Source organism: Phyllobates terribilis, unplaced genomic scaffold, assembly GCF_046119375.1.
Source record: "Phyllobates terribilis strain yellow unplaced genomic scaffold, ASM4611937v1 Scaffold_8__6_contigs__length_399053987, whole genome shotgun sequence".
Classification (NCBI taxonomy): domain Eukaryota; kingdom Metazoa; phylum Chordata; class Amphibia; order Anura; family Dendrobatidae; genus Phyllobates; species Phyllobates terribilis.
The window spans coordinates 328,542,274-328,686,452 of NW_027362768.1; the positions used below are offsets into that span (position 1 = coordinate 328,542,274).

The 144,179-nt window shown below is 48.7% G+C and overlaps 1 protein-coding gene across 2 annotated transcripts; it reads right to left on the reverse strand.

Annotated features, from left to right (window-relative positions):
• Positions 1 to 6,229: 6,229 nt before the first annotated feature.
• FAM3D (FAM3 metabolism regulating signaling molecule D) lies at positions 6,230 to 84,302 on the reverse strand. Of its 2 annotated transcripts, none has more exons than XM_073644643.1 (10): positions 84,121 to 84,301; positions 56,863 to 56,928; positions 47,310 to 47,417; positions 45,940 to 45,963; positions 43,856 to 43,979; positions 11,701 to 11,759; positions 10,265 to 10,315; positions 8,768 to 8,852; positions 8,213 to 8,339; positions 6,230 to 6,653 (listed from the first exon to the last, which is right to left on the reverse strand). In XM_073644643.1, exons 2-10 carry the CDS (start codon positions 56,873 to 56,875, stop codon positions 6,564 to 6,566), a joined length of 681 nt encoding a protein of 226 aa, XP_073500744.1. In that variant the 5' UTR covers positions 56,876 to 56,928; positions 84,121 to 84,301; the 3' UTR covers positions 6,230 to 6,563. The 2 variants fall into 2 exon arrangements, with proteins under 2 accessions (XP_073500744.1, XP_073500745.1); XM_073644644.1 differs by lacking the exon at positions 6,230 to 6,653 and adding an exon at positions 7,133 to 7,171 and having other exon boundaries at positions 84,121 to 84,302.
• Positions 84,303 to 144,179: the final 59,877 nt, after the last annotated feature.

Below are 144,179 nucleotides of genomic sequence, written 5' to 3' on the forward strand. Positions count from 1 at the left end.
AGATTTTGGGCAGGTAAAAGGGGGCCAACATCATATCCCCACGGGAGATCATCTGCCTATTAAAGAGAGGTACCGGCCTGTACCCCCAGCTCGCTATCATTGTGTCAAAGGAATGTTACGGGAGATGAAGGAGGCTGGGGTGATCAGAGATAGCTGTAGCCCCTGGGCAGCTCTATTAGTTCTCGTTAGGAAGAAAGATGGCACAATGAGGATGTGTGTTGATTACAGGCAGATTAACCGCATTACACATAAGGACGGCTACCCATTACCCAGAATTGAGGAATCATTAGCAGCATTGAGATCAGCTAACTATTTCTCCACTTTGGATCTCACCAGTGGCTACTGGCAGGTTCCTGTGGCACAGGCGGACAGAGAAAAGACCGCGTTTGCAACACCAATGGGCCTCAGCGAGTTCAACTGCATGCCATTTGGGCTCTGCAATACCCCAGGAACCTTCCAGCCGTTAATGGAGTGTTGCCTAGGACACAAAAACTTCGAAACCGTCCTGCTGTACCTAGACGACGTAATCGTCTACTCAAAGACATATGAAGACCACATGGAGCACCTGGCCGAGGTGTTCGAAGCCCTATCTGGTTATGGCCTGAAAGTAAAGCCGTCCAAGTGCCGCCTGTTAAAGCCCAAGGTGCAGTACCTAGGTTATGTGGCAAGCGCCGAAGGTGTAGCACCAGACCCAGAAAAAGTCACCGTGATCAAGGACTGGCCAAGATCCTCCACTATGAAGGAAGTGCGGCAGTTCCTCGGGCTGGTAGGCTACTACAAGAGATTCATCAAGGGTTTCACCAAGATAGCAGCACCCATGCAGGACTTCTTAGTGGGCCAGTCCAAGAAGGCCAAGAACCCGAAACCTCCGTTCAAATGGGGTAAACCAGAATACGAATCTTTCACTCGACTGAAAATGGCTCTTACTGGAGACGAAGTCCTGGCCTACCCAGACTATGGCCAACTCTTCATACTTCATACGAATGCCAGCAACGTGGGATTGGGAGTGGTGCTGTCCCAGGTACAGCAAGGCAGAGAGAGAGAGTGATTGCCTATGCCAGCAGGAAGCTCCGTCCTACGGAAAGGAACCCGACAACTATAGTTCCGTCAAGTTGGAGTTTTTAGCCATAGACTGGGCTGTAACAGAGCGCTTCAAACATTACCTTGCCTCCTCCAGATTTACAGTCTTCACGGATAACAACCCGCTGACGCACCTGGAGACTGCGAAGCTTGGTGCGCTAGAACAACGATGGATGGCTCGACGGTCCAACTACGAGTTTACCATCAAGTATCGGGCGGGACATAAAAACACAAATGCTGATGCTCTGTCCAGGATGCCCAACTTGCCAGATGGGGGAGAAGACCCAGAAGAGCTGGTGGAGATAGAGCTACCCACTTTCCATCGTCACAGGATGACCCAGTGCTCCCACTGTGTGAGGAACAAGCGCTCCGCCAATGGAAAGGCCACGTTTAACCCATTGCCCCACCATGGATGGGCAGAGACGCAGGATAGCGACCCGGCTGTCCGCCTGGTAAAGGAGTTGCTGACACAAGCTGACTCGCACCCTGATCAAGATGCTCCACAGGAGACCCAACAGTTATGGAAGGAGAAGGGCAAACTGTTCATCTACGAGGGAAAACTGTGTCGAAGAAGTATCAACTCCCGGACACACAAACTGGTCTGGCAGGTGGTAGCCCCGAGGTGGGATGCGCCAATGGTCTTAGAAGCGTACCACGATGGAGCAGGACACTTCAAGGTGGAAGAAGTTGGAAGTCCTGCTACGTGAGCGATTCTACTGGGTTGGCATGAGGAAAGCAATCAAGAGATTGTGTCGAGAATGTGGTCCATGCAACCTGAGACGGAAAGACCGTGACAGCCAGAGGGCTCCCCTGCAGCCCATAATCACCAAACAACCACTTGAACTGGTAGCCTTGGACCACGCGAAGCCAGTCCCAAGCCGGTCAGGCTATGTCTACGCTCTCACCATAGGAGACCACTACTCCAGGTTCTTGGTAGTAGTGCCAGTGAAAGATCAGACGGCAGCCAAAGCATTTCAAAACCACTTTTGTCGCCCACACATTTACCCTGAACGAGTGCTGACTGACCAAGGTCCAGCATTTGAAGCAGAAGTGTTTCAAGAATTCTGTAACTTGTACGGCTACCAGAAAATAAGGACAACGCCGTATCATCCCCAGACCAATGGGTTGTGCGAGAAAATGAACCAGGTGGTAATCGACCTGTTGAAGACGTTGCCCCTTGAAGAACGTAGCCTGTGGCCAGAGAAGTTACCAGATTTGATGGACCTATATAACCACTTCCCGGTTAACTCCACCAACTGTACACCCGCCTACCTGATGAGGGTAAGCCCTGGCAAGCTACCCATTGACTTAGACATGGGAGTTTTAGCACCAGAGACGACATCACCAGATGCAGATTGGGATACAGAGCGGCAGCAACAATACCGCAAGGTGCAAGAATGTGTGGAGAGAAGTTTGTCCCAGGCGATACAGAAGCAGGAGAAAACTTACAATCAGCATGCAGCTGCAGTTCCCTTATCACATGGAGAACAGGTACTCAAGAGGAAGAGACGAGTCCATAAATTAGATGACCAGCGGGAGGTTGAGCCATACACTGTCCTACCCTCGAATTACGATAACACCAAAGTGTGCCTCATCAGTAAAGATGGAGGGGAAACTTCAGCGGCAGTCTCAAGAGACCACCTGAAGATATGCCCTGAACAGTTGAAACACAAAGAAGATGAACAAGACAGCCCTCAGCCCATAGAAAAAGTGGAGGAAACGGTCCAGACAGTCCTTGGAGCATTTCCCCGGTCTTGGACGCAGGTGAACAGAGCAATTGTGGTACCGATCCTGACCTTCCTCCAAGCGGCCTCACCGGAAGCTGCAGAGGCTCCAGAACAGCAGAGAGACCAATCGGCACCAGAGACAGATGCTTCATCAGCAGCAGATCAGGAGAATCTACCCTCTGCTAGCAGTGAACCTGTCGTACCCAGGGGGAGCAAAAGAATTTGTAGGAGATTACCCAGTTTACCGGTGTTACATCACACTACCTGTAGTGTAGTTCACACTGAACCCATCACACAAGGGGTAGACACTAGGGACCAGGGTAGCTCAGTGACAACAAATGTACTACGTAGATCGACCCGAAGTACTAAAGGTCAGCTCCCTGCCCGCTGGAGGAACTAAAGTGCATGTTATATATAGTTGTAACCGTTAAATAACTTATAGTTGTTAAATTTATGGACAATCGGACCACAGGACTAGGTGTGGTCAGGACAATATTGAAAATAGTTAATAAGTGGCCTTGAAAATAAACCGCAGGTGTGACCGAAGACCAGGCCCAACGACAGAGTGCCCTGAAGCCACGCCCAGGGACGATACACAAAGTGGGTTGATGCGGTTCCCACCAGCCAAATTTCAATTATCCGGAAAAAGACAGTCCCCGGATTGTGGCGTAAAGACTAAGTGCCGCAGTGACTGCTATAAATTTTTGCTTGGGTTTTTTGTCAATTTTGACTTTGTAAACTATTTGTAATGTGAATTATTATTATTATTGTTGATTGTTAATTCAAATAGGTATCCTCAGTCCGGGATTACTGAATTTAACTAGGGGGGAATGTGGCACCCCAGGGGTCTGGTTGCCACAGTGGCATTGCCTCCCTCGCAAGAGGTGATGCCATGCCTGGAAGCAAGCAGGGGTCCCCTAGTCAGGTATACTAGCATGCAACACTTTCCTGGCTCCAGACCAGCAAGGGGAGCTCCTCCCCTTAGCAACTGGAATCTGGAGGTGGGGTTAGTTAGAGTTAGTGAGAGGAGTTGAATACAGGACAGCGACGAGGAAAGACCTGGGAGTGGAGCTGCATGGCAGCTCACCCCAGAGAGGAGCATAGAAGAACCGGACACCAGAGTCCGAGGTTGTGGGGCACTGAAGGCCCAGCAGCAGAATCCGGAGGGCAGGAGACTGCAGGTCTCCTGGCCCCATCAGACTACTACCAGCTAGTACCCGTGCCCCCGGTCTGCCTAACTACCGCAAGTAAAGATAAGAGGAAACCGCCATTAAGCTGTGGACTGGTCATTATCTGCACCATCCCCTGCACTACACTGCACAGCAACATCTATAACATCACCACTTCCTGCCCTGGAGCTAAGCTCTGCCTGTGGAGAGCTGAACCAACTCTGCTGCGTCACCATCAGCTCCAGAGGATCTGCACCGCAGCGGCGGCCCCATATAGCCACATACCACAGGTGGCTTCACGAACATTTATATAAAAATTTATATAAAAACTATAATCCCCTTTCAATAATTCCCCTTTTATTGACCGCCCTGGGTCACCGCCACTGTGACACCCCCAGCACCGACCGGCCCGGCTACCGAGTACCCCACAGCCCAGGGTCACCATCAAAACGTGGAGGCGCAGAAAGCCGGGGTCCTAAGCCGGATGCCACAGCATCACTGGGTTGAGGTGCCGCCGAAGTGGGTGCCGCTTGGTTAGAGGAGGACACAGTCGGGTTGAACAGCGCGTCCAGGTGGGAGTTGACTGTCCGCAGATAGGACAGGATAGTATCCATCCTGTTGGGATCTCTGGCGAGAGACCTCTTGGTACAGGTCTGAGAGTAAAGGAGCCTGGGAGCCACCGGATTCCATGGCCTGTGCAAACTGTTACGGATCTGGGTGGTGGAACCTCTATGCTGTGATACAAGGAGGGACCAGAGGGGCATAACTTAGTGCCTACCAGGACCGACCCTGGCCACACGTGAAGCAAGGAGGGACCGGGAAGGTGGACCAGGTGCCACTCTGGAACCGACCTTGTGTGAGAGCAGGCGACTCCCACGGGACAGATGGCTGAGGCCGACAGGTACAGCAGATGAGCACGGCTGGTAGACAGGCAGGTAATGCGGGTAGACAAGCAGGCAGGCACGGCTGATAGACAGGCAGGCGGGCACTGGAACCTGAGGACTGAGGAGAGTGTTAGCACACAAACAACAATCTTGCACAGGCACCTCAATTTTGGAGGAGGTGCCTTATATGACAGCAGTCCTCCAGCCATTGGCCGGGGACTCTTTAGGACGGCGCGCGTGGCCCCTTCAAGAGGGTAGGAGCGCACGTGCGCGCGCCCTAGGTACAGTGCCCGGGGAACTGCGCGCGGAGGATGCCGGACCAGAACCGCGGTGGTGAGGGGATCGGTGTCTCTGCCCGGCAGGAGACAGAGACGCCGACGCTACATAGTGGCTGCCCCAGGGTACTGCACATCCGCCTCCTATTGATTTGAATAGGAGGCAGATGTGCAGTACCAAGTCCCAGCCACTACAAGTCAACAGAGTAGCTCGGCAAGTGAGTACTTCCGGCCAGCGGCACCGATAACAACTGATCTTCGCCCTTACAACTGCATACATTATTAAGTAGATCTTAGACCTGATGAGACTGGTTTACTTTCTTTGAAAGTTCATGTCAGAATAGCTGTATAGAATTGATATCAAAATGAGAATTTTCAGCTACAGAGTGAGAGCTCATGAGTCCAAGTATATTCAGTCTATGCCACTGTGTCTAACTGACAACTGCAGTTTGTACTAAGCAGTGTGAGACTTCAACAGGGAGGACGAACACTGGGAAGTCGTCAACCTAGCTAGGTGTGCATGGATTTCAAAATTAATTTTACATTAAGCTCACCAGCCACATCAGGTATTGTAGAAACCCCCATCGATCCCAGGAATAGGGCTGTAAAATGCCCTATCGAAATGGAGCAGTGGCTGCACGTGTGCCACTTTTCCATTCATTGTCTAAGGAGATGGTTTAGCATAGTGCTCCTCCATTGCTTTCCAGTTGGGTATTTTAGAGGCTTGATGATGGTCCCAGTGGTTGGATTGCCACCAGTCACAAACTTAACACTTCGTGTAGACTGAGGTTTCATTTGCAGAAAACAAGATTTTTCTTCTTTTATTATTGAGAAGAATAACTAAATCTATGTGACAAAAAAGTATGGCTACCCTTCAGCCACCACCAGGGATTTTTTTTTTGTAAAGCAGCCGTATAAACAGGCAATAGCGCAAATTTCTAAAAGGTCTTTTTTAAAAAAATCTGTTGCCTTCAAAAAATCTGACCTGGATTGTTAGTCATTTTTAATGGAAGCCATTTTTTTGGTCACTGTGCCAATACTGTATATAACTCCATGGAGCTTCTTATTTTTGAAATTCACTGAAGGAACCAAGATTTGAGTGGCCATAAAGTTGTTTATTATGGATCTGTAGGCCAATTAGTCTTTTATTGTACAAATATTGGTGGCACGTCTCCACTGCCCGGTAAAGACATCGCGGTTCACACATTTATACATTACCACATCATCGAGAGGAATCCCAATGTCTACCGTAGTCTGGATATCATTTTTTTTTGCCGAAAACATTTGTAAAAAGTCAACGTTCCCCATTGATCTCCTTCCTTTATTAAATAATAAAATATATACATCTGCATGTAAACAAATCGCTGACACGTCCTAAAGGAGTCCAGTTCTAACAATTCACTCGTAGAAGACTATTTAAAGATGCCCTTAGTCCATTTTTTTAGGAATACATCCACTAATTTCCAGAACTTCAGGCCAGCCGTCATACTTATTGGTTTCCTTCTCATTCTTGAGGTGCTAAAAAGGAATTTAAAAAGTGACAATTACTCTTCAGTATTAGATCTTTAGCAGCACAAGTCTTATTTTGCATTTAGAGGGGCTGATATTGGCCGGCAATGCAACCTATCAAGCACAGATCGACCATATACAAATTCATATGGCGGTCACACAACGAGCTGGAAAAATTATTTTTATCCATGGATCTCACCTTTTCACGCGGAATAAAGATCATCATTATCGGTAGCACATCGACCCATGTAAACAGATGTGCTGCCGATAATGAAAAAGTGCGATCCTGAGACTAATCAGCGTTCCGTCACGTGTTTGGGGGCATGTCTACGTGGACCAAAAGATGTAGAAAAATACCACGGCACTTCCACATTCAGAAACAATAATGCATTTATTTCATAGATACACATCAGGTCTATCCTTTTACTTATCGTAAGTCATGTGATAAGGCTTGTTAAAGGGTCGATATTGACTTTTAGGATCGCTGCTTCCAATAGGTGGCACTAGAGTTCTAGTCCTCTTCCTCTCTGTAGAGACAATTTGCATATTTCTGATTTATTCATGTATATGGTTACTGTATATATACACATTTTTTTAGGCCATGAACAAGGTCATGTGACTAAAATGTTGGCCCTTTTTCTAGCGCAGACCTGCTGCTGAACACAAAATAAATGCATTGTTGATTCTTAATGTGGAAGCGCCGTGGTATTTTTCTACATGTATTGACTTTGGTCTATCATTGAGCACCCAATCATATTTACCGCAAAGCGCCTACCATGATCTTCTCTACATGGACCAATAGTTGGGAACAAGTCTTCTTATTAACCGACTTATTCGCTGACTGACTATCAGTCCACTTAAATGCACCATTAAACACAACACATCCAACATATGCAAGTCATCAACTATGACAGGATACATAACAACTATTTGATCACTGGGAGGTCCAATCATTGAGCCCGTCCCCATCAATCATGAGAATGAGTCTAGTCTATGGGATAGCCCATGATAGTTGTGCACTGTACTCAGACAATGAATAGAGAGGAGTCGCACATGCATGGCCACGCTCCATCTAACCTGTCTTTTCAGAGGCCATTGTTGGGATCCTAGCTATAGTGTAGATAGACGGGAGAGACTGTAATGGGAAGGGGGTCGAATAGCTGAAGATACTAATGGTACATCTAATACCTCCACTGAATGATGAACAGATAAAGATGGAGGAGTTGGTGAATAGTTTTGGTTACCATTTGGAGTGGGAGGGCTTCATTCTGCTAGTCGTATGTATCAATCCCTTCATATTTTATACATGATGTCATGAAGAACTAAATAAGTTAGTACACAGTATAAAGTTATAGACACAGACAAACTACAATGGAACTCTTCTGCAAGGTAAATGTGCTATAACATGGTGGCCACACTGTCCACATTACAACGTCCATCCGAGCAACAGCCCATTATTATCAGCACTTTGACGCTAGCTCTTAGATGAGGGGTCCTGTGTGGTTTCCATTTGTATGAAACGGTATTGACATCAGCCACATCTGACCTGAAGAAGACATTCACCGTACCTGTTCAAAGGGGCTCTTGTTCTTTAATCCTTTTCCTCCGACAAAAGTCCAGGAGTCTCGGAATCCCAGTTTTTTTGCATAACTGCTTCCATAACTGGTTAGCAAGTCTCTGGCTTTGTCATCTAGCCTAAAGTGGGAACATTAATAAAACTTTAGGATTACAGATAATCATTAGAAATGTCAACGTAGATCTACTGTCGTGTGTATTTTTAAGTGGAGCTTGCAGATAAGAGATTATGTGCCATGATATGAGGGGCGGATGTGCAGTAACCAGCTATGGCCACTATACAGTCAATGGAGCTGTGCGGGGACACACTGGAAATGGCTGAACGACGGGTGTGCGGAGTGTCGCACCCCCATCGATCAAAAATTGTTGACCTATCCCAAGGATAGGCCACCAACGTTAAACTCCTGCACAACCCCTTTAAGTCACAAAATAATCATAGTAGGGGGTGGGTGATGGGTATACTCTAGTAGAGGAGACTAATCTTGCCAAACTGATTCGGAAACACAATGGATTAACATTTGCCATATTTTTGGTCTTATATTACTTACTTTGTGGCCGGATCATCGAATGACGCCATAAGTATTAACGTGCCATCTTTCACTGGTTTCAAGAATTCGTGAAGATTATTTACATCTTGGGAAAAATAACCAAAGAGATATAATAATGAGCTACATTTACTAAGAAAAGCAGTAAGTAAAGTTTAACAATTTTTTCCCCTTTCATCAGAAGGGATCGGACCTCCAAGACCTGTTGCTAACGCGTACAAGTAAGGGGGCAGTGAATGACACCGCAAACAGCACAGTGAAGTGCTCAACTAACCAACAATGGTCCTGAGGTTGGTCCACATAGCAGATTTATAAATATCACTGAAGGTGGACAGAGCGTAAGATGTCTCAATGATAAGTGTGGTCAACTAGGCATCTCCTGCTCACAAATGCTTGATGGGTGCCACCGGCACAATAAATTTCGTGACTTCTGGCTTATATCAGGTTGGATTCTATAAATTAGGCCATAAAGTATACATCATACAGAAGCACCAAGAAAAAATACTCTATGTACAGACCAAGCAGAGCATAAAAATATATTTTGTTTGAACAATTCATAAAACCGAGCCATAAAATGACATACAGACATATAGACGGGAAAAACCACAGATGAGGAAGAATGGTGAAAAAATGGTGACAAACACCAGGACAGAAGGTATACAAAAATTATATATACACTGTAGTACATATGTATCATGTAATATAAACAGCAAGTTATATCCCTGGAATCATTAAGGGCAAAAAACGGTAGATAAGAGCAATATCAAATGTCTGCTTTTTATATCAATAGTAATCATTTAGCAGCAGGTCATAGACCAATATACAAGGCCATGTGCATATAATATATACAAAGAAAGTTAATTCCCAAAGGGCACAAGTGGGAAGTATGGTAAAGAGAAAAGGTATACCACTCATATTATATCCTTCGGGGATACAAGCAGGTGTACAAAACACATGGTGAGAGAGGAGCCTTATAAAAGTATACCTGGATGAAGCATTTCATTGCGAAACGCACGTCGGGTGTGGTGGATGCCTGGAAATTTTTACTCCTAAGGTACAGAATATGTAACAGCTTTATCTATGTGGTTTCATGCAGCAAGACAACTTGCTCTTTAGATTACATAATGCATATATACTATAAATAATTTTTGTATACCTTCTGTCCAGGTGTTTTTCACTATTTTTTTCACCATTCTCTCTCATCTGTGTTTTTTCCTGTCCATTTGTCTGTATGTCATTTTATTGCTCGGTTTTATGAATTGTTCAAATAGAATATATTTTATACTCTGTTTGGCCCGTACATAAAGTATTTTTTCTTGGTGCGTCCTTCTGGCTTATATCAGAAAAAGTAACAAGATGATCCCAAATATAAACTGCAGCATTTAGTGCTTTTAGTTCTTGTTATCATACATACTTCTACTATCACAATTTACAACTAGATTATACTAATATGGTTCTTTAGACAGGTATAAAGAAGACAAGGAATGGAACGTAACTTACCTCCGGAATACATATTAAAATGACCCGTCTTTATGAGCTCTATTGTGGAGGCTACAAGTAAATGAGAAAAATAAAGTAAATTACATGTCATAGAAGAAAAATTGTATTACAACATGCTTTATGTAAAAGTACTGTAGAAATGTAATTTTTTTTATTTATTTTTTTTAATTTCCACTATTTTGATGTCAGTGATTTGAAGGATATCTGATCATAAAATGATAAGATCATAAATTATAAAATGGAGCAAGTTCAGAGAATAGCTACAAGGATGGTGAGCAGACTGCAAACTATGTCCTACGAGGAACAGTTAAAGGATCTGGGAATGTTTAGCTTGCAAAAAAGAAGGCTAAGAGGAGAATTAATAGCTGTCTACAAATATCTGAAGGGAAGTCACACTGTAGAGGGATCATCCTTATTCTCATTTGTACATGGAAACACAAGAAGCAATGGGATGAAACGGAAAGGGAGAAGATACAGATTAGATATTAGAAAATACTTTTTGACAGTGAGGAGGATCAATGAGTGGAACAGGCGGCCACGAGAGGTGGTGAGTTCTCCTTCAATGGAAGTCTTCAAACAGAGGCTGGACAGACATCTGTCTGAGATGGTTTAGTGAATCCTGCATTGAGCAGGGGGTTGGACACGATGACCCTGGAGGTCCTTTCTAACTCTAACATTCCAGGATTCTATGAATTCCTTAAAGTTTGTAAAAGGGTTTTTGTCAGTTTTCAACTATCTAAAAGAACTTCTAGGAAAAAAGAGGGTGAATGGTAGGAAATAGTGGTTTGAAAGGGGCATGGAGAGGTGTAGCCTGTAAAAACAGGCTGTGACGAAGCACTTCTCCGAAGTCTGTCACTTGGGTTGGCAAGTTTGGGTGGTTCCACTGGTGAAACTTGAAGATTGTGGGCCCCAATCCAACATCTCCAACAGGGCCCTCAAATATCACAGGTCTTTAATAGTAATAGTTTTTTCATATAAGGCAAAAGGACCTTTCGGGTTCCCACCTACTCTCCAGTGCCCGGGTGCGATTGCAACCCTTGCACCCATTTTTGTTACTCCCTTGGGTAATCCCATGTCAGACATTTATGACATATACACAGGAAGGAAAATGCTCACTTATTAGGGTATCAGAGTCACTTAATCAGCTGTTTCCATAACTCCCACAAAGATGGAATGGAAAGAGTCACCTCAAGGACCACCCAGGCCTTCTTGGTTTGCTAAAGAAAAGTCAAGGAACATTATGTACAGAAGTCCAATTGAACGTGACAAATATATCTAAGGCCGGGCTGCATGGGAGACTTTTCACAGTTTACAACATTGTGCCAGTCAATGTGGTGGCTCGATAGGATAACCCTATTTCATGTAAGCAATATTCATATACTGTATATAGACTGCAAACAAATTAAATGGAACATTCTACAATTTCCAATCTTTACCATTTACTAGTGCTATATTCAATCCTGCTCCAACGTTGTTTTTCACGTTACTCATAAGCCTGAAATTGTAAGCAAAAAAAAAAAAGAAGGAAAAGTTAAAGGTTAGAGAACATAATGTATCTGCTGTATATTATATATTACACAGATTATATTTACCCAAAATTAAAAGGTGAACAAATAAATTTGCAGGCCCCCGATCCAGTGGCCACATCTCAGTATTTTGTGGCCACCAGATGGGAGTCCTTCAAACTGCCTCATACTGCCGGCATTCTCTGCGCCTTTTCTTATTAGAGGCCCAATGCGACGACATGCATGCATGAATCACTTCACAGCAATGAATCTAATAACTAAAGGGAGTATGTTACTGGATACAGCGACAGAGAGGGGCCACAAGAAAGCGGTGTCTGGTTTCATGAACACCTGCACTGGTTAGAAGTACTTCACAATCTTATTAAACAGTGCAGGTTTTTTCCTTCCTAGCAGTGCAAGGGTTAATCTGTTCAATTGAAGTTCCTGTAGCTTTCCTACTTGGATTGTCTCAGCTGTCCAGTGTTGGCCACTCCCCTCTGCTATGTATTCTCGCCTCTGGCACTTAGGGATTGCCAGTGTTAGTTCTTACTGCCTGGTTCTGGAGTTGGAGGTGTAGTTCGTGGTCGGAGTTTTGCGGATTTGTTCAGGAAATTGTTGCTTCGAATTTTGTCTGTGTGCACATCCTCATCCTCTCCTATTTGGTTTCTCCTTCCCTTAACTCCCCTGTGTCCCTCTCTGTTTGGTGAGTGTATTTTGCATGGTTGGTATTTTCATTTATCCCTGTCCATCTTCCCTTGCATGTCTGATTAGTGTGTTCCTATACACGTCAGCTTCCCATTATCCTGGGTGGGGGAAGGGGGGGGGGGACAGATCAGGATTGATATAGGAGCATAGCAAAGAATGAGAACCCGGCTTCTCCACCTTCAGGAGTAATCCGTGGGACAGGGATAGACTAGGGCGCAGTGGCGTACCGCCAATGGCGGCAGACCACGCGACTGCTATGGGGCCCGTGAGCCGGGGGGGGCCCATAGCAGTCCAGGGGTGGACATACCGCCGCCGGTGCATCTGCGCCGGGTCCCCATCATGCAGCTGCACCAAGGGGCCCGCAAGGTGCAGCTGCTCCCTGCACGCGGCGGTCAGGGAGCGATCCCTGCAGCTCCGCAGCTGTCAGGAGGAGAATAGCAGCGGAGCTGGAGGGTTCGTCCTCTGCTTCCTCCCTGACCCAGGTGCGCGCAGCTTGATGATGTCATTATGCAGCGCGCGCCTGGGTCAGGAAGAAAGCTGCCGGCAACCAGGAGGATGCTGCTGCAGGGGAGCGAGCTGAGGTAAGTTGTTGTCTTTTTTTGTTTTTTTTTTACTGAAATGCTGGGGAGGGGAGGTGGGGGGAGAGCAATGGTGGGATGGTGGGGCTGGGGAGAGGAATGATGGGGCTGGGAAGAGCAATAATGGGGCTGATGGGACTGGGGAGAGAAATATTGGGGCTGGGGAGAGGGCTGATGGGGCTGGGGAGAGGAATAATGGGGTTGATGGGGCTGGGGAAAGCAATAATGGGGTTGATGGGGCTGGGGAGAGGAATAATGGGGTTGATGGGGCTGGGGAGAGCAATAATGGGGCTGGGGAAAGGAGTGATGGGGCTTGGGATAGTAATAATGGGACTAATGGGGCTGGGAAGATCAATAATGGGGCTGGGGAGAGGAATGATGTGGTTGATGGGGCTGGGGAGAGGAATAATGGGATGGTGGGGCTAGGGAGAGCAATGATGGGGCTGGGGAGAGAAATGATGGGGCTGGGGAGAGCAATGATGGGGATGGTGGGGCTGGGGAGAGCAATAATGGGATGGTGGGGCTGGGGTGAGCAATAATGGGGCTGATGGGGCTGGGGAGAGGAATAATGGAGTTGATGGGGCTGGGGAGAGGAATGATGGGATGATGGGGCTGGGGAGAGCAATAATGGGGCTGATGGGGCTGGGGAGAGGAATGATGGGGCTGGGAAGAGCAATAATGGGGCTGATAGGGCTGGGGAGAGCAATGATGGGGATGGTGGGGAAGGGGAGAGCAATGACGTGTTGCTGGGAGAGAGCAATGAAGGGGGTGCTGGGAGCGAGCAGTGATGGGGGTGCTGGGACAAAGCAATGGTGGGGGACTGGGAGAGAGCAATTATGTGGGGCTGGGAGAGAGCAATGATGGGGCTGGGGAGAGGAATAATGGAGTTGATGGGGCTGGGGAGAGGAATGATGGGATGATGGGGCTGGGGAGAGCAATAATGGGGCTGATGGGGCTGGGAGAGAGCAATGATGGGGGTGCTGGGAGCGAGCAATGATGGGGGTGCTGGGACAAAGCTATGGTGAGGGGCTGGGAAAGAGCAATGATGGAGGTGCTGGGACAGAGTAATGATGGGTGTGCTGAGAGGAAATGATGGGGGTGCTGGGAGAGCGCAATGATGGGGGTGCTGGGAGAGAGCAATGATGGGAGTGCTGGGAGAAGCAATGATGGAGGTGCTGGGACAGAGCAATGATGGGGGCTGGGAGAGAGCAATGATGGGGGTGCTGGGACAGAGTAATGATGGGGGTGCTGGGACAGAGCAATAATGGGGGTAGTGGGACAGAGCAATGATGCGGGTGCTGAAAGAGAGAGCAATGATGGGGGTGCTGGGAGAGAGCAATGATGGGGGTGCTGGGAGAGAGCAATGATGGAGGTGCTGGGACAGAGCAATGATGGGGGGCTGGGAGAGAGCAATGATGGAGGTGCTGGGACAGAGCAATGATGGGGGTGCTGGGACAGAGCAATGATGGGGGCTGGGAGAGAGCAATGATGGGGGTGGTGGGACAGAGCAATGATGCAGGTGCTGAGAGAGAGCAATGATGGGGGTGCTGGGAGAGAGCAATGATGGGAGTGCTGGGAGAAGCAATGATGGAGGTGCTGGGACAGAGCAATGATGGGGGGCTGGGAGAGAGCAATGATGGATGTGCTGGGACAGAGCAATGATGGGGGTGCTGGGACAGAGCAATAATGGGGGCTGGGAGAGAGCAATAATGGGGGTGGTGAGACAGAGCAATGATGCGGTTGCTGAGAGAGAGCAATGATGAGGGTGCTGGGAGAGAGCAATGATGGGGGTGCTAGAAGAGAGCAACGATGAGGGTGCTGGGACAGAGCAATGACGGGGGTGCTGGGAGAGAGTAATGATGGGGGTGCTGAGAGAGAGCAATGATGGAGTGGTGGGAGAGAGCAAAGACGGGGGTGCTGGGAGAGAGCAATGACGAGGGTGCTGGGAGAGAGCAATGATGGGGGTGCTGGGAGAGAGCCATTATGGGGGTTTCACTTTGCTCATACTGTGAAGCCTTGTATGTTTTCCGTGTGCACATAGCCTTATAGTTAATTGGGGAGAGTCACAGAGACTGAATAATTTATATTATTGGCCGGTGCAGATTATAGTTAATGGGGGACACAGTGCTGCTTATCACTTTATATTTTGATTACTAAGTGGCTAATATATTAATGGGGGGGGTACATATCTGTATTCAGTGGCGCAGAGCGGGGGAGACACATGTATGCATACAATATGTGACCTTGTTATTTTCTAGGCTGGAGATCATCGTGACAAGATGAGTCGTGGCTGGGAGATGTCGACATGAAGGTCTGACCAGATGGAGAAGAAGCAGCAGAAACCGACTCTGACCAGATGAGATGTCAGCGGTAAGTGCCTGGATGTAAATATTATTCTGTATCTGCACTGTGTGACTTGGAGTGATAATGTTATCTGTAAAATCCCTTAGGCTGCATTCTCACATTTGTGTGAAATGTCCGTGTGCTGCCAGATCTTTTTATCGGAAGGTCCACGGACTCGTACAGTTTTATAGATCCATTCACACATCCATGAAAATCACGTATCTGAGAATGAGATCTAAGAGGGTTAGAGAATGTCCTGTTCTGATCCGATTTTGAGGATTAGAATAGGACATGCTCAATGCGTCAGTAAAACAGGGCAGCACACCGACACTGCACACAGATGCAGGAATGTAGCCTTATTATGTATAGCACAGTCCCTTAGTATATAGTGTACTCACTTATTATGTATAGCACAGTCCCTTAGTATATAGTGTACTCACTTATTATGTATAGCGCCATCCTTAGTTATACAGTTTCCTCTTTTATTATGTATAGCGCCGTCCCTTATTATGTACCATCCTCTTTAGCGGCTCACAGTTGGGCGATCATACTGTGTTGGGGTCAGCATACTTTACCCTTGGAGTTGAGGTGGGGTACAGTAGGGTCATTATACTGTGCATGTGGAGGAATTCACCATGGGGTTTCATACTGTGTTTGGGGGGCCCTTTTATTGGCATCACACTTTATGGGACAATGAAAGAGAGATCTAGGACGTCAGCAGGAGGAAAATTACTATGTAAAGGATGGAAAGTTGTGAGATCTGATCTTTGGTGACCCCAACAATCATTTAAATTTTTTTTTTTTGGGGGGGGGGGCCCAATTAGAGCTTCTGCTATGGGGCCCCATGATTCCTATGTACGCCCCTGCTAGGGCGCCCCTAGTCCTAGGGACCTGGTTAGTTCCCATAGTCCCAAAACCATTGTGAAAGAGTCTCTAATAACCTGGAGCTATTGGATGTAGATGAAACTACTAAATCATATCCCACAATGTCAATCAGGGAATGGGAAAAAAATAGTTTAATAGTTTACAGAGTTGGGGTCTGTATTTAGTGTACGAGGTCTAAGAGGTTTTTATATTGGGATTTTGGCCTAAGGTCTGTATTTAGGAGGTCTCCTAAGGGGTCTGTTCTGGGGTTTGCATTTGTTTATTTACTACAAAGTCAAGTGTCTGAAAAAATGTAGCAGTCTAGTCTTCAGTCTGAATTTAGCTTGGGGCCTCGCTTGGGGGTCTGAATTTAGTTTGGGGGTTTGGTCTGTGGTCTGAATTTATTTGTGCTGCTACACAGACAGGGGATGTCTGCAAAAGTGAGGAGCCAAAGATTTCTTGGCAACAAACTGATGTGGTCAGGAGAAGTAGTCTTGGTGGTCAGATGGAGAAGAAAACAAAAGCATACTCCTACAAATTAGAGATGAGGTTGCGTTTGGGTAATAAACTACAAACAAAACATGTGTAGTCTAATCCTGCAGTCATATGATGGGTTTACACTGGTATTTCTTCCCATATCAATCGCTGATCACCGTTCTACAAGTCCATCTGCTCTAATTTAAGGTCCTTTTACATGGTCCGGTGCAACCTGTATGGGGACGGAGCGATTGTTAATATGATCGTTTCATTCCTATATAGTTTGCATATTGTCTGCAACACATTCCCTGTTTGCCATCAATGATTATTTTAGGGACACATGTAAATGATCCAATTAGCCAATGAACAAGCATTTTGCTCATTTGTGTGCTGATCGGTGGCATGTTTACATCGTCCAATGATCATGAACAAGTGTAAAGGGCCTTAAACCCTATTCTGGCTTTTTTTTTCCTCGCAAATGTACATTTGGAAGGAAATTAAGAAGAAAAAGGACAAACGTGAATTAGTATAACTAATAGGAAATAGGAACCAGGATACTACTGGGAAATGGTAAGAATGTACAGAACGGCAAGTAACACTTTACTGTAAATACTTATTGCCATAAAGCCGAAACATGAACACCACAATGTGCACCATCCCGGGAAAGTTAAGTGTTGTTTTCAGTTAATGATTTGCAGAAGTGAACAGACATTGTGCCACATGGGTCAGCGAGAGCGTGCAATAAATACTATTCAGTCTGTGACATGGCATGCCTGGTTAGCTGTAACCTCAGAATAGGAGGATGTTTTGCTCGAGTTTAGTGCCTTGAGCTTACCAGATGATATTTATCACAACTGGCACCGTCAGAATGAGTTCAATATCGACTTGATAAGGAAAACCATAACAAAATGCATTACGCATAGTACAATAAAATTTCTTTAGAAAGGGAAGACCAGGCAAAATTATCTCCTGAAATGTCATAGATACACGCGAGAGGATCACATTGGTTAATTCTGTGACTTGGACTGATCCCTGACATAAGGACCTAGAATACCGGTCAAAAGTTTAGACATGTGTTCTTACTGAAGGCAGAAAAATCACGAAGGAAGATCTATGCAAACAAGAAATAAAGAAACGTGAAGCATACAAGAATATGTGATAAACCTTAGATTCCTCATAGGATCCCCCTGTTCTCTTAAGTGGCTTCATAAGGTATCACCTGCAATGGCCACCAATGAACAGTTCATCTCATTATGAGTTCAGCTGTGGAATCACCGACTTTTAGAAAGTGTTTGAGAACATCAGGTGTGTTTTACAGAGGCAGCGTTGGTACCAAGCTCTATACAGTGCAGAGCCCTATTCCATAACTGTTCTAAGCCAGAAGACGGCAAGAAACACTCGACTAAGAGAAACAACAGTCCATCATTACAATGAGACACAAAAGTTAGTCAATCCAGAAAATTGATAGAAATCTCGAAGGTCCTCTAATGAGGACCAGTCCAGGAAAAGGAGACCAAGAATTACTTCTATTAAACAAAGTAATTGATAAAAACAGAGTAAAAAAACAGAGTACTTCACAAAATGGTGGGTATCGTCTATCTACAAATGAATCATACACACCATGAAGGCAATAGTTTTGAATATACAACAATAGTATGGTTATGATCCAATTTGCATGTTGAACCATGTAGCTGTATCAAAACCAATAATAATTTAAAGGGGTTGTTCACTACTTTAGAGTACCCCCCCAATGTATCCTCCCAGGGGCCCTAAGACTTTTTGTAAATACCTTCCGTTGCAGATAGCGCCGCTCACAGGCATTGTCACTGGCCGCTCACAGGCATCACGTGACCCCGCGCTGACGTCACGACAAGTGATGCATGACTCAGAACTGGGGTCCCCACGGTGGCTGCTAGGTTGTGGGCGGGGTTACCCCTGCGTCACACCCAGCATCCACCGTGCGCTTTCCCAATGAATGGGGAGAGGCAGAGCGTGCAGTGAATGCCGGGTGTGATGCGGGGGGGTAACCCAACCCACAGCCCAGCACCCACCGTGGAACCAGAAAGAAAAAGACCCCCGGCTGCTGCCAGCACTTGTCGTGACATCATCGGATGTCAGAGTCAGCAGCAACTGGGTGTCACGTGATGCCTGTGAGCGGCCAAGGATAGCACCGCTCACAGGCAGTAAATTCAACACAAGGTATGTACAAAAACCCATAGGGGCCCTGGGGGGATACATTGGGGGGGTAGTCTAAAGTAGTGGACAACCCCTTTAAGCTGTGCACAATGTGCATTATATGTATATGGTTGATTAAACAGCTCACATCGATCCCATGCAACCAAACAACTAAACTAACTCAATCCAAATACTGATGTATCACCAACAATAGTGCCAGATCTCTTTCTACAACAGGCATAATATACCAGGATTAACACTGAGAGTCATTACCTTGGTGGCGTAATGTGTGAACATGAGAGACGGCCCAACGCCCCGATGCACATTTTGCTGACGAAAGAGAGTAGAGTCTGTTAAGGTTCCATTTTAACATCTGTTTTGAGAAAATCACAAGCAGAAGGAGATCATGCTCCAGTGTCATCTCATATGTACTGAGGATATATCCAGAGATAATTTTGGCTGGATATCATCTTTAACCCCTTCATGACATATGACGTATATTTACGTCAAATGTTATGTTCCTGCCTTTAATGCGGGTTCACACTCTGAGCCTGCATCTTTCCCCGCACGATGGCTGATTTAACAGCCAGTGGCTGTTAACCTGTTAAATTCCGTCGTAAATCTCTGACACAGGTATTTAACATGCACCAACAGGGGCGCGCGTCGTTCCACACTTTAATCGGCGCACACATGATCGCGGGTCACCGATGGGTTGTCATGACAGCAGGGGGTCTGCTGATAATCCCCGTGCCTGTCATTACGATGCTCATGTGAACGCCGATCCGTGGCTAGCATTCATAGAAGATTGTGAATTTCACATATTTGGTATTGCTGCATTCAGAAATGTCCGATCTATCAAAAAATAAAATATTGAATCCGATCGGTAAACGGCGTAACGAGAAAAAAATCGAAACGCCAGAATTATGTTTTTTTGGCCGCTGCAACATTGCAATAAAATGCAATAATAGGCGATCAAAAGATCGGATCTACCCCAAAATGGCATCAATAAAAATATCAGCTCAGGGCGCAAGAAGTAAACCTTCACACAGTCTCATATCCCGAAAAATTAATACGCTACAGATCTCGGAAAATGGCGACACAAGCAAAAAGTTTGTTTCATACAAATTTCCAATTTTTTTCACCACTTAAATAAAAAAAACAACTATACGTTTGGTATCTGCGTACTCGTACTGACCTGGAGAATCATATTGCCAGGTCAGTTTTACCATATAGTGAACATGGTAAATTATAAGGCCAAAAAACAATTGTGAAATTGCGCTTTTTTTTCCAATTTCAACACTTGGATTTTTTTCCCCCATTTTACAGTACATTATATGGTGAAATCAATGGTATCATTCAAAAGTACAATTCGTCCCGCAAAAAACAAGCCCTCATACGGCTATATTGATGGAAAAAATAAAAAAAGAAAGAAAGAAAGGAAAAAATGAAAACGGAAAATGGCTCGGGGGTGAAGGGGTTAAAGTTCTTATTTGATGACCCACAAATTAATCAGCTCCTTACAATAGCAAGGAGAGAAAATAGGGAAACTTATCATTCTCTTTCGCAAGTTAAGGTGAAAGGAACAAGCACCAGTCCTCCACCTCTCGATTGAAGCGGAGACAGATGGCGCCCCCTTTTTTTTGGCAAAGTACTTTTGTTGTGACGGGATGAAAACACCACTTTGGTCAAAGGGTATATATGATGTATATATAAGCATTTTTGTCATTATTGCAGATTTTGTCAGTCTCTTTTTCAGGGTCAAAGCAAAATTTATTTTTGTTATATTCCTACATGATAGATGCTAAATAAGGATGGCATTTCCCTATGTAAAGCATTATCTCATTGTCTGCTGTGACCTTTACAAACAGCATATTACGAGGGAACTACGCCCTGCATTGTTCCTATATTGCTGACATAAATCCTTGCCAAAGCCTACTTTTCTACACGATATACAGATTTACGCTGGTCGATCATCATGGATCAGTATTGCTTGGAACACTCGTTTCTCGATAATCGGGCAGTGTAAACAAGCTGCCAATCACCGGATGAATGAGCCAAGCTTGTTTGTTGGGTGACGTGGTTTTTAGGCTTGGTTAGAAATGATTGTTCTCTGCAGCACATTATCCTAAGTAGGACATGTGCAAAGGAAATGTCGTCTGCCTATCTAAACAAGCTACTAAATGATCGCCGATCAGACAGTGAGCAGCTGATTAGTGGATCACTAACACCATAAATCGGGTGGTGTAAATTTGCCCTTTGGCCGGAACATACAAACATGGATCGTGCTCAGATCAGAAGACCAAGCCTGACCACCTGGTCTCCCGGACCACCTGGTCTCACATGTAGCATACATGTTGCATTTCTTTTTCACTGCTTTTTATCCACATGTTTTCTCCAGGTATTTGCACCAAAATCCGCAATAATGATCTTCTCCAAGTATTCTGTTTTTTTTTGTTTCATTGTTTCAATGTTTTCGCCTTTTCTGGATTGGCTTTTGGTACAATGGTTTTTAATGTTTGTTTTTTTTAGAATAGAAAAGCTTTGATTATACATTTGAAGACCGAACATTATTTTTTACGTCCGTATTTTCAGGCTCCCAATCAGTGTCGGACTGGACTGCCAAGGGCCCACCAGTAACCAACTCCAGGACCCCACTTTTCAGCTACATACAAATGTGACATTATTCCTCAATCACAATATAACAATGAACTGGGTAGATTGTTAAATTAATAAGATGCTGCCTTTGTCTGTACATATAGAGTCAAGTATATAAGAGGGGGCCCACCAGAGGATTCTCCTGTTCTCCCGTGGGCCAGTCCAAACCTACTTCCAATAGAAGCCTATAGAGAAAAAAAAACGTACCAAAGAAACACACAGTTGAACAGAGTCTTAACGCACAGTGGGCAGAAGTTTTCATGAAGTTTCATCCACTTTGCTAGGACAGATAAACACAGCTAATTTTTGGCACAGTAAAACAGCAGTATTTTTGCTCTGTGGAAACATAAAGGAGTTAACTCTGGTCTGGAGACCCAGGGGTCGGGCCTTCTGATCCGAGCATGTTCCTTGTTTCATAGATGTGTGAAACCGGCCTTGTTGAAAAACCCCAAAGAAATTACTGGGTTCATCTAGAATAAAACGCTTTATACATAAGTGTCCGCACAAAGTTTTTGCAGTATGTGCTTCAAGAGTTAAGTATATATAGAATATATCAAGAATTGAAATACAGCGTATATTAGAAATAAGCATAACTTTGCATTATGGAGTGATTGTGGCTCAGATACATTAAACCGGTAAAACTGTATAATTAGAGTTGTGTAACGTTCGCTCATTAGAAACCAAATTACGTGACATCAGCCCTGTAACAAAGTGGAAGCTTTAGAAACCAGATAGTTCAGTATTATGCAAGAGCCAATAAATGACACATGTACAACATGTACAACAACTATCACATCCTGGATAGGACACCATGCAAACAAACCCGGGCTCTTGAAACAATGAAGAGTGCAAACCCACTTAAATAAACTTATTAAATCTTAAAGGTGTTTTCCAATAAAAATAATCGGTCGGGTCAATCAATAATGTCAGGAATGTCACCATTCCCAAAATGGATAATGCAAAACCGTTCTCAGCACCCCTTATAACCCCTTAAAGACCAAGTAATTTTTTGTTTTTTTTAACCTCACATTCCAAGAGCACAAACTTTTTTATTTTGTTGCAGCTTTTGTTTATTTTATCTGGTTACTTTTAAATTTATGAGTTTATATGATTATGGGGACACCAAATGTGTATAGTAGAATTGATCAAAAAGATTTGCCCTGCTCTTGTCAGATGTCCAGTCCTGGCCTCCGTGACAGCTAAACGGGGGAGTTTTCACTTGTGAGATCACCATCCTCGGCCCAGAATCCTGGGCTCCTCTGGTGTCTATTAAAGGGATTTTCGTTGTCCCACAAACAAAGTTGAGTTTAATCAATAGATCTTGGAATAATAATAATTTTCACAATTGGATGTGTTTAAATAAAATGTTCCTGTGCTGAGATAATCTTATAAATGTGCCCCTGCTGTGTACTGTGTAATGGCTGTGTCTGACCGTGCAGGAAGATGGTCTGATCATACCACATCTCCTGGGTAGGGGTGGAAGCAAAAGAGTATACAGACATTATGTAGCGCTGGCGTCCCTGCCCTCTGCTAGGCAGGGACGCTGCTCCCCTCACCGCTCTGCTGTCAGCGCGCGCTCCGTCCCAGCGTCCTCTCCCCGCTCTGCTGTCAGCGCGCGCTCCGTCCCGGCGTCCTCTCCCCGCTCTGCTGTCAGCGCGCGCTCCGTCCCGGCGTCCTCCTCCTGCTCTGCTGTCAGCGCGCGCTCCGTCCCGGCGTCCTCCTCCTGCTCTGCTCTCAGCGCGCGCTCCTTCCCGGCCCCTGTGCTTAGGGCGCGCGCGCGCTCCCCTCCTCTTAAAGGGGCCGCGCGCGCCGCCCTAAAGAGTCCCCGGCCAATGGCCGGAGGACTTCATCATATTTAAGGCACCTCCTCCAAAATGGAGGTGCCCGAGCAATGTTGTTTGCACCTGTGTCTCACCTGTGCTTCAGCCCTCAGGTCCCGTTGCCAGTTACCTGCCAGTTTCCTGCCAGTTTCCTGCTAGTTACCTGCCTGATTCCTGCCTGAATACTTGTTACCTGCCTGCCTGCCTGAGGTCCGACGGTCTGCCTTACAACTTCGGTCAGTCTGTCTAAGGACCAACTTGTCCGCTCACCTGGGAGCGCACATCAGCTACCTGCCTGCTTGCCTGATGTCCGACGGTCTGCCTTACAACTCCGGTCAGTCTGTCTATGGACCAGCTTGCCCGCTCACCTGGGAGCGCTTCTCCGCTACCTGCCTGCTTGCCAGCCCGGAGGCTCCGTTGTCACGTGCTGTGACCACCAGCTATCTCAGAGACTCTTGCCCGCTCACCTGGGAGCGCATCTCCGTTACCTGCCTGCTTGTCAGCCCGGAGGTCCCGTTGTCACGTGCGGTGACCACCAGCTATTCCAGAGACTCTTGCCCGCTCACCTGGGAGCGCTTCTCCGTTACCTACCTGCCTGCCAGCCCGGAGGTTCCGCCGTCACGTGCCGTGACCACCTGCTATTCCAGAGACTCTCGCTTGCTCACCTGGGAGCACACATCTACCATCTGCCTGCTAGCCTACCCGGAGGCTCTGCCATCACAGGTCGTACCTACCCCTTACCCAGAGACTGCCCTGATCACTTGCCGTAACTCCCTGTCCGTTCACCCAGAGACTGCCACCCGCTCCCTTACAAGGGCCGCCCCCTTGTATAGTAGCTCAGAGGTTCCGCCTCCCGGACCCGTTACAGTTTGCTCGGGCCATGGAACCCGGTGGCACCCAAGCTCCCTCGCTCACGGACCTGTGTCATGAACTGTCCCGTCAAAGGTCCCAACAGGAGTCCATCCTGGGTCACCTGCGGAATGTCAATACTCGCCTGGATACTCTGACAACACCACCTGCAACTACGGCCAGTACCATGGTATCCTTTTCCGGACCCCGGCTCTCTGCACCTCCTCGCTTCGGAGGCGACTCCGTCCTGGCTCGGGGCTTCATAAATCAGTGCACCCTGCATTTTGAACTATTGTCCCACCAGTTTAACTCCGACCGAGCCAAAATTGCATTCATCATGTCCCATCTCACCGGGGAGGCTCTGGCCTGGCTAAATCCTCTATGGGAGAGAGGAGACCCCCTGGTGTCCGACTTGCCTGCCTTTCTCACGGCTTTCCGGAAAGCCTTCGACGAACCCGGACGGAGGACCTCATCCGCATCATCTCTGCTACGCCTCCGTCAGGGAAGCCTCACCGTGGGTCAATATGCCATACGGTTCCGTACCCTTGCCTCGGAGCTGGCCTGGGATAACGAAGCTCTGGTATCCGTCTTCTGGGAGGGTCTGTCCGGCCGTATTAAAGATGAACTTGCTGGTCGGGACATTCCTACCACTCTCGATGACCTAATAACTCTTGCCACCCGGATTGACCTACGGTTCCAGGAACGTGCCAAAGAGGTCACCCGTGAAAAGGGGCTTCCACGTCTGGTTCCTACTTTTCTGAAACCCGTCACTCCTTCCGTTTCTCCCCAGGTACACTCTCCTGAGCCTATGCAGGTCGACCAGACCAAGATGGTCAAATCCCGTCAGGACTTTCGCCGTGCCGAGGGGAGCTGCTTCTACTGTGGCAGTAAGGAGCATCGGATCCGTGCCTGCCCGGAGAGGTCGGGAGAACGCCTGTGTCTAGGTTCGCTCAGAGGACTTGATCTAGACAAAAATAAATCCTCTCCATCCCTGCTGCTGTCTGTCTCAATCATCTGCGGGGAGAATCGTTATTCCGAACTAGCCCAACTTGACTCTGGAGCAGCCGGAAATCTTATTTCACTGTCCCTGGTGGAGAAATACCGCATCCCCACCAAACCTCTGGCTGTACCCTTGTCTGTTGTTGCCGTGGATGGGGGCCTCTTATCTCGCCCCATCCAATTCATCACCGAATCCATTACTCTGCAAGTGGGTATGCTGCATTCAGAGAGTATCTCCCTTCACGTTCTGCCTGGACTCTCTCACGCCCTCTTGCTAGGTCTGCCTTGGCTCCAGAGACATGCACCCGTGCTTGACTGGCAAACCGGAGAGGTCCTTCGCTGGGGACAAGACTGTCATAAAACCTGTCTGGTTCCCGTCCATTCCGTCCGTCCCTCTCCTATCCCAGCTAATCTACCTGGACTTCCGATTCCTTATTGGTCTTGTGCTGATGTCTTTGATATGGAGGAGGCAGAGACATTACCACCTCATAGACCATGTGACTGCCCCATCGATCCCGCCAGAGTAATGCAGGTGGCCCCCGTGAGTCTAAATTGTCTCCCTCCTGGTAAGACGTTCGTATCGGTACCTGATCGGGAGAGGATCCTACACTGGGGTCATTCGTCTAAACTAGCTGGCCACGCCGGTCAGAAAAAGACCCTCCAGCTTATTACCCGGCACTACTGGTGGCCTAACCTGCACAAGGATGTTATGGACTTTGTTTCTGCCTGTGTGTCCTGCGCCCGCAACAAGGTTCCGAGACACCTGTCGGCCGGCCGCCTTCTTCCTCTGCCAGCACCTGCTGCCCCCTGGCAGCATATAGCGATGGACTTCGTAACTGATCTGCCCATCTCTGCCGGTTGTACGGTCATTTGGGTGGTCGCTGACCGCTTTTCCAAGATGGCTCACTTCATTCCCCTGCCAGGTCTTCCGTCTGCACCCGAGCTGGCTAGAGTCTTTATCCGCCACATCTTCCGTCTTCATGGCCTGCCCCGTCACATCGTGTCGGATCGAGGAGTACAGTTCACTTCTCGTTTCTGGAGAGCCACTTGTAAATTGCTAGACGTCACTCTGGACTTCTCCTCCGCTTACCACCCACAGTCTAATGGTCAAGTGGAGCGGATCAATCAGAACCTGACCAGTTACCTCCGGCACTTCGTTAATGCTCACCATTCTGACTGGGTGGATCTCCTGCCATGGGCCGAATTCTCATACAACAATCACGAGAGCGAGTCTTCCTCCATATGGGAGAATACCCGGTCCGCACTCCTTCTGTCATCCGAGCGTATGAAAAGGCACGCTGACAAAGGACGCCTGGATCCTCCTCAATTCCGTCCTGGGGATAAAGTCTGGCTCTCGTCCAAATATGTCCGGCTCAAGATCCCTTCCTATAAGTTGGGGCCTCGGTTCATCGGCCCACTGGAGGTTATCAGTCAGATCAACCCGGTGGCCTATAAATTGAAACTCCCGGCCAACTTACGGATCCCTAACTCCTTCCATGTATCTCTCCTCAAACCTGTGGTACTTAACTCTTTTTCTAAGTCTACAGGTACGCCTCTTGCTCCGGTTTCTGCTGAGGACGAGTTTGAGGTAGAGAACATTCTTGCCACCAAAAGGGTAAGAGGAAAGACCTTTTTCTTGGTAGATTGGAGGGGGTTTGGTCCTGAGGAGAGAACGTGGGAGCCCCGGGAGAATATCCATGCCCCTCTCATCCTAGCTAAATTTCTGTCTGGCCTAAAAAAGGGGGGGCCTAAAGGGGGGGGTACTGTAGCGCTGGCGTCCCTGCCCTCTGCTAGGCAGGGACGCTGCTCCCCTCACCGCTCTGCTGTCAGCGCGCGCTCCGTCCCGGCGTCCTCTCCCCGCTCTGCTGTCAGCGCGCGCTCCGTCCCGGCGTCCTCTCCCCGCTCTGCTGTCAGCGCGCGCTCCGTCCCGGCGTCCTCCTCCTGCTCTGCTGTCAGCGCGCGCTCCGTCCCGGCGTCCTCCTCCTGCTCTGCTCTCAGCGCGCGCTCCTTCCCGGCCCCTGTGCTTAGGGCGCGCGCGCTCCCCTCCTCTTAAAGGGGCCGCGCGCGCCGCCCTAAAGAGTCCCCGGCCAATGGCCGGAGGACTTCATCATATTTAAGGCACCTCCTCCAAAATGGAGGTGCCCGAGCAATGTTGTTTGCACCTGTGTCTCACCTGTGCTTCAGCCCTCAGGTCCCGTTGCCAGTTACCTGCCAGTTTCCTGCCAGTTTCCTGCTAGTTACCTGCCTGATTCCTGCCTGAATACTTGTTACCTGCCTGCCTGCCTGAGGTCCGACGGTCTGCCTTACAACTTCGGTCAGTCTGTCTAAGGACCAACTTGTCCGCTCACCTGGGAGCGCACATCAGCTACCTGCCTGCTTGCCTGAGGTCCGACGGTCTGCCTTACAACTCCGGTCAGTCTGTCTATGGACCAGCTTGCCCGCTCACCTGGGAGCGCTTCTCCGCTACCTGCCTGCTTGCCAGCCCGGAGGCTCCGTTGTCACGTGCTGTGACCACCAGCTATCTCAGAGACTCTTGCCCGCTCACCTGGGAGCGCATCTCCGTTACCTGCCTGCTTGTCAGCCCGGAGGTCCCGTTGTCACGTGCGGTGACCACCAGCTATTCCAGAGACTCTTGCCCGCTCACCTGGGAGCGCTTCTCCGTTACCTACCTGCCTGCCAGCCCGGAGGTTCCGCCGTCACGTGCCGTGACCACCTGCTATTCCAGAGACTCTCGCTTGCTCACCTGGGAGCACACATCTACCATCTGCCTGCTAGCCTACCCGGAGGCTCTGCCATCACAGGTCGTACCTACCCCTTACCCAGAGACTGCCCTGATCACTTGCCGTAACTCCCTGTCCGTTCACCCAGAGACTGCCACCCGCTCCCTTACAAGGGCCGCCCCCTTGTATAGTAGCTCAGAGGTTCCGCCTCCCGGACCCGTTACACATTACAGCAGGGGATCGCAAATAATTTTTTCCATGAAGTAAAACATTTTTTAAAAACTGACAGTGAAATGTTTTTGATCACAATAACAATCAGTTGAGATCTACTGCTGTCCTGTCTGTTTACTCTTTTGCTTCCTCCCCGACCCAGGAGATGTGGTATGATCAGACCATGTTCCTGTATAGTCAGACACAGCCATTACACAGTACACAGCAGGGGCACATTTATAAGATTATCTCAGCACAGGAACATTATTTTTAAACACATCCAATTATGGAAGTTATTATTATTCCAAGATCTATTGATTAAAATCAACTTTGTTTGTGGGACAATGACTCTCCTGTTTTTTTTTTGTTTGTTTTTTTAACACATCCAATTGTGGAAATTATTATTATTCCCAGATGAATTGATTAAAATGAACTTTGTTCCTGGAAAAATCTCTTTAAGCCCTGCAGAAGTGAACACACCCTGACCAGAATGGACACAAGACCAGACCAGACCAAGGAAATGCAAATATTTTTTTGCTAAACTCTAATTTACTCTCTTTTTATGTTTTACAATTTTTTCACCTATTGCACATTTAATAAAAAAAAATAACTTTTCTTTCTAGGCTTTTTTTATGGGACCAAACATTTTTAAATATATGGTAACCATTTGGGGATAAATGTAGATTTGTTTAATATTTTTATGGTGGGATAGAAAAAAAAAAGTGTTTTGATGTCGTTTTACTATTCGTTTACATTGTTCAATAAGGAGTTAACTTTGGAACTTCCAAGTATGTGCATATATGTGTTGTCTGTCTAAAATCTATAAGCAATCACAATTGCCTTGTAATTCTATACCTATTAGGTTACACTGCGTGGATCTGAGGCAGGAACATGCCTGCACAATAAATTCCTGCTCCTGCTGCTTATCTTACAGGTGCATAAGTGAAATCACCATGTTAGAAATGTTTGGCGTGGTGCAGGAGCTAGCACTCAACCATAACATACATTTTCATTATGGGTTGTTAAAGGGAAAGGGGTTGACTTGGATTTTTAAATGGGTAATACGGCAAAGTGATTGTAAAGATACAGTGGTGGCCAAAAGTATTGGCACCCCTGCAATTCTGTCAGATAATACTCAGTTTCTTCCTGAAAATGTTTGCAATCACAAATTCTTTGGTATTATTATCTTTATTTAATTTGTCTTCAATGAAAAAACACAATCATTTTCAGAAAGAAGCTGAGTATTATCTGACAGAATTGCAGGGATGCCAATACTTTTGGCCACCACTGTAGGTAACTTTGCGATTTACCTCTTATTAAAAATCCTTTCCATTCTCAAGAAGTCTATCAGTGGAGGTCAGGCGCTTAGGCAAGAAGCGCAGAGCTTACAAACTCTTTGCTACAGAGCCTGCAGGTGCTGCTGTTAAGCTGGCCAGGTTGCAAGATCCAGACAGATTCAATACCTCTGTCTCCTCCGATACTGCAGAGGAAAAGCTGCCTGTCACATCTTTGAGGACCTGCTCCTGCGCCGTCAGCATCTGTCACCAGGCGCTGCCGTATTTATTCTGCTAGCGGTACTGGTGATGGGGGGAGATGTTGGATCTTGAAGTTCTAGACGGTACTGGCTATGTCCAGCCAAGTTTTTTCCTTGGACCTTCTCGGCCCGAAGAAAAAAAAATCAGATATGTGTGTAGCACCCCGAGGGCTCGGCTGCTACAGGGGTATTGCACCTCGATCCAGAGGTGTGGTATTCCACTCCCGGGTAAGGATGGAGGGTGGGACTGAGCTCAGCTAGTTGCATGCACTACACTCATCCCATTTCCGGGGGACAGAACAACGGTACTCCCACCAGATAGATGTGCAGGTACGACAGCGTCTGTCCCTGGCTGGAGTGGGAGGGGGGGAGGAACATCCCAGTAGTGTAGGAGCAGTCAGGGGAGGGACTCTGGGCATAGGAGGAGCCCATTGGTTGCATTGTGACCTGGGCTCGGGTGTCAGAGGGAATATATAAGGTGGGCACCATCTTTAGAGAGGGTCTGTCTGTTCAGAGAGGAGCTCAGCCAGAGAGGGCTGAGGGGGAGCTGTGGCTCCGTCTGGGCCCAGCTCCAGAGCCAGGCCTGAAGCAGAGAGAGGAAGAAAAAGGAACACAAGGAAAGGCCCAGAGACGCAAGCAGAGGGAACCCTGAGATCCCACGAGTGAACTAAAACGGGTGAGGGGTTGGCAGAGAAGGGTACCGGATCCCAAGCTGGTGGAGGCAAATCATCCTTAGCCAGGAACCAGAGGTCGTGGTCAAGCTTTGGCACGACCCCTCGCCACATCCACCAGGAAGGCACGCCACATAGGGTCAGGAAAACCGGAGAGAGGTTTTGCCCCATAAGGCCCGAGGAAGCCAGACATAGGTGGGTCCCTGGTGAGGACGGCCAGTAGGAAGGAAGAGAGGGGAGCTCAGGACCACGCTCTGGAAATGCCTGGGAGTTGGCCGAGTCCCGCACCTGGTGGACGCAGCACGGCTCGGGTGGTCACTCTTGGCCGAAGTGACCGGAGCAACACCTGTGAGTAAAAGCCTTGAAACTGCACCACACGTCTCTGAGCTTCCTTGCTGCACCATCACTACCACTATCATCCACATCTGCTGCCCTGAGGCCATACCCCTCCCGTTGGGGGTTATACCATCCACGCTGCACATCCGTACCACCGGCCTCAGCGGACTGTCCTGCAGCGGCGGCTTCATAGCCGCATTCAACGGGTGGCGTAGTCGAACACCGTACCATCTTCTGCTAAATTCTGCCGCTCAGTTTGACTCCCTGGGCACGGACCGGGTCACCGCCACGAGACTACTACTCCTATCTGATCCGGCTCCGGGTAAGCCCCCGTGCGCGCGATGCCGCACGACACAGCAGGCCCAGGGGCGCGTCAACTTTGGCGTAGTCGGCAGGATTTCGTGCCCGCAACCACCGGGTACTGCGTGCCTGAAGAAAAGTTCACATTTACCGTAAAAAGGAGTCTCCCGCCAATTCCGGAGGGTCCCCGCCATCGGACGCCATCTCGGATCGTTTCCCGCCGTTTGCCCGCCATCTGCAGCCTTTTCCCGCCATCCACGGAGTTTCCCGCCATAAGGAGACGATTCCCGCCATCTGAGACAATTTCCCGCCCTGGCAGAGCGGACTCCATTGTGGGCGTGCCAGAGGGTGGCAAGAGGCCACCTCCCATCGTTGGCCAGGTCCAGGAATGGCGCCAAAAGCGGAAACCGCCCCCACCAGCAGAGACTGCAATGATAGAAATGTCCATCAGCGTGAGAGGGCTGCCCCTGGAACTGACAATCACTAAGTTGCCACGGGACCACCCTCAATGGGGGTGGATACAGAACAAAACAGAGAAGATGGGTGCGGCCTGGAGGAGTCTGGACAGTTCGCACCCGGAGATGGAGGAAGAGTCAATCAGCACCGACCCTGTGGTCCGGAACCTGTTGCAGGCTGCCACCCCAGAAGGCCTGGTGGAGATCCTGGCACAGCTCCCCAGAAATCGGGAGCGTGCACAGACCGCGCTGGAGGCCTTGGCCCGGAAGATGGCCCGAGTGCAGCAAGAAGCACTGGCCGAGTGGAGGAGAGAGATGGTCCAGCAGGCTGGAACCCGCCAGCAGAGGATGCCACCCGCAACGTGGAGCGTGTCTGCCCCTGAGGATGGTGCAGGAGGAACGGAGGCCGGAGACGACGCCACGGAGGGAGCCGCAGAGATGGAAGCAGGTAATGGGGACGTCATCACCCCGAGCCCCGTAGCCGTAAGCCTGCCCCAGCTCCCCGTCACAGAGCCCGAAGTTCCACTCACCGCGCCCGTTGCCGCACCGCCGCTGTTTCCAACTAGGCCTCAAGCGGCAGGAGCCGCGGTCGCGCCACGCCCCTTGACCCTGAGCGCGGCAAAAGAGGAAGTGCCCCCGGCCTGGTCGCAGGGCCGAGTACCCCAGGGCGCCGCCGTCTCCACAGTACCCTTCACCTTCAGAGTGCCACCGGCCTGGTCGCAAGGCCTGGTGAATCCGGGCGCCGCTGCCCCCACCGCGCCCTCAACCTCCACAGTGCTGCCCCTGGGCGAAGATCTGTTTGCGCAGCATACTAGCCCGGACGGGCTGCCTTTCGTTTGGCCACCGGAGTACGTCAACCCCCGACTCCGGAAGGAATGGCCTCTGTGTGAGCCTCTGATCCCGGCTCCGGCACCCGCCAAAATTGTTCCGCTCCCGCTGGAGGAGACCCAATTTGTATGGGACCCCACCGGCGAAGACCTCATGGGGTTCACCCAAGAGACCCGGGCGGCCGCAGCCCAACGTGAGGAGTGTTGCCGACAACAACTGGAAGTCTTTCAGAGGGAACGGCGAGAGAGGCGGGTCCGCGAGGAGCGGCTGCAGGTCCAAAGCGCGGAGCAGAAAAGCCGGACCCGACGAAACCGCTGTGCGGCCCACGGTCCCCGCGCCACCGGGACTGTAATAAAGTTTCAAATGGAGCACGGCTGGGGCTTTATCCGGGATCACAGAACCCCCGGCGATGTCTTTGTTACCCGCAGGGATGTTGAGAGCCACCTGCCGGAGGGACACCGAGGACGTGACCTCTACCCGGGTGATGAGGTCACCTTCACCCGGCACCAGTGTGCCAAAGGACCATACGCCCTTCACGTGCACCGGTTGACGGAGGAGGAGTTGCAGTATGAGGAAGATCAAGAGGACCCGGACGGGTCTGAAGACTACCCTCAGGAGGAGACAAGGAGAGGACATCGCTACTAAAGGGGAGTAGCATAAGCAAAGTACTGTAGATAAGTTACCCGTATGGGTATTTGACATGTTGCTAAATGGAGTGTGGTCCCCGTTGGGACTAGTGTGGGACTGTTAAAGAACTGTTTCCTGTGTGCCCCTATCCATTACCAGGCTGAGGACTGTGAGCAGCCATTCCCCTATCCCCACTGGCCGAGGACTGAGAGCGGCCATACCCTGTAAATAGTTGCGCTTCCTAAAGCGCCCCCTTCTGGTTTTATAAAGAACTGTTTTTCTCTAGTGACTGTTGCACTTACCTGGTCACAAGTTGCACGGTGGCCAGGGATCACGGACGTATTAGTCAAGAATGTTTTATATGAAAAGGTTTTATATTATGCTAAAAAAGTTGATATATTTTATATGTAAGTGCACTTTAAAAAAAAAATTTTGTATGTTTTGTTTTATTCTTTTACAGCCCGAGGACGTGCTGTGATTTACCAGGGGGGAATGTAGCACCCCGAGGGCTCGGCTGCTACAGGGGTATTGCACCTCGAACCAGAGGTGTGGTATTCCACTCCCGGGTAAGGATGGAGGGTGGGACTGAGCTCAGCTAGTTGCATGCACTACACTCATCCCATTTCCGGGGGACAGAACAACGGTACTCCCACCAGATAGATGTGCAGGTACGACAGCGTCTGTCCCTGGCTGGAGTGGGAGGGGAGGAGGAACATCCCAGTAGTGTAGGAGCAGTCAGGGGAGGGACTCTGGGCATAGGAGGAGCCCATTGGTTGCATTGTGACCTGGGCTCGGGTGTCAGAGGGAATATATAAGGTGGGCACCATCTTTAGAGAGGGTCTGTCTGTTCAGAGAGGAGCTCAGCCAGAGAGGGCTGAGGGGGAGCTGTGACTCCGTCTGGGCCCAGCTCCAGAGCCAGGCCTGAAGCAGAGAGAGGAAGAAAAAGGAACACAAGGAAAGGCCCAGAGACGCAAGCAGAGGGAACCCTGAGATCCCACGAGTGAACTAAAACGGGTGAGGGGTTGGCAGAGAAGGGTACCGGATCCCAAGCTGGTGGAGGCAAGTCATCCTTAGCCAGGAACCGGAGGTCGTGGTCAAGCTTTGGCACGACCCCTCGCCACATCCACCAGGAAGGCACGCCACATAGGGTCAGGAAAACCGGAGAGAGGTTTTGCCCCATAAGGCCCGAGGAAGCCGGACATAGGTGGGTCCCTGGTGAGGACGGCCAGTAGGAAGGAAGAGAGGGGAGCTCAGGACCACGCTCTGGAAATGCCTGGGAGTTGGCCGAGTCCCGCACCTGGTGGACGCAGCACGGCTCGGGTGGTCACTCTTGGCCGAAGTGACCGGAGCAACACCTGTGAGTAAAAGCCTTGAAACTGCACCACACGTCTCTGAGCTTCCTTGCTGCACCTGTGGCACCCCAGGGGTCTGGTTTTCCACAGTAATGTAATGTTATGTCTGAGAGCAGGTGGGAGGTCCTTTGGTCAGGGATCCTGTGCATGCCACACCTCCTGCCCAGTCTTGGGAGGGGAAGAACTTCCCCTGTATAAACCCGGGGCTGAGGCAGGGTGAGTCAGACAAGGAGAGTGGAGACAAGAAGCAGCATAGGAAACAGCAGAGTTACAAGGAGTCAGGGGCTGGCAGCTGCAGAGCTCGCCCTGACTAAGAAGATTCTTTACCGGACCCGGAGTCCGAGGCTGTGGGGACTAACTCCTACCCAGCAGCAGAATCCGTCAGGCAGGGGATTTCAGGTCCTCTGGCCCAGAAGCCCGAAGGCACGGTCACACGCGTGGGACCAGCACCGCCATCGTGGAGCGGAAGCCATTAGAAGGCCCCGAGTCACCGGCCATACGGGTGAGCACCACACGGTACACTCAGGGACGTGGGCTACTTACATCAGCTTCTAGCAAGGTAGCCAGAAGAGTACAGTCAGTTTGGGAGGCCTACCACTACGCCTGGCCAGGGGAGATCCCATCTGCTCAAAGACTGACCAGGCCCCGTTTGCTAGCAAGTACTCCGGGAGGGTCTGTCGTTGTTACCAGTAAAGACCCTGAACTACACCGTACCGTCTCTGAGTGGTTCCTGCTACCCCCATCATCCACGTCGGCTGCCCTGAGGCCATACCCCTCCCGTTGGGGGTTATACTATCACGCTGCACAATCCTACCACCGGCCTCAGCGGTCTGCCCTGCAGCAGCAGCTTCCTGGCTGCACTCAACGGGTGGCGTAGTCATCAACTATTTACTACTAATAGACTGCCGTCTAGTTTGACTCCCTGGGCACGGACCGGGTCACCGCCACGAGACTACAACCCTCCACTGATCCGGCTCCGGGTAGGCTCCCGCGTGCACAACGCAGCGCGACACAGGCCCAGGGGCGCGTCAACTTTGGCGTAGTCGGCAGGATTTCGTGCCCGCAACCACCGGGTACTGCGTGCCTGAAAAGCAAAGACTGTTCAAACTTACCAGTGGTGAAGGTTTCCCGCCATCCGGCGCCATCTTCTACCTTTTTCCCGCCATCCGGCGCCGTCTTCGACCTTCTTCCCGCCATCCGTGGAGTTTTCCCGCCATTGGACGCCATCTTGAGGACGCCGCGCGGGAAGAAGAGGGGCGTGGACTCCGAAAGCGCGCGAGAACTGAAGCCCCGCCTCACGTCCGGACGTTGCGTAAGGTCCTGGAAGGAGCCCAGCAGACGCCGACGTCACAGGAGCGCGACGGAAGGTCCTCAACCCTGACGATCCACTGCGGAGCCGCGGCCTACGGAAGAGGATCATCGCAAGGTAGGCCACGGTCCACTAGGGGGGAGGAAGATGTCGGATACGGAGGAGAGCTTCACTGCCTCAACCCCCGCCAGCGCTACCGCTGCTGCAGTTATGCCCTTCACCATGCCCTATATCCCGGGAGCAGCTTGGCTACCCCAGTACTCAGGGGAGTCACATACCCTGCATGACTTTAGAGAAAAGCTGGATAGCCTCTTCCAGGTGTACCCCCTCACAGAAGAGCAAAAAGTGAGCATCCTGGTGGCCCAACTAACCGGGGCAGCCAAAAGGGAAGTAAAATCCTGGCCACCTGGGAGGAAGACTGTCGCAGGGATACTAACCCGGCTGAAGGACACCTTTGATACCCGCACCTCAGCCGAGATTAAGCTTAGATTCTACGGGTGCAAGCAGCGAGCGCATGAGAGTATAAGGGACTATGCACTAAACCTACAAGAGGCCCTGAGGGCCATAAAGCAGACCGACCCTGATGGGGTGGGAAACGAGGACAGGCTATTGACTGAACAATTTATAGAGGGTTTATATTGCAATGCCCACCGAACCCAGTTGCGGGCAATGGCCTTACAGGATCCCCATCTGGACTTTGCACAGTTCAAGGATAGAGCTATCCGGGTGCTCCGAGAACCAGCACCGGGTGGCGTTGTTACCCACAGGCGCCCAGCTATCACTTACCACCAGGAGGCGGCGCCCTTGTCGGCAGGGCCTGTGGGAGCTGATGCGCAGGCTTTGGACAATGACCCGGCTCCAGACCTACACCATCAGGTCCAAGAGCTAGCTAAGAGCGTTGCTGCACTAACCCGAACTGTGCAGTCTTTACAGGTTTCCACCCCAGGGAAGATCCAGCTGGCATCCGGACCGGAGGACATCCCGTGGCGTCGACCAAGGAGGACCCCACCGGCCAGAGGAAGACCCAGTGACCGATACAGCGAGGACGGACGACCCATCTGCCGCCGCTGCAATCAACCCGGACATATGGAAAGGTACTGTTCTTTAAACGGGCACAACCTGGGGTAGAGGGCCAACCCCCAGGAAAAAGATCACCAGGCCCATCGAACTGGCGCGACAGATATGTGGGAGGACGTCCAGTCTTGCCTGTGGTACTGGATGGCATTCCCATGAGTGCCCTACTGGATACCGGGTCACAGGTCACCACCATCCCGTACGTGCTCTTCAAGCAGTACTGGAATGACTAGGATATTACCCGCTACCCTGACGACGACTTGAGTATCATCGCCAGCAATGGCCAGCCCGTGCCACAGATCGGATTTAAAGAGGTGACCCTCAAAATCGGTAGAGTCGAACTGGCCGCACAGGGACTGATCATTGTAGATATTGATAAACATGAGAGTCACCCAAAAATAACTCTAGGAACTAACGTAATTGAAAATTGTCTTGCAGAGGTGATTTTCCTTTTACAGCAGGTTGCCAAGAACGCCAGCTCCGGCGAGCAGCGGGTGCTCCAGAAAGAGATCCGGGCACTGATGCAACGGCAACAAGTGGAACTCTCCGGCGGTGAGATTGGTAGCGTAAGAATGTGTGACCCTTTTCCTATTGCCATGCCCCCAAAAAGTGAAATGATGATTTGGTGCCGGGCAGCTATTGGTCTGAGAGGTAGAGATTACCAGGCAATGGTAGAACCAGTTTACTCAGACAGTAGGCCCACCATTTTGACAGCACGGGGGGTGGTCAATGTACGCCATGGGAGGGTGCCCATTCGCATAATAAATATCGGGGAGAGGGAAGTGTACCTGCCCCGGTATGCCACGCTAGCCAAATTATATACCACTAATCAAAATTCTATACAATCTGTGGAACCCTTGCCTCCATCTCACCCGGAGGAAGGTAACGGCTCTAAGAAAGACATGGAGGACTGGTGTCAGCAACTACATTTGGGTACTGATTCCACTCCCTCACATCAGAAACAAGGAGTCTATCGGGTGGTTCAAGAGTATGAGAGAGTGTTTAGTAAACACCCGTTAGACTTCGGGCGAGTCAAGGGGGTAGAACACCGCATCCCCACGGGAGATCATCCTCCCATAAAAGAGAGGTATCGACCCGTACCCCCTGCACATTACCAACACGCCAAGGGGATGCTTAGAAACATGAAGGAGGCTGGGGTAATCCGGGATAGCTGTAGCCCCTGGGCAGCCCCACTAGTTTTAGTCAAAAAGAAAGACAACACCATGAGGATGTGTGTAGATTACCGGAAAATCAACCGTATCACACACAAGGATGCGTACCCCTTACCAAGGATAGAGGAGTCATTGGCTGCTTTAAGATCTGCTAACTTCTTCTCTACCTTGGATCTCACTAGCGGGTACTGGCAGGTTCCTGTAGCAGAGGCGGACCGGGAGAAGACCGCATTCACCACCCCGATGGGACTTAGCGAGTTCACCTGCATGCCGTTCGGACTCTGCAACGCCCCAGGAACCTTCCAACGATTAATGGAGTGCTGTCTGGGCCACAGAAACTTCGAGACGGTCCTGTTGTACCTGGACGATGTCATCGTATACTCCAAAACTTATGAGGACCACCTGAAACACCTGGCGGAGGTGTTCGAAGCTCTGGCGAGTTACGGCCTAAAGGTGAAACCCTCCAAGTGTCACCTCCTGAAACCAAAGGTGCAATACCTGGGACACGTGGTGAGCGCTGACGGAGTGGCTCCCGACCCCGATAAGATCACCGCAATTAAGGGATGGCCAAGCCCCTCCAGCGTAAAAGAAGTGCGGCAGTTCCTAGGGTTGGTAGGCTACTACCGAAGGTTTATTCCCGGTTTCACCAAAAAGGCAGCGCCTATGCAGGACCTCCTGATAGGCCAGTCCCGAAAGGCCAAGAACCAGAAGCCGCCCTTCAAATGGGAAGAGCTAGAAGAAGAGTCCTTCCGCCAGCTGAAGATGGCCCTCACGGGGGATGAAATCTTGGCGTACCCGGACTATAGCCAGCCCTTCATCCTCTACACCGACGCCAGTAACATCGGGCTAGGAGCCGTACTGTCCAGCAGGGGAGAGAACGAGTAATCTCCTATGCCAGCCGAAAACTGCGACCCACCGAAAGGAACCCCGAGAATTACAGCTCATTTAAGCTAGAGTTCCTGGCCGTGGTATGGGCAGTCACCGAGCGCTTTAGGCATTACCTCGCTTCTTCCCGGTTCACCGTATACACGGATAACAACCCGTTGACACACCTGGACATGGCAAGACTCGGTGCCCTGGAGCAGAGGTGGATGGCCCGTCTGTCCAACTACGAGTTCACAATCAAATACCGGGCAGGACGCTCCAATACTAACGCGGATGCCCTGTCCAGGATGCCCAACCTGCCGGACGAAGGAGAAGATCCGGAGGGACTGGAAGAAGTTGAACTCCCTGCGTTCCACCGTCATGGGACTATCCAGTATTCCCACCGGGTAAGGGGTAAGCAGGCTGCTACGTTGAACCCCTTACCCCACTACAACTGGGCGGAAACGCAAGACAGCGACCCTGCCGTCCGACTGGTGAAGGAGATGCTGACTCGGCCGGAGGCTCGCCTTGAACCAGACGCTCCGGAGGAAGCCAAACAACTATGGGCGGAGAAGAGTCGACTATTCCTTTACAAGGGGAAGTTGTGCCGCAGAATGGTCAACTCCCGGACGCATGAACTACTCTGGCAAGTAGTGGTGCCACGAAGAGACCCAGCCATGGTGATGGAGGCATACCACGACGGAGCTGGACACTTCGGGTGGAAAAAGCTGGAGTTCCTGCTGCGCGAGCGGTTCCACTGGGTAGGCATGAGGGGAACCATCGAGAAGTGGTGCAGAGACTGTGGCCCGTGCAATCTGAGAAGGAAGGACCGGGCCAGCCAGAAGACTCCCCTGCAGTCCATCGTCACCCGGCAACCGTTGGAACTGGTAGCCTTGGATCATGTAAAACTGACCCCAAGCAGAAGTGGCTACGTCTACGCGTTAACCATCGTGGATCATTACTCCCGGTTCTTGGTTGTCGTCCCCGTCAAGGACTTAACGGCTCAAACAGCAGCTAGAGCCTTCCAGCAGCACTTCTGCCGTCCACACGGGTACCCGGACCAAGTGCTGACGGACCAGGGACCTGCCTTTGAAGCGGAGGTCTTCCAGGAATTCTGCAATCTGTATGGCTGCCGGAAGATAAGGACGACACCCTACCATCCGCAAACTAATGGACTTTGTGAAAAAATGAACCAGGTGGTAATGGATCTTCTAAAAACATTGCCCCTGGAAGAACGCAGTCTGTGGCCTGAGAAGTTGCCCGATCTGGTGGACCTATACAACCACATCCCGGTAGGTTCCACCAACTGTACCCCGGCTTACCTAATGAGGGCGAGACCTGGTAAGTTACCTGTTGACCTGGAATTGGGAGTCCTGACACCTGAGGACACTTCACCAGAAACAGACTGGGACACAGAGAGGCAGCAGCAGTACCGGAGAGTACAAGAGAGCGTGGAGCGAAGTCTCTGTCAGGCTAGGGAAAGACAAGAGAAGACTTACAACCAGTATGCTCCCGCTGTTCCCCTGGTACCCGGAGAGCAGGTCTTGAAGAGGAAAAGACGGCTCCACAAGTTGGATGACCAGTGGGAGAAGGACCCGTACACCGTACTGCCCTCAAGCCACGAGAACCCGAAGGTCTGTACCATCAGTAAAGACGGAGGGGAAACCACAGCCATTGTATCCCGGGACCACCTGAAGAAGTGTCCCGAACAACTGAGGAACCCTGAAGAAGAACAAGAAGACCATCGACCCGTAGAGGAAAGGGAAGATATGGTTAGTACCGTGCTCGGGGACTTCCCTCGGTCTTGGACTCAAGTCAATGGTGCAGTTGTGGTACCCGTACTCACCTTCCTCCAACCATCATCCCAAGAACCTACGGAGCAACGGGTAGAGCTGGAAGAACAGCCGGTCCAGGAGGCAGAAGACTCCACACGAGTAGAACAGGAGAATCAACCCTCTGCTTATAGTGAGCCTGCCGTACCCCTAGTGAGACAAAGAGCCGGTAGACAGCTGCCCAGTTTACCCTTGACAGCTCCTACACCCTGTAGTTCAGGGCCAGACAGTCAGCTCCGTAGGTCCACTAGGGCCACTAGAGGCCAGTTACCCGCACGCTGGAGAATTTGAAGTGTAAAAATAGTTTTATTTATGTTTATCTGTGTATTGTTGCTTGTGTATAATTTTGTGTTTCCAGTTGTTTTTAGGAAACCTTGGTGGATTTACCGGGAATCCTTGTATATAGTTGGAGCGTAACCCAGGATGGACTAGAGACTGTTAAGGACTCGGGGTAGGACAGACCCCTACCTGGTTACGTCTCCCTGTGTTGGTGAAATGGACACCTTTGCTTTTCTTCAAAGACTGCATCCGGTTGCGGACACGCCGTAACCATCTTATGTGTTTTTCTTATAGTATTGTTATTGTTATACTTTGTTATGTTTTTCTAAATGTGTTTAGTCCCGGAGTACTAAATTTCACTAGGGGGGAATGTGGCACCCCAGGGGTCTGGTTTTCCACAGTAATGTAATGTTATGTCTGAGAGCAGGTGGGAGGTCCTTTGGTCAGGGATCCTGTGCATGCCACACCTCCTGCCCAGTCTTGGGAGGGGAAGAACTTCCCCTGTATAAACCCGGGGCTGAGGCAGGGTGAGTCAGACAAGGAGAGTGGAGACAAGAAGCAGCATAGGAAACAGCAGAGTTACAAGGAGTCAGGGGCTGGCAGCTGCAGAGCTCGCCCTGACTAAGAAGATTCTTTACCGGACCCGGAGTCCGAGGCTGTGGGGACTAACTCCTACCCAGCAGCAGAATCCGTCAGGCAGGGGATTTCAGGTCCTCTGGCCCAGAAGCCCGAAGGCACGGTCACACGCGTGGGACCAGCACCGCCATCGTGGAGCGGAAGCCATTAGAAGGCCCCGAGTCACCGGCCATACGGGTGAGCACCACACGGTACACTCAGGGACGTGGGCTACTTACATCAGCTTCTAGCAAGGTAGCCAGAAGAGTACAGTCAGTTTGGGAGGCCTACAACTACGCCTGGCCAGGGGAGATCCCATCTGCTCAAAGACTGACCAGGCCCCGTTTGCTAGCAAGTACTCCGGGAGGGTCTGTCGTTGTTACCAGTAAAGACCCTGAACTACACCGTACCGTCTCTGAGTGGTTCCTGCTACCCCCATCATCCACGTCGGCTGCCCTGAGGCCATACCCCTCCCGTTGGGGGTTATACTATCACGCTGCACAATCCTACCACCGGCCTCAGCGGTCTGCCCTGCAGCAGCAGCTTCCTGGCTGCACTCAACGGGTGGCGTAGTCATCAACTATTTACTACTAATAGACTGCCGTCTAGTTTGACTCCCTGGGCACGGACTGGGTCACCGCCACGAGACTACAACCCTCCACTGATCCGGCTCCGGGTAGGCTCCCGCGTGCGCAACGCAGCGCGACACAGGCCCAGGGGCGCGTCACACCATCACTACCACTATCATCCACATCTGCTGCCCTGAGGCCATACCCCTCCCGTTGGGGGTTATACTATCCACGCTGCACATCCGTACCACCGGCCTCAGCGGACTGTCCTGCAGCGGCGGCTTCATAGCCGCATTCAACGGGTGGCGTAGTCGAACACCGTACCATCTTCTGCTAAACTCTGCCGCTCAGTTTGACTCCCTGGGCACGGACCGGGTCACCGCCACGAGACTACTACTCCTATCTGATCCGGCTCCGGGTAAGCCCCCGTGCGCGCGATGCCGCACGACACAGCAGGCCCAGGGGCGCGTCATGTGCATGGCCCAGTAGAATAACATTGGTCTGAGTACAATCCAATGTTTTGGACTCATAATATGGTCTTCTGTATGAGCCCTAAGAAATCTCTCAGCATCCTGCCAGATATAGTTCTGCTTGCCTGGTTCATTTGGTGGACTTTCCTGTTCCTGACCTCAGCTCGTTTACGGACCATTCTCTTGCCTAACATTGTTGTACCTGGTCTGCCATCATGGTTCATACCCGGCTACCTGACCATTCCTGCCAGCTTGCACCACCGATCAGCAGCCGACCCCATAGCCCAGATCCCTGTACAGGGGTTAAAGTGTGAGCACCAGGGTAACCTCGGGAATCTTTTAAACATAGAGGCCAAACTTTTTGTGGTAGCCATTTTTAAAGCTGCCAGGTGGCTACGAACAGTGCCCCCCATTATACTTCCAGCTACTGTACCAAACTTTCAATCATCAGGAGTACAACATCCCCTGGTGAGCGAGATAAGACAATTCCCAATGGTAGTTGAAGACACTTATGAGCACCGACTCTCAAAACTCAGAACCTCATGACTATTTTAATAGGGAGCATTGGTAAAGGTGGCCATACGTCTCCTTTTAAACCAAGAACACTAGGATCTTCACCAAGACCTAAGCTCCCAAAACACACTACTACGACTACTCCTATTTGTTATAGTCGATCCCTATTTTGGTTTTAGCTCATGAATTTTATAATTTTTCAATAAACTATTTAAAGTTTATCCAAATTTAGACTTTGATAAAAACGGGCCGGGAAGCACCAAGGATTCCTTCTTGCATGTAGGACTGTACTGATGAACCAAGTGAAGGGCAGGATGGTAACCCACCCAAAATCTAATCTACTATGCACATATACATAGCTCTTAAGGTAAGTAGCTAAATATTCTGTAGAATATGAGTTTTCCCCAAGATTGCACCCTTGTTTTCTCTCTTTTCTATTTTTGTGCCATGAAATAACACAGATGTGACCCTTCTAAGATACCAGCATTCTGAAGACTAGAAATATGGTCCATGGATTAGGAACGATAGTGCATGTTATATGACCACAAGGTCATACTAGTCCACTAGAATAGCAAAGGATTCTCTGGTGGGCACAAGCTGTAAAACAATATTATCCCCTAAAGATCCAACAGCAGACAAACCCCGTTTGGAAGAGACTCTGGAGTTACTTGAGTCTCTTTCCTATGGTCTTGTATATGTAATGATAGCAACTAGGATTACGATTCAATAAAAGTAGAAGTGCGCATGTTATACATAGATGGAGAATCGACCCCCAGGATCATTTCTCTAGTCCTAGGATCATCAGTGAAAAGCTGCTCGACTCTACGCAACAACCATGAATGGTTCTTCGATAGATCATATAACACCGTCACACTCAGGTTATGCACTCACATTGTGTTCTCCAAGCAGATGGAAGGGCCAACCACATTGGCTGCTCCACTAATTATTTTGAAGGCAAAGTAGTTGGGTGGACATTCTTTATCATTGCCACATTTTTTAAGCATTTTCTTCTGGCCTAAAAAGGTACAATATGGAGAGACATATGTTAGGAAATGTTTCATGGTTTCTGACAAGATAATTTGTAAATGTAAAATCTGCAGGGTACATTTCATCTGGTCCTTGAACATACTACCCAAAAAGATTTTCTTGTGAACTGTGGGTGGCATTGGTGGCACCAGCAATGAGGAAGGGGGAGCGCACTGTGGCTGGTATGGAGGGTCCTGTGGCTGTAATGTGGGCCACTGGCTGTAATTTGGGGCACTGTGGCTGGCAGTGAGGGTTCCATGGCTGTAATGTGGCAGCGCTTTGGCTAGCAGTTGGGGGCCTGTGGCTGGCAGTGTGGGGCACTGTGGCTGTAGCTGTAATGTGGGCACTGTGGCTTTAGTGTGGGCAATGTGGCTGGCAGTGGGGACATTGTGGCTGTAATGTGGTGGCACTGTGGCTGATAGTGTGTAGCACTTTAGCTGTAATGTGGTGGCACGGTGACTAACATTTTATCACTTCTATTTCGATACAACTTTTGTAAGGTGGTGCTTACGGCTGGCATTACACACACGGCTCTCAGTGGCGGTCAACCTGAGTTTCAATCTTGTCAAAAACAACATTTGCATGGAGATTGTTTAATTCTCCACATTTGTGTTTCTTCCAGATGCCCCATATCCCAAATATATACTCATAGTTTAAGTGACTTGCTAGGAAATTTTTCCTAATATGTATGTGTGGCGCCCCTGAGGGTTCAGTTGCCACAGAGGTACTGCATCTCACCCAGAGGTGTGGTATCTCATTCTCAGGTAAGGAAGGAGTACAGCTCAGGACCCTAACACCTGCATTCACTACACCACATTTCCGGGGGACAGGGCGAGATTGCTCCTATGGGAGAGCACAGTCCCTGGTCCCTGGCTGGAGTGGGGGGAACCACCTAGAGAGGGGGAACCATGTAGTGGATGGGGTGGAGGAAGTAGATCCTGGGAGCACTTGAAAGGAAGCTGAATAAAAATAGGGAACCATCTTAGATCAGTGTTCAGTCAGAGGAGGAAAGTGACAGGAGCAGAGGCTCTGCATGAAGGAGAATGAATATTCACTACTCCACACTCCCATAGTCCAGGCGTGAGGAGCAGTGACTATTCTGGCAGCTGATCTCAGCGTGTGAGGGCGCATGCCAGTGATGTCATGCGCTGCTCACAAGGTGAGATCAGCAGCTGGCAGAAGAACAGGATGCAGCGTTGGAGCAGAGGGGAGGTGAGTATAATCCTTTATTTTTTTTGTGTGCAGCACAATGGGGATGGGGTGCCATGCATACCAGGATGGGGGTGCCATGCATACCAGGATGGGGGTGACATGCATACAAGGATGGGGGTGACATGCATACCAGGATGGGGGTGACATGCATACCAGGATGGGGATTAGGGGTGCCATGCATACCAGGATGGGGATTAGGGGTGCCCTGCATACCAGGATGGGGGACCAGGGGTGCCCTGCATACCAGGATGGGGGACCATGTATACCAGGATGGGAGACCATGTATAACAGGAAGGGAGGGGGGTATATATACCAGGATAGGGGCATATATATACCAGGATGGGAATTTTAGTACAGAATTGGGGGACATTACCCCTATAACACTGTCAGCAGCAGACTCCTCCCCCATAACAGTGCATCATGACCACATTTTTTTACTTTTTTTTTTTTTTTTTTCTATTTTCCTCCTCTAAAACCTAGGTGCGTCAGAAAATTCGGCAGTTGAAAAGTGGGGTCCTGGAGTTGGAGTTGGCTACTGTTGGGTCCTTGGCAGCCCAATACGACACTGATTGTGGGTGACACTGTTATGGGGCCACTTTTTGTTTGCATTTGTTTTTATACATAAGGCTACAGAAGAGCGCATTCCTATCATAGATAATTAGGATTAGGTTAGGTGACACTTTAAGAATGTTTGAAGGAGGTTAATAGAATTCTGAAGAACATTACTTCACACTTACTCTCTTTATTTTTCACATCTTTTTCTGCAAGAGAAAAATAGAATTTAAGACCATTATTAATAATTGTATTTATGCAAAATCATGTATGAAACTACAGATACTGGAAAGGGGATTATATTAAATCCCTGGGATGTATAGGATGTATAGTTAGAGTAACCTTCGTTTTATTTTCTTATAAATCAATAGTACATGTGAAAATAAGAAACTTTGTAATATATCTTATCAGGGAAATCGGCTTCTTTCTCCTCCAGAACTGATCATTCATTCTCAAAATTCTCAATTCACGGGTAAAATATGTCATCAGTGAATACAGACTGTCCCATTACTGAGAGAGATGACAGTTGGTGCTCATAAAATTCTATGGAGAAATCTTACTATCGTTTCAGAAGAAAGTCTGTGTCAGCCTCTAGCTCCACCTCCTCCATAGAATTTGAAAAGCACCAACTGTCATCTACTTTTTCAGTAATGGAAAAATCTGTCTTCACTGAATACAAATTTTATAGATTTTTCCCATGAAATTAGAGTGAAAGATCAGTCCAGGAGGAGAATGAAGCAAATTTCTCTGATAAGACATATTACAAAGTTGCTTATTTTTATGAAAACTATGGATTTATGGAATAAAAATTATAACAACGGTTACTCTTTAAAGTCTGTGGTACAGCGGCAAGTCGTAGGCTTTATGCCTTGCCATTCTTTGATTTATAAGCCACAGGTCACACACAGGAATACTAAGACCCAGCGCAGTTGGAACAGCGTTGTCTCTCTCAAGGTGCACATCAATCAACTAGCCAGTACACTGTCCGACTGGGGTAGCAAGGGCCCACCAGTAACATTGACTCTGGGGGCCCACTGTTCAGCTACATGCAAATATTAAATTACCCTTTTTTCAAAAATGTACCTATGCTTCTATATAATAAACTAGGTAGTTTGTTGAGTGAATGATGAGATGCTGCTTTTGTCTGTACAGAGTAAATCAAATTTAATGGACCAACTAATGCTCATATTGAAAAGATAAGTGATTTACTGCTGCAATGGCCTACCAGGGGATTTACCCGTTCTCCCATTGGCCAGTCCGAGCCTTAGCCAATAGCATTATAATTTGGCCTTTTTACAATGAGTTTTTAGGTCATATATCTAATAGTACACACGAAAATAAGCAACTTTGGAATATATCTTATCAGATAAATCAATGACTTTCTTATCCTGGACTGATCTTTTATTCTCAATTCACATGTAAAATCTCTAAACAGTCAGCTTGGTAAATTTAGGCATCATCAATACTATAGAATTTTGATATAGTGAATTATAAAAATAAATGTTCTCTGTCCATCCATCCCTACTGCTCTTTATTCTAATTATGGCTTACTTACCAAATAAATTCCGTAAGGAACGAATTTCCATCTTCGAGATAAATACTTTTTCTGCAAAGTACCACGTTGACAGCAGTGTGCACAAGATCACCAAGATCCGTACTACTCCTGAGGACAGAGAAGACGGGATCGGTTTAAATACAGGTTGAGTGATCGCAACGATATTTTAGGAAGGTAAATGCAGCTGCAAACGTGTTTGATTCTGTCTCCCGTCATTCTTCTCGCGGCTAAATGAGCACAAATAATATGACTGTTATACAGCAGGAAAAAAGAGGCTGACAATTTTGACTATTACTGCACTGATGACTTACATAATGATTACTCATCTTGAAGACATTCTTTCTTTAGACGCCTACCTGTTTTACTTATCTTTAAAAGGGCAAATACACCCTTTTTTTTTCCCTAGAGTAGCAAGATTTTCCAGTATTTAAAGCAGGTAATTTTTTTTTTCTCTTGGCATGGAAATGTGACACCCCAGGGGTCTGGTTGCCACAGTAATAGAGATATTACGTCTGAGAGCAGGTGGGAGGTCTCTTGGTCAGGAATCCTATGCATGCCACACCTCCTGCCCAGTCCTGGGAGGGGAAGAACTTCCCCTATATAAAACGGGCTGAGGCAGGGTTAGTGAGAAAGAGCAGAGAACACAGACAGAGACACAGTCTGGTCTGTAGTGGAGCAGCTTTAGGAACAAGAGAGATCAGGAGCTCTGGGGAAGTCGTGCTAAAAGGAATCAGGGGCTGGCAGCTGTAGAGCTCGCCCTGATTGAAGAGTTACCACCGGACCCGGAGTCCGAGGCTGTGGGGACTAATCCTTACCCAGCAGCAGAAACCGACCGGCAGGGGATTTCAGGTCCTCTGGCCAAGAAACCCGAAGGCACGGTCACACGCGTGGGACCAGCACCGCCATCGTGGAGCGGAAGCCATTAGAAGGCCCCGAGTCACCGGCCATACGGGTGAGCACCACACGGTACACTCAGGGACGTGGGCTACTTTTACCCGCCTCTAGCAAGGTAGCCAGAAGAGTACAATTAGTTGGGGAGGCCTACAACTCCGCCTGGCCAGGGGAAATCCCATCTGCTCAAAGACTGACCAGGCCCCGATCGCTAGCCAGTACTCCGGGAGGGTCTATCTTTATCACCAGTAAAGACCCTGAACTACACCGCATCGTCTCTGAGTGGTTCCTGCTACCCCCATCATCCACGTCGGCTGCCCTGAGGCCATACCCCTCCCGTTGGGGGTTATACCATCTACGCTGCACAATCGTACCACCGGCCTCAGCGGTCTGCCCTGCAGCGGCAGCTCCATAGCTGCATTCAACGGGTGGCGTAGTCGTCAAACATCTACTGCTAATACTCAGCCACACAGTTTGACTCCCTGGGCACGGACCGGGTCACCGCCACGAGACTACTACCCCCAACAGGCCCGGCTCCGGGAAGTCCCCGCGTGCGCAACGCTACACCAAGTAGGCCCAGGGGCGCGTCAACTTTTGGCGTAGTCGGCAGGATCTCGTGCCCGCAACCACCGGGTACTGCGTGCCTGAAAAAGACTGTTCAAACTTACCAGTGGTGAAGATTCCCGCCATCCGTGGAGGTTTCCCGCCATCCGGCGCCATCTTCTACCTTCTTCCCGCCATCCGCGAAGTTTTCCAGCCATCCGGCGCCATCTTCTGCCTTCTTCCCGCCTTCCGTGGAGTTTTCCCGCCGTTGGACGCCATCTTGAAGACGCCGCGCGGGAAGAAGAGGGGCGTGGACTCCGAAAGATCGCGAGAACTGAAGCCCCGCCTCACGTCCGGACGTTGCGTAAGGTCCTGGAAGGAGCCCAGCAGACGCCGACGTCACAGGAGCGCGACGGAAGGTCCTCAACCCTGACGATCGACTGCGGAGCCGCGGCCTACGGAAGAGGATCATCGCAAGGTAGGCCACGGTCCACTAGGCGGGGAGAAAGATGTCGGATACGGAGGAGAGCTTCACTGCCTCAACCCCCGCCAGCGCCACCGCTGCTGCAGTCATGCTTTTCACCATGCCCTATATCCCGGGAGCAGCCTGGCTACCCCAGTACTCAGGGGAGTCACATACCCTGAATGACTTTAAAGAAAAGCTGGATAGCCTCTTCCAGGTGTACCCCCTCACAGAAGAGCAAAAAGTGAGCATCCTGGTGGCCCAACTAACCGGGGCAGCCCAAAGGGAGGTAAAGTCCTGGCCACCTGGGAGGAGGACTGTCGAAGGGATATTAACCCGGCTGAAGGACACCTTTGATACCCGCACCTCAGCCGAGATTAAGTTTAGATTCTATGGGTGAAAGCAGCGAGCACATGAGAGTATAAGGGACTATGCACTAAACCTACAAGAGGCCCTGAGAGCCATTAAGCAGACCGACCCTGACAGCGTGGGAAACGAGGACAGGCTGTTGACCGAGCAATTTATAGAGGGACTATATTGCAATGTCCACCGAACCCAGTTGCGGGCCATAGCCTTACAGGATCCTCATCTGGACTTTGCACAGTTCAAGGACAGAGCCATCCGGGTGCTCCGAGAACCGACACCGGGTGGCGTTGTGACCCACAGGCGTCCAGCTATCACTTACCACCAGGAGGCGGCGCCCTTGTCGGCAGGGCCTGTGGGGGCTGATGAGCAGGCTTTGAACAATGACCCGGCTCCGGACCTGCACCATCAGGTCCAAGAGCTAGCTAAAAGCGTTGCTGCGCTAACCCGAACTGTGCAGTCTTTACAGGTTTCCACTCCAGGGAAGATCCAGCTGGCATCCGGACCGGAGGACATCCCGTGGCGTCGACCAAGGAGGACCCCACCGGCCAGAGGAAGACCCAGCGACCGGTACAACGAGGACGGACAACCTATCTGCCGCCGCTGCAATCAACCCGGACATATGGCAAGGTACTGTCCTTTAAACTGGCACAACCTGGGGTAGAGGGCCAACCCCCAGGAAAAAGATCACCAGGCCCATCGAACTGGCGCGACAAATATGTGGGAGGACGTCCAGTCTTGCCTGTGGTACTGGATGGCATTCCTATGAGTGCCCTACTTGACACCGGGTCACAGGTCACCACCATCCCGTACGTGCTCTTCAAGCAGTACTGGAATGACTCGGATATAACCCGCTACCCTGACGACGACCTGAGTATCATCGCCAGCAATGGTCAACCCGTGCCACAGATCGGATTCAAAGAGATGACCATTAAAATCGGTAGAGTCGAACTGGCAGCACAGGGACTGATCATTGTAGACATTGACAAGCGCGAGAGTCACCCAAAGATAACTCTAGGAACTAATGTGATTGAAAATTGTCTTGCAGAGGTGATTTTCATTTTACAGCAGGTTGCCAAGAACGCCAGCTCCGGCCAGCAGCGAGTGCTCCAGAAAGAGATCCGGGCACTGATGCGACGGCAACAGGTGGAACTCTCCGGTGGTGAGATTGGTAGCGTAAGAATATGTGACCCTTTCCCTATTGCCATGCCCCCGAAAAGTGAAATGATGATTTGGTGTCGGGCAGCTATTGGTCTGAGAGGTAGAGATTACCAGGCCATGGTAGAACCAGTCTACTCAGACAGTAGGCCCACCATTTTGACAGCACGGGGGGTGGTTGATGTATGCCATGGGAGGGTGCCCGTTCGCATAATAAATATCGGGAAGAGGGAAGTGTACCTGCCCCGGTATGCTACGCTAGCCAAATTGTATACCATCAACCAAAATTCTATACAGTCTGTGGAACCCTTGCCTCCATCTCACCCGGAGGAAGGTAACGGCTCTAAGAAACCAATGGAGGACTGGTGTCAGCAACTACATTTGGGTACTGACTCCACTCCCTCACACCAGAAACAAGGAGTCTATCGGGTGGTTCAAGAGTACGAGAGAGTGTTTAGTAAACACCCGTTAGACTTCGGGCGAGTAAGGGGGGTAGAACACCACATCCCCACGGGAGACCATCCTCCCATAAAGGAGAGATACCGACCCATACCCCCTGCACACTACCAACATGCCAAGGGGATGCTTAAAGACATGAAGGAGGCTGGGGTAATCAGGGATAGCTGTAGCCCCTGGGCAGCTCCACTAGTCTTGGTCAAAAAGAAAGACAACACCATGAGAATGTGTGTAGATTACCGGAAAATTAACCGTATCACACACAAAGATGCGTACCCCTTACCAAGAATAGAGGAGTCTTTGGCTGCTTTAAAATCTGCTAACTTCTTCTCCACTTTGGATCTCACTAGCGGGTACTGGCAGGTTCCTGTAGCAGAGGCGGACCGGGAGAAGACCGCATTCACCACCCCGATGGGACTTAGCGAGTTTACCTGCATGCCGTTCGGACTCTGCAACGCACCAGGAACCTTCCAACGGTTGATGGAATGCTGTCTGGGACACCGAAACTTTGAGACGGTCCTGTTATACCTGGACGATGTCATCGTCTATTCCAAGACCTACGAGGACCACCTGAAACACCTGGCGGAAGTGTTCGAAGCTCTGGCAAGTTACGGCCTAAAGGTGAAACCCTCCAAGTGTCACCTCCTGAAGCCAAAGGTGCAGTACCTGGGACACGTGGTGAGTGCTGACGGAGTGGCTCCCGACCCTGATAAGATCACCGCAATTAAGGAATGGCCAAGCCCCTCCAGCGTAAAGGAAGTAAGGCAGTTCCTCGGGTTGGTAGGCTACTACCGAAGGTTCATTCCCGGTTTCACCAAAAAGGCAGCTCCTATGCAGGACCTCCTGATAGGCCAGTCCAGGAAGGCCAAGAACCAGAAGCCACCCTTCAGATGGGAGAAGCTGGAAGAAGAGTCCTTCCGCCAGCTGAAGATGGCCCTCACGGGGGATGAAATCCTGGCGTACCCTGATTATAGCCAGCCCTTTATCCTCTACACCGACGCCAGTAACATCGGGCTAGGAGCCGTACTGTCCCAGATCCAGCAGGGGAAGGAACGGGTAATTGCTTACGCCAGCCGAAAACTGCGACCCACCGAAAGAAACTCTGAGAATTACAGCTCATTTAAGCTAGAGTTCCTGGCAGTGGTGTGGGCAGTCACCGAACGCTTTAAGCACTACCACGCTGCTTCCCGGTTCACCGTGTACACGGATAACAACCCGTTGACACACCTGGACACTGCAAGACTCGGTGCCCTAGAGCAGAGATGGATGGCCCGCTTGTCCAACTATGAGTTTACAATCAAATACCGGGCAGGACGCTCCAATACCAACGCGGACGCCCTGTCCAGGATGCCGAACCTACCGGACGTAGGGGAAGATTCAGAGGAACTGGAAGAAGTTGAACTCCCCGCGTTCCACCGTCATGGGACTATCCAGTATTCCCACCGTGTAAGGAGTAAGCAATCCGCTACGTTCAACCCATTACCTCATTACAACTGGGCGGAGACGCAAGACAGTGACCCTGCTGTCCGACTGGTAAAGGAGTTGCTGACTCGGCCAGATGCACGCCTTGACCCAGACGCTCCGGAGGAAGCCAAGCAACTGTGGGCTGAGAAGAGTCGACTGTTCCTTTACAAGGGGAAGTTGTGCCGCAGAATGGTTAACTCCCGGACGCATGAACTAATCTGGCAAGTAGTGGTGCCAAGAAGAGACGCAGCTATGGTGATGGAGGCATACCACGACGGAGCTGGGCACTTCGGATGGAAGAAGCTGGAGTTCCTGCTGCGCGGGCGGTTCCATTGGGTAGGCATGAGAGGAACCATCGAGAGGTGGTGCAGAGACTGTGGCCCATGCAACCTAAGAAGGAGGGACCGTGCCAGCCAGAAGACTCCCCTGCAGTCCATCATCACCAGACAGCCGTGGGAACTGGTAGCCTTGGATCATGTAAAACTGGCCCCAAGCAGAAGTGGCTACGTCTACGCGTTAACCATCGTGGATCACTACTCCCGGTTCTTGGTAGTCGTCCCCGTCAAGGACTTAACGGCTCAAACAGCAGCTAGAGCCTTCCAGCAGCACTTCTGCCGTCCGCACGGATACCCGGAGCAGGTGCTGACGGACCAGGGGCCTGCCTTTGAAGCGGAAGTCTTCCAGGAGTTCTGCACCCTGTATGGCTGCCGGAAGATAAGAACAACACCCTATCACCCGCAAACTAATGGACTTTGTGAGAAAATGAACCAGGTGGTGATAGATCTTCTGAAAACATTGCCCCTGGAAGAACGTAGTCTGTGGCCTGAAAAGCTGCCTGACCTGGTGGACCTATACAACCACATCCCTGTGGGTTCCACCAACTGCACCCTGGCTTACCTAATGAGGGCGAGACCTGGTAAGCTTCCTGTTGATCTGGAGATGGGAGTCCTGACACCCGAGGACACTTCACCAGAAGCAGACTGGGACACAGAGAGGCAGCAGCAGTACCGGAAAGTACAGGAGAGCGTGGAGCGAAGTCTCTGTCAAGCTAGGGAAAGACAAGAGAAAACTTACAACCAGTATGCTCCCGCTGTTCCCCTGGTGCCCGGAGAGCAGGTCTTGAAGAGGAAAAGACGGCTCCACAAGTTGGACGACCAGTGGGAGAAGGACCCGTACACCGTACTGCCCTCAAGCCACGACAACCCAAAGATCTGTACAATCAGTAAAGACGGAGGGGAAACCACAGCCATTGTATCCCGGGATCACCTGAAGAAGTGTCCCGAACAGCTACGGAACCCTGAAGAGGAACAAGAAGACCCTCGACCCGTAGAGGAAAGGGAAGATATGGTTAGTACTGTGCTCGGAGACTTCCCTCGGTCTTGGACTCAAGTCAATGGTGCTGTTGTGGTACCCGTCTTCACGTTCCTCCAACCAGCATCCCAAGTGCCTACAGAGACACAGGTAGAGCTGGAAGAACAGCCGGTCCAGGAGGCAGAAGACCCCACACAAGCAGACCAGGAGAATCAACCCTCTGCTTATAGTGAGCCTGCCATACCTCTAGTGAGCCAAAGAGTCCGTAGACGGCTGCCCAGTTTACCCTTGACAGCTCCTATACCCTGTAGCTCAGGACCAGTCAGCCAGCTCCGTAGGTCCACTAGGGTCACTAGAGGCCAGTTGCCCATACGGTGGAGGATCTAAATGTTCAAGCTATTTTATTTGTATTTACCTGTTTTCTGTTACTTGTAAATAATTGTGTATTTTTAGTTATTTGTAGGAGTCTTTGGTGGATTTACCGGGAATCCTTTGTGCATATAGTTGGAGCGTAACCCAGGACGGACTAAAGACTGCTAAGGACTCGGGGCAGGACAGACCCCTACCTGGTTACGTCTCCCTGTTTTTGGTGAAATGGACACCTTTGTTTTCTCCAAAGACTGCACCCGGTTGCGGACATGCCGTGACCATCCTAATGTTTTTCTTTATTGCGTTGTTTCTGTTTGTAATTTGTTATGTTACAAAAATATGTTTAGTCCCGGAGTACTAAATTTCACTAGGGGGGAATGTGACACCCCAGGGGTCTGGTTGCCACAGTAATAGAGATATTACGTCTGAGAGCAGGTGGGAGGTCTCTTGGTCAGGAATCCTATGCATGCCACACCTCCTGCCCAGTCCTGGGAGGGGAAGAACTTCCCCTATATAAAACTGGGGCTGAGGCAGGGTTAGTGAGAAAGAGCAGAGAACACAGACAGAGACACAGTCTGGTCTGTAGTGGAGCAGCTTTAGGAACAAGAGAGATCAGGAGCTCTGGGGAAGTCGTGCTAAAAGGAATCAGGGGCTGGCAGCTGTAGAGCTCGCCCTGATTGAAGAGTTACCACCGGACCCGGAGTCCGAGGCTGTGGGGACTAATCCTTACCCAGCAGCAGAAACCGACCGGCAGGGGATTTCAGGTCCTCTGGCCAAGAAACCCGAAGGCACGGTCACACGCGTGGGACCAGCACCGCCGTCGTGGAGCGGAAGCCACTAGAAGGCCCCGAGTCACCGGCCATACGGGTGAGCACCACACGGTACACTCAGGGACGTGGGCTACTTTTACCCGCCTCTAGCAAGGTAGCCAGAAGAGTACAATTAGTTGGGGAGGCCTACAACTCCGCCTGGCCAGGGGAAATCCCATCTGCTCAAAGACTGATCAGGCCCCGATCGCTAGCCAGTACTCCGGGAGGGTCTATCTTTATCACCAGTAAAGACCCTGAACTACACCGCATCGTCTCTGAGTGGTTCCTGCTACCCCCATCATCCACGTCGGCTGCCCTGAGGCCATACCCCTCCCGTTGGGGGTTATACCATCTACGCTGCACAATCGTACCACCGGCCTCAGCGGTCTGCCCTGCAGCGGCAGCTCCATAGCTGCATTCAACGGGTGGCGTAGTCGTCCAACATCTACTGCTAATACTCAGCCACACAGTTTGACTCCCTGGGCACGGACCGGGTCACCGCCACGAGACTACTACCCCCAACAGGCCCGGCTCCGGGTAGTCCCCGCGTGCGCAACGCTACACCAAGTAGGCCCAGGGGCGCGTCAGAAAGAAACTAGAAATCGCTCTACTGTTACAGCTGTCAATATTTCCATTGACCTTCGGCTGAATTGTAGGTCCAGTTTTGTGCAAAAACGTTGCATCATGCCTTTTCAACAAAAAAAGGGTTTATGGTCCTATGGTCTCCAGTATAGATGCAGTGGTGGGTAAAATATCCTCCAAGTAAGGGCTCGCTCACACCACCGTATTTTCTGTACGAGTGTGATCCAACAAAATATTGGATCGCACTCGGACTAATGTTATTCTATGGGGCCAAACACATGTCCGATTTTTTTTTTCCTGGAACCAAGCTGGTTCAAGGAATAAAATCGCAGCATGTTCGAGTTTGATCCAATATTCAGATCGCACTTGGCCATGCAAGTCTATGTGCCCTGATGAAGATCTGGGCGAAACGCGCGTTGGGGCAGCGAGGTAGACAGCACATGGGCACTAACTACATGTATGCAGGTAATTATCTGTCCACACTGATTTATATAATCAATTGAACCCTGTATACTATATGCATAAGTCTAATTTAGAGCAAAATACCAGCAATTAACCGGACTTTTTAAGGATTTAAATGTCACATGTTTTGCACATTGCACATAGCACTTTTTTCCTTAATCTAAGGCATTAAATAGTCAGGATTATATTGATTACAGGGTGTTATTCAGCCACACATAGACTGGGCAGTGTAACCTGCATGTACTTAAGTCACCTCAGGGACATATCCCTAAATTTATATCAGGCATTTCTGGTGAATTATTAACCACTTTATGCAAGTCCAAATATCCTCGCCTTCATGGATGCATTTCATTCTATTAATTGTTTTTAATTAATAGTTAATAAAGATATTGTATTTTCATACTCATACGTTTCCTAAAACTTATTGGTTTTTGAACTTGGTGTTGCAAGTCAATGAGTGTATGGAAAACATCGGACTGCACTCCGATTTCTTGGAAAACTGCCACCTTCTGTTTGGTATATCTAAGACAGAAGGAGACAGCTTATATCAAAGTTTCCCACTTCTGGGAAAGAATTAGAGGGTGGAGAAGAAAATTTATGGGGGAGACACTTTGGATTTACCCTAGACCTAAGCAAAATTGGGAAAACCTGTTTTCTGCGACTTGCAGTAAATAAATCTTACCTATCCACCTCATATTGTTCCAGAAGGCGGGGTAGACCAGGAACGGAGTCTTTACTCTTCAGTGACCTGTAAAAATAACCACAGCATAAATGTCAAATGGCCATTAGTCTATGTCACATAGTATTGCTGATTATAGTCACTAGTTTAATACAGTTATATGCATTTTAAATCGTTTCCCCCCTTTCGAAATATAGCGGTCACCGAGCGCAGTTTGTTGTAAAATCGCATTTTATCACCTTGCCCGGGTCCAGTGCGCATTTTCTGCCACTTCTCCCAGGATCTAATATCGGCTGCAGCGCTGACATCATGTCCATAGCGCTAAAGCCAATCTGTGATATCAAAGGCTCTGTCTACACAGGCAGAGCCACTGAGCTCACTGATTCGCTGATTGCTGCCTATCGTCTTAAAGGGGACAACATTTTTAACGTTAAAATTCCCTTTTTGTTTGTCTGTCTGCAATCACATGCTGAATGATTAAAGGGAATATATCATCAGGTTTTGCTATGTAATTTGAGAGCAGAATGATGTAGGGGTAGAGAGCCTGATTCAAGCGATGTGTCACTTATTGGGCTGCTTGGGGCAGTTTTGATACAACCTCTATTTTCTCTGCTGTAGTTGTAGCGGAGTGCAGAATGCTGAGCCGTGTATAACCCCGTCCACACCACTGATTGGCAGCTTTCTCTGTACATTGTTACCAATCAGTGGTGGGGCGGGGTTACACCAGTTATCTGGACCGCCTGGCACATGACGCCTAGTTCTGCACTGATAATCTCCTGCTAATAAAACACAAACACTGATTGTACTGAAACTGAAGAAAGCTGCTGAGCAAGTGACACATCCTTGGAATCAGGCTCTCTACCTCTACATTATGCTGCTCTCAGATTAAATAGCAAAAACCTGAAGACATTAAGGCCTCCAAATACTTCAGATTAAATAGGCGGAACATGCCAACAGTCTGATGTTTATGGTGGCCTCCGACAGATGATGAAGAGGATTAAGATTGTTGGCCTTTCAATGGCCAATCCTTTTGTACTCGAGGAGATCAGCTATTACCAAAGGAGTTTGCTTTCATAGGCGACTCCCCCATAGATAATAGAGGAGCCAACTGTTCTTTTGTATAGAGGAATTGGGGTAGATAGCTGTCGGCCAAACTATAGTTCAGCCCACAGCTTTCTAATGTGGATGAAGGGCTTTACGCTTTGAAATTTGAGTCCACTGTGATATATTTATATGTGAGAGTCCTCAGTGGTTGATACCTTTTAATGGCTAACTGAAAAAATGGTAACAAATTGCAAGCTTTCGAGACTACGCAGGTCTCTTCATCAGGCTAGCTTACCACAAAATCTGAAGAGTCACATATTTATACACAGCAAGACACAAATAATGCAATAGATGAGACAAGTGACGTGAAGCAGAACTATCATTATGGGAGAGGGATAAACAGTTGTGGCCGTAAATATTGTAACAGTTCATAGTCATAGATAAGGAGTGTGAAAGTGTTGTTGCCCTGTGATTGAGGTCTGTTCCATGGCTGTGATGCCCCCACAAGGTCTGAGGAACACATTCCTTAGATGATATAGAAAGACATAAATCCATGCGACACATTCATTCCTGCACTGAGTGTGTCCAAGGTTGTCATGAGTTTTGTGGTATACTATGCCTGATGAAGAGACCTGAGTAGTCTTTTAAGCTTGCAATTTGTTACCATCTTTTCAGTTAGCCATTAAAAAGGTATCAACCACTGAGGACTCTCAAATCTAAATATTTTTCTATCTACTGGCTAACACGGTACAAAGATATATATTTTTTCTAGTCCATTGTGATGTTATTTGCATGCTGTATGATTGTACAGTATTTGGGTCATAGTTATTATGCAAAAAAGTCAACAATATTCAGTTACTCATATCGCAAGTGGATTCTATCAGAGCAGAAACAATGATGTACTTTTCTATCAAAGTGCCTCCAGAGGTGGAGCTTCACTTTAAATGTATATTATATTAAACTCACATGTCAACACTTGACAAGGGTTTGGTCAGATTGACCTTGATAACTTATCAAAGCAAATGAGCAATGCATAAATTACGCCAGTCGTAAAGGAGGAGGACATCTGTGATAGCTTCTAGAAAATACCAACAAAACTTGTATGAGCTGATAACTAGCATGTAACTGGCATGATGCCCGATTTACGCTGGCAAGTCCGACCATTGGCACAAACTGGGCTGTGTGCAGAAGGATTATCCTTGCGATTCCCAGCTGCCTAATATTTTACTAGAACAATACAAAAGTAAATTAAAAGTATTTTATGACTGTTAGAAAAGGTCCTCTTCTTGATGTCTCATTCTAGATCTGGATCGATACCATGCATATATTCATGGCTCACACCCATCACACCTCCTGTGTTCTGCAATACTCCAAGTGATGGTAGTGATACCAGTTCCACGATATATATATCACTACTGGTATCACTACCATCACTCGGAGTATTGCAGAACACAGGAGGTGTGACTGCTGTGAGCCATGAATATATGCATGGTATCGATCTAGATCTAGAAAGAGACATCAAGTAGAGAATCTTTTCTAACAGTCATAGCTTCAATTTAGTGTAGACCTTGACCCACTTCGAATTAGTGAAGGTCCTAGTTGTCAGATCTCCACATTTAACACGTATTGCTATTTACATTTGCAAATCCATTTAAATTTACATAATAATATTATTATTAATGGCAATAAGTAATTTAAAGAGTATTTATACCATGTACATTGCTTCCTAATTGCAAAGTTAACCAGACTCCAACATAGGATGTGATAGTACGTTCTATATTGGGTCTCCATGAATGGCTGTCACCATTGTCCTCCTGTGAAGCCCAGTCTGTGGCTGGGCTGCAAAGGAGAATGTAATTTAGTCTATATTGTGCAGTACTGTAGTATTGCATTATATAGGACAAGTGACTAAATTATTTGCAAGTTCCCTAAGGGGGAACATTTTTTAATATATTATACAGTATATATCTATATCACTCACTATCCGCCCTCTTGAATAAAAGATAGAGACATATATGTAAATAATTTTTATTTTAATTGATACATTATATTACATATAATTTTTTTGTATAAAAATATAATCACAAATTGTACCAATAAAATAAATAAATAATAACTTCAGCTCGCCACGCAAAACTAATAAACTGTCACACAGTTCCATTGTCAGGCAAATTGAATCATTACGGGTTTCAGAAAATGGTGCTAAAAACTAAATATATAGGTTTTCCCATTTTTCAGAACATTATACGGTATAATGAATGGGGTCATTCAAAACTAACTTGTCCTACATAAAACAAGCTCTCGTATGGCAGGGCAGCATGGTGGCTCAGTGGTTAGCACTGTTGCTTTGCGCCACTGGGGTCCTAGGTTCAAATCTGACAATGGACATCTGCAAAGAGTTTGTATGTTCTCCCCATGTTTGCATGGGTTTCCTCCAGGTTCTCCGGTTTCCTCCCACACTCCAAAGACAAACTGATCGGGAATGTAGATTGTGAGTCCCAATGGTGAAAGTGATGATGTTTATAACACAGTGTAATTAATGGTGCTATATACAGTTGTGCTCAAAAGTTTACATACCCCGGCAGAATTTTTCCTTTCTTGGCCTTGCTTCAGAGAATATGAATGATGATAACCAAAAAACTTTCTCCAATCATGGGCATTGGTTGGGTGAAGCCATTTATTGTCAAACTACTGTGTTTTCTCTTTTTAAATCCTAATGACAACCAAAAACATCCAAATGACCCTGATCAAAAGTTCACATACCCCAGTTCTTAATACCGTGTATTGCCCCCTCTAACATCAATAACAGCTTGAAGTCTTTTGTGGTAGTTGTGGATGAGGTTCTTTATTTTCTCAGATGTTAGAGCTGCCCATTCTTATTGGCAAAAAGCCTCCAGTTCCTGTAAATTCCTGGGCTGTCTAGCATGAACGACACGCTTGAGATCTCAATGATATTGAGGTCAGGAGACTGAAATGGCCACTCCAGAACCTTCACTTTGTTCTGCTGTAGCCAATGACAGGTCGACTTGGCCTTGTGTTTTGAATCACTGTCATGTTCGAACTTCCAAGTACGTCCCATGCGCACCTTCTGGGCTGATAAGTGCAAATTTGCCTCCAGTCTTTGCTGATAACAAACTGCATTCATCTTTCCTTTAACTGTTACCAAGCTTCCTGTGCCTTTGTAGCTCATACATCCCCAAAAACATCAGCGATCCACCTCCATGCTTTACTGTAGGTATGATGCTCCTTTCATCATAGGCCTTGTTGACCTCTCTCCAAATATAACGTTTATGGTTGTGGCCAAAAAATTCAATTTTGGTCCCATCACTCCAAATTACCTTGTTCCAGAAGTTTTGAGGCTCGTCTCTGTGCTGTTTGGCATATTGTAAGCGAGATACTTTGTGGCATTTGCGCAGTAATGGCTTTCTTCTAGCGACTCGACCATGCAGCCTATTTTCCTTCAAGTGCCTCCTCATTGTGCATCTTGAAACAGCCACATTGCTAGTTTTCAGAGAGTCCTGAATTTCAGCTGATGTTATTTGTGGGTTTTTCTTTGCATGGCCGAAATTTTTGTTAGTCTACCTGACCGTGGTTTGGTTTTTACAGAGCCCCGGATTTTCCATTTGTTAATCACAGTTTGAATGCTGCTGACTGGCATTATTAATTCCTTGGATATTTTTTTGTATCCCTTTCCTGTGTTATACAGTTCAACTACATTTTCCCTTGGATCCGTTGACAAATCTTTTCCTTTCCCCATGAATCCAATCCAGAAACGTCAGTGGCTGGATGAAAGATGCAAGAGTTTGTCTGGATCCCAGAAACTCACTCATCTTTTATGCACACACACTGATTACAAGCAAACAGGTTACAGGTGAGGATGTTACTGTACCTTTAGTAACCATTCAATCATATTTGTGTCAAATTCTGTGCATGTCATCAGGCCAAAATCACCAGGGTATGAGAACTTTTTATCAGGGTCATTTGGATGTTTTTGGTTGTCATTAAGATTTAAAAAGTAGTTTGACAAATGGCTTCACCCAACCAATAACCATGAGTGGAGAAAAAGTTTTTTGGTTATCATTCATATTCTCTGAAACAAGGCCAAGAAAGGAAAAATTCTGCTGGGGTATGTAAACTTTTGAGCACAACTGTAAGTAAAAAATAAATAAATATGGCTATTAAGAAAAATAATAAAGTTATGGCTCTAGGAAGAAGCAGAGGAAAAAAATAAATGTGAAGCGTGGCCATGGTGGGAAGGGATTAAGCAACTTTTTATACCATTTTGCTGCTGCTGAGTGTAAGTAAAATACAAATCAGGCAGAGCTCTGCTCCTATGATTCTATGTACATGTGCATAAAAAAGCCGGTATCCCCTTCGAAACGTGCGTCAGTGACGAGGTTAGCCTGGATAATGTAATGTGACAGCACATGTACATAGGATCATAGTGCCCCGCAGCAGCCTATCAGTATGCTGCCCCTGTACTTTCAGCGTGCTGACTGATTTGTAATGCAGGCTACCAGCGTGTACTGTTGGAGCCTAACCACCTTCGGCAGGGTAGACCGCGTGCGCAGCTGCTTCACCTGTACACGGTCTGACCAGGAGATTGCACAGCAACATGTGCGATCTGTTTGCAAATGTGACGGCGGCTTTTACATCTTAGCTGCCCGGCACCTTGGCAAAGTTTCTGCGTATTGAAAAGCAGGCACGTCGGGCTAGCTATATAGTGATTTACTTCACTGGATATCTAACAGCCTGTGTATTGATCAGCATGGGGATAGTTGGCTAATTGTATACATCCTCAGCCCCATGCATAGTTGGTCGATAATCACTGGCTGTGGAGGTTAACATACACATATGACCTAATTTAGTGCAGCAAATTGATAATAATACATTTTCAATATAGGATGGGGATTTAATGGTGATCCTCTAATATGGATATATAAAACCCAACCATAATTTATAGGGACACTAGTTGGGGATCCATTCATTTTTGTGCAATTACCTATCAGGACCCAGTGGGTCACAGCTATAAAATTGGTATAGCAGTGGCTCAATATACTTCCTCACATGGATGGATGTATTTTTAGATATTTTAATTAGTAATCAATAAAAGTTAATTCTTAGTCACATCCTCCCCCACCCCTCTCCCCATTCAATTCAATTAGGTCATCAACCCACTCCAACTTTTCCAATGTCCCAACGAGCATAGAAAAGAAGCAAAAAAGTAATAATCTAAAGAGCTACACGGCGCTATTAGCAGGAGGGTAGATATTTACTTGTAAATAAAGGGGCATTGTGCCAAGAGATCTGTTTTACCTCTGCAATCAGCCTAAGAACCGATTATGTGACCCGTTTATCAGCTCTATACATACATGACCAGTTCCGTAATTAAAAGCTTTCCACATCAGGAGTAGATGGCCCATTCTAAATCCAGCACTAATTATGGAATTAATTAAAGTGCCTGAGTAATATCACATAGACCACACCTTGGCGAGGCTAATGAAGGTGAAAACAATTGAAGTGTAATTAACAGGGTGGGGGGGGGGAGGCATCTCTCAAAACTTTGATTATATTGAGGATTAATTCACTAACTGGAAAAGAAACTTCACAGTATTTCACAAATAAGTTTTCCTGCTACTCTAATTAATTAAAACTTTAATTAAAAGATTAATTTGATGACTTTCTCGAATGCCTGATAGTTGTTCATTAGTAGTTTTAATGCACTATTAGTAGATCAGATAAGAAAAAGACTGAGTTTTACAATATATCCCTGGGGATTCACCGGCCGTGGCCTTAAACTACCCCTGGACCTTCAGTGAACGTACAAATGATTCTCATCTGCTCTGAAAGTAGTTATCCGACATCAGTAGAAAACTTTACTGCGGTAAATCTATAACTAGATGGACCAGTGATGCCCACTAGGGTAGTGTTGTCAGATGTGGGCTTTGGTCAGAAGTGTAAATATATTGGGTCCATTGGTAGAAGTCGCACCCGAGCCCAGGAGCCTAGGTGAGGGGGCAAAAGGTTTCCGATGAGAAGACGAATACTATTAAATACAAGTAATAGTTGGGGCTTTGTTGGACATTTTGCATTGGCACTAACAATCTCCAATTTATGCCACGGAATTCTGTTATATAAAATGTGCCACATTGTCACTGTGACAAATGTAGAGTTTCCAGCAGTACAACAGAGTAGACAAACTCAGTGATAGAGCAGAGCGAAGTTTGTCACAGAGTTCAGAATAGCAGAGCTGGTCCGTGCTTCAGCAGGGTAGACTCAGCGATGTAACAGAGCTGAGTTTGTCACTGTGACAAATATATGTATAACTATATATACACATACATACTCTCAAACATACAAATATGCATTCACATAAATGGCCATTTACATCTCTATATATATATTCATATAAATATATGGACATCCATACATCTGTACAGGAACAATGCACACACCAGTGTTCCCGTCTGACCGGAGATGCAGTAGCGATCCCATCTGACCGGAGACGCAATAGCGATGTTAAACCAAGGCCGCCCAATCAGAACGCAATAGCGTCCACCAATGGGAGATGAGGGGGCGCGGAAAAGTGATTTTATGCACGCCTTTGTGACACAGTACAGTCCCTATCAAGGTGTGGATCGTTGAAATAGCTGCTGTGTGAAAGCGTCCCCACGACCGCCGAGATCGTTAGTTAGATCGCTGGAGCGGCCGAAATCGTTGGTAAGTTCTGCATCTTTGACAGCTCCCCAGCGATCACGAAGCGACTCTCCAGCGATCCCAAAACCGTGACGCATTAACGATCTCGCTAGCGATCTCGTTATGTGTGACGGGGCCTTTAGTCTTCAAACCGAGGCTGGACAGACATCTGTCTGAGCTGGCTGAGTGAATCCTGCATTGAGCAGGGGGTTGGACACAATGACCCCATAGGTGCCTTCCAACATAATATTATAAGATTCTATCACTGAATCTACTCTGTCATACCACTGGCAGCTCTACATTGGTCATAGTGAAAAATTCAGGTCTGCTATATCACTATGACCAATGTATAGTTGCCAGCGGTACAACAGAGTAGACTCAGTAATAGAGCAGAGCTGCGTTTGTCACAGAGTCTAGACTAGAAGAGCTGGTCAGTGGTCAGGGGGCACTATACTGAGGCACACTATAATAAAGAAGTATCTTCTAGATACAATGCTTCAAGAATGAAATATTATCATAACTGAGGGAGAATTCCATATTCCTTCTGTTAGATAAGATCGATAGATAAGATATGAATTTATAACAAGGTCTTAGTATGTACAATACGGCTCCATAAACTTCTACGAGTAAAGCATTACAGGGCTGTAAATCTCACAGCTGGAATGGTAATAGCCTGGTAATATAACCATGTTGATGAGGCCTTAAAGGGGTTGTCAAGGCTGAAATTAAAAGTCTGCAGTCACTCTAAGTTGTCCAAATTGTGACAGTCTGCCATGATTCCCCACAATTCCTTGTCCCTGCTGCTGAAAAATATCTCCACAGCATGATGCTGCCACCACCATGTTTCACTGTGGGGATGGTGATCTTGGGATGATGAGCTGTGTTGGTTTGGCACCAGACATAGCATTTACCTTGGTGGCCAAAAAGTTCAATTTTGGTCTCATCTGACCACAGCACCTTCCTCCATACATTTGGGGAGTCTCCCACATAACTTTTGGCAAACTCAAAACAAGCCTTACAATTTGTGTGTGTAAATAAAGGCTTTTTTCTGGCCACTCTTCCATAAAGTCCACCTCTATGGAGTGTATGGCTTATTCTGGTCATATGGACAGATACTCTAGTCTCTGCTTGGGAACTCTGCAGCTCCTTCAGGGTTACCTTTGGTCTCTGTGCTGCCTCTCTCATGAACGCCATCCTTGCCCGGGCTGAGAGTTTTGGTGGGTGGCCCGCTCTTGGCAGGTTTGTTGTGGTACCATGTTCTTTCCATTTTATGATAATGGATTTGATGGTGCTCCGGGGGATCATCAGAGATTGGGATTTTTTTATTTTTTTTTTATTTTTTTTTTTATAACCCAACTCTGACTTTGACTTCTCAACAACTTTGTCCCTGACTTATTTGGAGACCTCCTTGGTCTTCATGGTGTTATTTGGTCAGTGGTGCCTCTTGCTTAATGGTGTTGCAGCCTCTGTGGCCTTTCAGAAAAGTATATAGTGACAGACATGTGACTCTTAGATTGCACACAGGTGGACGTCCTGTCACTAAGCATGTGACTTATGAAGGTAATTGCTTGCACCAGAAATTGTTAGGGGCTTCATAGAAAAAGGGGTGAATACATATGCAAATGCCAATTTTTATTTATTTGATCCCATAAATTTAATTTATGCCTACATCTTTCTCATTTCACTTCACCAACTTGATGCATCACTCACAATTTGGATTACAAAAATATTTAAATGCAGGTTGTAATGTAACAAAATAGGTAAAAACAAAAGCCATGAGGGTGAATACTTTCGCAAGCCACTGTAAGTGATTTGACAACCAGACGCTAGGGGCTTCTCTGAATAGAAAAAATGAGATGAGTCTAGTCAGCAAGTGATTGCAAGTGTGGAAATGGCAAAAGAATTGTGAAGACCGGGGATACGGAACCAGCATAGCTGTGCTAATTTTGCAACTCATGATTTCAATTGAAACTTACAGAATATAAGTAGAGCGGCCATGTTCATCTGATTTTATAGCCCCCGTAATAATGCTATAAAAATTAATCTGTATAGTATAATATTAAAGGAGGGGGAGGAAGGAGATGTAACTTCAGTCTCTCTGCCTCAGCTGTAGATGATGAGACTATGCTGTGAGAGGGGAGGAGGAGCACACAGCTCTGCTCTAACATCGGCAAAGAAAGTAGAAAAGACCAAAAAACTATACAGGTTTCTGGCTGAAGTGCATCTAATATAAATATCTAATATAAATATCCAGCTGATTTTATTAAAGGTACTACATTTACACTTTTATAGCTCGTCCATGATTTCTGTGACAGCACTTTCCAAGAACTGTCAGTACTCACCAAAAAATGAGAATTGGGTCCCCAAGGGAAGAATTAAAAAGTTTTCTTGAATTTATGTTAGTATTTTTCTTATACAGTTTTACACACCTAATACCTAATTCTTCCCTGTATAATATAGAAAAAGATACAATAGAACCAGTGCTTCAAAGTTTCTAAAACATCTGGGAATTCCTTATAAATGATCTTCAGGACCTCAGTTTCCAGAGAGAAGTCTCTGCTGGTATGTTCGCAGGTTTTTTGCTCAGATAAAGCCACTAAAGACAAACTTAATTTGTCTTTCTTTTAACATTTTTCTTCAAATACAAACTGTTCAGTTAGGACAGTCATGAAGTTTGGAGAGCTAAAACTAACTTTTGTTAATAGAAATTCAAATTAAAAGGTACAGTAAACCTTGAAATCAGGGCTGTAATGATTGCGGGTGCAGAGGATGCGACCGGGCCCATGCAGGAGTGTAGCTGAAATGTATTGCGGCACACAGACCCGCTAGGTCCCTGCACCGCAATACAAGCAGTTGGTCAGTTAGAGGCCGGCATCTGACATCACTGTACAAGTCACTGGCAGTGCATGGCAGTGACATCATGCAGTACCGTCGCTTGCACACTGAAGTCAGCTTCTGCGCTGGCTACAGAAGAGGACGCTGCATGGTGTGGGAGTTTGGGAAAGGTGAGTAGACTATTATTATTTTTTTGTGTTAAAGAACAGCGGCAGAACGGGGGACATATACAGTATACCAGGATGGGAGACATATATACCAGGATGGGAGACATATATACCAGGATGGAAGACATATATACCAGGATGGAAGACATATACCAGGATGGACCCAGAATGGGGAACATATATACCATGATGGAGGACATATATACCATGATGGAGGACATATATACTGAGAAGGGGCCATAGATGTGGGACATATATACCTAGAAGGGGCACTGGATGTGGGACATATATACCTAGAAGGGGTCCAGTATGGGGAACATGTATACCGCAATGTGGGACATGTATACCAGAATGGGCACAGGAATATATATCAGAATGGGGAACATATATACTTTGATGGGGGGCATATATACTGGGAACGGGCCCTGGATGGGGGACATATGTACCAGAATCGGGAACATATATATACACCTAGAAGGGGTCTAGTATGGGGGACATTAGTGCATAATAGGGGAGGGGGGCAACACGCATGTCCTAATAGGATTTAGAACATTACAAGAGCCCATATAACTGACCAACATAGGGGGAGGCCCAAATTTTCCATCAGCGCCCATTGGACTCTAGTTACGCCACTGCTTGAAATGAATGATAAACCTGAACAGGAGATAATATCGCTATTAGATCAAGCGAAATGTTTAAATTAAAATCATTTGGATGAACATGTTCTTCCCCCTTTGTGTTTTTTTTTTATTCCCTCTCATCTAATGTGTGCCGGTGTTCACACAAGTTGATTAGTTCAGTACCATGAAAGTTAAACAACATTTTCACTTTGATTTTAAGTTTTTACTCACCGGTTGAGTTATATTATGTGTATAAACAAAGTACAGACCAAACCCAGCCCGATTATTGCTCAGCTTCAGCTTTTTCCTCAGCACTTTGGCCTTGTGGCTTTGTCACTCCGATTATATCTTTACGGGAGAGGAGTCTATTTAAAGAGTTATTCTAAAAGGTGGGAAAAAATTGCAAAGTTCTTGTAAGAAGCAACTTTGCAATATACTGCTTAATAAAAATCCTCTCCTATTAGAAGTGTCCGGCCTTGTTGGCAAGGAGCGCAGAGCTTGTATGTTCTTTGCTATAGAGCTTGAAAGTGCTGTTTTTAAGCTCGCCGGATATGGTCAGCTTCAGCAACCCTGCTCTTTTTTGATCTTACAGAAGAAAAACTGCATCTATTTACACAAGAGATCACAGTTTAGATCAATGGCGAGACCACGGCACTGGTTCAACCTGTCAATCATGCAAAAATACCAGCAGTAAGCCCTGGGGTTAAGGAGCAGCTCGCTTCTTTAAAGAAGCGTTGAGGCGACACCTTTAAACCTAGCATTACCTGTACTTCTATGCTTTATTATAACCTTGATATCTGACTACTGGTTGTATCTGACCTATAGTGGTGTCATGGTCTGCAGTTGGTTCCTAAGGAAACCTAAAAGATCTATGTATTCCATATGAGAACACCAAAAGTATTAAAGACCCATGATTGTTGGTCCCTGTTGGAAATTTTTCATTGGGGACCAGAAGCTTCAAGTTATAACATTAGCAAAAGTTAAGAATTGCGTTAGTACATGTTATAATCTGCAGCAAGTACTTAGGAAAGATAGGGGAAAGCTATCCCTACAGTAAGACTAAGCTGAATCCCTACGATGTAGCGGGCTGCCTATTCCTAGCGAACAGACCCACCTTAGTCCTCGGCTAGTCTGAATGAAGACCTATAGCATAAGGGGAGGGGTCCCTAAAAGAACTAAGGACTGGAACAAAAATGGGACACCTCCTGAACAGAGAAGTTGTTGCAGAACACAAAAAGACAAACTGATAAAAAGGTACTAGAGGTCCCAGAAGGACAAGCAAACTGACAGAGAAAGGCACCGAAGCACCTGGCAAGAGAAACAGTCAAAACAACACTGAAGTCCAACACTGCCAGAAGGGCAGAGCTGGAATATAAAGGCAGGTGGTTACGTGACCGCAAAACACAAGATGGAAAAAACAAACAGGAGGGTTCTAACAGTACCCCCTCTTTTATGAGGATCCTCCGGATCCTCCAGGCCCAGGCCTATCCGGAAACCTCTTGTGGGAAGCTTTAACAAGCCTAGGAACAGAGACATAATTCGTCCTTACCCAGGAGTTATCTTCGGGACCGAAACCCTTCCAGGAGACAAGATATTGTAATCTCCCTCTATGCCATATAGAATTCAAGATACAAGACAATTTCATATTCACCGTCTTCCACCACTGGAGGAACTGTGACAGTGGCATCCCTATCTGATACATCAGCCTTTTTCAATAAGGAAACGTGAATCATAGAATCATAGAATCATAGAATGGTAGAGTTGGAAGGGACCTCCTGGGTCATCTGGTCCAACCCCCTGCTCAAAGCAGGATTCACTAAATCATCTCAGACAGATGTCTGTCCAGCCTCTGTTTGAAGACGTCCATTGAAGGGGAACTCACCACCTCTCGTGGCAGCCTGTTCCACTCATTAATCACCCTAACTGTCAAAAAGTTTTTTCTAATATCTAATCTGTGTCTCCTCCCAAAAAACACAGGATTAATCTTCCAGGAAGTAGGGACATCCAACCTAACCACAGACTGGTAAACAACCTGAAGCACTTTAAATGGACCCACAAACTTAGGACCCAGTTTTTTAGAGGGAATCCTCAACCACAGGTTCTTTGAGGACAACCAAACCATATCACCCACAGTAAACAAAACTTCCTTACGTTTCCTGTCAAAATACTTCTTGGACTTCTTGTTAGCCTCTTGAAGGTTGCAACGTACATTAGTCAAAACTCTCTCCAAACCACCGGAAAAATTCTCCTCCTCAGACACCGCAGACCCCAATTTGGAGAATGAACCAAAAGACGGATGTCTCCCAGTACAACAAAAAAAAGGAGAACACCCAGCAGAGGAGGATGTATGATTGTTAAGCGCAAATTCCGGGAGAGGCAGAACTCAGACCAGAACTCTTGATTGTCCGCCACAAAACAACGCAAAAACTGTTCTACATCCTGGTTCTTTCTTTCAGTCTGTCCATTAGACTTGGGATGATACCCAGACAAAAATGACAAATGGACTCCCAACCTGTCACAAAAAGCACGCCAAAAGCGAGCCACAAACTGAGGTCCTCTATCAGAAACAATATCCGTGGGAACGCCATGAAGCTTGGCAATCTCCTTAACAAACGCCTTAGCGAGTGTCTTGGCACAGGGCAACTTAATGAATGGAACCAAATGACACATCTTACTAAAACGGTCCACGACCACCCAGATGATAGTAAAACCCTCGGACACAGGAAGATCAGTAATAAAATCCATTGTGCGATGCGTCAAAGGCGCACTAGGAACCTCCAGAGGGCAAAGCAACCCCGCAGCAGGAGTATGTGAAGCCTTTGACCTAGCACACACAGTACATTGAGACACCCACTTGATGACTTCCTTCTGCCATCCAGGCCACCAAAAACTGCGACTGATAAGTCTATTAGTCTCAGAAATTCCTGGATGACCTGCCAACCGAGACTCATGACACTCCACAAACAAATCTCTCCTAAAGGGTCTAGGCACGAACAACCTCCCATGGGGAGTGTTATATGGGGCATCATCTTTAGCTTTCAGAATCCCATTTTCCAAAACGGAGTCCAATGCTGCCACCACAACACCTTTCTGTAAAATGCTCTCCTCCTCTTCGGCACCGACCGTAGGAGAGAAGCTGCGAGATAAAGCATCGGCTTTAACATTCTTTGTACCGGGATATAGGTAACAGAAAAATTAAACCGAGAAAAAAAAAAGTGCCCACCTAGCTTGACGGGCATTCAAGCACTTGGCAGCATCCAGACAAATCAAATTCTTATGATCTGTGAAAACCTGAATAGGAAATCTAGCGCCTTCCAAAAAATGATGCCAATGTTCAAACGCACGTTTAATAGCCAGCAACTCCTGATTTCCAACATCACAATTCAGTTCGGTTTCCGAAAATATTTTCGAAAAGAAGGCACAAGGATGTACTCCATCCCTGTTCTCCTGAGACAAAACTGCTCCGACCCCCACCGATGAAGCATCGACCTCGACCAAAAAAGGCTTGGTCTCATCAGGCTGCATAAGGATAGGGGCAGAACTGAACCTCTCTTTGAGATACTTAAACGCTTCAATGGCCTCAGTAGTCCACTGGACCGTATTTGCACCTTTCCTGGTGAGATCGGTTAGAGGCTTAACAATTACAGAAAAATTCTTAATGAATTTCCTGTAATAATTGGTAAAACCCAAAAATCTCTGTATAGATTTTAAACCAATAAGCCTAAGCCATTCCTGCACAGCCTGAACCTTCACCGGGTCCATCTCAAAGCCCTCGCTGGAGACAATGTAGCCCAAAAAACTAATTTCCTGCACAGCGAACTCACATTGCTCCAGCTTAGCAAAGAGTGAATTATCACTCAACAACTGCAAAACTTCACGTACACTTTGCCAATGGGACTCTAGATCTGGTGAGTAAATCAAAATGTCATCCAAATACACAACCACATTCTTACCAATCAAAGGTCTCAGGATGTCATTAATAACGTTCTGAAAAAATGCAGGTGCATTGGTAAGACCAAAAGGCATCACCAGATTCTCAAAATGACCTACCGGAGTGTTAAAGCAGTTTTCCATTCATCACCCTCCTTCACTCGTAACAAATTGTATGCCCCCCTGAGATCAATTTTAGAGAACCACTTGGCCCGCACTAACTGGTTAAACAAGTCAGGAATTAAAGGCAATGGGTAGGAATTGCGTACGGTAATCTTATTAATTTCACGAAAATACAGAAATGGACGTAAACCCTCATCTTTTTTTAACAAAGAAAAATCCAACGGCCACAGGCGACTTAGAAGGTCTAATGTGACCAGCAGCCAGGCTAGTCTGTATGTATTCCTCAAAGGCCTTTCTTTCAGGGATAGTCAGATTAAACAAGCGACTCTTGGGATGAGAAGCTCCCGGAACAAACTCAGTGGCGCAATCATAATCCCTATGAGGAGGTAAAACTTGCGACTCCTCCTCCGAAAAAACCCTCCAAAAATCTTGAATAGGTACCAGTAATTCCCCTTTTTCCACAGCTGCAATGCGACCATTACAACATTTATCATAGCACTTCGGACTCCAAGACTTAATCTCATTAGTAGACCAGTCCAGTAAAGGTTTGTGCAGTTTTAACTAAGGCAAACCTAGAACGACCGGAGAGGGTAAATTATCCAATACAACCAAGTCCAAAATTTCTTGGTGACCTCCATTGATAGTGTGGGGAAAGGCAGCAACCTTGTGATTAATACATTTCAAGGGAGTGTTATCAATTGCAATCACAGAAATAGGTGATGACAAAGGATTGGATTTCAATTTAAGTTTTTCCAAAAACCCTTTATCAATCACATTAAGTATTGAACCACTATCCACAAATACCTGAAATTCAATCAAATCTTCCTGCAAAGTAGTACTCCCTGAAAGAAATACTCCTGCAGAGCTTAAACAAGCTATACAGGCGTACCTGACCTTTATTTTTTCTTTAGTTAAACGAAGCTCACAATACTTAATTCAATGGTCAGCTTTACCACAATAAAGACACAATCCCTCGGCGAACCTCCGGTCTCTTTCCTGAGAGCGGAGTGACATCGCCCCAACCTCCATCGGTTCTCCGCCGTCTGAGCAGATTTTCTTGGGACTAGGACCTGACATTACAGGAGTCTTTACCTCATTCAGCCTGGACCTTAGCCTCCTGTCCACATGAACAGCTAACTGCATGGCATCCTGCAGAGTCTAAGGTGCAGGGAATGCAATTAGCAAATCCTTAACCCTTTCACTCAGACCAGCAAGAAAAACATATCAGAGCAGGATCATTCCATTTGACTTCTGAAGCCCATCTTCTGAAGTGTGTGCAATAATTTTCAACATCACCTGACCCCTGACTCAAACGCCCGAGTTCTGCCTCAGCAGATGAGATTCGATCAGGATCGTCATATAATAGCCCCATAGTAGAAAAAAATTCTTCTACTGACCTTAAGCATGAATCATTAGGTTGGAGAGAAAAGGCCCACCCCTGTGGTTCATTACGCAAAAGTGACATAATAAAACCAATGCGCTGTGATTCATTCCCAGAGGACCTTGGTCTCAAACGAAAATATAACAAGCATTTTTAAAGGAAAAAAATCTTGCTGTTTACCATAAAAAACATCAGGCAGTCCTACCTTGGGTTCCACAAAATGCGCTCCAGAGCAGCTACTCCCGTGTTGCTGGAGCTCGGCCACCTCCAGAGACAATCCCTGCAAGCGTTGAGCCAAATCCTGGATGGAAACCATACTGATGCCTGAATTTCTTTCCTTTTAGTTTTTTGGGCTGGAGTTACTGTTATGATCTGCAACAAGTACTTAGGAAAGAAAGGGGAAAGCTGTCCCTACACTAAGACTAAGCTGAATCCCTACGATGTAGCGGGCTGCCTATTCCTAGCGAACAGACCCGCCTTAGTCCTCGGCTAGTCTGAACAAAGACCTATAGCATAAGGGGAGGGGTCCCTAAAAGAACTAAGGACTGGAACAAAAATGGGACACCTCCTAAACAGAGAAGTTTTTGCAGAACACAAAAAGACAAAACTGACAAAAAGGTACTAGAGGTCCCAGAAGGACCAAGCGAACTGACAGAGAAAGGCACCGAAGCACCGGGCTAGAGAAACAGTCAAAACAACACTGAAGTCCAGCACAGCCAGAAGGGCGGAGCTGGAATATAAAGGCAGATGGTCACGTGACCGCAAAACACAAGATGGAAAAAACAAACAGGAGGGTTCTAACAGTACAGATATCCCCAATTAGAGATTATTCAGGTGACCATGACCTGGAGAACAAAGTTTATGCCTCTATTTTTCAAAGGTGTAAAGAGATCCTCATTATTGAAACTCACCACAATTCATCTTCAGGACCAAATCTAACAGTTATATGAAACTTATCAAGAAAATGTTCCAAAGACCCTTCTTTTTCTGAACGATTTAACAATGAAAATCACTAACTTTTTAAACTTTTTTTTCTACAAGTCTCTTCGATTCTCCATTATTCAAAATCCTTCCAAGCTGTGTACACACGTACATGCCACCAGACTAATATTAGGAAAGATGTGTTACCCAACATGTCCTAGTGTCATCTGATGCACATGTATCACTTTCCCTTAAACTTTTTGCAAATAAAGTTGTGGAAACTGAAGTTTTAAACAAACACAGAAGTTACGTAAAGAATATTCTTCCAAGATGGTAAAGACTTATTAGAATTAGAAAACTTCTATGTCTCTCAAGATCTTTTACTGATAATTACTTAGGCTATCAATCTCAGACAGACTAGGCGAACCCTACTATTACTATATAAACATATTCCTAATATTGGAGCTAATTTTTTCTTGGCTTCACTCTCAGATCTCTCGGGGTCTCATAGGAAATGGGGTAACTGGAAAGTCAGCAAGTTTTTCACCCCTATAAAAACCATTTTTGCTCATTTGTATGTCACAGATTGCTCAATATCTGTGAGATAATGAAAAAAAATCATAACTGCACTTTATAAGTAATATTGGGCTTGGACTACTTTAGGGGCCATTCGCACTGTAAAAAATTCTGCATTGAGTCTGTTGCAAAGTACATACAAGGGTCATGGTTTTGCCCTGGATTTCACTCTATGCATTATGGCGGAGTGGCCATGTGACCGCGAATATGAAAGTTTCATACTAGTGATCACGTGCAGACTTCTTTCTCTTCCACTTCTCTGAATCCAGACCTTTACACTCAGATTATGGTAATCTCTCCATTTTAGAACATTGCTTCTTTCATGGTAATATAATCCTATTAAACTTGACTTGTCACCAGTCTGGGCCAATCTTCAGGAGATATTTTAAAACCAGTACAAAAGGTAAAATGCAGGTGTCTGTCCCCTGGACAAACAACAAATCACTTCTTTTAATTGTACTATCTGGATATGAAAAATTACATTTTTTGTACCCATGGTGGGTCACGCAGTCTATGGGAAAGTAGAGCTCCTAGCCAGTCAGGGGACTCATGCTGGTAGCCATCTCTATTTAACGCTGTGTTGAATTCACAAGTAAAAAATTATATGGAATGAATAGCCGGAATTTGACACACCTCTGAAGATAATAAATCTTTTGTCAATTGTGAAATTAAGTAGAAAAAACTTCAGAGATTTACACAAAGGAGCAAGTATGAGGTAGAGGGGGCTTAGTGGTTAGCATTGTTGTTTTTCAGCACTGGGGGGTCCTGGGTTCAAATTAACCAAGGACAACATCTGCAAGAAGTCTTGGGTTTGCGTGGGTTTCCTCTGAGTTCTCCGGTTTCCTCTCACACTCCAAAGACATACTGATAGCGAACATAGATTGTAAGCCTCAGTGGGGATAGTGATGGTGCTATTGTAAGGAGATGGACATATTGTTCACGTTTCCCCCTTTAAGAACAAGTGTTATTGTAATGTGAATTGTGACTTGTGTTAGCAATGCTGATAATGTGGCTGTTTGACAGTAGGAACAGCAAGAGTTAATGGTTGGGACTAGCCCTGAGTGGGAAGGGCTAAGCTGAAGGTACAAGAGACAGTTCCTGTCAGAATGTGAGATAGGACATGGAGTGCATAGAGAAGAGACCTAAGGTCTCGCGTCAGCAGTGCAGCATGTCTTGGGTGTACCTAGTTGTGAGAGGAGACCAGGAGGAAGATAGCATGATCAGGAGCAGAAACGAGGAAGAGTGACCGAGGGACAGAGTGATTTATCAGAGAAGGGTCCTGGGAGAGGACGCCTAGCAGTACGGCCCAGAATTTATAACTCCTAAAAGGTAACAGGATGGAGTACGCAAGACGAAGAGAGATTCCTGGGCAGTAGTTCCAGAGCGTCAGTAGAAGAGAAGAGAAGTATTGGTCATACTGGCAAAGTAGCTCCCATAAGAGGTTCTAAAAATAGTAACGGACTCTTGCTAGCTAGACTGTAGTACTGAGTTGGGTTGTGGTGAAGTAGTGAGGAACAATGAAGACAGTGAACAAGTAAAGAGAGAGAAAAGAAAGGGATTGAATTTGTGTGAGGAAAATGTTATGCATAATCAAGGAAACATTTGAAAAGATGTGTACCTGCTATCTACTGTTTATAACCCTCCCCAAGTTAATGTTAAGTAAAAAGTTTATTTTTGATTGTTGGTCTCCCTCCGTGAACTGCCAAACATCTGGTCCTGGCCAACCAGCAACATCAGTTACGCATAGTGCCCTGACAGCACATGTCCAAACACTCAGCCAGGGCCCCCAACTTCATGTAAGGTTCCGGGGCATAAGAGATCAGTACTTCGCCCACGACTATCACTCCGCGCCACGTTAAACTATATAAGCAATGCATAGTAAATAATGCATAAGATAGATAACTTTCAGCTAAACCATTTCAAGCTATACAAACTTATGACCTTCATTTTTTTTTAGTAAAATGTGCAAGCACGGTTACAATTTTATGTGTTACTGTATGGTACATCTTCAACATGATCTCAATGTCTGCACACCAACCTGTCCATGGTGTAACCTCTCTGCAATCTTGGGGTAAGATCTAGATAAATGCTCCTTTGGGGCCCAGTGGAAAAATTGCTACCATTTTACTCATAAGTTTCCAACAGTGAATAAAGAGCAAAAGACCAAAAGAGATGGTGAAGGAATTTCCACCTTCCATCATCACAAGATGCTCAATAATTCTGGCTCAATAATTTGCATGAAAATAAGAAACTTTATAATAGAACAAGATTTATCTGATAAGATATTTCTCCTCCTGAAATGATCATTCATTCTCAATATTCTAAACTTCACGGGTAAAATGTGTCTTCAGTGAATTCAGATTTTCCCACTAATGAGAGAGAACTTTATGAGCACCAACTGTCATCTCCTAAGTAACTGTGGAGAACTTGCAGGAGAATGTCTGTGTGTTCCTCTAGCTCCTCCCCTCCCCATAGAATCTTATAAGCACCAAGTGTCATCTCCTATCTCAGTAATGGGAAAATGTCCTCATTGAATACAAATTTTGAAAGATTTTACCATGATTTGAGAATGAGAGACCAATCCAGGAGGAGAAAGAAGTAGATTTCAGTGATGATATATAATATTTTCATGTGTACTATTATATTAAAAATTAAAATGGTTACTCTTTAATGAGCTTAGACAAATGTATTTCACATTTTTTTTATAAAATGGTATTTCTCTATTCTTTGCTATAACTGCCATTTTTTTAATCTACTCCAAGCGTCAATGATTATCATGACATGTTGAAAGGAGCAGATCACATTGACTTTTGAGAATAAGTCCTCATGAGTTGGTCCTATGTACCTCATGGGAGAACCAATGGCACAGAAACCAGTGATTGATGCATATGAATCGGGCGAGTTTGAATTTTTTCTTAACTTGTTTCCCTTGTGACCACTTGCGCCACAGTTGCTCTCCTGTCTAAAGCCTAGGAAACTTGTAATAAGTACCTCCAGGATTAGTCTCTTTTTCATCTATCTTCTAGGCCCTTCTCAACACTGTTCAGTGCTGTGAATTCACCTTGATGCCATTTACTTCTCACCTACTTCTCCAACCTTTCTATCCTCTGTGATTCCCTCCACCCGAATTATGCAGACTTTATTTTGTTTGCAACAATGGAAGTAAAACAAATGTAGACTAACCTTAACATTGTATTTTCCTTGCAGAACAATAGAGCAGATGACTATATTCTCGTTCCTTAATGGAAATGTCACGAGCCTGAGGTATTGCTTTGTGTTTCTATTACTGCAGTATTCATACAGTATACATTGAACTAATTTATAACAACTAAACAAAAAAGTTATACTATGAATACTAAATGCACAAAAAAAAAAAAATAAATTCTCTCGAAGGGGCAGTAAAAGCAGTTGGGAGATAACATCTATGGTGTTCCTTGAGGTTCTTCTTTGCAAAAACAATGGGGCTTTGTCCACTTTCTTAAAGGGGTATTTTCAAGTTTGGAACTTATCCTTTATCCATAGAATAGGGAATAACTTCCCGATCGATGGGTGTCCGTCGGCTGGGGCCTCCACCAATCCTGAGAACCAGAGTTCTGAAGAGCCCTGTGTCAATGGAGCAGTCGTTGATCATTTGCACCTCTTCTTCATTCATTCTTAATCAAAGACAATAGAGCTGCCCTTGGCTGGTCTTCGGCACCCTCATAACAATGAGTGGAGTGGCAATGCACATGATCAACCACTGCTCTATTCACATAGGCCTGATTCTCGGGATCGGTGTGGGTCCCAGCAGTTGGTCCCTCAGTTTTTGGAAAGCCCTTCCCTATTCCATTGATGATAGATACCTTACAAACTTAAGAATACCCCTTTAATATGTCACATGTCCACTTTTGTCTTGCTTTGAGATTTTTTTTTGTCTCCTCCTTTCATAGACAGTTTGCTTCCTAAACAAAGAAGACGGAGCATGAAGCTCAGTAGACCACTGTGGACCTCGTTATTCTGGTTGAGGCCCAGCTCATTGATACTCAAAAAAGAAGCACATCACTTTGAAAACCAAGTCAAAAATATCCAGTTTGGCTAATAGGAGGAGAGCCAGTTTGCAAAAATGACTTGTGACGTTTCTAACCTTCTGAAATCTCCTAGGACTGTGTCCAACCAGCTCTTTAATGCAAACATAGTCTTAGTAAAGTCAATGTGACCTCTACATATATGGCTGTGGTTAAATGGATGGTAACCATTCTTCACTGCTCTGCTGTCACACACACTATCTGTACATTATAATCAGTTTTTGGGCTTCTTCTTCACGATTTTTATTGCCAAGCTGTGATATCCTCTCTCTAAACAAATTCACCCAAAAATGGCTGCTGTATTCCCTGCCTCGGCTTTTAAGCAGGCTGTGCTATACCATATGATGATGCGATGTGATAGCGACAACGCATTATTGGGAAGCCCGCCTGGTTGATCCTGATGCCATGCAACCTTTCTCTGGCTGATGCAATCTTCTGCATTGTGGAAAATAGAGGCAAATATTTTTGGGGATTATTTGAATTCAAATATGGCATGTACCAAAATTTGCCACTTTAATATAACAAGTGATGCAAATTAATGAAAAATTCTCCCCATTGGATTCTCATTTCTACTCATCTCTATCAAGCAATGTGGCAGAGGTAAAAGTAGGTTAAAATCAGGACAAAAATGTAAGACTGGCATGTCCTTAATGACAGCTATGAGGAAGTGCCCGTGGGGTTCAGTAAACCTACTTTCTGCTTTTACCTCTACAGCATAGCTATACTGAGTGATCATGATGATGATGATGATGAGGATGATGATGATGAGGTTAGGCATAGATGCTCATGACAAGATCATCGTTTTGCCTATACAAGTCACTAGTGCGGCCGAACTTCTATACTGGAGCTCAAAATTGTACCCAGTATCGAAGACGGACATTGGTGGACTAGAGCGGGTGCAGAGAAGAGTGACCAAGGTTATTAAGGGAATGGGTGGTCAGCAGTAATAAGACAAGGTTATCAAACTTGGGGTAATTCAGTTCGGAAAAACAAAGTAGTGGCAAACTTATTACAATGTACAAATTTATGAGGGGGCAGTACAGAGATCTTTTTAAATGATCTTTTCACACCTAAGCTTGCAATGATGATAAGGGGGCATCCTTTACGTCTAGAGGAAAGAAAGTTTAATCATAATCACAGAAGGTGATTCTTTACTGTAAGAGCAGTGAGACTATGGATTCTTCATTGTAAGAGCAGTGAGATTATTGAAGTCTCTGCCACGTGATGTTGTAATGGTTGTGTAAGGAGATGAACATACTGCCCACGTTCCCCCTTGAAGAGGAAGTGTAATGTTGTGTAATGTGAATTGTGATATGCATTAATAATGTTGGCATTGTGCATTGCCCAACTGTAGGGAGAGTTAGAATTGACGATAGGGAGTAGCCCTGAGTGGGGGAGAGGCTAAGTTGAAGGGACAGAGTGAGACAGTTTCCTGTCAAAACGTCAGATAGGGCCCAATGTGCGTAGAAAGCGGACCTAAGGTCTGATGTGAGAAATGCCGCATGACGTGGGTGTCTCTAATGTGAGAGGAGACTGAGACAGAAGATAGCGAGATCCTAGTGGAAGGAAGGACAGAAATGATCGAAAGACAGAGTGGTCGACTGGAGACAGGTCTCCTGGAGAGGACTCTTAACAGTATGGCCCAGAGTTTATATCTTAGAGAGGTAACTTGAGATGAAGAGAGCACCCAGGTAGGAATTCCAGAGCATCAGGGACAGAGAAGATAAGTATAGGCCATATTTGCAGCATAGTTGCCTAGAAGGGAAAGACAACGCAGAACCGCAAATTGATAATAGAACTCTTGCTAACTGGACTGGGCTGTAATGAAGTAGAGAGGACAAGCAAGTAAAGAGGAAGGAATTGAAACTGTGTGTGTATTGTGAAGGAAACATTCATCAAGTTGTGTGCTTGCTATCTACTGTATATAATCCCCACTAAGTTATTTAGTAAAAAGTTTATTTTTGACTGATTGTCTCCCTTATTGAATTGTCAAGCATTTGGTCCTGGCCAACCAAAGTCAACGATTACATGTGGCTTACAAGGGCGTAGCGACCACATAGCACAAGTCCATACACCCAGCGAGGACCTCCACCTTCATGTAACGTGTCGGGGCGCAAGAGATGAGTACCTCGCCCATGGCTACAGAAACGCGCCACGTTACAGTTCAGTCACTACAAAACTACGAGGGTCTGGATGCCTTTCTTGAAAAATATATTATAGGTTATGGCTATTACATTTTGTGATGTGACGTTGATCCAGGGAACTAGTCTGATTGTTGTATGTGGAGCCGAGAAGGAATTTACCCCTAATATGGGGTAATTAGCATCTTCTCCATGGTGTTTTTGTCTTCCTTTGGATCAACATGTTAGGTTATAGGTTGAACTCGATGGATTTATATCTACTATAAGATGATAAACCAATGGAGAGGATTTATCATCCATTTGCACCATTAGTTAGGTGTCAAAAAGTGGCAATTTTTGCCACTTGCGCTAAACTTGCGACTTTCCAAAGTTAAGGGTGAGAGACTTATAATGGGTGAACAAAATTTTATTAAGTTTAAAGCTAAAAACTGGCGAAAGTCTAGGTATTTTCACATTTCTGGTTTTACGTGCTTCTAAAATGTGCAAATATTTTAAGAGAGCTGAATACTTTTCAATAAAATTTGCCACATTTTAATTTCATTCGATTTAGAAACAGGATATGAAAAAAAATTAATAAAACTCCATAATGTACAATACAGACCAAAATTTTGGACACATTCTCATTTAAAGATTTTTCTGTATTTTCATGACTATAAAAATTGTACATTCACACTGAAGGCATCAAAGCTATGAATTAACACATGTGGAATTATATACTTAACAAAAAAGTGTGAAACAACTGAAAATGTCTTATATTCTAGGTTCTTCAAAGTAGCCACCTTTTGCTTTGATGACTGCTTTGCACACTTTTGGCATTCTCTTGATGAGCTTCAAGAGGTAGTCACCGGAAATGGTTTTCACTTCGCAGGTGTGCCCTGTCAGGTTTAATAAGTGGGATTTCTTGCCTTATAAATGGGATTGGGGCCATCAGTTGTGTTGTGCAGAAGTCTGGTGGATACACAGATGATAGTCCTACTAAATAGACTGTTACAATTTGTATTATGGCAAGAAAAAAACAGCTAAGTAAAGAAAAATGAGTGGCCATCATTACTTTAAGAAATGAAGGTCAGTCAGTCCGAAAAATTGGGCAAACTTTGAAAGTGTCCCCAAATGCAGTTGCAAAAACCATCAAGCGCTACAAAGAAACTGGCTCACATGAGGACTGCCCCAGGAAAGGAAGACCAAGAGTCACCTCTGCTTCTGAGGATAAGTTTCTCCGAGTCACCAGCCTCAGAAATCGCAGGTTAACAGCAGCTCAGATTAGAGACCAGGTCAATGCCACACAGAGTTCTAGCAGCACACATATCTCTTCAACAACTGTTAAGAAGAGACTTTGTGCAGCAGGCCTTCAAGGTAAAATAGCTGCTAGGAAACCACTGCTAAGGACAGGCAACAAGCAGAAGAGACTTGTTTGGGCTAAAGAACACAAGGAATGGACATTAGACCAGTGGAAATCTGTGCTTTGGTCTGATGAGTCCAAATTTGAAATCTTTGGTTCCAACCACCGTGTTTTTGTGCGACGCAGAAAGGGTGAACGGATGGACTCTACATGCCTGGTTCCCCCCGTGAAGCATGGAGGAGGAGGTGTGATGGTGTGGGGGTGCTTTGCTGGTGACACTGTTGGCCATTTATTAAAAATTGAAGGCATACTGAACCAGCATGGCTACCACAGCATTTTGCAGCGGCATGCTATTCCATCAGGTTTGTGCTTAGTTGGACCATCATTTATTTTTCAACAGGACAATGACCCAAAACACACCTCCAGGCTGTGTAAGGGCTATTTGACCAAGAAGGAGAGTGATGAGGTGCAACGCCAGATGACCTGGCCTCCACAGTCACCAGACCTGAGCCCAATCGAGATGGTTTGGGGTGAGCTGGATCGCAGAATGAAGGCAAAAAGGGCCAACAAGTGCTAAGCATCTCTGGGAACTCCTTCAAGATTGTTGGAAGACCATTTCCGGTAACTACCTCTTGAAGCTCATCAAGAGAATGCCAAGAGTGTGCAAAGCAGTTATCAAAGCAAAAGGTGGCTACTTTGAAGAACCTAGAATATAAGACATATTTTCAGTTGTTTCACACTTTTTTGTTAAGTATATAATTCCACATGTGTTAATTCATAGTTTTGATGCCTTCAGTGTGAATGTACAATTTTCATAGTCATGAAAATACAGAAAAATCTTTAAATGAGAAGGTGTGTCCAAACTTTTGGTCTGTACTGTATATTGTTGCTTTGTCTGCAAAACTCTTGCCCATTCGGATTAAGTAAAGATCGACAAGCTCTGCCTTGCTTTTCAGCATCCGTACATCTATGTACACCCAATCATTTAAACGTTTTCATTAGGGTCAAGAATTTTACTGTAAAGCCTGAATGTTACAATTCCAATGGTAAAATCTTCCTATATATTAAAAACCAAGAAAACTTGGCAGCATATAATAGGAGATAATAGGAGCAAAGTTCGCTAGTCATTGCCTGCGGTCATAAAACAGTATATGACGTAGGGCAAACAAAAAAAACTTTATGATCTATTTAGTAAAGGGCGTATGAAAAAAATACGATTGAATTGTTAAAAGTAATAAAACAATTCCCAAATTTTTAAATTTAACCCCTTTGCCTCCTCCATCTTTAGGGACTTTACTCCGAGTCGAAGTCCCCAGAAGAGTATGATGACTTTGTAAAGAATTATTTTTGGACTTTGGCTTTTATTAATAGGTAGGCAAAGGCGTTTTCCATTACAAATATTGAATAGGCATGTAGTAACTTACTTGTAAGGCGGCGAATTCAGCTGATCAGAACAAGTCAGTTTTCGTCCAAGTGTGTCTCTTGGCAGAGCTGGTGATTTCTGAAGAACGATTCCTGTTTGACAAGCTAAGTGAAGGAAGCACATTACACTTTGCGAAGGGAGGAGATTGAGTCTGATAAACTGGAAATTCATGCAGCGTGCTGCTATTCTTAAAGTTGGATCACCTACCTGGTAGCACGCCCTGATTTGTAAGTTGTACTACCTCTGTGCCCTCCCTGCGCAGACACCTGACCCCTATACACAGGGTCACAGCAATCTAAGATTAGGAGTCAGACACAGTTTTTTTTAGACGTCTATGCAGCTCGCAAATATTTTCCCTCCTCTAGCGAGTAATTTTTGAGCTGAAAAAAAAAAATCAGACGTCTTTTTCAAGAACGATCTATATCACATGTAGTTTTTAACTCTAACAGTTTTTTTAACACTGATTTTGAAGTATTTTCTTTTTGTTAAAGTTTTTATTTGGAAGCCTTTTGACTTTATTGTCAAGTTTGGTGGGGATTCAACAACGGATAAGTAAGGTCATTCCTTTGATTTTTCCTTGACGCAGTTTTTAAATCCTCTTCAGCAAAAAAAAAAAGAGACATTAAAATCGATATGAAATGCATTCAAATAGATTTTTCTTGCTTTCTTAATGTGCAGCAGATTCCTCTCCAAGAACCACAGAGAAAACTATGTGCACATTCGCTGAGATATAGGTTTTTTTGGAGGAGGATAAAGCAGACGAGTTTTTCGTCTGCTTTATCCTCCTCCAAAAACGAGATCAGGTCAAAAAGATGCAAATCACCTTGCAGAACACAAAAACAATTCAAAATCCTCTTCAAAACAGCATAAATTTTTTTTTTGTTCCGCATGGTGTTTTGCATCCTTTTGACCGGATCTGCTTTTTGGAGGAGGATAAAGCAGATGAGTTTTCAAGAAGAGTGCACTTAAGCATAAGCTCTTTTTTTCTTTATGCGGTTTTGAAGAGGATTTTGAATTGTTTTTGTGTTACGCATGGTCTTTTGCATCGTTTTGACCTGATCTTAGACCACAATGCACGGACTGGCAGTGGCTCTCCAGAAACATATGAAGCTGTCATGCTCCTGTCAGGAGTCCTGCGACCAGTCTGTGCTCGGTCTGACTTGCACGGACGTCTGAATGAGCCCTTAGGGTATGTGTACCTAACATTTTTCACAAACCAGCCTGAAAAAGCACTTAAGCACTGCAAACATCAAACTTGCTGTGCATAAGTTCAGTCTTTTGAGCTGGTTTTAACCGCTATAGCTTTTCCATTTTCCTGAAGCCTCTTTCTCGGCGAGTACACTAGCATCTATAAGACGTCCTTTGCACATACACAAAGAGAAATTGCATGTCACTCTTTCTGCTGCGGGATTTTTCACAACATTGTCAGAAAAGTGTATTTTAAGTTATTTGAGGATTTTTTTGGAGCAGTTCCACTTCAAAGTCCCCCTGAAAAAGAACTCTGTGTGTACTGAGCCTGAGGGTAATGTTTACAGTACATTTTTTTCTGAACTTTAGGTGAAGAACCTCTCCAAAAACATGAGTTACAAAATACCAGTTTTGATTGAAGAGTAGGAAATATTTTGCTCCAAAAACTCCTGATAAAAGCTCATTATGAACGTACACTTACAGAGTGCTTTCACACAGACCGTTACATTTTTGAGCTCATGCCAGAAGTAGACCCAAAAAATAATGGAAATATAAAAGGAAGAGCTTTTAATTTTCATTGCTGATTAACTTCTGCCTTTGGCTTCGAAAAATTGCATTCAAAACTTTTTACGTAATTTTTCCAAAAAAGGTTCCGTGAGTAGAACCAGTCGGAAAAAGCTGAATGGTGCTTCCTTTTAATTATGAGGACTACATTGGTCACCACCTGGCTTTCCCATAAACGGATGTACAGTATTGGATGAATAGGAGAATGAAGAAAGGAAAAAGCTTATAGGAATGTAAGTCCTTAGAACAGCGATATCCAGCGGTTGCAAAACTATGACTCTCATCTTGCCATGACAGCAACAACTAAAGAGCTGCAGGTTGGAGATCTTTGATCTAGAAGCACCAAGAGACTTGTCCTGCTCCAGTAGTGCCGAATATTCCATTACAAGTGCATTGTTGGGTTTCCATGTGAGGTTACCAGGACAGTTATTGCTATACAGAATGTATGGGGTCAATGAGATGCAACGAGCCAGTAACTACTCTACAACACTGCAGTAGACACCTGTATAGAAGCAAGGTCCGCCCTGAGGTCCAACCTGAGGACACGGGTACTACTACTATTGTGCTGCTTTACTTTTTCATTCTAGGGCAGAGGTGAATACAGAAAGTAAAGAATTGCAAATTACAATTTAAAAGGGTCCATAAACATTAAATGAAAATTGTCCAACCCCGATGACTTTGGCAGGACCCATTTGTTTTTGTTTTTCATGAGACATAAGTTGCTGCCACAAAAGTCTCTGTCAGTGGCTTTCTCCGCTGACCCAGTTTAGATCACAAGTTTTTGTCCGCCTTTTAAAATATATACCTACTTTTAGGCCGTTTTCTCCACATCCGAGAAAATCCGAGAGTTTGGCCGGAGAGGGATCCGAATTTCTCGAAGGTGGAGGAAAAAAAAAAAAAGTAATAGATTCTCCATCTTTTTCATTATATCAGCTCGTGAAAATCAGACCAAACTCGGATGTTATCTGAATGCGGTTCGATGTTTTCCACAGACATGAATGGGGGACAGCCATCAGACTACCGGAGGCAAATCGTGCATGCTGAGATTATTTCCTGGGACATATGCACAGACCCATAGTATAACATCGGAACAAGAACAATCCATCAAAATGGATAGCACTCGTCTGAGTTATACGGGCATCTGCATGAGCTCTAAAGGGCTTTTACAAAGTTTTCAAGTTATTTCAGATCAATGGGATAGAGCATGCACACCTCCGATTCATTCATTCTCTATGGAACTGCCGGAGATAGCCAAGCATAGCATGTGGCTATCTTCAGCAGTCCCACAGAGGATGAATGGAGCGGAGGCGAATATCGTAAGATAGGTAATCAATATGTTTCAGAAACCCATTTTATCCAGGAAAAACTATTTTTAAGAGCTTTTAAATATTTCTAAATAACTTTTCAATTGATTTCCAGAAAGAAGAAAACCAGGGGCAATTACAGAATATAGTTGAATGGGGGATGTGATTTTTTGCCTTTATTCTTCCCAGTTTTGCCCCTGCTCTGGTTAGCATGGCCTTCTTCATTGACTGCAGGGCTTTCTTTTTCCTTTAAAAGGCTACTGACGCAGAAACACTAAATCAGACCTGTCCATCAGCCTCCTCCAATTTGTATATGGACAGGCCTGATCATACGCTCCTCCTTCGGCACCACTTTGAGAACTGGAGCGCCGAGCGGTCTGTGAAGAAGGCTGTACAAACAAATCTAGGAGGAACACCTAATTCTTACATATTAGTGTCACACAATCATGTTCCCAACTAGTGTTGAGCGAGCACTAAAATGCTCGGGTGCTCGAAGCTCGGGCCGAGCTCGCCGTGATACTCGGGTGCTCGACCCGAACAACGAGCCCAATGTTAGTGTATGGGAGACCCGAGCATTTTTGCGGCGGCACCCCCGGCCGTCTTTTAAAAGCCTAACAAGTGCCCAAAACGATAGTGACAGTGCTCAAATGACATGGGGACAGCATGGGGATCGCCCAAGGAAGCATTTCTGACCCCCAGGTCACTGCTGTCAACAACGTGGTCAGAGGTATTAAGCCACTTTTAAGGGCTCACAATAAAACGTTCAAAAATGAAAAAAACTGCTTTCCTGTGAAATATGTTAAGGAAGTTCCTTTCCAGGGTAAAGACTTGTGTATAAGGTAAAATAAATAACCCCACAAAAAAAATACTCCTCCACACCTTGGGCTATGTTCACAAGTAGCATTTTTTATGCGTTTTTGCACTTTTGTATTGCTTTCAACCGTGACAAATGCATTCACCGGGAAATGTCATTTTAACATTTTACAACCTTATCTGGCCATGTGCTGTGTGACACATGCATACAGTGCTGAAAACACATGGGAACAGCATGGGTAAGACCCCTGGAAGCATCTCTGATACCCAGGTCACTGCCTAAAAGTGTGCCCATCAGAAGTCATCCTTGCCGCATCAGAAGATACAGACTTGCAACTATCCCCGTGCAAGTCCTTCTCCAGAGCAGTGTTCAATTCTACCTCCCCCATTGCTTGCAATGCAAGCGCAAGTATGTAGCCTGCCACCCACCCACCCCCAGGCTGCAATACCATACTGCTTGCTTGCACTTGAAATTGAGCCTTTTAGGCATGTGGAGGCGGAATCTGGCCACCACGTCATGGCTGCGTTGGCGGCCTGGTATCCATACTCAGTCCCCAGCCACCCGGCGGCAGGGTGTCTACACTCGGTCCCCAGCCGCTCCGCGGCCGGGTGTCCACACATGGTCCCCAGCCGTCTGGGGGCAGCCGGGTGTCCATAAACGGTCCCCAGCCGCCTCTATTTCTCCAGTCACCTTCCCACACACTTTTCTCAGCCTGGCCTGCTTTAGGGCAGCATTGGACGAGCCCACCAGAGAACCAGACTCCTCCGGTAGGCCCTGGCTTCTCCATCAGGGGAGTTGAGAGTGCCAAGGTGAGGAGCATGATGATGATGATAGAAGTTAGCATCTGCTTTGTTTTCTTGGAATGCAAGCGTAAGTGTGCAGCCTGCCACCCCCAGGCTGCAATACCATACTGCTAGCTTGCACTTGAAATGGGGCATTTTAGTTTGGAGGAGGCCAAAGCTGGCCACTACCTCATGGCTGCTTCGGCAGCGAGGTATCCATACTCAGTCCCCAGCCGCCCCTATTTGTCCCGGTGTGCCTTATACATAAGATTAAGCGCGCATACCAAAACATTACCTGTGCCCTCCCAGCGCATTTAGTGGGAAGGACAGCCTATTCCGCTGTAGTGTGTGTGTGGCACCCCAGGGGTCTGGTTTCCACAGTAACAGCAATGTTATGTCTGAGAGCAGGTGGGAGGTCTCTTGGTCAGGGATCCTATACATGCCACACCTCCTGCCCAGTCCTGGGAGGGGAAGAACTTCCCCTATATAAACCTAGGGCTGAGGCAGGGTTAGGGTGTAGAGAAGAAGTAGAGACAGAGAAGAGAAGCAGATATAGGAAAAGAACATCAGGAGCTCTGTGGGAGCAGTGCTATAAGGAGTCAGGGGCTGGCAGCTGCAGAGCTCGCCCTGACTGGGAAGCTATCACCGGACCCGGAGTCCGAGGCTGTGGGGACTAACTCCTACCCAGCAGCAGAAACCGACCGGCAGGGGATTTCAGGTCCTCCGGCCAAGAAACCCGAAGGCACGGTCACACGCGTGGGACCAGCACCGCCGTCGTGGAGCGGAATCTACTAGAAGGCCCCGAGTCACCGGCCATACGGGTGAGCACCACACGGTACACTCAGGGACGTGGGCTACTTATACCCGCCTCTAGCAAGGTAGCCAGAAGAGTACAGTCAGTTTGGGAGGCCTACAACTCCGCCTGGCCAGGGGAGATCCCATCTGCTCAAGGACTGACCAGGCCCCGATCGCTAGCCAGTACTCCGGGAGGGTCTATCTTTATCACCAGTAAAGACCCTGAACTACACCGCATCGTCTCTGAGTGATTCCTGCTACCCCCATCATCCACGTCGGCTGCCCTGAGGCCATACCCCTCCCGTTGGGGGTGATACCATCACGCTGCACAATCCTACCACCGGCCTCAGCGGTCTGCCCTGCAGCGGCAGCTCCTTCGCTGCATTCAACGGGTGGCGTAGTCGTCCAACATCTACCGCTAATACAACGCCACTTAGTCTGACTCCCTGGGCACGGACCGGGTCACCGCCACGAGACTACAACCCTCAACAGATCCGGCTCCGGGTAAGCTCCTGCATGCGCAACGCTGTGCGACACAGGCCCAGGGGTGCGTCAACTTTTGGCGTAGTCGGCAGGATCTCGTGCCCGCAACCACCGGGTACTGCGTGCCTGAAAAAGACTGTTCAAACTTACCAGTGGTGAAGATTCCCGCCATCCGTGGAGGTTTCCCGCCATCCGGCGCCATCTTCTACCTTCTTCCCGCCATCCGGCGCCATCTTCTGCCTTCTTCCCGCCATCCGTGGAGTTTTCCCGCCGTTGGACGCCATCTTGAAGACGCCGCGCGGGAAGAAGAGGGGCGTGGACTCCGAAAGCGCGCGAGAACTGAAGCCCCGCCTCACGTCCGGACGTTGCGTAAGGTCCTGGAAGGAGCTCAGCAGACACCGACGTCACAGGAGCGCGACGGAAGGTCCTCAACCCTGACGATCCACTGCGGAGCCGCGGCCTACGGAAGAGGATTATCGCAAGGTAGGCCACGGTCCACTAGGGGGGAGGAAGATGTCGGATACGGAGGAGAGCTTCACTGCCTCAACCCCCGCCAGCGCCACCGCTGCTGCAGTCATGCCTTTCACCATGCCCTATATCCCGGGAGCGGCCTGGCTACCCCAGTACTCAGGGGAGTCACATACCCTGCATGACTTTAGAGAAAAGCTGGATAGCCTCTTCCAGGTGTATCCCCTCACAGAAGAGCAAAAAGTGAGCATCCTGGTGGCCCAACTAACCGGGGCAGCCCAAAGGGAGGTAAAGTCCTGGCCACCTGGGAGGAGGACTGTCGCAGGGATACTAACCCGGCTGAGGGACACCTTTGATACCCGCACCTCAGCCGAGATTAAGCTTAAATTCTATGGGTGCAAGCAGCGAGCACATGAGAGTATAAGGGACTATGCACTAAACCTACAAGAGGCCCTGAGAGCCATTAAGCAGACCGACCCCGACAGCGTGGGAAACGAGGACAGGCTGTTGACCGAACAATTTATAGAGGGACTATATTGCAATGTCCACCGAACCCAGTTGCGGGCCATAGCCTTACAGGATCCTCATCTGGACTTTGCACAGTTCAAGGACAGAGCCATCCGGGTGCTCCGAGAACCGGCACCGGGTGGCGTTGTGACCCACAGGCGCCCAGCTATCACTTACCACCAGGAGGCGGCGCCCTTGTCGGCAGGGCCTGTGGGGGCTGATGCGCAGGCTTTGAACAATGACCCGGCTCCAGACCTGCACCATCAGGTCCAAGAGCTAGCTAAAAGCGTTGCTGCGCTAACCCGAACTGTGCAGTCTTTACAGGTTTCCACTCCAGGGAAGATCCAGCTGGCATCCGGACCGGAGGACATCCCGTGGCGCCGACCAAGGAGGACCCCACCGGCCAGAGGAAGACCCAGCGACCGATACAACGAGGACGGACAACCCATCTGCCGCCGCTGCAATCAACCCGGACATATGGCAAGGTACTGTCCTTTAAACTGGCACAACCTGGGGTAGAGGGCCAACCCCCAGGAAAAAGATCACCAGGCCCATCGAACTGGCGCGACAGATATGTGGGAGGACGTCCAGTCTTGCCTGTGGTACTGGATGGCATTCCTATGAGTGCCCTACTTGACACCGGGTCACAGGTCACCACCATCCCGTACGTGCTCTTCAAGCAGTACTGGAATGACTCGGATATAACCCGCTACCCTGACGACGACTTGAGTATCATCGCCAGCAATGGTCAACCCGTGCCGCAGATCGGATTTAAGGAGATGACCATTAAAATCGGTAGAGTCGAACTGGCAGCACAGGGACTGATCATTGTAGACATTGACAAGCGTGAGAGTCACCCAAAGATAACTCTAGGAACTAATGTGATTGAAAATTGTCTTGCAGAGGTGATTTTCATTTTACAGCAGGTTGCCAAGAACGCCAGCTCCGGCCAGCAGCGAGTGCTCCAGAAAGAGATCCGGGCACTGATGCGACGGCAACAGGTGGAACTCTCCGGCGGTGAGATTGGTAGCGTAAGAATGTGTGACCCTTTCCCTATTGCCATGCCCCCGAAAAGTGAAATGATGATTTGGTGTCGGGCAGCTATTGGTCTGAGACGTAGAGATTACCAAGCAATGGTAGAACCAGCCTATTCAGACAGTAGGCCCACCATTTTGACAGCCCGGGGGGTGGTTGATGTACGCCATGGGAGGGTGCCCGTTCGCATAATAAATATCGGGAAGAGGGAAGTGTACCTACCCCGGTATGCCACGCTAGCCAAATTATACACCATCAACCAAAATTCTATACAGTCTGTGGAACCCTTGCCTCCATCTCACCCGGAGGAAGGTAACGGCTCTAAGAAAATAATGGAGGATTGGTGTCAGCAACTACATTTGGGTACTGACTCCACTCCCTCCCATCAGAAACAGGGAGTCTATCGGGTGGTTCAAGAGTACGAGAGAGTGTTTAGTAAACACCCGTTAGACTTCGGGCGAGTCAAGGGGGTGGAACACCACATCCCCACGGGAGACCATCCTCCCATAAAAGAGAGGTATCGACCCGTACCCCCTGCGCACTACCAACACGCCAAGGGGATGCTTAGAGACATGAAGGAGGCTGGGGTAATCAAGGATAGCTGTAGCCCCTGGGCAGCTCCACTAGTCTTGGTCAAAAAGAAAGACAACACCATGAGAATGTGTGTAGATTACCGGAAAATCAACCGAATCACACACAAGGATGCGTACCCCTTACCAAGAATAGAGGAGTCTTTGGCTGCTTTAAAATCTGCTAACTTCTTCTCTACCTTGGATCTCACTAGCGGGTACTGGCAGGTTCCTGTAGCAGAGGCGGACCGGGAGAAGACCGCATTCACCACCCCGATGGGACTTAGCGAGTTTACTTGTATGCCGTTCGGACTCTGCAATGCACCAGGAACCTTCCAACGATTAATGGAGTGCTGTCTGGGACACAGAAACTTCGAGACGGTCCTGCTGTACCTGGACGATGTCATCGTATATTCCAAGACTTATGAGGACCACCTGAAACACCTGGCGGAAGTGTTCGAAGCTCTGGCAAACTATGGCCTAAAGGTAAAACCCTCCAAGTGTCACCTCCTAAAACTAAAGGTGCAGTACCTGGGACATGTGGTGAGCGCTGACGGAGTGGCTCCCGACCCTGATAAGATCACCGCAATTAAGGAATGGCCAAGTCCCTCCAGTGTAAAGGAAGTGCGGCAGTTCCTCGGGTTGGTAGGCTATTACCGCAGATTCATCCCCGGTTTCACCAAAAAGGCAGCTCCTATGCAGGACCTCCTGATAGGCCAGTCCCGGAAGGCCAAGAACCAGAAGCCGCCCTTCAAATGGGAGAAGTTAGAAGAAGAGTCCTTCCGCCAGCTGAAGATGGCCCTCACGGGGGATGAAATCCTGGCGTACCCTGATTACAGCCAGCCCTTTATCCTCTACACCGACGCAAGTAACATCGGGCTAGGAGCCGTACTGTCCCAGATCCAGCAGGGGAAAGAACGAGTAATCGCTTACGCCAGTCGAAAACTGCGACCCACCGAAAGAAACCCTGAGAATTACAGCTCATTTAAGCTAGAGTTCCTGGCAGTGGTGTGGGCAGTCACCGAACGCTTTAAGCACTACCTCGCTTCTTCCCGGTTCACCGTGTACACGGATAACAACCCGTTGACACACCTGGACACGGCAAGACTCGGTGCCCTAGAGCAGAGATGGATGGCCCGTCTGTCCAACTACGAGTTCACAATCAAATACCGGGCAGGACGCTCCAATACCAACGTGGACGCTCTGTCCAGGATGCCAAACCTACCGGACGTAGGAGAAGATCCAGAGGGACTGGAAGAAGTCGAACTCCCCGCGTTCCACCGTCATGGGACTATCCAGTATTCCCATCGGGTAAGGAGTAAGCAAGCCGCTACGTTTAACCCCTTGCCTCACTACAACTGGGAGGAAACGCAAGACAGTGACCCTGCCGTCCGACTGGTGAAGGAGATGCTGACTCGGCCAGAGGCTCGCCTTGACCCAGACGCTCCGGAGGAAGCCAAACAACTGTGGGCTGAGAAGAGTCGACTGTTCCTTTACAAGGGGAAGTTGTGCCGCAGAATGGTTAACTCCCGGACGCATGAACTAATCTGGCAAGTAGTGGTGCCACGAAGAGATGCAGCCATGGTGATGGAGGCATACCACGACGGGGCTGGACACTTCGGATGGAAGAAGCTGGAGTTCCTGCTGCGCGGGCGGTTCCACTGGGTAGGCATGAGGGGAACCATCGAGAGGTGGTGCAGAGACTGTGGCCTGTGCAACCTAAGAAGGAAGGACCGTGCCAGCCAGAAGACTCCCCTTCAGTCCATCGTCACCAAGCAGCCGTTGGAACTGGTAGCCTTGGATCATGTAAAACTGACCCCAAGCAGAAGTGGCTACGTCTACGTGTTAACCATTGTGGATCATTACTCCCGGTTCTTGGTTGTCGTCCCCGTTAAGGACTTAACAGCTCAAACAGCAGCTAGAGCCTTCCAGCAGCACTTCTGTCGTCCACACGGGTACCCGGACCAAGTGCTGACGGACCAGGGACCTGCCTTTGAAGCGGAGGTCTTCCAGGAATTCTGCAATCTGTATGGCTGCCGGAAGATAAGGACGACACCCTATCATCCGCAAACTAATGGACTTTGTGAGAAAATGAACCAGGTGGTAATGGATCTTCTGAAAACGTTGCCCCTGGAAGAATGCAGTCTGTGGCCTGAGAAGCTGCCCGACCTGGTGGACCTATACAACTACATCCCTGTAGGTTCCACCAACTGTACCCCGGCTTACCTAATGAGGGCAAGGCCTGGTAAGCTACCTGTTGACCTGGAGATGGGAGTCCTGACACCCGAGGACACTTCACCGGAAGCAGACTGGGACACAGAGAGGCAGCAGCAGTACCGGAAAGTACAGGAGAGCGTGGAGCGAAGTCTCTGTCTCGCTAGGGAAAGACAAGAGAAAACTTACAACCAGTATGCTCCCGCTGTTCCCCTGGTACCCGGAGAGCAGGTCTTGAAGAGGAAGAGACGGCTCCACAAGTTGGACGACCAGTGGGAGAAGGACCCGTACACCGTACTGCCCTCAAGCCACGACAACCCAAAGGTCTGTACCATCAGTAAAGACGGAGGGGAAACCACAGCCATTGTATCCCGGGATCACCTGAAGAAGTGTCCCGAACAGCTACGGAACCCAGAAGGAGAGCAAGAAGACCCTCGACCCGTAGAGGAAAGGGAAGATATGGTTAGTACTGTGCTCGGAGACTTCCCTCGGTCCTGGACTCAAGTCAATGGTGCAGTTGTGGTACCCGTCCTCACGTTCCTCCAACCAGCATCCCAAGTGCCTACGGAGCAACAGGTAGAGCTGGAAGAGCAGCCGGTCCAGGAGGCAGCAGACTCCACACAAGCAGAACAGGAGGATCAACCCTCTGCTCATAGTGAGCCTGCCGTACCCCTAGTGAGCCAAAGAGCCCGTAGACAGCTGCCCAGTTTACCCTTGACAGCTCCTACACCCTGTAGTTCAGGGCCAGACAGTCAGCTCCGTAGGTCCACTAGGGCCACTAGAGGCCAGTTACCCGCACGTTGGAGGATTTGAAGTGTTTAAATTGTTTTATTTGTGGTCACCTGTCTGTTACTTGTAAATAATTATGTGTTTCTAGTTATTTTTAGGAGTCCTTGGTGGATTTACCGGGAATCCTTGTACAATTGGTTGGAGCGTAACCTAGGAATGGACTAAAGACTGTTAAGGACTCGGGGCAGGACAGACCCCTACCTGGTTACGTCTCCCTGTTTTGGTGAAATGGACACCTTGCTTTTCTTCAAAACTGCACCCGGTTGCGGACACGCCGTAACCATCTTTATGTGTTTTTCTTATTGTATTATTATTGTTTATACCTTGTTATGTTTTTCTAAAAATATGTTTAGTCCCGGAGTACTAAATTTCACTAGGGGGGAATGTGGCACCCCAGGGGTCTGGTTTCCACAGTAACAGCAATGTTATGTCTGAGAGCAGGTGGGAGGTCTCTTGGTCAGGGATCCTATGCATGCCACACCTCCTGCCCAGTCCTGGGAGGGGAAGAACTTCCCCTATATAAACCTAGGGCTGAGGCAGGGTTAGGGTGTAGAGAAGAAGTAGAGACAGAGAAGAGAAGCAGATATAGGAAAAGAACATCAGGAGCTCTGTGGGAGCAGTGCTATAAGGAGTCAGGGGCTGGCAGCTGCAGAGCTCGCCCTGACTGGGAAGCTATCACCGGACCCGGAGTCCGAGGCTGTGGGGACTAACTCCTACCCAGCAGCAGAAACCGACCGGCAGGGGATTTCAGGTCCTCCGGCCAAGAAACCCGAAGGCACGGTCACACGCGTGGGACCAGCACCGCCGTCGTGGAGCGGAATCTACTAGAAGGCCCCGAGTCACCGGCCATACGGGTGAGCACCACACGGTACACTCAGGGACGTGGGCTACTTATACCCGCCTCTAGCAAGGTAGCCAGAAGAGTACAGTCAGTTTGGGAGGCCTACAACTCCGCCTGGCCAGGGGAGATCCCATCTGCTCAAGGACTGACCAGGCCCCGATCGCTAGCCAGTACTCCGGGAGGGTCTATCTTTATCACCAGTAAAGACCCTGAACTACACCGCATCGTCTCTGAGTGATTCCTGCTACCCCCATCATCCACGTCGGCTGCCCTGAGGCCATACCCCTCCCGTTGGGGGTGATACCATCACGCTGCACAATCCTACCACCGGCCTCAGCGGTCTGCCCTGCAGCGGAAGCTCCTTCGCTGCATTCAACGGGTGGCGTAGTCGTCCAACATCTACCGCTAATACAACGCCACTTAGTCTGACTCCCTGGGCACGGACCGGGTCACCGCCACGAGACTACAACCCTCAACAGATCCGGCTCCGGGTAAGCTCCTGCATGCGCAACGCTGTGCGACACAGGCCCAGGGGTTCGTCATGTGCATGCCAAACCCCTGTTCATGGTACATGCGAAGATGCCTCCCACCCTGCACCTGTCGTTGCAGACTTGCAACTATCCCAGTTCAAGTCTTTGTCCCAGGGGAGTGTTCAATTGTACCTCTCCCATTCCTTGCAATGCAAGCGCAAGTATGCAGCCTGCCACCCACCCACAGGCTGCATTACCATACTGCTTGCTTGCACTTGAAATTGGGCCTTTTAGGCATGTGGAGGCGGAATCTGGCCACCACGTCATGGCTGCGTTGGCGGCCTGGTATCCATACTTAGTCCCCAGCCACCCGGCGGCTGGGTGTTCACACTCGGTCCCCAGCTGCCAGGGGGCGGCCGGGTGTCCATACTTGGTCCCCAGCCGCCCCACGGCCGGGTGTCCACACACGGTCCCCAGCCGCCTGGGGGCAGCAGGGTGTCCATAAACGGTCCCCAGCCGCGCCTATTTCTCCTGTCAACTTCCCCCCACACATTTTTCTTAGCCCGGCCTGCTTTAGGACAGCATTGGACGAGCCCACCAGAGAACCAGACTCCTCCGGTGGGCCCTTGCTTCTCCATCAGGGGAGTTGAGAGTGCCAAGGTGAGGAGCATGATGATGATGATAGAAGATAGCATCTGCTTTGTTTTCTTGAAATGCAAGCGTATGTATGTAGTAGCGGCTAGGCCTGAGGTGGTCAGCGTTTTGGCGCATATCCTACCTCCTCCGAGGATTGCTGGATGTTTTCCTGCTACTATCCCAGTTCTATGACTCCCGTTAAAACAAAGCTTCAGGTGATAAATGATGGATGAGGTGGTGGCAAAAGAGAAAGAGCAGGAGGAACAGGGACCATTCACATCAATATCAGGCCAGTCAACGGCATATGTCTTGTAGGATATGTTTCTGTAACAAAAGGAGCGGTTCGGCTACACTGTTATAGGGCACACAGTGAGTGCAATGCCTACCAAAAATTTTGAGGGACTCCAATGCCCCTTGGAAATGACATGGAGGTCAGAGGGCCTTAACTAAACCGTTTTTTCCATTTATAGCAACTGAGTCTCCTGTACACTGTTGGCCTAAGCAGTGAATGGAAGGCTTTCCAAAAATTATGAGGAACTGCAATGCCCCTTGAAACAGACGTGGATTACAGCGTACTAAAAACCTTCTACCCATTTTTGGGGAGTGGGTCTCCCTTAGCTTTCGCCTTTGCATTGAAAAGCAAAAGCTGACTAAAATTAGGAGGAAATGCAATGCCCGTTGGAAGAGTTGTGGAGGTTAGAGGTAATTAAAAACAACATTTCAATGCCCCTTGGAAGAGCTGTGGAGTTCAAAGTGGTTTAAGAAGACGCTTTTAATGCCCCTTGTAAAAGTGGTGGAGGTCACAGTAGCTCAACAAGACGGTTTGAATGCCCCTTGGAAAAGTGGTGGAGGTCACAGTAGCTTAACAAGATGGTTTGAATGCCCCTTGGAAGAGACGTGGAGGTCCCAGTAGCTTAACAAGACGGTTTTAATGCCCCTCGGAAAAGTGGTGGAGGTCGCAGTAGCTTAACAAGACACTTTTAATGCCCCTCAGAAGAGACGTGGAGTTCCCAGTAGCTTAACAAGACTGTTTTAATGCCCCTTGGAAAAGTGGTGGAGGTCACAGTAGCTTAACAAGAAAGTTTTAATGCCCCTCAGAAGAGACGTGGAGGTCCCAGTAGCTTAACAAGACGGTTTTAATGCCCCTTGGAAAAGTGGTGGAGGTTACAGTAGCTTAACAAGACAGTTTTAATGCCCCTTACAAGAGCCATACAGTACAGCATCTTAAAAATATTATTCCCATTATTGGGGAGTGGGTCTCCCATAGTCTTTGCTTATGCCTTCCAAGCAAAAGCTGCCAAAAATTAGGACGGAGGAACTTGCAATGCCCCTTACAAGAGCCATGCAGTACAGCATATTACAAACATTATTCCCATTATTGGGGAGTGGGTTTCCCATAGTCTTTGCTTATGCCTTCCAAGCAAAAGCTGCCAACAATTAGGACGGAAGAACTTGCAATGCCCCTTACAAGAGCCATGCAGTACAGCATATTACAAACATTATTCCCATTATTGGGGAGTGGGTCTCCCATAGTCTTTGCTTATGCCTTCCAAGCAAAAGCTGCCAAAAATTAGGAGGAAATGCAATGCCCCTTGGAAGAGCTGTGGAGTTCAGAGTGGTTTAACAAGACGCTTTTAATGCCCTTCAGAAAAGACGTGGAGGTCCCAGTAGCTTAACAAGACGGTTTTAATGCCCCTTGGAAAAGTGGTGTAGGTCCCAGTAGCTTAACAAGACAGTCTGAATGCCCCTTGGAAAAGTGGAGGAGGTCACAGTAGCTTAACAAGATGGTTTGAATGCCCCTTGGAAGAGACGTGGAGGTCCCAGTAGCTTAACAAGACGGTTTTAATGCCCCTTGGAAAAGTGGTGTAGGTCCCAGTAGCTTAACAAGACAGTTTGAATGCCCCTTGGAAAAGTGGTGGAGGTCACAGTAGCTTAACAAGATGGTTTGAATGCCCCTTGGAAGAGACGTGGAGGTCCCAGTAGTTTAACAAGACGGTTTTAATGCCCCTCGGAAAAGTGGTGGAGGTCGCAGTAGCTTAACAAGACGCTTTTAATGCCCCTCAGAAGAGACGTGGAGGTCCCAGTAGCTTAACAAGACGGTTTTAATGCCCCTTGGAAAGGTGGTGGAGGTTACAGTAGCTTAACAAGACAGTTTTAATGCCCCTTACAAGAGCCATACAGTACAGCATCTTAAAAATATTATTCCCATTATTGGGGAAGGGGTCTCCCATAGTCTTTGCTTATGCCTTCCAAGCAAAAGCTGCCAAAAATTAGGACGGAGGAACTTGCAATGCCCCTTACAAGAGCCATGCAGTACAGCATATTACAAACATTATTCCCATTATTGGGGAGTGGGTTTCCCATAGTCTTTGCTTATGCCTTCCAAGCAAAAGCTGCCAACAATTAGGACGGAGGAACTTGCAATGCCCCTTACAAGAGCCATGCAGTACAGCATATTACAAACATTATTCCCATTATTGGGGAGTGGGTCTCCCATAGTCTTTGCTTATGCCTTCGAAGCAAAAGCTGCCAAATATTAGGAGGAAATGCAATGCCTCTTGGAAGAGCTGTGGAGTTCAGAGTGGTTTAACAAGATGCTTTTAATGCCCTTCAGAAAAGACGTGGAGGTCCCAGTAGCTTAACAAGACGGTTTTAATGCCCCTTGGAAAAGTGGTGTAGGTCCCAGTAGCTTAACAAGACGGTTTGAATGCCCCTTGGAAGAGACGTGAAGGTCCCAGTAGCTTAACAAGACGGTTTTAATGCCCCTTGGAAAAGTGGTGGAGGTCACAGTAGCTTTACAAGAAAGTTTCAATGCCCCTCAGAAGAGACGTGGAGGTCCCAGTAGCTTAACAAGACGGTTTTAATGCCCCTTGGAAAGGTGGTGGAGGTTACAGTAGCTTAACAAGACAGTTTTAATGCCCCTCACAAGAGCCATACAGTACAGCATCTTAAAAATATTATTCCCATTATTGGGGAGTGGGTCTCCCATAGTCTTTGCTTATGCCTTCCAAGCAAAAGCTGCCAAAAATTAGGACGGAGGAACTTGCAATGCCCCTTACAAGAGCCATGCAGTACAGCATATTACAAACATTATTCCCATTATTGGGGAGTGGGTCTCCCATAGTCTTTGCTTATGCCTTCCAAGCAAAAGCTGCCAAAAATTAGGAGGAAATGCAATGCCCCTTGGAAGAGCTGTGGAGTTCAGAGTGGTTTAACAAGACGCTTTTAATGCCCTTCAGAAAAGACGTGGAGGTCCCAGTAGCTTAACAAGACGGTTTTAATGCCCCTTGGAAAAGTGGTGTAGGTCCCAGTAGCTTAACAAGACGGTTTGAATGCCCCTTAGAAAAGTAGTGGAGGTCCCAGTAGCTTAACAAGACGGTTTGAATGCCCCTTGGAAGAGACGTGAAGGTCCCAGTAGCTTAACAAGACGGTTTGAATGCCCCTTGGAAAAGACGTGGAGGTCCCAGTAGCTTAACAAGACGGTTTGAATGCCCCTTGGAAGAGACGTGGAGGTCCCAGTAGCTTAACAAGACGGTTTGAATGCCCCTTACAAGAGCCATACAGTACAGCATCTTAAAAATATTATTCCCATTATTGGGGAGTGGGTCTCCCACAGTCTTTGCTTATGCCTTCCAAGCAAAAGCTGACAAAAATAAGGACGGAGGAACTTTCAATAATGGCAACACGGACCACGGTCACCCTGGTGGTATAGTGGTGGTGGAGGCTGAGGATAAGGAGAAGAACATAAAACAGCCGAAATGAGGAAGCGTATACCCATGTGTGGGTGTGAAGCGGTGCATGTGAATACACCTCCCGAAATAACACAGTGGATTTGACTTTATGTTACTCTGCTGTCATTTGGTGGTGATGAGAAGTCTGGCCCAATCCAGCCCTTGTTCATTTTGATAAGGGTCAGCTTGTCAGCATTGTCAGTTGACAGGCGAGTGCGCTTATCAGTTATAATTCCCCCAGTGGCACTAAAAACACGCTCCGATAACACGCTAGCGGCTGGGCAGGCCAGGACCTCCAAGGCGTACAGAGCGAGTTCATTCCAAGTGTCCATCTTGGATACTTGGATACCCAATAATTAAAAGGCACAGAGAAATCACGGAGGATGCTGGTACGGTCGGCAAGGTACTCCCTCATCAGTTTTGAAACTTTCCACTCCTTGTGAGAGTACGCGGCGCCTCAGGGTCTGTCCGAAGGGAGGGTCTGAGAAAACTGTCCCAGAATGTTGACAGTGTTCCCCTGCCTCTGCTGGATTGGAGTTGCGTCTCTCTCGCATGTACGCCTTGGTTGGGCAACGAACTGTGACCTCTGCCGCTAGCGTGTTCAGATGTGAATTTTTTTTAACAGTTCTGCAGCAAGGGCTTTCAAGGTACTTTCTGGTAGACCTCTCCACCTCAGGAATAAGAGAGTGAAAGTTCTCCTTGTAGCGGGGGTCTAAAAGTGTCACCAACCAGTAATGACTGTCACCCAACATTTTGACAACGCGAGGGTCACAGTTAAGGCAGCGTAACAAAGTCAGCCATGCGTGCCAGACTGGTAACGGGTAAGATTTCCGTGTCCTCACCAAGATGACGACTGACCATGCTCTCCTCCTCAGGCCACCCACGCTGAACCGACGCTATGACAGTTGTACAGGTACTACCGTCTACAGTGCATGATACAAGCTCCTGTTCTTCCTTCTCCTTCTCCTCTCCCTCATTGTCCCCCAATGCACGTTGGGATGAGATGAGGCTGGGCTGTGTGTAATCGCCCGCTACAGCTTCTTGATCCATCTCATCATACTCTGGCTGCAATGCCTCCTCTTTAATTCTCTTCAGAGAGCGTTGCAAAAGACAGACAAGTGGAATGCTGACGCTAATGTAGCACCCCGAGGGCTCGGCTGCTACAGGGGTATTGCACCTCAAACCAGAGGTGTGATATTCCACTCCCGGGTAAGGATGGAGTGTGGACCAGGACTCGTTTAGCTGCATGCACCACACACACCCCATTTCCGAGGGACAGGTCAACGGTGCTCCCACTAGACAGAAGTGCAGGCATGACAGCATCTGTCCCTGGCTGGAGTGGGGCGGGGGGTGGAATACCCAGTGGTGTAGGAGCAGATAGGGTTGGGTTTCTGGGCATAGGTAGGAGCCCATTGGTTGCTAGTCACCTGGGCTCGGGTGTAAGAAGGAGGTATATAAGGTGGGCACCATCTTAGGACAGTCAGTCAGTTGAGCCAGTTCAGAGAGGAGTTCAGCCAGAGAGGGCTGGCAGGGAGCTGTGGCTCAGTCTGGGCCCAGCTCCAGAGGCAGGCCTGGAGTGGAGGCCAGAAACAGCAGAAAGAGAGAGGAGAAGGAACGGAAAGGAAAGTAAGGAAGGAACTGGAACAGAGGAGAAAGGAAGCAAGGAACACAGAGAAAGGCCCAGAGACACGAGGACAGAAGGAACCCCCATATGCCCAGGAGATACAGGGTGAAGGGTTGGCAGAACAGGGTACCGGAAACCAAATTGGTGGAGGCAACAAATTCCTCAGCCAAAGACCGGAGGTTGTTACCACATCTTGGTGCGACCCCTCACTACATCCACCAGGAAAGCATACCGCATAGGGTCAGGGAAACCGGAGATAGGTTTCGCCAACAGAAGGCCCGAGGGAGCTGGACAAAGGTGGGTCACTGGTGGGGACGGCCAGAGAAAGGAAAGGAAGGGAGCCCTGTGCCATGCTCTGGAATTGCCTGGGAGTTGGTCGAGTCCCTTGCCTGGTGAACGCAGCACGGCTCAGGCGGTCCCTCATGTGCACAATTGACCAGAATAACAACTGTGAGTAAAGCATTGGAAACTGCAATTACAAGTCTCTGTGTTTCATCGCCGCATCAGCATCATCGGTCCTGGGACGCTCACACCATCACTCCCATCATCCACATTAGCTGCCCTGAGGCAATACTTCTCCCGTGGGGAGTTATTCCATACTCGGCTGCGCAAACTACATCAGCCTCAGCGGTCTGCAGCGCATCGGCGGTCCCCACTGACCGCAATCGACGGGTGGCGTAGTCGGACATTGTTATTACTTAAGACTGCCACTGGTTTGACCGCCCTGGGCATGGACCGGGTCACCGCCACACTGAGACTACAACCCCCAGCGATCCGGCTCCGGGTATCCCCCTGCACAGCACAGGCCCAGGGGGCGCGTCAACTTTGGCGTAGTCGGCAGGATCTTTACCAACCCGCCACAAGCGGGTATTGCGTGCCTGAAGAAGATCGTACATGTACCTTGAAAAGAAGTCTCCCGCCATTTCCAGAAGTTTCCCGCCGTCCGGAGTCGTTTCCCGCCATCCGGAGCCGATTCCCGCCATCAGACGCCATCTTGGACCGTTTCCCGCCATCTTCATCCGTTTTTCCCGCCCTGGCAGAGCGGACGCCATTATGTGCGCACCAAAGGACAGCAGGAAGCCGCCTCCCATCGTGGGCCAGGTCCCAGAGTGGCGCCAAAGGAGGGGCCCGCCCCCAGCAACGATGAGTGCAGCAATGGAGATGTCCATCAACGTGGGGGGGCTGCCCCTAAAGGTGATTGTCAGCAGATGCCCCCAAGACCACCCCCCATGGGGGCGGATAGGAAAGAAAACTGTGGGGCCGGGCGCGGCCTGGATCAGTCTGGACCTGCTGCACCCAGAGATGGAGGGAGCAGAGAACTCCACCAGTACCCTGGCCCGCAGCCTGCTGCACGCTGAGCCACCCTGCAGCCTGACTGAGTTGCTAGCCCAGCTGCCCAGGGACCCGGACAGTGCGCGCGCAGCGCTGGAAGACCTGAACAGGAGGATGGTCCGGGCGCAGCGGGATGTGTTCGCCGGGTGGAGGGAGGAGATGGCCCGGCAGCACGAAGGCAGCCAGCGGAGGACCCCGCCGGGACCGGGCAGCGCACTTACCGCTGGGTGCGGAAAAGAGGGACCGGCAGCTGCAGACGACGCCGCGGAGGAGGCCACGGAGACCGAGGCAGGTAATAGGGACGCCACCACCCCAAGCCCTGGGAACACCAGCCGGCCCTCACCCCCCACTGCGGGACCCGAAGCTCCGGGGACCGTACCTGACATCATGCCTCCACCGCCGCCAGCTAGGCCTCAGGCTGCAAACGTCACTGTCACGCCCCGCCCCGCGCTGTGCCCTCTGAACCCGGGCGCCGTAAAGCGGGAGACGTCACAGGCCGGGACGCAAGGCCCAGCACACCCGGGCGCCGCTGCCTCACCAGCGCCCCCTACCTTGGTGGTGCCACCCCCGGGCGCGACCAACAAGCGACCACCGGCCTGGTCGCAAGGCCGAGTGCTCCCGGGCGCTGCCACCCGTCCGAAGCCCGCGGTGCCACCCCTGGGTGCGGACCTGTACGCCCACCATACCAGCCCGGACGGGCTGCCCTTTGAATGGCACCGGAGTTTGCCAACCCCCGTCTCCGGAGAGAGCAACCCCTGAGCGAGCCTCTGATCCCGGCCCCGGAGCCTGCCAACATCGCTCCACCCCCGCCGGAGGATGCCCAGTTTGCATGGGACCCCACCGGCGAGAATCTCATGGGGTTCACCCAGGAGACCCGGGCAGAGGCAGCCCATCGCCTGGATTGCTGCCGTCAGGAGCTGGCCACCTATGAAAGGGAGCGATGGCAGAGGCGCATCAGGGAGGAGCGACTCCAGGCCAGGAGCACGGAACAGAAGAGGAGGGCCCAACAAGACGCCCACGCCATCTGCGGTCCCAGTGCCACCGGGACCGTAGTCAAGTTCCAGCTAGAGCATGGCTGGGGCTTCATCAGAGACCCGGAGGCTGACACCGACGTCTTCGTCACCAGGAGAGACGTGGAAAGCCACTTGCCAGAGGGACATCACGGCCGTGACCTGTACCCCGGCGACGTGGTCACCTACACCCGGCACAAGGGCGCAAAGGGACTGTACGCCCTCCATGTCCACCGTCTAACGGAGGAGGAACTGCGGTACCGCCCAGACATGGACTACCCTGAGGGTCCGGACGGACCTGAAGACTACCCGGAAGAGCGAGGAGGACACCGTTACCAGTAAACGGTAAAATGGAACTCTTCCTGTTTGTGAAAGTGTGGTCCCCGTTGGGACAAATAGTGAATTGTTGACTGTTTAAAAATTGCCCCTAATCCCTAACCAGGCTGAGGACTGTGAGCAGCGATTCTCCTATCCCTACTGGCCGAGGACTGAGAGCGGCCAACCCCTTGTAAATAGTTGCGCTTCTTAAAGCGCCCCCTACTGGTTTTATACAAGAACCGCAACGTCTACCTCAAGGCGGATTAAATGGACTGCTGCACCTTTTCCTGGTCGCAAGTTGCACAGCGGCCAGAGCTCAAGAATCTGTTTGAAAATGTTTTACTTGAAAATATCTCATGTGAAGAAGTTTAAAATGCTGCTAAAAGAGTTTATAGCATTTTATATGTGTGTGAAGAAAGTCTTGTAATGTTTTATACCAGTAACGTTAAAAGGAAAGAGTACCTCCCATAAAGGGACGAGTTTTTGGTTAATGTCTTATATGCAAATGCATTCTAAAAATTTTGTATGTTTTAAAATGGTTTTATTCTATTCCAGCCCGAGGACGTGCTGTGATTTACCAGGGGGGAATGTAGCACCCCGAGGGCTCGGCTGCTACAGGGGTATTGCACCTCAAACCAGAGGTGTGATATTCCACTCCCGGGTAAGGATGGAGTGTGGACCAGGACTCGTTTAGCTGCATGCACCACACACACCCCATTTCCGAGGGACAGGTCAACGGTGCTCCCACTAGATAGAAGTGCAGGCATGACAGCATCTGTCCCTGGCTGGAGTGGGGCGGGGGTGGAATACCCAGTGGTGTAGGAGCAGATAGGGGTGGGTTTCTGGGCATAGGTAGGAGCCCATTGGTTGCTAGTCACCTGGGCTCGGGTGTAAGAAGGAGGTATATAAGGTGGGCACCATCTTAGGACAGTCAGTCAGTTGAGCCAGTTCAGAGAGGAGTTCAGCCAGAGAGGGCTGGCAGGGAGCTGTGGCTCAGTCTGGGACCAGCTCCAGAGGCAGGCCTGGAGTGGAGGCCAGAAACAGCAGAAAGAGAGAGGAGAAGGAACGGAAAGGAAAGTAAGGAAGGAACTGGAACAGAGGAGAAAGGAAGCAAGGAACACAGAGAAAGGCCCAGAGACACGAGGACAGAAGGAACCCCCATATGCCCAGGAGATACAGGGTGAAGGGTTGGCAGAACAGGGTACCGGAAACCAAATTGGTGGAGGCAACAAATTCCTCAGCCAAAGACCGGAGGTTGTTACCACATCTTGGTGCGACCCCTCACTACATCCACCAGGAAAGCATACCGCATAGGGTCAGGGAAACCGGAGATAGGTTTCGCCAACAGAAGGCCCGAGGGAGCTGGACAAAGGTGGGTCACTGGTGGGGACGGCCAGAGAAAGGAAAGGAAGGGAGCCCTGTGCCACGCTCTGGAATTGCCTGGGAGTTGGTCGAGTCCCTTGCCTGGTGAACGCAGCACGGCTCAGGCGGTCCCTCATGTGCACAAGTGACCAGAATAACAACTGTGAGTAAAGCATTGGAAACTGTAATTACAAGTCTCTGTGTTTCATCGCCGCACCAGCACCATCGGTCCTGGGACGCTCACACCATCACTCCCATCATCCACATTAGCTGCCCTGAGGCAATACTTCTCCCGTGGGGGGTTATTCCATACTCGGCTGTGCAAACTACATCAGCCTCAGCGGTCTGCAGCGCAGCGGCGGTCCCCACTGACCGCAATCCACGGGTGGCGTAGTCGGACATTGTTATTACTTAAGACTGCCACTGGTTTGACCGCCCTGGGCATGGACTGGGTCACCGCCACACTGAGACTACAACCCCAAGCGATCCGGCTCCGGGTATCCCCCTGCACAGCACAGGCCCAGGGGGCGCGTCACTAATGATGGCGTCATCGCCACTCACCATCTGGGTGGACTCCTCAAAGTTTGTCAAGATGGTACATATGTCAGACATCCAGATCCACTCCTGAGGTCTTATGTGTGGTGTCTGACCTGAATATCGACGGCCTTGATGCAGCTGGTACTCCACAACTGCTCTCTTCTGCTCACAAATCCTTTGTAACATGTGGAGGGTAGAGTTCCAACGTGTGGGGACTAGTGTTGAGTAGTGTTGAGCCACCCCCGTAGTGTTCGAGTTCGGTTCGGTTCGTCGAACACCCGTGTGTTCGCCGAACTGTTCGTCGAACTGTTCGTCGAACACCTTCGAACACCGTTAAAACCAATGGCAGGCAAACAAAAACACATAGAAACACATAGAAAACACCTTCAAAGGTGTCCAAAAGCTGACAAACTGCTCAGAAGACACAACTAACACATGGAAAAGTGACAAGTACATATAGTCATGCGAAAAGAAAAGAGGTGGAGGAGTAAAAGGAGAGGGAGACACAAATATAGGCATGTCATGCCCTTCTAAAATCCAAAAAGTGAGAAGCCGACACATTCAGTCCGCTCCTGCCCGTGCCACCTCCGTGTCGCCGGGTTTGTGCCAGAGCCGCGGTGAACCCTGACGGCCAGCCCCCCTCTCCCAATACTGGTGCCTGTCCGCTGGTGGGTCGAGCGAGCCCCCCTGTGGTGGAGGCAGCTCTAAGCTTTTTAATTTAAATTGTCTCTCTAATTTGAATGAATACACTTTAAATCCATTTACAAGGATCTATTGGAGGGCAAGTCTCATGCCAGCAGCCGCGTAATTCCAGCTCCAGTAGCGTCCACTAAAGCTGCTGCAGTTAAAAAGCTTTTATAAGGATCGAGCTCGGCTGTCAACCGCAAGGCATCCTACTGCCAGTCCCAGCCCCTATGCCTTGGGGTGCCTCCTGATGCTCTTCACTGAGTATCCCGTGGTCCCGAAGCATTTCCTTTGAAAAAATTAAGTGTCCAAACTACAGGTGGTGTAGCTTGCTTAACAGCCGGGATAATCCGCTGACTAGCAGACACTGCTACTAGGCACAAAGTATTTCCTGGGCTAGATGCAGTTAAAAATTTGTAATTAGATACTCTCGTTGGATGCTGAGAAAGCATTCCATAGAGTCTCCTGGCACGCCATATATGATTCTCTTAAAAAGCTTGGGGTAGGGGTCTAGGGTCCCTTTTATAGCCAAAATCACGGCCCTGTATCACAATACGTCACCTAGGCTGAAGATGAATGGAACTGTAGCACCCTGAGGGCTCGGTTGCTACAGAGGTATTGCACCTCACCCAGAGGTGTGATATCTCACTCTCAGGTAAGGATGGAGTGTGGATCAGGACCTGACACCTGCATGCATTACACCACATTGCCGTGGGGCAGGGCGACCAATATGCCTCTGAGATGGGCACGGCAGTCCCTGTCCCTGGCTGGAGTGGGGGGAGGGAACACTGAGGAAGGGGAACCCTGTAGTGCAGGAGCAGGGAGGAAGCAGTTCCTGGGTGCATTGAGAAGGGAGTATAAAAGGTGGGCACCATCTTAGTTCAGTGTAGAGAAGTCTGAGCAGAAGTGGCAGGGAGCAGGGGCTCTGCATGAGCTCTGCTCCGGAGGCGGGCCTAGTAACAGAGGCCCAGGCCTGGAAGAGGGAGAAGGAAGGAAGAGGAGCGGAGAAGGCTCCAAGAATGAGGAATGAAGGGATCCCAGGGGTGCGGACGGGCGAGTCGCCACCGCACGCCCGAATCCACCTGGGTGGAGGGGTCAGGCCAAAGGGGGAGACCGGTCCCCGAAACTAGTGGAGGCAAGAAATGACCCTCAGCTAGAAACCGGAGGCTCTGACATTTTATGTGGCACAGCCCCTCGCTACACCCGCTAGGAAGGCACCACATAGGGTCAGGGAAACTGGCGCCAAGTTTACCAAGAGGAGGCCCGAGGCAGCCGGACAGAAGGGTTGGTAAGAAAGGCCAGACAAAGGACACACAAAGGGGGTCCTGTGAAGCGCTCCAAAGTTATCTGGGAGTTGTCTGAGCCCCTCACCTGGTGAGCACAGTACGACGTGGGCAGCCGTTACCTGCAGACGTGGTCTGGATAATAAGAACTGTGAGTAAAGGCCCTGGACTGCATCACTGACTCCGTGTCGTTACTGCTGCTGCCCTGCACCATCACCCCCATCCTCCGCATACACTGCCCTGAGGCTATACTCCTCCCGTGGGGAGTTATGCTACGCTCTGCTGCACCCACAACACCAGCCTCAGCGATCTGCCCTGCAGCGGCGGTTCACTCTGACCGCAATCCACGGGTGGCGTAGTCGAACATTTAAACATCAAAACCACATAAATAGTTCCGCCACTGGTTTGACCACCCTGAGCCACGGAACCGGGTCGCCGCCACGAAGACTACAACCACCAGCATCCACCAAAAAGGGTCCGGCTCCGGGTGTCCCAAGGCCCAGGGGGTGCATCAGAACATTTTCATCACCTTTCACAATCACCAATGGGACAAGGCAGGGATGTCCTCTGTCCCCTCTCTTATACATCCTAGTGACGGAGCACCTGCTCTCATCAAATCGCCATAACCCCAATATTAGGTGGATTGAGGTGGGAGGCACCGAGTACAAGTGCTCTCTATTTGCTGATGATGTCCTAGTATATATCACTCAATCACATATATCCATCCATGCTGTTATGGTTGAAATAGATCACTTTGTTACATGGTCAAATTTTAAAAGCAATGCAGCGAAGTCTGAGGCCCTCGATGTCTCCCTCCCCAAATCCATATAGGATTCCATTCAGTCCAACTTTCCCTTTGCCTGGCCCTCACAGGGTATCAAATACTTAGGAATTCCTATTCATAGAGACCTCTCCCATCTATGTTATCTTAATTTTGGGCCCTTTATTGAACAACTCCATACAGACCACGGTTGGCAAGTTAGAACTGTAAGATTCACTACGTGAACCACTGGTGTTTTGTGGAAAAGCACATGTACACTGTGTTCCAAATTATTATGCAAAAAGTGTTTAGGAGTGATAAGGGAAGAATTTGTTTGTTTGTCAGTTAAACTCATTGATGGTGATGTGTGTCAGGGCTCTTTATATCACTGTAAGCAATTGCAGACACCTGTGCTAATTAGTTTGGCAGGTGTGTCCAATGAAAGGCAAGACTACTTAAGAAGGCCGTCTCACTTTATTAAGCAGCCTACATTTTCTGCCAAAATGGGAAAGAAAAAGGATGTGTCAGCTGCTGAGAAGCAACAAATTGTGGAGTGTTTAGGTCAAGGCATGACTACAATCAACATTGTGCGATGATCAGGATGAAGTGTCTTGGCAATCAAGAAGTATGTAGCTGATTCACAGTACACACGTGTGCGTGCTGATAAGGGCAAATTGAGGACTCTTTCCTACAGGCAATTACGTCAGGCTAAAAGAGCAGCGGCAAAAAAGCCTTGTCATAGCAGCAGACAAGTTTTTGAAGCTGCTGGTGCCTCCAACGTCCCCCGAACAACAAGATGCAGGGTCCTTCAGAGGTTTGCAGCTGTGCATACGCCATCCTGTCGACCTCCTCTATCCACTTCACACAAGCAGAAACGGCTCCAGTGGGCTAAACATTACATGAAGACTGATTTCAAAACTGTTTTGTTCACGGATGAGTGCCGTGCAGCGCTCGATGGTCCAGATGGATGGAGTGGAGGATGGCTAGTTGATGGACACCCCACGCAAACACGGCTACAGCGCCAACAAGGAGGAGGTGGAGTAATGTTTTGGGCTGGAATCATGGGGAGAGAGATTGTCGGCCCCTTTAGGATCCCTGAAGGCGCTAAAGATGAACTCCATAATGTATGTGGATTTTCTCAAACAGCACTTCCTGCCATGGTTCAAGAAGAAGAACCGTGTATTTCACAGCAAGATCATTTTTTTGCATGATAATGCACCATCTCATGCTGCACATAAAACATCTGCATCTCTGGCTGATATGGGCATAAAAGGGGACAAACTTATGGTGTGACCCCCATGCTCCCCTGACCTCTACCCCATTCAGAACCTCTGGAGCATCATCAAAAGGAGTGTCTATGATGGCGGGAGGCAGTTCACATCTAAGCAACACCTCTGGGAGGGTATTCTGTCCTCATGCAAAACAATTGAAGCAGAAACCATCCAAAACCTGACAAATTCAATGGACGAGAGAGTTCAGAAGCTCCTTTCGAACAAGGGGTCCTATGTGAAAATGTAACATCACCTAGAATAAAGTTTTGAGTTGAAAACTGTTTGATTTCAGTTTCTAATAACCTGCTAATGCTTATAATTTCAAAAATGACCATTTTTTTGGTCTTTATTAAAATGAAAAGGTTGATCGAAAAGTTTGGGGGATCTAAGAGTGTGGCAACCCGGTAGTCATGATTACTTCGAATTCTGACAATATGAGGGTCATGTTGCAGGTAGTGCAGCAAGAAGGCACTTATGTGTCTTGCGCATCTCGGAGCCCCAAAATTATTTTCCGGGCTAGATGCAGCTAAAAATTATTATTAATTTTAAATCTGGTGGAGCTTAGTATAGATGGCCTAATAGGATCAGTGCTGCACACTGCTACAAAGCCCAAATTATTTTCCAGCCAAGATACAGATAAACATGATTAGTAATTTTAAATCTGGTGGAGCTTATTATAGATGGCCTAATAGAATCAGTGCTGCACACTGCTACAAAGCCCAAATTATTTTCCAGCCAAGATACAGATAAACATGATTAGTAATTTGAAAGCTTAAAACGGTTGGTAGGGTGATTTTAACCAATCATCAAGCTTTTACTCTCCCCAGGATGACACAGGGGTAGAAAAGTCGTTTCGGATCCATGATTTGTTCATCTTTATGAACGTGAGTCTGTCTACATTATCAGTGGAGAGCCGCGTGCGCTTATCTGTCAGCACACCACCAGCAGCGCTGAACACACGTTCAGATAGAACGCTGGCTGCGGGGCATGACAAGATCTCCAAGGCGTAAGTGGCTAGCTCCGGCCATTTATCCAGATTGGAAGCCCAAAAAGAGCAAGGGTCCAGTGACACAGTCATGGCTTCAATGTTTACTTGGAGATACTCCTGTACCATCGTCTCTAGGCGTTGACTATGTGTCAGACTTCTTGTCTCCTGTGGCCTTGCAAAGGATGGGCTAAAAAAGTGGTGAAATGATTCCGCAAAATTGATGTTACCAGCAGATACTGTGGTTCTGTTACGGTTTGAGTGCTGAACACTTGACGGTCCCACGGTTGGCAAGTTGGAACTGTGAGATTCACTACGTGCACCACTGGTGTTTTGTGGAAAAGCACATGTAAGATTCTGCAACAGTCTCTGCTGATACTCCTGCATGCGTGCATCCCTTTCTATGGCAGGAATAATTTCGGCAAATTTACTTTTGTACCGGGGATCTAACAGTGTGGCAACCCAGTAGTCAGGATTATTTCTAATTCTCACAATTCGAGGGTCATGTTGCAGGTAGTGCAGCAAGAAGGCACTCATGTGTGTTGCGCATCCAGGAGCACCAAGTCCCTGTTGTGTTGGTGGCAAGGTAACAATCATGCTTCCTTCCTCTGTCCTCTCCCCCCAACCTCGCACAACAGAAATGTGATCAAGGTCTCCCTCATCTGATGAGTCTTCCATCAGTTCGTCCTCCACTTGTTCCTGGGCTCCTGCACCTTCCTCACTAGTTTGGCTGCTACCATGCGCCCTGGTAAAACCATCTCCCCCACCCTCACATGCCTGCCGCCTTGGTGCTGCCGACCGTCTGGACCTTGCAGATGTTAGCCCTTCCGCATACAACTCCTCCTCCTCTACTTCCTCCACCTCCTCTTGTGCCACCACCTGACTCCGAATTCTGTTTAACATGTGCTCCAGCATGTAAATCACCGGAATAGTCATGCTGATAATGGCATCGTCAGCACTAAACATCTTCGTCGCCATTTCAAAACTGTGCAGAAGGGTGCATAGGTCCCTGATCTGAGACCACTACTCCAGCGTGATTTGCCCCACCTCTGGATCTCGTTAGACCAGGCTATACGTCAGAACGTATTGCACCAGGGCTTGTCGGTGCTGCCACAGTCGCTGCAACATGTGCAGAGTTGAATTCCACCGGGTAGGCACATCGCATTTTAGCCGGTGAAGTGGCAGACCCAACGACTTCTGTAGAGATGTAAGTCGCTGAGCTGCGGGATGCGAACGGCGGAAGTGAGCACACAGCGACCGTGCCCTCTGCAGAAGGCCATCTAGTCTGGGATAGTGGGCTAAAAATTGCTGGACAACCAGGTTCAACACGTGAGCCATACAAGGCACGTGTGTGACATTGCCCCGGCGAAGGGCCGCACCCAGGTTTGCAGCATTGTCGCACACGGCCTTCCCTGGTTTCAGGTCCAGTGGAGACAACCATTCATGAAATTGGTTCTCCAGAGCTCACCACAACTTCTCAGCTGTGTGACTCACATTTCCCAGACATTTCAAAGTAAAAACCGCCTGATGACGTTGAGCCCTACTGCCAGCATAGTAAGGAGGTGTGCAGGATCCCTTCTGCGCAGTTAGAAAGCTTGTGGCATGACCAGACAGGCTTTGGGTGCAGGTGGAAGACCGAGAGGAGGTTGAGGAGGCAGAAGCAGTGGAGGAACTTTGACATAAAGAGGATTGACGCACAACTCGTGGGGACGGCAAGACTTGGACAGCAGCCCCTTGTCCTGCTGTCACCATAGTTACCCAGTGCCCAGTCAGCGACATGTAACGCCCCTGTCCATGTCTACTCGTCCAAGTGTCTGTGGTGAAATGCACCCTGTCACACACAGAGTTTCTCAAAGAAGCGGTGATGTTGTGTGCGACATGCTGGTGGAGCGCAGGCACACCTTTCTTTGAGAAGTAGTGCCGACTGGGCATCTGGTACTGGGGCACTGCGACGGACATAAGGTCTCGAAAATCCTCTGTGTCCACCAGGTGGAAAGGCAGCATTTCTGTAGCCAAGAGCTTGCAGATGGTGAAATTCAACCTCTTAGCTTTCTCATGGCTAGGAGGAAATGGTCTTTTACTTGTCCACATCTGAGGGACCGAGGGCTGGCTATTGTGCTTAGACGGGGTTGATAAGGGTGTCCCCGGCAAACTGCCGGTCTGTGAGGAAGATGCAGGCGGACATGTTAGGTTGCCTTGATCCAAAGGTGGTGCTATCGATGTCGGACAGCGCTCAACACCAGCTGGTGTTACCACCTCCAAAGAAAATGATGACCTGCCAATCACGCTGGCTGTTGCGGGTAAAGAGGTGGCAGGTCTGCGCCCCAAAACAGGTGTGACTGCTGTCCCCCCAGTCACAGAGGATGAAGAGGCCGCGGATGCACAAGATATGGCAGACGGTGGTTGGCCCGGCCGGCTAGGCCGCATTGTAGCACACTGAGCTTCCCACTGCAACTTATGCTTCATGTCCATGTGCCGGTTCATGCATGAAGTACTCAAACTATGTATTTTTTGGCCTCTACTTAGCTTTTGCTGACAAATGTTACAGATAACACGAGTTGGGTCATCTTTATCGATCTGAAAAAATGCCCAGGCTATGCAAGGCTTAGCACCCATGCGACCTGAAGAGCCACCACGACTTGTGGTGAGAGGCAGAGTTGTGTTTGAGGATGCAGTTGTTGACGTGCTTCCAGTACTACGTCTCTGTCCAGGAAGGCGCAACCTGACCTCGTCGTCCCTAGCATCTTCCTCCACCTCCTCTGCTGACCTCATCTCTTGGCTGACTGTGGGTTGACAGTAAGTGGGATCTCCAACCTCATCATCATCACCCTGTGCGTTATCACACCCGTCGTCCTCAGAGCCAAACTGTTCCTGCCCTGACAAAAAACTAAAGTTGTCGCTCCAATCAGGTATTTGAGTCTCATCATCGTCTTCCTCATTGTCTCCACCAACAGGAGTTACAGTTTGGGAATGAGGGTCTACATTATGGTCAGAACCTTCTGCGTCTGGTCCTGGATCCGACTCATAAAGATTCTGGGCATCAGTGCAGATCATTTCCTCGTCTGGATTCACAGAAGCGCTGGAGTCTACCTATGATTCCCAGGCTATAGTATGAGTAAACAGCTCTGCAGACTCAACCATCTGTTCTACCTCATACTCAGACGGGCAGCTGGAGATTTGGGAGCTGTGAGGAAGCAAGTGCGATTGGGGTGACACCTTTGAGGACTGGAGTATTTGTGATGTTGAAGTTGATGTGGAGGAGAGCCCACTTAAAGGAGCACTTGATATCCGTTGAAGCACCTGCTGTTTTTGTGCCTCATCTGGAATTTGTAGCGATTGGCGTGGCCGTAAGAAAGGGATCTTATCACATTGTCCGCTAAAAGAAGTAGACATTTTAGTTTGGCTGGAAGATGGTCTTTCTTCTGCAGATGTTACTGTTGCTTTAACACCTACCCCACGGACACAACCTTTTTTCCCCTTCCCAACACGCCTATTCCCCTTTCCGCCAGCAGCAGGCCTTTTTCCACTCATTTTGGTGGTTAACTAATTCACAACTCTGGAGTTGTTTGCACAAAAAAACAATGGATGGGAACCGAGCAGAGCTGAGTGGCCAAACTGTGGTATTAGGCCAAAACTATTGGCTGGGTTAGATGGAGAAAAAAATTATATTCGATTTGCAACCTGATGGAGGTCAGTATAGATGGACTAATAGAACAAGTCCCACACACAGCTAGAAGCCCAAATATTTTTTCAGAGGTAGATGCAGAAAAAAAATATATTCATTTTGCAACCTGATGGAGGTCAGTATAGATGGACTAATAGAGAAAGTCCCACACACTGCTAGAAGGCCAAATATTTTTTCAGAGCTAGATGCAGACAAAAAATTATTTTGAATTTGCAACCTGATGGAGGTCAGTATAGGTGGACTAATAGAACAAGTCCCACACACTGCTAGAAGGCCAAATATTTTTTCAGAGCTAGATGCAGAAAAAAATTATATTCAGTTTGCAACCTGATGGAGGTCAGTATAGATGGACTAATAGAACAAGTCCCACACACAGCTAGAAGCCCAAATATTTTTTCAGAGGTAGATGCAGAAAAAAATTATATTCAGTTTGCAACCTGATGGAGGTCTGTATAGATGGATTAATAGAACAAGTCCCACACACAGCTAGAAGCCCAATATTTTTTCAGAGGTAGATGCAGATAAAAATTATTTTTAATTTGCAACCTGATGGAGGTCAGTATAGATGGACTAATAGAGAAAGTCCCACACACTGCTAGAAGGCCAAATATTTTTTCAGAGCTAGATGCAGATAAAAATTATTTTTAATTTGCAACCTGATGGAGGTCAGTATAGATGGACTAATAGAGAAAGTCCCACACACTGCTAGAAGGCCAAATAATTTTTCAGAGCTAGATGCAGATAAAAATTAGTTTTAATTTGCAACCTGATGGAGGTCAGTATAGATGGACTAATAGAGAAAGTCCCACACACTACTAGAAGGCCAAATATTTTTTCAGAGCTAGATGCAGAAAAAAATTATATTCAGTTTGCAACCTGATGGAGGTCAGTATAGATGGACTAATAGAACAAGTCCCATACACAGCTAGAAGCCCAAATATTTTTTCAGAGGTAGATGCAGATAAAAATTATTTTTAATTTGCAACCTGATGGAGGTCAGTATAGATGGACTAATAGAGAAAGTCCCACACACTGCTAGAAGGCAAACTATTTTTTCAGAGCTAGATGCAGAAAAAAATTATATTCAGTTTGCAACCTGATGGAGGTCTGTATAGATGGATTAATAGAACAAGTCCCACACACAGCTAGAAGCCCAATATTTTTTCAGAGGTAGATGCAGAAAAAAAATATATTCAGTTGCAACCTGATGGAGGTCTGTATAGATGGATTAATAGAACAAGTCCCACACACAGCTAGAAGTCCAATATTTTTTCAGAGGTAGATGCAGAAAAAAAATATATTCAGTTTGCAACCTGATGGAGGTCAGTATAGATGGACAAAGAGAGAAAGTCCCACACACTGCTAGAAGGCCAAATATTTTTTCAGAGCTAGATGCAGAAAAAAATTATATTCAGCTTGCAACCTGATGGAGGTCAGTATAGATGGACTAATAGAACAAGTCCCACACACAGCTAGAAGCCCAAATATTTTTTCAGAGGTAGATGCAGATAAAAATTATTTTTAATTTGCAACCTGATGGAGGTCAGTATAGATGGACTAATAGAGAAAGTCCCACACACTGCTAGAAGGCCAAATATTTTTTCAGAGCTAGATGCAGATAAAAATTATTTTTAATTTGCAACCTGATGGAGGTCAGTATAGATGGACTAATAGAGAAAGTCCCACACACTGCTAGAAGGCCAAATATTTTTTCAGAGCTAGATGCAGATAAAAATTATTTTTAATTTGCAACCTGATGGAGGTCAGTATAGATGGACTAATAGAGAAAGTCCCACACACTGCTAGAAGGCCAAATATTTTTTCAGAGCTAGATGCAGATAAAAATTATTTTTAATTTGCAACCTGATGGAGGTCAGTATAGATGGACTAATAGAGAAAGTCCCACACACTACTAGAAGGCCAAATATTTTTTCAGAGCTAGATGCAGAAAAAAATTATATTCAGTTTGCAACCTGATGGAGGTCAGTATAGATGGACTAATAGAACAAGTCCCATACACAGCTAGAGGCCAAATAGTTTTTCAGAGGTAGATGCAGATAAAAATTATTTTTAATTTGCAACCTGATGGAGGTCAGTATAGATGGACTAATAGAGAAAGTCCCACACACTGCTAGAAGGCCAACTATTTTTTCAGAGCTAGATGCAGAAAAAAATTATATTCAGTTTGCAACCTGATGGAGGTCTGTATAGATGGATTAATAGAACAAGTCCCACACACAGCTAGAAGCCCAATATTTTTTCAGAGGTAGATGCAGAAAAAAAATATATTCAGTTTGCAACCTGATGGAGGTCTGTATAGATGGATTAATAGAACAAGTCCCACACACAGCTAGAAGCCCAATATTTTTTCAGAGGTAGATGCAGAAAAAAATATATTCAGTTTGCAACCTGATGGAGGTCAGTATAGATGGACTAATAGAACAAGTCCCACACACAGCTAGAAGCCCAAATATTTTTTCAGAGGTAGATGCAGATAAAAATTATTTTTAATTTGCAACCTGATGGAGGTCAGTATAGATGGACTAATAGAGAAAGTCCCACACACTGCTAGAAGGCCAAATATTTTTTCAGAGCTAGATGCAGATAAAATTATTTTTAATTTGCAACCTGATGGAGGTCAGTATAGATGGACTAATAGAGAAAGTCCCACACACTGCTAGAAGGCCAAATATTTTTTCAGATCTAGATGCAGATAAAAATTATTTTTAATTTGCAACCTGATGGAGGTCAGTATAGATGGACTAATAGAGAAAGTCCCACACACTGCTAGAAGGCCAAATATTTTTTCAGAGCTAGATGCAGAAAAAAATTATATTCAGTTTGCAACCTGATGGAGGTCAGTATAGATGGACTAATAGAACAAGTCCCACACACAGCTAGAAGCCCAAATATTTTTTCAGAGGTAGATGTGACTCGCCCCCTGGGCCGTGGGGCACGCGGATCCGGGCGATAGGGGAACGATGGGGGTAGTAGTAGTGGCGGCCCAGTCCCGCGGCTCAGGGTGGTCAGGCCAATGGTAGTCTGCTATGCGCTCCAAATAATGTCCGACTACGCCACCCGTGGATTGCGGTTTTTAGGAACCGCCGCTGCAAGGCAGTCCGCTGGGGCTGATGATGGGTGCAGCTGAGGTGATGTGACTCCCCACGGGAAGAGTGCAGCCCCAGGGCAGTGTAGTGGATGTCGGGAGTGATGGTAGTGCGAGTCCCGGTGCTGATAGTGCTGGAGGCGCGAAGGAGCACACAGACAACAAGTTACAGTCCAGGGTCTTTACTCACAGTTCGTTTGTTCCAGGTCACTTCGGCCAGCAGTGACCGCCTGAGCCGTGCTGCGTCCACCAGGTGAGGGGCTCGGTCAACTCCCAGGCAGTTCAGGAGCATGGCACAGGACCCCCTTTTATCCTTTCTCTGGCCTGCCTCACCAGTGACCCACTTTTGTCCAGCTGCCGCGGACCTGTGCGGCTAAACGTGGGCCCCGTCCTCCGCTGTCCTATATGGTGCCTTCCTAGCAGGTTTGATGAGGTGTCGCACCAATATATGATCACGACGACCGGTCTTTGGCTGAGGGTTGTTTCTCCTCCACCAACTTGGGATCCGGTACCCTTAATCTGCCTGACCCTGCACCCTGGATTCTCATGGGTTCTTAGGGTCCCTTCCACCTTCTTGTTCCTGAGCCCTTCTGTTTCTCTGTCTCTCCTTCTTTGCAGTTCCTTTCTGTTTCTGTTCCTTTCTCTTGGAGCTGAGATGAGCCAGAATCTCAGCTCCCCTTCACCTCCTCCTCGGCCTCTTCTCCAGGCCCACTTCTCCTTCTCCTCTCAGGCCCACTTCTCCTTCTCCTCTCAGGCCCCGGCCTCTTCCCTAGGCCTGCCTCTGGAGCAGCACTCAGCCTGAGCTGCTGCTCCCTGTCTTCTCCTCTCCACAGAACGAACCTAGATCTAAGATGGTGCCCACCTTTTATACCTCCCTCTAGCCATGAGCCCAGGTGACCAGCAACCAATGGGCTCCTACCTACGCTCAGGAACCGCCCCCTATCTGCCACTACAGCACTGGGTGTTCCACCCCTCCCTCCCCACTCCAGCAGGGACATGGTCGGTCGTGCCTGCACTTATGTCTAGTGGGAGCACCGTTGAGCTGTCCCTCGGAAATGGGGTGTGTGTGCTGCATGCAGCTAACTGAGCCCTGGTCCACACTCCATCCTTACCTGGGAGTGGAATATCACACCTCCGGTCTGAGGTGCAATACCCCTGTAGCGGCCGAACCCTCGGGGCGCTACATTCCCCCCTGGTAAAGCACAGCACGTCCTCGGGCTGGAAAAGAGCAAAAACAGTTGATTACAGGACATGCAAACACTTTTTCAATAACTTTTTACATTAGAAACAGACATTACGGTTCAACTCCCTTTATGGGACACACTTTTCTTTTCACTAGACATTATAGAAAACTTTTCCAATACTTCCGGAACTCTTTTGTATAAAACATTATAGAAAACTTTCACATGACTATTTAGCAGCATATAAAACCTTTTCACATAAAACATTTTTTTAAGTAAAGCACATTCTTGGATCCTGGCGGCGGTGCAACTTGCGACCAGGTGTTCTTTCTTTTTAAAGGTGCAACAGTCCATTTTAACTTTGAGGTAGACGTTGCGGTTCTTGTATAAAACCAGTAGGGGGCGCTTTAAGAAGCGCAACTATATACATGGGATTGGCCGTTCCCAGTCCTCGGCCGGTGGGGATAGGGGAATGGCTGCTCACAGTCCTCAGCCTGTTAGGGGAAGAGGGGTGGCTGTTCTCAGTCCTCAGCCAGGTTACTTAGGGGATAGGGCATAACGTTCACACAGTCCTATATCAGTCCCAACGGGGACCACACGCAATTTGAAACAGTCCCACACAGTTCCTTTGCACCCTTACGGGTAACTATTTATAATGCCACTTGACCGTTCACTGGTAACGGTGTCTTCGTGACGCTCCTTCTTCCTCCTCATACGGATCTTCAGGCCCGTCCGGGCCCTCCTGGTACTCAGCGTCCGAGTAGTGCTGTTCCTCCTCCTCTACTACTCGGCGGACGTGTAGGGCGTACCACCCCTTCACGCCTTGGTGTCGGGTGTAAGACACCACGTCGCCTGGGAATAGATCCTGCCCACGATGGCCTTCCGGTAGGTGACTCTCCACATCTCTCCTTGTCACAAACACGTCACTGATGGTCTCGGGGTCTCGGATGAAGCCCCAGCCGCGCTCCATCTGGAACTTCACCACAGTCCCGGTGACTCGGGGTCTGCGGGCAGGTCGGGGATCACGTCGCGCCTTCATTTTCTGCTCCGCGCTCTGGACCTGCAGCTTCTCTTGCTTCACCCGCCGCTCTCGCTGCTCCTTCTCAAACATCTCCAGCTGTTGGCGGCAGGCCTCCCGCCGCTCAGCTGCGCCCGCTTGCGTTTCTTTCGTGAACCCCATCAGGTCCTCCCCTGTGGGGTCCCATTCAAACTGGGCATCTTCCAATGGCAGCTGGGGGATTTCCTGAGACGCCGGAGCAGGTATGAGGGGCTCAGAGGGTACTTCGACCTCCGCGGACGGGCTCCTCCGGAAGCGGGGGTTGACAAACTCGGGGGGCCAGATGAAAGGCAGCCCATCCGGAGTGGTGTATTGGGCGAAGAGATCCGCGCCCAATGGTGGTACTGCAGCAACAGGGGGCGCAGGTGGGTTGGCGGCGCCCGGGGGCACGTGACCTTGCGACCAGGCCCGTGCTGGTCGTTTCCTGGTCGCTCCCAAGGGCGGTACAGCAGGTGCAGGGGGTTCCGTCGGGGCAGCGGCGCCCGGGGGCGCAGGGCCTTGCGGCCGGGCCTGCGATGGTGGTTGGCTGAGCACGCCCGGGGTCAGAGGGCACAGCGTGGGGCAGGGCTCACCGGCAGCGTCGACGGCCTGGGGGCCGGTTGATGGCGGCGGGGGCACGGTGTCGACGGCGGGTCCCGGTGCGTTGGGCTCCGTGACGGGGTGCAGGGGCAGGTCGGCGGCCTCAGGATTCAGTGCAGGGGCGTCTCCGTTACCTGCCTCTGCTGTCGCGGCCTCCTCCGCGGCGTCGTCCTCGGCCTCCGCTCGGCCTTCACTGCCCTCGGTGGCTGGTGCGCTGCTCGTCGATGGCGCCTTCGGCTGCAGGATCACAGCCCGCCGGGCCACTTCCTTCTTCCATCCGGCGATCAAGTCCTGCTGCGCCTGGACCATCCTCCGGTCCAGCTCTTCCAACGCCGCCCGTGTATATTCGGGGTCCTCCTTGGGGAGATGGGCTAACAGCTCGGTGAGGCTGCATGGTGGTGTAGCTTGCAGCAGGCCCTTTGCCAGGGTACCGGAACTGGTTTCTCCCTCCATCTCCGGGTGCGGCCTGGCCAGACTGATCCAGACTGCGCCCTGCCCCACAGTTTTCTTCTCTCTCCGCCCCCAGAGGGGGTGGTCCTGGGGCATTCTGCTGACAATCACTTTCAGGGGCAGCCCCCCCATGCTGATGGACATCTCCACTGCTGCATCCATGGCTGGTGGGGGCGGGCTCCTTCTTTGGCGCCACTCTGGGACCTGGCCCACGATGGGAGGTGGCTTCCTGCTGTCTTTTGGTGCGCACACAATGGCGTCCGCTCTGCCAGGGCGGGAAAGACGGATGAAGATGGCGGGAAACGGTCCAAGATGGCGTCTGATGGCGGGAATCGGCTCCGGATGGCGGGAAACAACTCCGGACGGCGGGAAACTTCCTTTCAAGGTACATGCGCAATTTTCTCCAGGCACGCAACACCCGCCTGTGGCGGGTTGGTAATGATCCTGTCGACTACGCCAAAGCTGACTCGCCCCCTGGGCCGTGGGGCACGCGGATCCGGGCGAGAGGGGAACGATGGGGGTAGTAGTAGTGGCGGCCCAGTCCCGCGGCTCAGGGTGGTCAGGCCAATGGTAGTCTGCTATGCGCTCCAAATAATGTCCGACTACGCCACCCGTGGATTGCGGTTATTAGGAACCGCCGCTGCAAGGCAGTCCGCTGGGGCTGATGATGGGTGCAGCTGAGGTGATGTGACTCCCCACGGGAAGAGTGCAGCCCCAGGGCAGTGTAGTGGATGTTGGGAGTGATGGTAGTGCGAGTCCCGGTGCTGATAGTGCTGGAGGCGCGAAGGAGCACACAGACAACAAGTTACAGTCCAGGGTCTTTACTCACAGTTCGTTTGTTCCAGGTCACTTCGGCCAGCAGTGACCGCCTGAGCCGTGCTGCGTCCATCAGGTGAGGGGCTCGGTCAACTCCCAGGCAGTTCAGGAGCATGGCACAGGACCCACTTTTATCCTTTCTCTGGCCTGCCTCACCAGTGACCCACTTTTGTCCAGCTGCCGCGGACCTGTGCGGTTAAACGTGGGCCCCATCCTCCGCTGTCCTATATGGTGCCTTCCTAGCAGGTTTGATGAGGTGTCGCACCAATATATGATCACGACGACCGGTCTTTGGCTGAGGGTTGTTTCTCCTCCACCAACTTGGGATCCGGTACCCTTAATCTGCCTGACCCTGCACCCTGGATTCTCATGGGTTCTTAGGGTCCCTTCCACCTTCTTGTTCCTGAGCCCTTCTGTTTCTCTGTCTCTCCTTCTTTGCAGTTCCTTTCTGTTTCTGTTCCTTTCTCTTGGAGCTGAGATGAGCCAGAATCTCAGCTCCCCTTCACCTCCTCCTCGGCCTCTTCTCCAGGCCCACTTCTCCTTCTCCTCTCAGGCCCCGGCCTCTTCCCTAGGCCTGCCTCTGGAGCAGCACTCAGCCTGAGCTGCTGCTCCCTGTCTTCTCCTCTCCACAGAACGAACCTAGATCTAAGATGGTGCCCACCTTTTATACCTCCCTCTAGCCATGAGCCCAGGTGACCAGCAACCAATGGGCTCCTACCTACGCTCAGGAACCGCCCCCTATCTGCCCCTACAGCACTGGGTGTTCCACCCCTCCCTCCCCACTCCAGCAGGGACATGGTCGGTAGTGCCTGCACTTATGTCTAGTGGGAGCACCGTTGAGCTGTCCCTCGGAAATGGGGTGTGTGTGCTGCATGCAGCTAACTGAGCCCTGGTCCACACTCCATCCTTACCTGGGAGTGGAATATCACACCTCCGGTCTGAGGTGCAATACCCCTGTAGCGGCCGAACCCTCGAGGCGCTACAGATGCAGATAAAAATTATTTTTAATTTGCAACCTGATGGAGGTCAGTATAGATGGACTAATAGAGAAAGTCCCACACACTGCTAGAAGGCCAAATATTTTTTCAGAGCTAGATGCAGATAAAAATTATTTTTAATTTGCAACCTGATGGAGGTCAGTATAGATGGACTAATAGAGAAAGTCCCACACACTGCTAGAAGGCCAAATATTTTTTCAGAGCTAGATGCAGATAAAAATTATTTTTAATTTGCAACCTGATGGAGGTCAGTATAGATGGACTAATAGAGAAAGTCCCACACACTGCTAGAAGGCCAAATATTTTTTCAGAGCTAGATGCAGAAAAAAATTATATTCAGTTTGCAACCTGATGGAGGTCAGTATAGATGGACTAATAGAGAAAGTCCCACACACTGCTAGAAGCCCAAATATTTTTTCAGAGCTAGATGCAGAAAAAAATTATATTCAGTTTGCAACCTGATGGAGGTCAGTATAGATGGACTAATAGAACAAGTCCCACACACTGCTAGAAGCCCAAATATTTTTTCAGAGCTAGATGCAGAAAAAAATTATATTCAATTTGCAACCTGATGGAGGTCAGTATAGATGGACTAATAGAATGATGCTATGCCCAAAAGATTTTACTTCACTAGGTGCAGTAAAAAAATTGGTATTCTATACACAGGTGGTATATCTTGCAACACAGATAGGCTACTCCACTGACTAACACACTCTGCAATAGGCCAAAAAGGATTAGCTTTGCTAGATTCAGCCAAATGCTGTGAAAAAAACTTGCACAGCACTGGCACAGATCTGCCTGGCAAAAACTGATAGGAACTGATGTAACCTAGTCCTGAAAAGGACTGCAATTACAATTAGTCTTTACTCCCACAATCTATCTATTTAAGAGCACAGACCTGCCTGATAAAAGTCATAGGAAATGCTGTAACCTAGTCCTTAAAAGGACTGCAATCACAACTATTCCCTACTCCCAAGCTATCTGTAGATTTGTGCGAAAATTGGCTTGAAATTAACAAGGTATAGCGCACACAGCAACAGCGGTGCCGTCTAACACGCAGCTGCAGCAGTGAGAAAATGGTGGCGACGGGGAAAATGGCTTGGTCTTATAGGGCAAGGACATGTGACATACACTGCCAATGACACATGTCCTTGCTTGTGTGAAAAACAGCAGTTCGCTCCGTGTGTGCGCTGCTGATAAGCTGACAGACTGCACCTCCCCACTGCAAATGCGGGAAAGAGAAAAAGAAATGGAGATCTTCATTATTCCTGCAGAGATCCATCCCCTGCCCCTCCCCCCACCCCGCTGTAGACTCAAACTGCGTATTAACATTAATTTTCATCATTACTGAGAAAAAATCCAGTTATGATTTTGGTGCACGAACAGTTATCGAACATAACCTCGAACAGCCGAATTTTTCTCAAATCGTTCGTGTTCACCGAACGGCTCGAACACCGCCCAAAACAGCTCGAATTTGAAATTGGCGAACAGTTCGAGTAGAACAACGCTCATCTCTAGTGTTGAGCCACCCCCGTAGTGTTCGAGTTCGTTTCGGTTCGTCGAACACCCGTGTGTTCGCCGAACTGTTCGTCGAACTGTTCGTCGAACACCTTCGAACACCGTTAAAACCAATGGCAGGCAAACAAAAACACATAGAAACACATAGAAAACACCTTCAAAGGTGTCCAAAAGCTGACAAACTGCTCAGAAGACACAACTAACACATGGAAAAGTGACAAGTACATATAGTCATGCGAAAAGAAAAGAGGTGGAGGAGTAAAAGGAGGGGGAGACACAGATATAGGCATGTCATGCCCTTCTAAAATCCAAAAAGTGAGAAGCCGACACGTTCAGTCCGCTCCTGCCCGTGCCACCTCCGTGTCGCAGGGTTTGTGCCAGAGCCGCGGTGAACCCTGACGGCCAGCCCCCCTCTCCAAATACTGGTGCCTGTCCGCTGGTGGGTCGAGCGAGCCCCCCTGTGGTGGAGGCAGCTCTAAGCTTTTTAATTTAAATTGTCTCTCTAATTTGAATGAATACACTTTAAATCCATTTACAAGGATCTATTGGAGGGCAAGTCTCATGCCAGCAGCCGCGTAATTCCAGCTCCAGTAGCGTCCACTAAAGCTGCTGCAGTTAAAAAGCTTTTATAAGGATCGAGCTCGGCTGTCCACCGCAAGGCATCCTACTGCCAGTCCCAGCCCCTATGCCTTGGGGTGCCTCCTGATGCTCTTCACTGAGTATCCCGTGGTCTCTTAGTATTTCTTTTGAAAAAATTAAGTGTCCAAACTACAGGTGGTGTAGCTTGCTTAACAGCCGGGATAATCCGCTGACTAGCAGACACTACTACTAGGCACAAAGTATTTCCTGGGCTAGATGCAGTTAAAAATTTGTAATTAGATACTCTCGTTGGATGCTGAGAAAGCATTCCATAGAGTCTCCTGGCACGTCATATATGATTCTCTTAAAAAGCTTGGGGTAGGGGTCTAGGGGACCCTTTTATAGCCAAAATCATGGCCCTGTATCACAATACGTCACCTAGGCTGAAGATAAATGGAACTGTAGCACCCTGAGGGCTCGGTTGCTACAGAGGTATTGCACCTCACCCAGAGGTGTGATATCTCACTCTCAGGTAAGGATGGAGTGTGGATCAGGACCCGACACCTGCATGCATTACACCACATTGCCGTGGGGCAGGGCGACCAATATGCCTCTGAGATGGGCACGACAGTCCCTGTCCCTGGCTGGAGTGGGGGGAGGGAACACTGAGGAAGGGGAACCCTGTAGTGCAGGAGCAGGGAGGAAGCAGTTCCTGGGTGCATTGAGAAGGGAGTATAAAAGGTGGGCACCATCTTAGTTCAGTGCAGAGAAGTCTGAGCAGAAGTGGCAGGGAGCAGGGGCTCTGCATGAGCTCTGCTCCGGAGGCGGGCCTAGTAACAGAGGCCCAGGCCTGGAAGAGGGGGAAGGAAGGAAGAGGAGCGGAGAAGGCTCCAGGAACGAGGAATGAAGGGATCCCAGGGGTGCGGACGGGCGAGACGCCACCGCACGCCCGAATCCACCTGCGTGGAGGGGTCAGGCCAAAGGGGGAGACCGGTCCCCGAAACTAGTGGAGGCAGGAAACGACCCTCAGCTAGAAACCGGAAGCTCTGACATTTTATGTGGCGCAGCTGACGCGCCCCTGGGCCTGAGTCGCGCAGCGTTGCGCACGCAGGAGCCTACCCGGAGCCGGATCGGATAGGGGTAGTAGTCTCGTGGCGATGACCCGGTCCGTGCCCAGGGAGTCAGACTAAGTGGCGGTATATTAGCAGTAGATGTAGGACGACTACGCCACCCGTTGAATGCAGCTATGGAGCTGCCGCTGCAGGGCAGACCGCTGAGGCCGGTGGAAGGATGGTGCAGCGTGGATGGTATAACCCCCAACGGGAGGGGTATGGCCTCAGGGCAGCCGACGTGGATGATGGGGGTAGCAGGAACCACTCAGAGACGATGCGGTGTAGTTCAGGGTCTTTACTGGTGACAAAGATAGACCCTCCCGAAGTATTGGCTAGCGGTCGGGGCCTGGTCAGTCCTTGAGCAGATGGGATCCCCCTTGGCCAGGCGGAGTTGTAGGCCTCCCCAACTAATTGTACTCTTCTGGCTTCCTTGCTAGAGGCGGGTAAAGGTAGCCCACGTCCCTGAGTGTACCGTGTGGTGCTCACCCGTATGGCCGGTGACTCGGGGCCTTCTAGTGGCTTCCGCTCCACGACGGCGGTGCTGGTCCCACGCGTGTGACCGTGCCTTCGGGTTTCTTGGCCAGAGGACCTGAAATCCCCTGCCGGGCGGTTTCTGCTGCTGGGTCTGGGTTAATCCCCACAGCCTCGGACTCCGGGTCCGGTGGTAACTCTTCAATCAGGGCGAGCTCTTCAGCTGCCAGCCCCTGATTCCTTTTAGCACTGCTCCCACTGAGCTCCTGATCTTTCTTTCCTAAGCTGCTCCTCTTCTTCTCTCTACTCTACTCACTAACCCTGCCTCAGCCCCAGCTTTATATAGGGGAAGTTCTTCCCCTCCCAGGACTGGGCAGGAGGTGTGGCATGCACAGGATCCCTGACCAAGAGACCTCCCACCTGCTCTCAGACATAACATTGCTATTACTGTGGAGACCAGACCCCTGGGGTGCCACATTCCCTCCTAGTGAAAGTTAGTACTCCGGGACTAAACATACTTTTGTAAACATAACAAGGTGCAAACAATAACATTCTAATAGAGACAACACATAAGGTGGTCACGGCGTGTCCGCAACCGGGTGTAACTTTTGAGGAAAACAAGGGTGTCCATTTCACCAACACAGGGAGACGTAACCAGGTAGGGGTCTGTCCTGCCCCGAGTCCTTAACAGTCTTTCAGTCCGTCCTGGGTTACGCTCCAACTATATGCACAAAGGATTCCTGGTAAATCCACCAAAGACTCCAATAAATAACTAGAAACACATAATTATACACAAGCAAAAATAAACAGGTAAACATTAATAAAATAGCTTGAACATATAGATCCTCCACCGTATGGGCAGCTGGCCTCTAGTGACCCTAGTGGACCTACGGAGCTGGTTGATTGGTCCTGAGCTACAGGGTATAGGAGCTGTCAAGGGTAAACTGGGCAGCCGTCTACGGACTCTTTGGCTCACTAGGGGTATGGCAGGCTCACTATAAGCAAAGGGTTGATTTTCCTGGTCTGCTTGTGTGGGGCCTTCTGCCCCCTGGACCGGCTGTTCTTCCAGTTCCACCTGCGTCTCCGTAGGCACTTGGGATGCTGGTTGGAGGAACGTGAGGACGGGTACCACAACAGCACCATTGACTTGAGTCCACGACCGAGGGAAGTCTCCGAGCACAGTACTAACCATATCTTCCCTTTCCTCTACGGGTCGAGGGTCCTCTTGTTCCTCTTCAGGGTTCCGTAGCTGTTCGGGACACTTCTTTAGGTGATCCCGGGATATAGGGCATGGTAAAAGGCATGACTGCAGCAGCGCTGGCGCTGGCGGGGGTTGAGGCAGTGAAGCTCTCCTCCGTATCCGACATCTTCCTCCCCCCTAGTGGACCGTGGCCTACCTTGCGATGATCCTCTTCCGTAGGCCGCGGCTCCGCAGTGGATCGTCAGGGTTGAGGACCTTCCGTCGCGCTCCTGTGACGTCAGCGTCTGCTGGGCTCCTTCCAGGACCTTACGCGACGTCTGGACGTGAGGCGGGGCTTCAGTTCTCGAGCGCTTTCGGAGTCCACGCCCCTCTTCTTCCCGCGCGGCGTCTTCAAGATGGCGTCCAACGGCGGGAAAACTCCACGGAAGGCGGGAAGAAGGCTGAAAATGGCGCCGGATGGCGGGAAAACTTCACGGATGGCGGGAAGAAGGCTGAAGATGGCGGGAATCTTCGCGGATGGCGGGAAGAAGGCTGAAGATGGCGCCGGATGGCGGGAATCTTCGCCACAGGTAAGTTTAAAAGTCTCTTTTTTCAGGCACGCAGTACCCGGTGGTTGCGGGCACGGAATCCTGCCGACTACGCCAAAAGCTGACGCGCCCCTGGGCCTGAGTCGCGCAGCGTTGCGCACGCAGGAGCCTACCCGGAGCCGGATCGGATAGGGGTAGTAGTCTCGTGGCGATGACCCGGTCCGTGCCCAGGGAGTCAGACTAAGTGGCGGTATATTAGCAGTAGATGTAGGACGACTACGCCACCCGTTGAATGCAGCTATGGAGCTGCCGCTGCAGGGCAGACCACTGAGGCCGGTGGAAGGATGGTGCAGCGTGGATGGTATAACCCCCAACGGGAGGGGTATGGCCTCAGGGCAGCCGACGTGGATGATGGGGGTAGCAGGAACCACTCAGAGACGATGCGGTGTAGTTCAGGGTCTTTACTGGTGACAAAGATAGACCCTCCCGGAGTACTGGCTAGCGGTCGGGGCCTGGTCAGTCCTTGAGCAGATGGGATCCCCCTTGGCCAGGTGGAGTTGTAGGCCTCCCCAACTAATTGTACTCTTCTGGCTTCCTTGCTAGAGGCGGGTAAAGGTAGCCCACGTCCCTGAGTGTACCGTGTGGTGCTCACCCGTATGGCCGGTGACTCGGGGCCTTCTAGTGGCTTCCGCTCCACGACGGCGGTGCTGGTCCCACGCGTGTGACCGTGCCTTCGGGTTTCTTGGCCAGAGGACCTGAAATCCCCTGCCGGTCGGTTTCTGCTGCTGGGTCTGGGTTAATCCCCACAGCCTCGGACTCCGGGTCCGGTGGTAACTCTTCAATCAGGGCGAGCTCTTCAGCTGCCAGCCCCTGATTCCTTTTAGCACTGCTCCCACTGAGCTCCTGATCTTTCTTTCCTAAGCTGCTCCTCTTCTTCTCTCTACTCTACTCACTAACCCTGCCTCAGCCCCAGCTTTATATAGGGGAAGTTCTTCCCCTCTCAGGACTGGGCAGGAGGTGTGGCATGCATAGGATTCCTGACCAAGAGACCTCCCACTTGCTCTCAGACATAACATTGCTATTACTGTGGAGACCAGACCCCTGGGGTGCCACACAGCCCCTCGCTACACCCGCTAGGAAGGCACCACATAGGGTCAGGGAAACTGGCGCCAAGTTTACCAAGAGGAGGCCCGAGGCAGCCGGACAGAAGGGTTGGTAAGAAAGGCCAGACAAAGGACACACAAAGGGGGTCCTGTGAAGCGCTCCAAAGTTATCTGGGAGTTGTCTGAGCCCCTCACCTGGTGAGCACAGTACGACGTGGGCAGCCGTTACCTGCAGACGTGGTCTGGATAATAAGAACTGTGAGTAAAGGCCCTGGACTGCATCACTGACTCCGTGTCGTTACTGCTGCTGCCCTGCACCATCACCCCCATCCTCCGCATACACTGCCCTGAGGCTATACTCCTCCCGTGGGGAGTTATGCTACGCTCTGCTGCACCCACAACACCAGCCTCAGCGGTCTGCCCTGCAGCGGCGGTTCACTCTGACCGCAATCCACGGGTGGCGTAGTCGGACATTTAAACATCAAAACCACATAAATAGTTCCGCCACTGGTTTGACCACCCTGAGCCACGGAACCGGGTCGCCGCCACGAAGACTACAACCACCAGCATCCACCAAAAAGGGTCCGGCTCCGGGTGTCCCAAGGCCCAGGGGGTGCATCAGAACATTTTCATCACCTTTCACAATCACCAATGGGACAAGGCAGGGATGTCCTCTGTTCCCTCTCTTATACATCCTAGTGACGGAGCACCTGCTCTCATCAATTCGCCATAACCCCAATATTAGGTGGATTGAGGTGGGAGGCACCGAGTACAAGTGCTCTCTATTTGCTGATGATGTCCTAGTATATATCACTCAATCACATATATCCATCCATGCTGTTATGGCTGAAATAGATCACTTTGTTACATGGTCAAATTTTAAAAGCAATGCAGCGAAGTCTGAGGCCCTCGATGCCTCCCTCCCCAAATCCATATAGGATTCCATCCAGTCCAACTTTCCCTTTGCCTGGCCCTCACAGGGTATCAAATACTTAGGAATTCCTATTCATAGAGACCTCTCCCATCTATGTTATCTTAATTTTGGGCCCTTTATTGAACAACTCCATACAGACCACGGTTGGCAAGTTAGAACTGTAAGATTCACTACGTGAACCACTGGTGTTTTGTGGGAAAGCACATGTACACTGTGTTCCAAATTATTATGCAAAAAGTGTTTAGGAGTGATAAGGGAAGAATTTGTTTGTTTGTCAGTTAAACTCATTGATGGTGATGTGTGTCAGGGCTCTTTATATCACTGTAAGCAATTGCAGACACCTGTGCTAATTAGTTTGGCAGGTGTGTCCAATGAAAGGCAAGACTACTTAAGAAGGCTGTCTCACATTATTAAGCAGCCTACATTTTCTGCCAAAATGGGAAAGAAAAAGGATGTGTCGGCTGCTGAGAAGCAACAAATTGTGGAGTGTTTAGGTCAAGGCATGACTACAATCAACATTGTGCGATGATCAGGATGAAGTGTCTTGGCAATCAAGAAGTATGAAGCTGATTCACAGTACACACGTGTGCGTGCTGATAAGGGCAAATTGAGGACTCTTTCCTACAGGCAATTACGTCAGGTTAAAAGAGCAGCAGCAAAAAAGCCTTGCCATAGCAGCAGACAAGTTTTTGAAGCTGCTGGTGCCTCCAACGTCCCCCGAACAACAAGATGCAGGGTCCTTCAGAGGTTTGCAGCTGTGCATACGCCATCCTGTCGACCTCCTCTATCCACTTCACACAAGCAGAAACGGCTCCAGTGGGCTAAACATTACATGAAGACTGATTTCAAAACTGTTTTGTTCACGGATGAGTGCCGTGCAGCGCTCGATGGTCCAGATGGATGGAGTGGAGGATGGCTGGTTGATGGACACCCCACGCAAACACGGCTACAGCGCCAACAAGGAGGAGGTGGATTAATGTTTTGGGCTTGAATCATGGGGAGAGAGATTGTCGGCCCCTTTAGGATCCCTGAAGGCGCTAAAGATGAACTCCATAATGTATGTGGATTTTCTCAAACAGCACTTCCTGACATGGTTCAAGAAGAAGAACCGTGTATTTCACAGCAAGATCATTTTTTTGCATGATAATTGTTATGCACACGCCCGGGCTGAGCGGCGTGTGCGTGTGATTGTAGTGATTCCACTGGACCATGAACCGGAGAGTGCCTGGAGGGGCGTGACTAAGTATCTGGCCGATCCGACCAAGATGGCACGACGGCATACGACGCCAGTGCACCAGGGAGAAACCGGGCAGAGGGACCAGGTGCTACTCCAGGTCAAACTCCGGACACGGGGGTTGACCCACACAGGGATTACTGGATCAGGCTGGTTAGGCTGGCGCACAGACTGGAGGGTATAGGCAGGCACGACTGGTATGCAGGCAGGCGGGTAAAGGCAAGCGCAGCTAGAGTGCAGACAGGGAGGCACTAGCAGGTAGGAACACAGGCGGGATAGGACCCAGTACACACTGGGACTCAGGAACAGGCAGGTTAGGCTGGCACAGACTGGTGGATATAAGCAAACACGGCAGGTATGCAGATGGGTGGATACAGGCGAGTATGCAGGCAGGGAGGTACTGGCCGAAAGGACGGGCTGGAGCACAGAAAGGTTAAGACCCAGTACAGACTGGGTCACAGAACCGCAGATGCGGTAGACAACCACAGCAGAGAGGGAACGCCCGAAGCGGTGGGCAAGAACAGAGCAGGACAGGGCTGCAGGAGCAGCGAGCAGAAGCAGGGCAGGACAGGACTGCCGGAGCAGCGGGCAGAAGCAGGGCAGGACAGGACTGCCGGAGCAGCGGGCAGAAGCAGGGCAGGACAGGACTGCCGGAGCAGCGGGCAGAAGCAGGGCAGGACAGGACTGCCGGAGCAGCGGGCAGAAGCAGGGCAGGACAGGACTGCCGGAGCAGCGGGCAGAAGCAGGGCAGGACAGGACTGCCGGAGCAGCGGGCAGAAGCAGGGCAGGACAGGACTGCCGGAGCAGCGGGCAGAAGCAGGGCAGGACAGGACTGCCGGAGCAGCGGGCAGAAGCAGGGCAGGACAGGACTGCCGGAGCAGTGAGCAAGGAGTCAGAGCAGGCTAGAACCGCCGGAGCGGTAAGCAAAGGAGTCAGAGCAGGCTAGAACCGCCGGAGCGGTAAGCAAAGGAGTCAGAGCAGGCTAGGCTGAGTAGGGGGGACAGGGCTCTGTTCACACGGAACAGACAGGAAGGGAAAGGCAGAGCCAGACACCCACAGGGTACTTGCAGTGAAGTAGCGAGTGGACCACAAACTCACAAACGGGAGTACAGAGACAACAAGCAGGAGTTAGGTACGAGTTCAGACTCTGCAGAAAAAGGAAGGGAACGGACATAGAGGCAAAACAGGTAAAGGATAGGAGAGAGTTCAGACTGGAACTGAGTGTACGGAGGAGACCGACACTGCAGCGGGATACAGGAGCGGGTCTGGGAATACGGCCCCCAGAGAGGCAGGACGAACAGGCAAGGAGCGTGTTCAGACAGGACAGACAAGATACAGGAGCGGGTCTAGGAAATCAGCCCCTAGAAGGCGAGAGGAACAGGCTAGGAGCGTGTTCAGACAGGTCAGACAAGATACAGGAACAGGTCTAGGTAATCGGCCCCTAGAAGGCAGGAGGAACAGGCTAGGAGCGTGTTCAGACAGGTCAGACAAGATACAGGAACAGGTCTAGGTAATCGGCTCCTAGAAGGCAGGAGGAACAGGCTAGGAGCGTGTTCAGACAGGCCTGGAAATACAGCCTCCAGGATAGGCAGACAAGAGAACACAGAACGGGACCTGGCACCTTCAGAGTGCAAGCACACACTGAAAGAAACACTATGCTCAGGCAGGAATAGATGGGCGCAGCTGAGCTATATACCAGGTGACAGACAGCAATAGGCTGAGGACGCACAAGAGGTGTGACCCACAGCAGGTACAAAAAGCAGGAAGTGATCGGGCGCCGCCCTTAAGCAGCAGAAACAGACACAAACAGACAGCATGGAGGGAAGCCAGAGAGACATTCTGGACAGGAGATCAAGTGCGCGCTCTTGCACAGTGGGAGATGGACCACTATGCAAGGACGCCGCCAGGTATGTTACAGTACCCCCCCCCTTACGCCCCCTCTTCTTCAGGCCTGCCAGAATCTTCCGTAGGGAATTCGAGGGCCAATTCTTCACTTCGAAGAGATCACTTCCACTGTCCACCGGAAAAACTGGTCTCCTCTGGGTAGCTAGGATGCTACCTCCCATCCAGCCACCCTTAGCAACAGACGAAACGGGTGGAGTACCAGGAACAGCACACAAGGAAGTCTCTCTCCACATATTTTCAGGTGGCACCCCAGAGGGTACAGGAGACAACTGGAAGTCCTCCACCGGGTTGGAGGGGGACAGAGACTTGGGGGTAATCTCTGCTTCGAGGTACATCTTGTCAAGCTCACAGGAAGAAATAGACGGGTTATCAGGTACATAATGAGGAAAAGTCACTGTCTCTTTGTTTTCTGGTGGTACCCCGGAGGATTCAGGAAACAACTGGAGGTCCTCCGCCGGGTCAGAAGAGTGCAGAGGCTCAGAGAAAACATCTGCTTCAGAGTACACTAGGTCGGACTCACTGGACGAAGCAGGCGAGGTATCGGGTACCGAGTATAGGAAAGTCTCTGTCCATTCTCCACCAGGTGGCACCCCGAAGGGTTCTGGAGACAACTGGCGGTCCTCCGCCTGGTCAGAGGGGTGTAGAGACTCACGGGTAACCTCTGCTTCAGAGTACACTAGGTCGGACTCACTGGACGAAGCAAGCGAGGTATCAGATCCAGGATATAGGAAAGTCTCTGTCCATTCTCCACCAGGTGGCACCCCGAAGGGTTCTGGAGACAACTGGCGGTCCTCCGCCTGGTCAGAGGGGTGTAGAGACTCACGGGTAACCTCTGCTTCAGAGTACACTAGGTCGGACTCACTGGACGAAGCAAGCGAGGTATCAGATCCAGGATATAGGAAAGTCTCTGTCCATTTACCACCAGGTGGCACCCCGAAGGGTTCTGGAGACAACTGGAGGTCCTCCGCCTGGTCAGAGGAGTGTAGAGACTCGGGAGTAACCACTGCTTCAGAGTACACTAGGTTGGACTCACTGGACGAAGCGAGCGAGGTATCAGGTACAGAGTATAGGAGAGTCTCTGTCCTTTCGCTACTAGGTAGCACCCCGAAGGGTTCAGGAGACAACTGGAGGTCCTCCGCCTGGTCGGAGGGGTGTAGAGACTCGGGAGTAACCTCTGCTTTGGAGTACACTAGGTTGGACTCACTGGACGAAGCGAGCGAGGTATCAGGTACAGAGTATAGGAGAGTCTCTGTCCTTTCGCTACCAGGTAGCACCCCGAAGGGTTCAGGAGACAACTGGAGGTCCTCCGCCTGGTCGGAGGGGTGTAGAGACTCGGGGGTAACTACCACTTTGGGGTACCCATTGTCAGGCTCACAGGACGAAGCGGACAAAGTATCGAGTACCGGGTGTAGAGAATTCTCTCTCCATTTGTCATCGAGTGGTATCCCGGAGGATTCAGGAGGCAACAGGGGGTCCTCCGCCAGGTAGTAGAGGTGCACAGACTCTGAGGTAACCACAGCTTTGGAGCATCCTTGGACATGCACACCGGTTAAAGTGGGTGAAGCATCTGATGCCGGGTGCAGGAAGTTCTCCTGTGTGGAGTCTGGATGGGCAGAAGTCTCTTCGGGCAGGAGAACTGGTGCACTACCCACGCACATTACCCGTTGGGGCTTCTCCGGGATACAGGGAGATGAAGCTTCAGTAGGGACTTCAAGGTTGGGGTCAGGAGGTCTCAGGGAGGACAGACCCTGGCGTGACGGCTTGCCTCTACGTCTAGCACGTCTGGACTGCCTCTTGAGGTTGGGAGAAGTATTCCGGAAAGCGTAGTCACCCTGTGAGGATTCTGGGTGGGCAGTAGTCTCATTGGGCTGGAGGACTATTGCGCTACCCACACACATTACCCATTGGGGCTGCTCCGGGATATTGGGAAGTGAAGCTTCAGCAGGAGCCTCCGGGTTAGGATCATCGAAGACCATTAGAAAGGCCACCAGGAAGGCCATTAGGTCCAGGAGGATCGGATCCTGTGTTTCATATAGGGGGTTGATCCATTCCAAGGCATCACCCGCCAGGTAAGACATAATGAATGCCACCTTAACCCGATCGGTGGGAAAACATAGAGGGTAGAACTTGAAGTGTAGCATGCATTGCTCCACAAATGCACGACTTTGTCTAGGATCCCCATAATAACGTAGCGGATCCGCGGGAACGAGAGCAGATAGATCCATCTGGACGGGTGCGTAATTCGCCTGGAACTCAGCTAAAGGAAAAAAAAAATATTTATTTATTTATTTTAATGCATGTATTCGCTGGAAAACTTCTCAGAGAGCGAAGGCCGTGGGGCTCAACGGGAACCATGGCCTGAGCATGCTGTTATGCACACGCCCGGGCTGAGCGGCGTGTGCGTGTGATTGTAGTGATTCCACTGGACCATGAACCGGAGAGTGCCTGGAGGGGCGTGACTAAGTATCTGGCCGATCCGACCAAGATGGCACGACGGCATACGACGCCAGTGCACCAGGGAGAAACCGGGCAGAGGGACCAGGTGCTACTCCAGGTCAAACTCCGGACACGGGGGTTGACCCACACAGGGATTACTGGATCAGGCTGGTTAGGCTGGCGCACAGACTGGAGGGTATAGGCAGGCACGACTGGTATGCAGGCAGGCGGGTAAAGGCAAGCGCAGCTAGAGTGCAGACAGGGAGGCACTAGCAGGTAGGAACACAGGCGGGATAGGACCCAGTACACACTGGGACTCAGGAACAGGCAGGTTAGGCTGGCACAGACTGGTGGATATAAGCAAACACGGCAGGTATGCAGATGGGTGGATACAGGCGAGTATGCAGGCAGGGAGGTACTGGCCGAAAGGACGGGCTGGAGCACAGAAAGGTTAAGACCCAGTACAGACTGGGTCACAGAACCGCAGATGCGGTAGACAACCACAGCAGAGAGGGAACGCCCGAAGCGGTGGGCAAGAACAGAGCAGGACAGGGCTGCAGGAGCAGCGAGCAGAAGCAGGGCAGGACAGGACTGCCGGAGCAGCGGGCAGAAGCAGGGCAGGACAGGACTGCCGGAGCAGCGGGCAGAAGCAGGGCAGGACAGGACTGCCGGAGCAGCGGGCAGAAGCAGGGCAGGACAGGACTGCCGGAGCAGCGGGCAGAAGCAGGGCAGGACAGGACTGCCGGAGCAGCGGGCAGAAGCAGGGCAGGACAGGACTGCCGGAGCAGCGGGCAGAAGCAGGGCAGGACAGGACTGCCGGAGCAGCGGGCAGAAGCAGGGCAGGACAGGACTGCCGGAGCAGTGAGCAAGGAGTCAGAGCAGGCTAGAACCACCGGAGCGGTAAGCAAAGGAGTCAGAGCAGGCTAGAACCGCCGGAGCGGTAAGCAAAGGAGTCAGAGCAGGCTAGGCTGAGTAGGGGGGACAGGGCTCTGTTCACACGGAACAGACAGGAAGGGAAAGGCAGAGCCAGACACCCACAGGGTACTTGCAGTGAAGTAGCGAGTGGACCACAAACTCACAAACGGGAGTACAGAGACAACAAGCAGGAGTTAGGTACGAGTTCAGACTCTGCAGAAAAAGGAAGGGAACGGACATAGAGGCAAAACAGGTAAAGGATAGGAGAGAGTTCAGACTGGAACTGAGTGTACGGAGGAGACCGACACTGCAGCGGGATACAGGAGCAGGTCTGGGAATACGGCCCCCAGAGAGGCAGGACGAACAGGCAAGGAGCGTGTTCAGACAGGACAGACAAGATACAGGAGCGGGTCTAGGAAATCAGCCCCTAGAAGGCGAGAGGAACAGGCTAGGAGCGTGTTCAGACAGGTCAGACAAGATACAGGAACAGGTCTAGGTAATCGGCCCCTAGAAGGCAGGAGGAACAGGCTAGGAGCGTGTTCAGACAGGTCAGACAAGATACAGGAACAGGTCTAGGTAATCGGCCCCTAGAAGGCAGGAGGAACAGGCTAGGAGCGTGTTCAGACAGGCCTGGAAATATAGCCTCCAGGATAGGCAGACAAGAGAACACAGAACGGGACCTGGCACCTTCAGAGTGCAAGCACACACTGAAAGAAACACTATGCTCAGGCAGGAATAGATGGGCGCAGCTGAGCTATATACCAGGTGACAGACAGCAATAGGCTGAGGACGCACAAGAGGTGTGACCCACAGCAGGTACAAAAAGCAGGAAGTGATCGGGCGCCGCCCTTAAGCAGCAGAAACAGACACAAACAGACAGCATGGAGGGAAGCCAGAGAGACATTCTGGACAGGAGATCAAGTGCGCGCTCTTGCACAGTGGGAGATGGACCACTATGCAAGGACGCCGCCAGGTATGTTACAATAATGCACCATCTCATGCTGCACATAAAACATCTGCATCTCTGGCTGATATGGGCATAAAAGGGGACAAACTTATGGTGTGACCCCCATGCTCCCCTGACCTCTACCCCATTCAGAACCTCTGGAGCATCATCAAAAGGAGTGTCTATGATGGCGGGAGGCAGTTCACATCTAAGCAACACCTCTGGGAGAGTATTCTGTCCTCATGCAAAACAATTGAAGCAGAAACCATCCAAAATCTGACAAATTCAATGGACGAGAGAGTTCAGAAGCTCCTTTTGAACAAGGGGTCCTATGTGAAAATGTAACATCACCTAGAATAAAGTTTTGAGTTGAAAACTGTTTGATTTCAGTTTCTAATAACCTGCTAATGCTTATAATTTCAAAAATGACCATTTTTTTGGTCTTTATTAAAATGAAAAGGTTGATCGAAAAGTTTGGGGGATCTAAGAGTGTGGCAACCCAGTAATCAGGATTATTTCTAATTCTCACAATTCGAGGGTCATGTTGCAGGTAGTGCAGCAAGAAGGCACTCATGTGTGTTGCGCATCCAGGAGCACCAAGTCCCTGTTGTGTTGGTGGCGAGGTAACAATCATGCTTCCTTCCTCTGTCCTCTCCCCCCAACCTCGGACAACAGAAATGTGATCAAGGTCTCCCTCATCTGATGAGTCTTCCATCAGTTCGTCCTCCACTTCTTCCTGGGCTCCTGCACCTTCCTCACTAGTTTGGCTGCTGCCATGCGCCCTGGTAAAACCATCTCCCCCACCCTCACATGCCTGCCGCCTTGGTGCTGCCGACCGTCTGGACCTTGCAGATGTTAGCCCTTCCGCATACAACTCCTCCTCCTCTACTTCCTCCACCTCCTCTTGTGCCACCACCTGACTCCGAATTCTGTTTAACATGTGCTCCAGCATGTAAATCACCAGAATAGTCATGCTGATAATGTCATTGTCAGCACTAAACATCTTCGTCGCCATTTCAAAACTGTGCAGAAGGGTGCATAGGTCCCTGATCTGAGACCACTCCTCCAGCGTGATTTGCCCCACCTCTGGATCTCGTTGGCCCAGGCTATACGTCAGAACGTATTGCACCAGGGCTTGTCGGTGCTGCCACAGTCGCTGCAACATGTGCAGAGTTGAATTCCACCGGGTAGGCACATCGCATTTTAGCCGGTGAAGTGGCAGGCCCAACGACTTCTGTAGAGATATAAGTCGCTGAGCTGCGGGATGCGAACGGCGGAAGTGAGCACACAGCGACCGTGCCCTCTGCAGAAGGCCATCTAGTCTGGGATAGTGGGCTAAAAATTGCTGGACAACCAGGTTCAACACGTGAGCCATACAAGGCACGTGTGTGACATTGCCCCGGCGAAGGGCCGCACCCAGGTTTGCAGCATTGTCGCACACGGCCTTCCCTGGTTTCAGGTCCAGTGGAGACAACCATTCATGAAATTGGTTCTCCAGAGCTGACCACAACTCCTCAGCTGTGTGACTCACATTTCCCAGACATTTCAAAGTAAAAACCGCCTGATGACGTTGAGCCCTACTGCCAGCATAGTAAGGAGGTGTGCAGGATCCCTTCTGCGCAGTTAGAAAGCTTGTGGCATGACCAGACAGGCTTTGGGTGCAGGTGGAAGACCGAGAGGAGGTTGAGGAGGCAGAAGCAGTGGAGGAACTTTGACATAAAGAGGATTGACGCACAACTTGTGGGGACGGCAAGACTTGGACAGCAGCCCCTTGTCCTGCTGTCACCATAGTTACCCAGTGCCCAGTCAGCGACATGTAACGCCCCTGTCCATGCCTACTCGTCCAAGTGTCTGTGGTGAAATGCACCCTGTCACACACAGAGTTTCTCAAAGAAGCGGTGATGTTGTGTGCGACATGCTGGTGGAGCGCAGGCACACCTTTCTTTGAGAAGTAGTGCCGACTGGGCATCTGGTACTGGGGCACTGCGACGGACATAAGGTCTCGAAAATCCTCTGAGTCCACCAGGCGGAAAGGCAGCATTTCTGTAACCAAGAGCTTGCAGATGGTGAAATTCAACCTCTTAGCTTTCTCATGGCTAGGAGGAAATGGTCTTTTACTTGTGCACATCTGAGGGACCGAGGGCTGGCTATTGTGCTTAGACGGGGTTGATAAGGGTGTCCCCGGCAAACTGCCGGTCTGTGAGGAAGATGCAGGCGGACATATTAGGTTGCCTTGATCCAAAGGTGGTGCTATCGATGTCGGACAGCGCTCAACACCAGCTGGTGTTACCACCTCCAAAGAAAATGATGACCTGCCAATCACGCTGGCTGTTGCGGGTAAAGAGGTGGCAGGTCTGCGCCCCAAAACAGGTGTGACTGCTGTCCCCCCAGTCACAGAGGATGAAGAGGCCGCGGATGCACAAGATATGGCAGACGGTGGTTGGCCCGGCCGGCTAGGCCGCATTGTAGCACACTGAGCTTCCCACTGCAACTTATGCTTCATGTCCATGTGCCGGTTCATGCATGAAGTACTCAAACTATGCATTTTTTGGCCTCTACTTAGCTTTTGCTGACAAATGTTACAGATAACACGAGTTGGGTCATCTTTATCGATCTGAAAAAATGCCCAGGCTATGCAAGGCTTAGCACCCATGCGACCTGAAGAGCCACCACGACTTGTGGTGAGAGGCAGAGTTGTGTTTGAGGATGCAGTTGTTGACGTGCTTCCAGTACTACGTCTCTGTCCAGGAAGGCGCAACCTGACCTCGTCGTCACTAGCATCTTCCTCCACCTCCTCTGCTGACCTCATCTCTTGGCTGACTGTGGGTTGACAGTAAGTGGGATCTCCAACCTCATCATCATCACCCTGTGCGTTATCACACCCGTCGTCCTCAGAGCCAACCTGTTCCTGCCCTGACAAAAAACTAAAGTTGTCGCTCCAATCAGGTATTTGAGTCTCATCATCGTCTTCCTCATTGTCTCCACCAACAGGAGTTACAGTTTGGGAATGAGGGTCTACATTATGGTCAGAACCTTCTGCGTCTGGTCCTGGATCCGACTCATAAAGATTCTGGGCATCAGTGCAGATCATTTCCTCGTCTGGATTCACAGAAGCGCTGGAGTCGACCTCTGATTCCCAGGCTATAGTATGAGTAAACAGCTCTGCAGACTCAACCATCTGTTCTACCTCATACTCAGACGGGCAGCTGAAGATTTGGGAGCTGTGAGGAAGCAAGTGCGATTGGGGTGACACCTTTGAGGACTGGAGTATTTGTGATGTTGAAGTTGATGTGGAGGAGAGCCCACTTAAAGGAGCACTTGATATCCGTTGAAGCACCTGCTGTTTTTGTGCCTCATCTGGAATTTGTAGCGATTGGCGTGGCCGTAAGAAAGGGATCTTATCACATTGTCCGCTAAAAGAAGTAGACATTTTAGTTTGGCTGGAAGATGGTCTTTCTTCTGCAGATGTTACTGTTGCTTTAACACCTACCCCACGGACACAACCTTTTTTCCCCTTCCCAACACGCCTATTCCCCTTTCCACCAGCAGCAGGCCTTTTTCCACTCATTTTGGTGGTTAACTAATTCACAACTCTGGAGTTGTTTGCACAAAAAAACAATGGATGGGAACCGAGCAGAGCTGAGTGGCCAAACTGTGGTATTAGGCCAAAACTATTGGCTGGGTTAGATGGAGAAAAAAATTATATTCGATTTGCAACCTGATGGAGGTCAGTATAGATGGACTAATAGAACAAGTCCCACACACAGCTAGAAGCCCAAATATTTTTTCAGAGGTAGATGCAGAAAAAAAAATATATTCATTTTGCAACCTGATGGAGGTCAGTATAGATGGACTAATAGAGAAAGTCCCACACACTGCTAGAAGGCCAAATATTTTTTCAGAGCTAGATGCAGACAAAAAATTATTTTGAATTTTCAACCTGATGGAGGTCAGTATAGGTGGACTAATAGAACAAGTCCCACACACTGCTAGAAGGCCAAATATTTTTTCAGAGCTAGATGCAGAAAAAAATTATATTCAGTTTGCAACCTGATGGAGGTCAGTATAGATGGACTAATAGAACAAGTCCCACACACAGCTAGAAGCCCAAATATTTTTTCAGAGGTAGATGCAGAAAAAAAATTATTTTTAATTTGCAACCTGATGGAGGTCAGTATAGATGGACTAATAGAGAAAGTCCCACACACTGCTAGAAGGCCAAATATTTTTTCAGAGCTAGATGCAGAAAAAAATTATATTCAGTTTGCAACCTGATGGAGGTCAGTATAGATGGACTAATAGAACAAGTCCCACACACAGCTAGAAGCCCAAATATTTTTTCAGAGGTAGATGCAGATAAAAATTATTTTTAATTTGCAACCTGATGGAGGTCAGTATAGATGGACTAATAGAGAAAGTCTCACACACTGCTAGAAGGCCAAATATTTTTTCAGAGCTAGATGCAGATAAAAATTATTTTTAATTTGCAACCTGATGGAGGTCAGTATAGATGGACTAATAGAGAAAGTCCCACACACTGCTAGAAGGCCAAATATTTTTTCAGAGCTAGATGCAGAAAAAAATTATATTCAGTTTGCAACCTGATGGAGGTCAGTATAGATGGACTAATAGAACAAGTCCCACACAAAGCTAGAAGCCCAAATATTTTTTCAGAGGTAGATGCAGATAAAAATTATTTTTAATTTGCAACCTGATGGAGGTCAGTATAGATGGACTAATAGAGAAAGTCCCACACACTGCTAGAAGGCCAAATATTTTTTCAGAGCTAGATGCAGATAAAAATTATTTTTAATTTGCAACCTGATGGAGGTCAGTATAGATGGACTAATAGAGAAAGTCCCACACACTACTAGAAGGCCAAATATTTTTTCAGAGCTAGATGCAGAAAAAAATTATATTCAGTTTGCAACCTGATGGAGGTCTGTATAGA

Coding starts and splice junctions, on each gene's coding strand:
- FAM3D (XM_073644643.1), bottom strand. Junction 10,316..11,700: donor GAATATAGCACTAGTAAATG/GTAAAGATTGGA, acceptor ATTTACTTGTAG/CCTCCACAATAGAGCTCATA. Junction 6,654..8,212: donor ACAAGAGCCCCTTTGAACAG/GTACGGTGAATG, acceptor ATTCCTTTTTAG/CACCTCAAGAATGAGAAGGA.